Below are 144,179 nucleotides of genomic sequence, written 5' to 3'. Positions count from 1 at the left end.
TGATTGATCCAGAAAATAACCGACAATAATCTTTAGTTGCAGCCCTAATTGATTTGAGATATATACAGAAAATAGGTTGTTTTCCAAATCTGTACACAAAAATAAAATTAAAAAAAAAAAGGTATAGACCCACCACAACATTACAACACAAGTCAGGAGTGTGCCCTGGCTAGTAAAAACACTTGAGGGCACTAAACTCCTCCTGCAGTGTGTTTTTTTTTTTTGGCATATTGTTTGTCTGTATGTACAGCCAGAGAGGAGGAGGGTGAAGGGTTGAGGGGGAGGCAGGGGTCATCTGCTATGGTCGGTGCTCTGCGAGCCGTGGCAGTGTCAGTGAGGGCTGTGGGGAGAGCAGTTGTTTAGTAGATTTTAGAGATTTTCTATTGGTCAGGCTGACGATGGTGAAATAGCAGGTGGTGGAGGGTTCATTAATATTTTGTTATAGAGGAAGCAGGAGGTGGGTTTGACTGAGAGAGCCCAGAGTTAGCAGGTGGCAGAGTGTCTTTGTTGGCAGCAACAGCTACTACTCTTAATCTTCTAACCTATTTCTTCAATATTTTTGCTTATATTTTATTTTAACATATTTTGTTGCTTTCATCAGACGTTTTTGTCTCATATTTTTCTTATCCATCATGTATTTTGTTTTGTTTCTCTTAGGGAAGCACAATATGATTTTTTTTTCAGCTCATACCAATAACAACAATAATAATTACCTATTATAATAGTAAAACACTGACAGGGTCCGATGTACTGCACAATGAGTATTTTTAATAACAGCTACATACTTTTACATAAAGCTGGGCAAATATATCAATATCAATATTACAACAATAGTGTATGGATGACTATTGCTTTCCAAAATCTAAGATGATATCTAGTTTCATATCATATTTCCCAGCCCTCGTTCTGACTCTTCATCTAATCTTCTTTCTTTCTTTATTTTTTGTAAAGTGCATCAAAAAACATTTTGGCTTTCATAGATCATTCTGCCAAAGAATTCAAATTAAATGCTTTGATGTAATCTCTCAAATCAGATATTATTATAGCCAATATTTATCAGCTATAATTTAATTACTGGAATAATAATTATTAGCATATATTTCCCACTATTGGCCTCTAATTTATAACCCCTGATATTTGCATCCATTTAACGCATTATATGCGCAAAAACTACATAAATACATCCATTTACGAGGCATTCTGGTGTGTTAGTACGTGTTGAAAGCTGTTTGTTTTACATGAAAGACCATTCAGAAACAGATTCACAGATCACCCAAAGTGGTTGTGAAACCACAGCGATTGTTTGCATGTGTGTGCACGTGCAAGCACTGTTGCACTGTGCAAGCCTGGAAGTGAGTAGTGAGTGTTTCATAGTGTGTGTGTGTGTGTGTGTGTGTGTGTGTGTGTGTGTGTGTGTGTGTGTGTGTGTGTGTGTTGTGCACTGAGTTTCTTGGAGTTTACAAACAGGGCTGGGATCCAGGCACCAGCCTCAGCTCAAATAAAACAAACCAGACTCACGTCAAGCGTATAAACAGAGCACAAATAAAATGATATAAATAAATTCGTGCAAATTTATCAAGAAAAACAGCAAAGCTTTGACAAATTGGGACGAGTTCATGAGGGGGAGCCAGTCGGTGCTCCACGGGGAGAGAAAGATGCAGGCTACAGCTCGCCTCGGTTCTCCACTGAAGCAGGTCTGTGTGTTTCTGTCTCAGCGTCTCTATTAGCTGTTCACTGTGGACATGACAGAGTGGTGTGACTTCAGGATACACACTCTGAGAAATAAGGGCTCCAAAAGAGCTCTTACTGAAGGAATCCTGGAAGGATTGTTGAAATCCCGGAAGAACTCTTTCACCAAGGGTTCTTTGGACTATAATATAAAAGGGTTCTCAGTACAACGCCCTGGGTAGATTCAAGATGAAACCCTTGGAATATAACAAAGCTCACAGTAGAACCCCCCTGTATGGGTTCTAAATAAAACATTTGGAATATAAGAGGGCTCTTGGTAGAACACCCTGTGTGGGTTCTAGATAAAACCCTTGGAATATAAAAGGGTCTATGGTAAAACCCCCTGGGTGGAATCTTGTTAGTACACTTGGAAATTGGAAAGGTTCTAGATAGAACCACCAGAGAGGGTTCTGTGTGGAACAACTGTACCATAGAGAGGTTTCTTTTAAAGCCCCTTATAGGAGGTTCTGGACCTCCACAGTTCTAGGTACGTTGGGTTCAAGGTAGAACCCTGTAGGGGGGCTCCAAGTGGAACCTTTATGAAAGCTTCTATCAGGAACTGAAAAGCCTTCAAACTGACGAACCCTTCATGGTTCTAGTTAGCACCTTTATTTCTCAGAGTGCAGGAGGGTCCTGTGAGGTTTAGTAGCCTGATTATTTGGCCACTAAGCATGTCCTGGTTCTTAGCGTGCAGACACAAACGTAACCACTGGCAAGAACAAGTTCTTCTTTGAACTTTAAGTCGACCTTTCTACCTCATGCTGTGGAGCTTGTTCTCAGTATGGGGCAACATCATCAGCTGTCTGGCCTAGATACAGCAGGTCCAGGATCTGCACTGTACGCGTCCTAGCAGTGCCTGCCACACGCATGCATGACGCTAACTGGTGTCCTGTCGCCATGTAGAAGATGACACCCGGTGACAACACTGAAGCCATTCTGACCATATTTGAGATCTCAGCCTCAGCAAGCCGTTCGCCTAAAGAGGAGTGAGCTGTGTCAGGCAGTTATTCAGGTCATGTGTGTGCCAGACTCTGCTCTCAGTTAAAGAGGACAGACGTACAGATGTATGGGCGATGGAGTGCACATCAGGGTGTCGCTGTTTACTGCACGATCCACCGCTGTGCCTGCAATGACCCAAGGCTCTAGGAGAAGCATTGAGGGTGTCTCTTAGATATTTTAACACCACATTTATCACATTATTACAGAAGAAGGGCAGTATTATGATTCAAATCCTTGCAGTTATCTTAACTTTCAAAATAAAAGCATCTTCTTACATATTTTTCTGTGCTTTATTTATCAATATTTAACTTAACTGCCAGTTCATATTGCACTAAAGGCATGAATAAAACCTAGGGCTGTTCTTAACAGTTCATCATTTGAATGCTGCACAGCTTTTCTTTTTTTTAATGTCAATTCATTTTGTTTAAGCTCAATATTTCTGCAGAGTAGCAGATAAAGATTAGGCTACAACAGAGCTGAATGATTTTGAAACAATAACTGTAACTAGCTAAACTGTATATGATTTGAGATATTAGAGGGAATTATAATTCTTACATTATTATTCTAATTTTCATTGAGCTACATGTTAAAAATTATTACTTTTGTAGCATACGTGTGTAACATGACAATATATAATTTGAATAAAATTTCAAGTAAGTGTTCAGGCCTAGGCTACACTAATATTATTAGTATTATACTATTTGTTGATTGTGTAGGACTTTTTCCAACTCCTGTGAGTGTTCTGAAGTCCAAAAATCAATCAATGATTACCAAAATACACAGCATGCTTTTATCTAATGAAATATTCTACTTCAGTCTATATTTTTTGTTTACTTAGCCTTTAAAAAAACAATTTTCACTGTGGTCTAACAGTTTGCTGCACTCAAAGGGAGGCACGCATCTGTATTTACAGGCTGGTCAAACACGTTTAATTACGTTCAATTAAATAAAGTTGAATTAATGAGAAAGGACTAACTCATTTAATCCAATTAATCACTTTATTCAAACTGAAGATTCTGTGCCACGTTTTTTTTTCTTTTTTTAGGTTAATCATGTCATAAAACATGACCACATACATTTGAAGTTCAATAGCTTCAACTGACAACCTCAGCAGAAGCTCTGAATGGAAGAAAAAGACATCTGGCACAGCTCTATTAAAACCTTTCTGTATTATTGCAGGAGAAGCCTGACAACAACAGCAGCCTGGACAGCTTTTGTATGTCACGGCCCACATGTCAGCGTTCTGGATTATTAAAACCAAATTGAAATCGTAAAATCTGAATTGTTCCTCAGTTCTTTTCTTAATTAATTTATGATTTAAAATCACGTCCACCCCCACAGCATCATAGTAAATAGCCAACGCTGAGCACATCGTGTGCTCACAGCACGAATTTCCATCTTTTCCAGCCTGTCAAAAAGGTGTTTTCTTTACAAAGTACCCTAAAAATCAATACCCTGGTGTACTTTAGTGAATTTAAATCAATGATCAAAAACAATTTTTCTCCTGTTTGAATCTATTTTTCTTGAATCGTTTTTAGTATCTTTTATGAATGGTATTTATATGGTTGTTTTAACTGTTATTTTTAGAGCTGCGATGATTAGTGAATCGAGAGCTATATTGATAACAGAATAATTGTTTCACAATTTCAAGCAAAAATATCAAACATTTGCTGGTTTCAACTTCTTAAATGTGAGGTTTTGCTGCTTGTTTTTGTCAGTTATTACAGTAATGAAAAATCTTTGAAAATTTTCTTACACTTTATAGAGCAAACAACTAAGTGATTAATTGAGAAAATAATTGACAGATTAATTGACAGTGAAAATAATTGTTAGTTGCAGCCCTAACATCCACAATCAAAAACTATTCAACTTCTGTTTGTAATTGTTTTACTTAACTTGGTTTTAGTATCTTGTATTTTGAACGGTATTTATATGCTTGTTTTATTGATCTGGTTTTCTTTACTTCGTATCTTTTGCTGTTTTCATCTTTCATATATATTTTTTATTGTATCTTTTAAACTGTTAGTCATCATCATTGTAAATAAGGGACAGCCCTATTTTTCTTTTTTTTTTTAGTTTAAATTAATATTATTTATAGCAGTAAGGGGAAAGAATCAATCTTTGGAATTCATGAATCAGATTTTTAAAAGATGAGATTTTGTTTGTGATGAACAGACTCATCTTTATGATTACAATACAGAACTGAGATGAACTGCTCCTTTAACTGTACTTGAATATGGATACAGATGTTTTTAAGACACAGATGTGCACAAACCCACACACACACACACACTCCATACTGCATGTTCTCAACCCCCTCCAGCCTTTCCATTCATCTCCACATCTCTGTCACCTCTGTAATGAGCAATAAAACACATACTGTAAAGAGACCACAGACACACACACACACATATAGCTGTACATGCACACAAAGGACCAACATGGTCATTCCTTACACGCCCCTTCCCCCTCACCAATTCCTCCCACCCAGGGGTGTAATGAAGCCTACGAGGCCTGGTGAGGCCCCTGGGCACTACACTCCCCCACTCTCGCACCACTACAATCTCCATCTTTTCCTGTCTGGATGCAGCAGAATGTATGAAAGAGGAGAAGGTGGTGGTGGAGGAGGAGGGGCCCAAAATGTGGAGCCAACAGTCTGGAAGGTGATTTTCTTGGCAGAGAGTCTGGTTGGGGTACCGAGGGCCCCGATTCCCGCCGGCTCCCACCGACCAGAGCGTCTGTGTGGTCCTGGATGTGATTAGCGCCGAGCCCCTCGTCATACACAACAAAATACAGCTGCCCACATGTGAACGCTAACTCAGGTTAGCATTTACAAATATAGTGTACACACACACACCCAATCAGGCGGTGTACACGTGTTGCACACATGCAACAGAGCAAACACACTCTACACTGTTCAGAGATTCACTTGTTATCTGAACAATGTCAGAACAGATCAACAGGACGGGTAGTTTTTTCGACTCATAAACGTGAGACGGTGATAAGAAACAGAACAAAATGGAAGAGAAAGAGGAGCGGACGGAAGAAAAGCAGTGGAAGAACGTGAGGAAAGCCAAGCCCGTCAGAGTTTTCATTGCAAACATCCCCACGGAATAAAATGTTACTCAATCAACTCATCTTTTCCATGCTTTCTCCTTGTTTTCTTTTCATGGACACTCCACACACACACACACACACACACACACACACACACACACACACACACACACAAACACACAGATAGAGTACATACAGAATCAGTCCTAAGGCAACAGACACAGTACTGTCTGTCCACGGGAGAGATGTTTTTCTGCAGTGTCTATGAGTTCATCCGGAGTTTGCCGCCAGTGTGTATTTGCCCAGAGAGCTTGAGGAAAATTGTGTCCATGTGGCAGTCTATACATAACGTTTCCAGCTCGTGTGTGTGATTAAAAAAAGAAACAGCAAAAAGGAGATAGAAGTGTGTTTGAGGCTGGATGTCAGGATGAATTTTCTGCTGCCTAAACACGTCTTTGAATCTTACAGTTTGGAGTAATGGTGGAGGAAAAAAAGAGTGAAGGGAGCAGAGTGTGCTTCTTCAGGATGTGTGTTCAGACAGGCTCCACCTGTCAAACACCTCAGGAACGCGTCTATGCGTGACTCTACTGTATGTGTGCAGCAGGGTTATTATAGTTAGTTTCATTTTTATTTCATTTTAAATTTTTGTTTTCAATTCAGTTCATTTTCTCTGTCCAGAATGAGTTTGGTTGTTTTCACTGGCTATAGTATTTTTATTCATTTGTTTGTTTATTAGTTGATATATTATATGGGAAGTATAGCAAAGATTTAAGACAGAGATGTCAAACTCATTTTAGTTCAAGGGCTACATACAGCCCGATTTGATCTGAAGTGTGTCGGACCACTAAAATTAGTACAATATTCACAGAGTTAGGGGTCAGGATGAACAGCCTGAGATGTCTTGAGTAAAATGAGTGCAATCTCAGTGATATAAATCAGGAATCACAATGCTTTTTATTGGAAAACTGGAATTAATGACTTCTCTGCAATTTTCAAAGTCACCCAGTGGGCCCAACTGGTCAGCGGACCATATGTTTGACACAAGAATATGTATCTCAACACAAACACATCATTTTGTGAAGGTAAACAACTCACAGTCACAAAGACCAGAACTCTCAGCCAACAACCCTTTACAAAATGGAAAATCTACTGGTTTCCCCTCATGTAGGTCCCTTGGAATAACAGAATATGACCCTTTTCCTTTTTTAAGCTACTACTGTCGTGAAGTGAAAGAACAACACAAGAGAAATGCAGGGCTCAACAATAAGGATTACCAGACAAGGCAGTGAGTAACAAGAATAAAGTATTAAACTAGTGAGTAAATAAACTATTTTTTCATGCAAAAATGGCAGGAAATGCCATTAAATGTGGGGATTTCCTACTTTTCTGCTTTTTTCATATTAAACTGAATATCTGGATTTTAGACTGATAAAACAAGACATCACATTTGACTCTGAGAAACTGGACTAAACTACACATTTTTCACTATTTTCTGACATTTAGAGACGTTCTAGCCATAGATTACACATAACAATTAACTTTAATCTTTGTTGTTGTTTGATAACCTTTAATAAATAAAACAATCTGTGCAGGGGAAATAAAAAAATGACTCTGGGCAAGTAGATTTCTGAAAAAACATTAACATTGAACCCTGGCAATGCATTAGATAAATGTTAGACACGTATTAATAATGAAGACAACGGCTCCTATGATGCCAAATGACTTCACAACGTCATCATACCAAGTCTTTTGTTCTTGTTTTAATGTGAGAGATGTGTCTGCCCCAGTGACAGACATTACATTTTGTCCATTTAAATGAAAAAATCTGAAAGTGCTACAGACCCCTGACCCCTATTTGAGAACCACTGACATCCCAGTCTAAATAACAAGATGCCTTCTCATGCTTGTTGCATTGCTGACTTTGACTAAATTCACACAGACTAAAAATAAAGATGTTTCCTCGATATTTTTTATTTTATTTTAGCTAGTTTTGTAAGTACACCATAATGTTTCATTCTTTTTCTAGTTTTTAATTTATAATTCAGTTAACTAAATGCTTCTCCACACCTAATTTTCAATTAGTTTTAGTTTAGTTTATAATAAGTAGAGTTGCAATGATTAGTCAATTAATAGATTAGTCAATCAAAAGAAAATGAATTGCCAACTATTTTGAAAATTGCTTTTTAAGCATAAAATGTCAAACATTTGTTTGTTCCATCTTATTAAATAAAACAATTTGCTGCTTTTCTTTGTTATTCATTATCATAAATGAAGAGTCTTTAGGTTTTGGACTGCTGGTTGGACAAAAGATTAAATTAAATAATGAAAATAATCATTAGTTATGGCCCTAATAATAACCTTGGTGTGCTGATGATTTATCGTCTGACAACACAGTGATTATTTAAATTACATTAAATTACTAATCACATGATATCTCGTAAATTAAAAGCCCTAATAGGTGATTTACACAGTTAGAGTCAAAGTGAGACACAGAGAATCCAGGACTCACACCGCACCTTTGACACACATTAATTCCTGCACATATCATTTTATTAATTGAACGTGCAGCCACACGCCTCCAGAGACAAAATGAAATAAACTACATGTGGCAAAGGTTGAATAAACGGAGCCGCGCTGCATCCTCAGACGGAGGGAGGAGGGGCAAAGGGCAGGGCAAGCTGTCAGCGGCCCGTCACCGCCACCTCCGCTTTGTGTTTCTGCCTTGGTGGGTTGGAATCTGTGTAATGATCGGGTAGGCTCCACAAAATACGTGTTAGTGGGATATATGGCAGTGTATCTGTGGTTGGTATAGTATTTGCGTTTGTGGCGTCAGTCCAAATCCACATCAGGATATATGTACAATTTATGTGAATGGGCGCACTGTGTATTGTACTGTATGTACATTTGGATTTTCTAGTATTAAATAAATGGGTCACAAAGAAAACCATACAGCTTTTGCTCCCTCTAGACATGTTCTAAGACATAAATGTCTTAAATCATGTTTTAAAGGAGAAATCCAGATGTATTTAGCACAATAAATCATGAAATAACCATGATTTGCCATGAAAGATTTAAGTTGAAATACTACAGCAAGCATGTCCTCCTCTGAAATTTGTATTCTGGGCCAGAATGACTGTTTTAGTTCAATAATTTTACATTAAATAGTGTTCAAATTAATACCGAATGTTTGCAGAATGAGTGAGTGTCTGTTTATGAGTCGTAAGAAATAATCAATAATAAGGTGGAGGTGGTAATTAGGTGGAGAAGATGTTAATAATGTTAAATTAATGGGGTCTGGTAGGCAGTCATTCAAACTCCAGAATATGTATTTTTGCTGCATACTGTTACATAAAAAAACTCATAATAAATTTTGTCTTAAAGTGTTTTTCTACAAAAGGTTCGATAAAGTTACAATTGCAATGTGTGCGTTTTCAGCGTATTTGCATGAAAGTTTCCACATCACACTGTTCGTATGTCCTTGTGTTGAACTGAGATTAAAGGTGAGAGCAGAGAAACTTTTCCATTTTCAGCAGATGAATGTGAAAACAGCCCTCAGGTGTCAAACTCTACATTCTGCACAGTGAAGATCAAACATTCAGGTCAACCAACAATAAGCAAAACACATTTTTGAATCATGCGTGTTTTCTTTTGCCTTTATGTTTTCGTACCTGTCCTTGATGAGGAGGCAGACAAACACTTGACTCTGCGGGTGTCAATCCAGCTTTTAGCATCACATTCAACAGTCCACCAAGGCCTTTTTGCTTTTTCATTATTGTTCCTTTTGAGGCAATATTTAAAAAAAAATGCCAAAGAACAATGATTAAACAAGACGGGGATCTAGCATGTGGAAGCAAGTTGATCCACAAATATGATAAAAGTGAGTAAAAGGGATGCTTTTTTCCCTCCCCTCTGTTTGTTTCACCTCTAAGGAAGTCTGAAATGGGGTTAAAAATAGTAAGAATATCACTTATATATCACAACATGGCAAATATTTGCAAAAACCAAAGTGATGCTCAAAGAAAAGCAATGAGCTGTGCTACATATGTGTTACATAAGACCAGATTATGTGCAAAACAAGTTTAACAGCATGTTTGCTTTTAATTATCAGACTACTATAACACAGTGGTCTGACAGAATAAAATCAGAATTTCCAAGCAATGGAGTGGCAACGATTAGTCGATCAAACATTTTGCTGTAAAGAAGAGTCTTTAGTTTTTGGACCGTTGGTTGGACAAAAGAAGTAATTTGAAGACGACACTGTGGCCACATTCTTTTTCGACATTTTATAGACTAAACGATTACTATGACAATAATCGTTAGTTGCAGCCCTGATCACAATGCGGTAAATGTATGCAAAAACCACCCATTATATAACCAAACCGATGCTGAAAGCAAACCAATGAGCTGCTCTCCATATGCATTACATAAGACCGAATTCTTCCTATGTGCAAAACAAGTTTAACAGCTTGTCAGTTTTTAATTACAGCTTGCTGTAAACTCCTGATGTGAGATTATGTAACTTTTGAAAGAAGAAATAACAAAATGTTCCTCCTACAAGATTAAAGTTGAATTCATAAGCAATGAAATGTACCTATTTAATGTGCTCAGTGGTTTTACTGCTGTAGGCTGTCTTGGGCTGGTATGGATTTTGGAGGCTTATGTTAGCAAACTTCAAGTAGATACTTCTGGATAACAGAGTTAGGGGATAATTCTGATTTTCTGAAGTGGGGTTGTATGATACACAGCCTTTTCCAACAGGAAGCCGATGTTATATAAGCCAACTATCACTCTCTCAAAGCCACCAAATTCATTTTACCTGACAGAACACAGGAGTGACTGGTCTATCGCTGCCTCGACCACTTTGTTTGTGTCATTGTGTGGCTTTGGTGAAAACAAACTAAACCTTGCAAATGCCAAAGTCACACAACAGCACATACTAACTAACTGATCGAGGTAGCAGCGGACCAGAAACTCCTGTGTTCTGCGAGGTAAAGTTACTGAATTTACCCATGGAGTTTGGTTGGTAAAGGTAAGGTGTGAAAGCTGTGAAAATATTCTACATATAGTATACACTTGTTTTTTGTTTTTTTTAAGGTACCTAAAATAAATTATGCTTCTGACCCTGTCCACCATCTACTGTAGGTAGATAACGATGAATACCTCATACAACCTCGCTTAATCTGAACTATCTCTTCTATCTCTTCTCTCTCTTATGACACTTCAATATTTGTGTTGTTGTTACACAATGTTTCAGCACTGAACATTATCCTGTCACTGTCAGATGTGGCCCCTGCTCTTTCACAGGTTTGCAAAATTTCAGCTGAAAGTCTAAATTTAAATCTATGAACAAAAAGCAATAAAAAGTAATTAGATGTGGATTAATGTAAAAAGGAAATGTGCAGTAATGTGAAATATTAATACTGTCGGGAGATAAAAGAAAACCTGGCACGACAAAACTGCAAATATGGCAAATCTCAGGTTCTTTAATTAACCTGCGTGGTGGATGAAAACCCTCTTGGACAAATGGAACATTATGTGCGCTTAGTTAGTTCTTGTCTGAGCAGTTATTGCCCCAGAGGGGAAGCCAGCGCTGCATATGTGCTGCTGCTGCTCGACGGGGACAAGAATGAGGATGAACTACAGCAGGACGGTCCCGTTTGACCAGATACAGAACAGCCGTTATGGAAAACAGATGGCAGCGGGGCTCCTTCACACTTCACAGGATCTGTGTTCAAAATACTGCGACGTACACAAACATGCCTTCAAATGTTCACATCGAACGTACATCAAAGTGGGCACGCGTCAACAGACACATCAAGCACACTCTCTGAAATAAGGGTTCCAAAGGGTTCTTCCTGAGGGGCTGAGGCTCTACCCAGAACTACCTGCTTGTGATGTACCCTTTTTTGCAGAAACAGTTAGTAAAGTGTTCCATTAAGAAGTCTCGGAAGGATGCCCAGGGTGGGTTTGAGGTGAAACCCTTAGAATATAAAAGGGTTCTCAGTAGAACTCCCTGGCTGGGATATAAAAGGGTTCTTGACAAAAGCCCCTGGGTGGGTTCTCTAAAACCCTTGGAAAGTGTTCTTGGGAGAACGCCGAGTGGATTCAAGAGAACCCCCAGGATGAGTTCTAGATGGGTTCTAGGTAGAACCCCTGAAGTTGGATCTAGATGTAACCCTTGAAATACAAAAGAGTTCTCAATAGAACCCCCAAACCAAAACCTCTCATAGATGGATCTAGGTATAACCCTTTGTTTTGGGTTCTTGGTAGAATTCTTTAAAAGGCTTCCAAGTTGAACATTTATGAAAGGTCCTAACAGGAACCAAAGAACCTAGGAACCCTTTCTGGTTCTAGGTAGCACCTTTATTTCTCAGTGTGCACAGACAAACATGAGTGCAGGAACACGCCCACACATAATGTATGGACGCATGCACATGGTAAGGTCAGAGGGGTTCAGTACGCTTAAGTTGGCAGCTCCACTGCGGGCTGTTTCAGGCTGCTGAAGAATCAAGTGCAGCCGACACACACTCCTCTCCTTCTCCCTCGTAGAAAGTAACTATGGAGCAGTGTGTTAATTTGGCCCGGCGCTGACCCCAGCATGCTCTAACCCACAGGCTGCTGTGAATCAAAGACACTGTAGAGTCAACAGAAGATGGCTAAATAACTAACAGAGAAGCAAGACAAACAAAGAAGGCACACATAGACTGTCTGCACGGTCGACTTCACACTATGATCTGTATATGTTTAGATTTACAGTTCATATGGGCGTTGATGCAGGTGTACACTCACACACACACACACACACACACACACACACACACACACACACACACACACACACACACACACACACACACACACACACACACACAATAGAGGAAGGAACGCTGTCTGTCATAACCTTCCAGAAACAGTCCGGATTAACAGGTGCACATAATGATTCATACCTACACATTCATTCCATCTTCATTCTTTGGGCATCTCTTTCTGATACATTGTGATACATTCTTCTTTTTAATTTGTTTTCCCACAGCTTTTGTTAAACGAACAAGCTTTGATGTTTCACTGCAGCTACTTTTACTGTACCTCAAAAGGAAAAGTTCTTAAAAGGTTATGAGCGTGGGTTCCAGGCTTATTTATAATGGGTTAGTGTTAAGAGTTCAGTCTACACTCACGAAAACCACCTCGAAGAAAGAAAACACATCAAAATCACAAGTTCATACGTTGATTTTTCCTTTAAATGATTTGAAATAACTCTAGAAAACTAGAAACTGTAGTAAACAGCTTTTTTTCCACATTAAAAAAAGAGTGAGCATCATCTCAAAGCAACGTACACAGCACACATGGGAACCAACAATCTATTTAGATGAGTGAAACTATTTTAAATAGGAAATCCGTATATATTTATTGTAATTCATTATAAATTGACCGTGATGTGCAATCAGAGACCAAGGAAACATGCCAAGAAATACTTGCTTCTCTGAAATTTTTATTACAGGCTGGAATAACTGTTTTAGTTTGTCCATTTCATGTTAATTAGAGTTTAAATTAATGCTGAATGTTTGCCAAAGTAGTTAGTGTCTGTTTATGAGTTGTAAGAAATCACTGATAATCTAAAGAAATATGTTTATAACTGTTAAAACAAGTCTGTAGTTTTTATAGCAGTGGAAGGGGGACTCAAACTATTTAAAATACTGTATACAGATCCAACTTGCTATTTAGACTGCAGGACTCCTTTTTAGACACACATTTGCTGCATATTGCTCCTTTAATAATCGATAAATAACCATTAAAAGTCATTAATTAAGTGCATTGCCACTCTCAAATGTTTTACACAACTGTAAACTCAATATCTTTGGGTTTTGGACTGCTGAACAGACAAAACAAGCAATCTGGAGACGTCTTGTTGGACTCTGATCATTCACTCCATTTACACCTACTATTAAGAAAGGATCTGACTCCAGATATTCTTGCACAGATTGCATTCAAACCTACTAAGAGCTGAACACATGTAAGCATGCAAGACTAACATGCATTTTTCGTATCCTGATCACATTTTAACACCAGGTGTAAATGGGGTGGTTAAGTCCAAGGAGAAAATCATTTGTTATTGCTGAGCAACAAATGTATTTCTTCTAGGAGAATAAGGCAGTAACACATTTCACTGTTTTTTTTTTTTAAACTGCTAAATATGGAACTGTGACCGTACTATAAAGGGAAACTGAGGTAATTTTCAAAAGCAGGCAGCAGACAAGTATTTTTACAGTTCTATGAATACAGAGACAATCATGTCTACAGTTCCTGTTGTTCATACCGGTCATTAAAAGATAAAATGCTTCAACTGGAAGAGATAAGGGCCATGATACACAGTCCGCTATTGTCTGTCTGGAGTTAATATGAAGCTTCAGCAGTCTGAGTTACACAAATTAAGAGGGTTTTTCCAATAAAAGGACAACGGATTGGTGTTCTCAAACTCAACTCAAACTTCAGCCTCATATTAACTTTAGATAAACTTGAAAGGTATTTTTACTGAGATCGGGGACTTTGTTCCGCATCACTTTCACTGGAAGCACTTTAAGAAAGGATTTTTTTAACGGCCAGTATGAACAGGAATAAAAACACTGTTTACACATGATTTTCAAATGCATTTCAGTGATCCAAATGCAAGTGGGCATCTGAGACCATCACCACTTGTGTTCAAATTTCGATACTGCCTACATCACTTCTAAAAGGTCAAAGAGCCCCATGCACACAGTTATTACATCAGTCTGACACCAGACAAGCATGTGGAGAACAAACGGAGAACAGGTATCTGGTTTCACTTGCACTCCAACCACGTATGTCAATGCTCTTCTCCATTTTAAAGAGTGTTGGAGCGCATAAAAACAACCACTGCGTCCTTCACTGATGGCGCATTTGATTGATGTATCAACTCCTCCCCTTCTGCAGGAAGAACAGACGAAAAATCTGACACTGAGAACAATAACATCAATATCAAATGGAGCAGATTTTTCTCCATCATCTGAAATATTACTCCTCAATATCATGTCCAATATTATGCTCATTATCACATGCAATATTACTTTTAATTTCATGTGTCATTTTACATCTACCACTTATAAATATTACCTTCAACATCTTACTACTACTACTTTCCAATATTAGTTTATTTTAGTTCACTTATTTCACTTAACTTATGATATTGCTATTCTATTATGTACATTTTCTTGCATTTACTCCTAATACATTTTGTCTTTGTTACTCTATTGTTTTTATATTTATGTGATTTTTGAGGAATCTCTGGCTGAAGATTTGCCTTTAGGATTAGTAAAGTTCCATTTTAGCTTTTTCTGCTATTACCTGTTTTTTTGTTTTTTAATATTATTTTATCTTTCAGTGTTCCCTTTACTTACGTCTTCTGACTTTTATTTTATTGTTTTAATTCTATTCCTGCAATTTTTCCATATGTTGTCATAGGGGCTACATAAGTAAAGCTGAGTTGAGTTGAGTCCTTCACTAGGACACATCGGGACACATGAGTGTTTACACAAACTTACAAAATATCTTTGTCGACTATGTCCCAGACCACCTCAACAAGTGGTTTGATTAATGTGGGTCATTTACACGCTGTACACTTATTAGCTGATCACCCAAGATGTATTTAATACCAAGGGTAAACAGGATTGTAGATTACAGCAAGCAAACCCCGTTTCAATGTACATTCAGTATGGGCCATGTGAGTATTGTTTCAAGGCAAAATTAATCGATATTGGATCAACATTTAACCAGAATAACGTGTTGAAAATCCCAAATGTTCCTGGCCAAAATGCCAGCCTCATGATGTTACACAAGCCAACACAGGCTGAACACTCATAGAAGTAAGACAAGTATGCAAAGGAGGAAAAACATTTACACACATTAAAGACATGCCATGCATTACAAACATACCACAAGCTGATTCCCAAGCGTGTTTTACCCAAAGATAGCAGTGCAGAATGTAGAGCAGAGGGCAGAGTGGAGTTCCACCATCATACACACACTGCTATTGTTGAAATAAATACCTTCATTTATCAATCTGACCCAACCGAAACATCAGAGACAAACAAGCGGCTGTGACTCAAAGACAATCAATTAACTACTGTAACTGGCTATTCTGGGCCACACAGTGTGTAATGGCAGATCCAGTATCTAGTGCACAGCCAGCAGGCTCAGCTCCCACAGCTCTCATTAGTCAAGTGGGCCGCAGCCAACACCGGGGCCAATATAAAGACTTAAAAACTTGAGATCAAAAGTGGTCTTTGTCTCACTGAAATGGTTAACTCATATCTGTGGGAATAAAGCTCAGAGGAGAGCTATTATTCTTGTGTTACAGGAGAACCCAAGTGACATAAATAGTGAATAAGCTCTGCCTAGCACCATTAAGCCCAGTGGTGGAACGCAGGGCTACTGGGATCTAGGGGTCTAGATTTGGCTGTGGCGTTAGAACAGCATCATAGACAGAGATATAATGGGAGATGATGATATGTTGCCACGGGACACTAAGCTACAGCAGCGCATGCAGGATTTGTTCTACTTAGGCTGAGCAAAGGGTTGTGTTAGATAAGAGATTTTCCTGCAATGATCTCTGAAATAAAGCTTATTGCTGCTGCTGCAGGAAGGACAGCAGCACAGATAGCAGATCGAGTGTTGGGGAGCTATATGTGTCTGTATTACTTCCTGAGAAACATGTGCACAGGAACACTGAAGCCACATGCCACCCACCCGAAAAAGCATGCATTTTCTATTTTTCTATTTCTGAATGTTTTGTGGCATTTTTCCACTTTTAGCAGCACCTGAACAGCTGTGGATACGTCAAGATATGACTGAGAGCATTGCTACTAATTGTGTATACTGCGCCCAAGGCCAAATTAAACATTTAGCAAACTGAACAGGATGTTTAACTTTGACAATGTCCTAACGGTGCTAATATTTGAGAAATATTGATACAGTAGCAAAACTTAACTTGTACTGCATACCACATCTCCTAAAACAGAAATAATCCCTGCTTAATATAATTTACTAAATACCAATTTGACAGGCTGATATTTTAACTCAAAAAATCAATTTCTGAACAAGACGTTTAAATTTGACAAGGTCTTAAAAGTAGAAATATTCAAGAAATATTGGGCATTACTGTAGTCATGTGACAGCTGCTATGGGATTGAGTTCATTACTGTCATCACCACAAATTTTATTTTGAAGGGTCAATCTCACGTTGAGGTCTGAGCATGGATCTGCTTGTGGAACTGCACATTTACTGCCACACTGACAACTAACTGCTAAGTTTAAGTTTCTGCTCCGCTACTACCAACACTAAGGCTGCACAGTTTAGCGCTATTGCAATAAAACTGTACTATGGCTAAGAGCAATATCCAAATGTTTGAAAAGGGAAAATGTATGAAAAAACAGCATTATAATGAGGTACTGCGGTGCTGCAGAGATGACCAGGCCTAAAAATCTTGTTCCCCAGATGAAAGAGGAAATGTTTGTTTGGTATCATCATGATTTTATTTATTTATTTATTTATTTATTTTCAGTGAACATGAAATTTGTAATACAAAACTGATCACTATTCCTATCACATATCACAATTGCACTTTAGGTCAAAATAATTGCAATATGACTTTTTTTTTTTTTAACCAAATCATGCAGGCCTAACCAACAAGTCACTTGTCTGCTGCTCATGCCACACACACACACACACACACACACACACATGTTATGCACTGCCTTATTTCGCTATGCTTATGACAGTATCCTTCAATAAAGTTCAATAAAAATGTTTTTTTTCACCATGGTCGGGAAAGATCTATACTGTCATAGCTCTAACACTTAACTTAACCTGCACGCCACGTTTCCTAAAACATAAATAATTCATGCTAAGTATAATTTACACAAAATACCAATTTGACAGGCAGACAGTATCAGTCTATAAATCCATTTCTGAGCCGTGCTGCTGCAGCCCAAACAGCTGGTTCAGCGTCCAATCAAGTGACAGAGATAAAAGATAGAGAGGGGGAAAGCTGGCAAAGGGAAGGAGAAAATGATTAGCAGAGAGATTGTGAGAGGAGGACAACATATGGAAGGGAAGTCTATAGGAACATTCAGTTCCATCTCAGGGCTTAATGATAAACATCTTGTCCCGCCATGCACACAGCAGTGAATAAATGTATACGTGTCCCCATGTTCGTGTTGCAGTTGTGTACGCGAAGAATCATCTGACCAACCTGGAAAAGCAAGACATTCTGGGTCATCCAGTCTGTAACACATACACAGACACCTGGTGAGTGTTTAGAGTATGTATAGTATGTGAGAGGAGGGATAAGCTTACAGTACAGTGTCTCTATTAACATGACTGGAACATGCATGCATGCATGGTAGAGTCTGAGGGACTAAGTCACCTGAGGACAGGCTTTTAGAGGCCCCTTGTACCGGTGGCTTAAAGGCAGATATCATGTTTGCAACATGACATAACATCCATCCCCTTGTTTCCACAGTCAACTACAATGAAAACCATGTAAAGTGATCATATCATATGATAAAATATGGAAAACATTTAAAACTGTAATTATACAGTAATTATCCTTTCTCATTTGTTTTTACTTTACTCTAACCCTAACCCTTGCCTTGCAGTAACCCATCTGCTTCTGTTGCAGCCTCCATTTACTGTGTGCATATTGAACTCACAACAGGACAAAGAAAGTCATTTTCTCTCAATGAAAAAGATCTCCTCAAAGCTTATATGACAACAAGACGCAGCAGCAAAACCTCCTCAGTGTTCTTCAGGCTACTTGGTGCAGTCTACTCACACAAGAAAAACAATCTGCTTGAGATGGAGGCAGATAATGAATGGGCACAAGAAAAAAAAAAAAACCTGTGGGTGAAGCTCGGTCATGTGATGCCCCCTTAAGCAGGTTAGTGGTGAGGGAAAAAAAACTTTATTTTACTTTATATTTAAGTAATAAATAAACAAATGCCAAGTGGATACTAATCTGCATAAAAAGTAAAGAAAAACAAACAAGTTTTTTTTAAATCAATTAATTAAAAAAAATACCTTATTTTTCTATTATTTTCCATGGTATTTCTTGGCTTTAATTAGGTAGCTGACAGTTGAAAGATGACAGGAAATCATGATCAGTGCTGCAGCCCCTGGGCCACCCTGACATTTCACGTTTAATTAAATTTGTGAAATGATCAATTAAGTAAGCAAGTAAGTAGCAAGCTTTATTTATATAACTTTTTACATTTCTTTGCATAGATACACCAAAATGAAAAAGAGTAAAAAAATAAATTAGAATATGAAACACAGCAGAATAAGAGACAGGCCAAATTGAAACAAAAGAAAAAGATTTTTAGTCAACCAGGTAGCAGGATATTTAGAAAAGTCAAAGAAGTGCTGCAACTAATGATTATTTCTATTACTGATATTAATCTTTTGATTATTTTCATGATTAATTTTTTACTTCTTTGGTTCAAAAAAAAAACTGAAAGTGGTAAAAAAAAATGTTGATCAGTGTTTCTCAAAGCCCGAGATGACAACCTCTATTGTCTTCTTTTGTTCATACACAACAAGAAAACAGACAATATTCACATTTCAGAAGCTGAAATCTGAGAATTTTGACATTTTTCCTCAAAAAAAAAAAAAAAGACTTAAAATGATTTATAAATTATCAAAATAGTTGTCAATTAATTTAATGGTTACATATTGTGAAATAAACCTTTAGCCTCTTTCATCTGTAAATTAAAAACTATTTTCCTGTGCCTTTGATTGATCAGTTTTTACTGCTGCATTTTCATTTTCATTATTACATTTCTGGCAATAATGCAAAGCACTTAAAAGCGCCTTTATGTTTAAATTTTGCAATAAAATAAAACTTGCTTTGCCTTTTTTTCCCTTGTGATCACTGTCTGACACCATGCAAAAACTTAACTACACTACTACTACTACTATACAACTATGAAATTTGTATCAAAAATAAAGGAAATCTCAGTGATAACAAACTAAACAAGATCACAACATGAGTGGTCTCATGCCTGTTGTTCGGGACCATGCTGCCCCTGTGTCTGTTCAGATGTAAATGTTAAAAGAGCCCTTTATGCTGCAGCCACAGCCCTCCTCTAACAGCTGCATCCAAAGACAAACAGGCCGCTTCAGCAGCCTTATCACAAACAGCAGGCCTATGCCAGCTGCCTGGAGCTCATGTGACCATACAATATCATTAGACTAATGGGCCGTCGATTAATGTTAACATGCCAGCAGAGCTCATATCGGTGAGATCTACAGGTCGGTACAGAGCCATCAATAACATAATTGACTGGCAGGCTTTTTTTTTTTTTTTTCTGCTGGCGGCCTTCTACCTTTCATTTGAGATCTTTCCTTGATTACAAAATGATCCAGCTTCCGTTTCCTTTGTCACTTCATGGATAAAATGAGACAATCAAGGGTGGGAACAAGCAGGTTTCCCTCTTTTCTTTCACAGAGCATCTTATATTTCTGATTTGTTTCATGTTACCATATTACTCCTCCCTGATGCTTGGAAAATAGAAACAAGATATTACACAAAAATGTTGCTGGAGGACAAATTAGATGTTTACCATAATCTATAACAACACGCCCTCTATTTAATCGACATGATTTGATCCTGTCAGGCCTACATCAGGTTACAAAGTAGCACCATGTAGAACAAATCAGACTCAAAATGTTCCCGTTCTCAGAAAATTGGTACCATGAGAGGATATTAGGTAAGTCATGCATAACCTATGATTAATTTACTCCACTGAATCTTCGTGAATGTTCGTGTTTTTGTTAATGAAGCAGAGCATGGTACTTGAAAAATTAATCACATTTCCTTCAGCTTCAGCTGTACATACTTAGCAAATGTTATCATGCTAACTTGCCTAACAGGCCAGATGGGATATACATTATAACTTCGTCTGGGCCTTTCCCAATTGGGCGTACCTGAAAAAAGTAGCCTGTTCGGGTCCTCGAGCCACCTCAACTGACTCCTTTCAGTGCCAAGGAGCAGTGTTTCTAGACTGAAAGACTCAGTTCACCACCTTTTCTCAAATTCACCCTGTGTAAGACACTCATTTTTGTTGCTAGTGTCCTTAATCTTATTCTTTCAATCACTACCCAAACCTCAAGATGAGGTTCATGAGCTGAGCAGCGTATTTCAGATGTCTCTCTTCCTAGCAATGCTACCAGACAATCGAGATCTCTTCGCCTACTAATCGTCTAGGGATTTTGAAATGCACGGTAGCTGCTTGAACATCAGCATGTACAACCACTAAGATACTTGCACCTGTTTTTACGAGGACATGCTAGGGTTGGGCCGATCCCTGGCACAGGCCTTACCAGAAACAATGCTCTCTCCTCATTCTCCTCTGTTCTAAGCACACAATGTTGCTGCCCCAATAATGAATAACTGCCCTAAAGACACTGAATTGGTTCTGTAATGGAGGTCACTGCAATCTCAATGAGGTAAAGGCAATGAGGTCCCGAAGAGGTCTGGAGTGTAAATCGATTGGTGAGCTGAGAGTTTCACCTTCAGGCCCAATCACTGCCCCAAAATAAAGGGTTCGGCAATGGAGGTTCTTATTTAAAACTCTTGTTTCCAGCCACTTTTAGCAACAAAAGCTGGGGGATTGTCTTCAGTCTGCATTGAGAGAAGTGCTCAGAGACTGACTCTAATTCTTTCCAGCTCTTCCTGGGGAATCCCAAGGCGTTCCTAGGCCAGAGGAGATATGTAATCCCTCCAGCAAGTTTGGGGTCTATCCCGGGGTCTCCTCCCAGTTGGACGTGCCTGGAAAAGCTCCAAAGGAAGGAGCTCAGAAGGCATCCTAATCAAATGCCTGAACCAACTCAACTGCTTCCTTTTGCCTCTTTGCCGCTATCTCTATGAGGTAAGGGCAATGAGGTCCAGACGAGGTCTGCAGCCTAAATCGATTTGTGAGTTGAGAGTTTTGCCTTCAGGCCCAGTCACTGCCCCAACGCGAATAGCTGCCCTACAGACTTTGGATTGGTTTGGTGATGGAGGCAAAACTCAGAAATTGTCTCGACCCAGTTTTAGCAGCTAAAGCTCAGAGATTGTCCTCAGTCTCTATTGAATGAAGTGCTCAGAGACTGACTCGCGAGTCTAATTCTTTCCAGCTCTTTCTGGGGAATCCCGAGGCATTTCCAGGTCAGATGAGATATATAATCCCTCCAGCAAGTTTTGGGTCTACCCCAGGGTCTCCTCCCAGTTGGACGTGCCTGGAAAAGCTCCAAAGGAAGGAGCCTAGGAGGCATCTAAATAAGATGCCTGAACCACCTCACCTGACTTCTTTTCCCACTTCAACACTATCTCTATAAGGTAGGGGAAATGAGGTCCAGATGAGGTCTGGAGTGTAAATTGATTGGTGAGTTGAGAACTTCGCCTTCAGGCCCGACAACAGTACAATGCCTCCATCACACTGTATCAATGCTGAAGTAATCTGCTTGTCGAGCTCACAATCTGTTTTATCCCAACTCATTAGCACCCCAAGATACCGTACCTACAACTCTTCACAAACCGTCAAACTTTTATCTCACAACTGGATATAATCTCTAAACAACACAGGTTTCAAAGCTTTAGAGCAATGCCAGCTGTAGTAATTGGCTGAGCAAAGCACCAGTAATGTGTAGTGAGTGACTGCTATCATATGTATCTTGATAAAAGCTTCCCAAACCTCTATTTGTGTGCCAAAAACTGAACACGGCACCAGTTAAATGTTGTGAAGATGCTTTTCCATTGGTACAAGAGCTACCTGCTGTGGAAATATCCCCGCTTCAGAGGATTGGGAATTCAAACCAGGCACTTTCTGCTAAATAAAATATCACAGCCAGAGGGGTCCTACGCCGGCTGAAAGCTTAGCTCTGTATATAGGTGAGGTGGTGGTGGTAGCCCATGTGTGAGACACAGCTAAGAGACTCTACGCTCACCTTTTGATGTCAGTGAGCGAAGGTGTAAGGTGATGTGGTGAGCTTTCTGTGTGAATGGTGTGATTCAGCTTGGGTTCTTGTGTGCGGTCTGTTGTTGAGCTTTTCTTTTTTCATGCATGGTTCACTGTAAATTACTGGGATACCCTGTCAGGCATTTCTGTCCCGTGTCTTTTCGCACATGCCATGGCAGTGCTGGAATAGATGAGGCAAGTGACAGTAATGTAATGTATTTAATATTCAACAAGTGTGAGACAAATAAAGTTTTTGTGATCTACTGTGGTGGAAATATTGAAAGAACGTTGGATGTCTGGAGTCATGATGCTTCAATATATAGCCATACTGTAAATAAAGCTTATATATTACTATTTTTTAAATTAACTTGCAGGAAAACTGTATATTATAACCAACACACCACCATATGCAAAAATTCAAGTTAAAAAAGTTTACTTTTACTCAGAAGAACAGTGAAGATGGATGACAACCATCCACTTGAAGGTGTGGATTTAACTGATGACCACTCATCTTAGGTCGAGTATCTTAATGATGAGTAATTATTTAATTTCCTCTTCACAATAAAAGTCATTAATTTGTTATCTAAAAGCTTTTATTATGAAGCAGCAAAATCAAGAAATGTTACATTTTCTTCTGTCAGTGTTTCCTCTAGGATTTTTTTCAGCAGCGGGGGGCAGGCGTTCCGTTTCTCTTCTTAGAGAAATATTTCAATAAACTCATCTGAAAAATGCAGTCAGTTGTTACATAATGGTGTGTAGATATTAACGTTTGCCTAATACTATCAATTAGTTTACTCACGTTAGCGACACTGAGTTGGCACCGGGCCAAATTAACTTAAACTACCGATAAGTTACGTAACGTTAGCTGGTCATCAACATATTGTGAACGTCTGTTTAACTTGTGATTATCACTATATTCCTGCTCTTATTGACACATAACCCTATTGAGGTTTCATCTCTGTGGCGGCACCTGGGAGTAACTCAACTTCCTGAGCTATATCCTTCAAAGATGTTGAGAATCTATCCTTAATTTTGTCATCCTGATTGTCCATATTGTAATTTTACTTCAGTTTATTCTGTATGCACAACATCTATTGCAGGTCTGTCTATCCTGGAAAAGGGATCCCTCCTCTGTTGCTCTTCGAAGGTCTACAGATAGAGGGTAAAAAAATCTGACAGTATGAGCTTAAGGATGAACAACAACTCCAGGTACAGTATGTTTCTTCACAAGGGTTGAGCGGCATCAGCAATGGGATTTAATCCTCAACAAGAAGTACTATAGCAGCACCTCACACAAAATCTTACCACAGTGAGGTGACAAGCTGCACAAGAGTGCTTGTTTTATCTTTTAGCAGTCTGAAGGCGTTTGGGGGAAGCATGAGGTGTGATTCCAACTGACGCTGTCAGACATCTGATAGCCAGATTGAAGTATGACACCTTTTTTACTCACGCTAAAGCGGTTTTGATATTCAGAGAAGTGCACGCAGAGTGCCGAATATATTCTCACGACAAAGAATTGCATCATGGGGCACTGTGTAAAACAGTTGCATGGGACAAGTCAACATTTAGAATAGAAAAATCACACGAGACAAAGCTTGTTTAATTTAGCAAATTCGGGTTACGCTGATGGTGCCAACTCAAACTCGCACAGATATATTTTAATGTCAGTGAAAACATAAGCAAGCAGTAAACTTTACTGTCATTTCCTTCCTGTCCATTAGATATAACCTACTCACTGTTTAATTCATGACAAGAGGGATGATTAATATCCCTTGTGGGTGTCTCGCTTAATCCAAATGGGTCCTGAACCCATCCTGTGCTGTGTCGCCACACCTTAAACAACCTTTAATTCTGGGGATACTGCTGTCATTTACAGTTCTGTTTACACTGACTTTTCTCTGTCATTTTTGTTTATAGATTAATAGATTAACAGCAGTAAATTTTGAAAAAAATATAATAATTGGGATTATTTTGACTAACAATTGCGATATGATTTGTAGGGATTTTTTTTTTTAAACTTTATTTTTACACATTTTTTCTCATTTTGATTGAAAATCTTAAAAAAAATGAATGGTGTGGTTTTTGCATGGATCTCTACCAAACAAAGATGTTTTATTTTTAACTCTGTAGAATCTGATGTGTAGGTATTTTGACACACATTTTGAACTTTGAAAATTGCAGTAGGCCATAAATATGATCTTGTTCAGCCCTAATTAACTCTCATCTAACATCTTTAAAATAGTAACTTGATTGTCATTTCTACCCTGAAATGTTCCTCTGCTTTTGGGTCATAATGATGCCCTAAAAATGACGATGACATGAAAATGAAAAGTTTGTAAGGCATCATCTTTTTTCTTTTCTTTCCATACATTCTTGTGGGTTTTAGGTCAGTGCATCAAGATTGGGTACTATGACACGACCAAAATAGAGATTCTTGTCTTAAGAGAAGATTTATCTCACATTGGCAATTTTCAAGCCTGTGCATATTGATTTTTGTACTCTACAAAAGTGAATAGCATCAAACAACTTTCTGTGAGGCCCTGAAATGTCTAAACATGCTGAAGCACAGTTGCAAAAACCAAGCAGATCATTAGAAAGCAGATGATTGGTGGAGGTTTAAAAAGAAACATCATTAAAGACTGAGCTACAGATTAGTGAGAAAGTTTTAGGTGGAGTTAGCCTTTACATTGCCTAAAGCAAATATGTATAACTGAAGATTGTTTGAGCAAGTAAATGAGGCAACCCTTTGTCTAACTGAACTTTTTTTTAAAACATTCTCTTTTATGTTTGCACAAATCCTAATTTGCATCCCAAGACTTCTTTGTGAAAGAGTAAAATATTAAAGTCTCCATGGATATGCAGCACTAAAGTGAATAAATGATACGGAACGAGTGTGTTGAGTGATTATTAATGAATTGCCAGAAGCAACATGACATATTTAGCATAGTTCCCTTTTAGATTAAAATCCAGTACCTGTATTGCCAGCCAGGTTAGAACCCTTTTCAACGAAAGATGAGTGATGAGTGATTGAGCAGCTGTCACGAAAACCACTCCAATTATAAATCAACACAATCGGCATTAGTTTTGTTGCCTGCCACAGAAATGTTTTTCTCTGGAAAGTTTTTTATTGGAGTTTTTTTTTTCTTTGCTGTGTAATTGGGCTATAAAGCAAATATGTGGGTGTTTGATCTCACTGAAGTTTCAGCTGGCGCTTTGAATGCAGCACCCCTATGGGGATGTTATTTACTGACTGTTTGAACATCCATGCATTATTTGTGGACTTGATATAATGATGGCAGCACCCTCTTGGTGCCTCTATTGGCTAAGCAATGAACCAGAACCCATTACCAGTATTAATACAGGGATTTAAGGGAAAGTCACTAAACTGTGACTTTGTACTTCTGACAAATTACACCAGAGCTAAAATTTATGAGGCCAAAATCCCCTCAACAAAGAATATTTAGGACACAAGTGCCTACACTGACATTCAGCTAAAATCTGTCAACAAGAGCCAATCAACATAAAAATATAGAGGTAATACTTTCTCTGAAGGCCATATCCATAACGTATTATAAGCACAGTAACAACACATTATGTGATAACTAATTTTTACTTTTCTATGTAATAACACCGCCATTTTGTATTAATCTTCTACATTTTGTAATAAAGAGCCAAAACACCCAATGTGATGAATTTCCCACATTTTGTACTAAAATATTACATATTGTGGTAGAATGCAAATCATGTTTCACTTACATGTAGTTGAAGACAGTATAAAGATACTGAAATAATTATGGAATGCTCAAAAAAACTTATTTGGAACATCCAAAACATATATAGGTATGTAGTCATCCATTTCACTATTATATGACATTATATGGACCAACAACTTAGAAACTAATTGAGAAAATGATCGCTAGATTAATCGATAATGAAAATAATTGTTAGCAGAAGCCCTATATGATACTATAACACAATTATGAGGACTTGTGAGCAGTATTTGCTGGCTGCAAGTAAGTGATTATCAAAGCCATGCCAAGTCTTTATCTTCCAAAACACACAAGTTCACATTTTAATTTAACAGACAATGACACCATCACACCAACCACTGTGGCCAACTGGTACAGAACTGGGATTGTACTGGCCGATCTCCCAGGACGGGTGTGAATGTGCAACAGAGAGTGAAACAGGGTGCTGCTGTGAGAGTGTGAGCCCAGCCAACCTACGCTGGGTTAGTTACATGTTCATTTACAGCAAGGCTCTGCTACCAACATTGATATTAGTGCTGGAAAATATTAAAAGTACAAAATCAAGTTTCAAGGGTGCGTACAATCCTGCAGTTCAATGCAAAAGTGCATCACTGTTGCTGTAAATCATAACACTGCTGCCAGCACCAAAAATCTCAGGAAACAAGGAGAAGATTCAGACCAAAGCGTGGTGACTCATAATCACAGGCCCTCAAGGCTTCTCTGCAACTAAACAAGCAGTCTAAAGAGATAACCTAGATAGCATGCTGCATCCCCTTCATCTGTCATGCTCAAACAAACACACACACACACACACACACACACACACACACACACACCATGCACGACCACGCGAGGTAACACAGGAGACAGACTGGCTACGCTGTGCCGTTCACTAACAGAGCCAGACATGCATGGCCGATGTCAGATGGCAAACATTAAAATAACATGGGACCTTAGGGGACCGCGAAAGAGGATTGGAGCCATCCTGCTTCCCATCGCTAATGGTCCCTCAGCACTGGTGAAAGGAACACGTGTGTGTGTCCCCTCAGCGACCTCTATATACACTGCTGGCTAATCACATTGTATGTGGTTATATAATTACCGTGCTCATTAGTCAAAATCCCAGGGTTATCTTTATTAACTGCCACGCAGGGTGTTTTGGTGAATGGGCACATGTCATTGTTGTGTCTATGTTTAATTAATTGCACTTGAATGGGCGCCGTCCAGGGCTGTTCACCGCTCGTGAACGCTGTAGTCTGTCCCATAATAGCTGCGCAGGATAATTAATATGAGGTTGTTTGCGGTATTCAATGTTGTTTTTGTATACTATAAAAGTCACATTAAAATCAGCTGTTTATTACAGTGTGGTGGAGTCTTCTCTGGGTTCTCCATGGTCTCTGTCTGCATGTTTATGTGACCTCCGAAAAGATGTTCAATAATTAATTAGAACAACACAAATATGAAATATTAAATCACATGTTCAGCCTCTAACTGGCTGATTTGTACATGTTTCTGTGCACATGATATCTTGTGTATGCATGCTAACAATACATGTGTAAGGTTATATTGTGAATTATTGAAATGGACTGTCCACAACCAGTACACTGTCCTATTATAATGTACTGACATATTTAAAGCTTTTTAGAGCTTTTTCTAGCAAACATGCAACATTTCTATAGTTCTAGCTTCTAGCAGTATGATGGTAAAATTGACTTTATTAGATAGGGACAGCTGAAGACAGGACAGACAGGAAAGGGGGTAGAGAGAGGGGATGACATGCAGCAAATGGGCCACAGATGGGAGTTGAACTGGTGGCCGCTGCAGAGGGCTGATAGCCTCAGAACATGGGGCGCACGGTCTGTCAACTGAGCTACAGTGAAGATAAAGAGCAACATTGATAGGTTCTCAATGGAGTGAGTACCAGGGACCCACAGGTGGTCATTTGAGCGGGTTCCCATTAAATGTGTTTTCTTTTTTGACAAATTCACTGATTATTTGGGAGGAAAATAAAGGACTGCATCTTGTGCATGTTGTTTACGCAGGTGGTAAGAAAACAGCGACCAGTGAAAAAAGTAAACTAAAATAACACCAAGGTTTGTTTGGTTTATTTCTATGGTTACAACATGGTGCTGGTGGATGGCAAAACCATCATCAGTCATCGCTGACATGAGTGATTACAGCATCGAACAGAGCTGATCATTCATGACAGTGCTTGATTCTTGAAATGAAATCTGTACTGTGCGGATTTGAACAAAAGAAAAACATGTTTTTCGGTGGATGTGATCTTTAACAATACACAGGGGCTTCTCACTCTTGTGTGTTATATTTTGAGGTGTGTGTTTTGTCCTTGTAAAGCCCCTGACCTGAGGGGCTCACACAATGTGACTCCCACCTGTCACGTATCTATGTGGAGCTGTAACAGTTCTGTAAGAGGGTCCCATAAAACTGAAAGCTCACATACACATTGCTCACATGCTGTAGGTTCACACCCTCTCTATAGTGCCATACATACAGCGCAAGTGCCACGATTTAAACACATGTTGGGTGTGTCCAGATAAAAAGTAGAAACTGTACCCTTTTATCTTACTTATCGTAAACCTGCATATTTTTGTTAGATTTTTTTCAAAGAGCTGGTAGATTTTGAATGTGACCTTTGTGCCTGTGCCCTGGCAGCAACAGGGTTTCCATAGCAACAATACCATGATACAGAATAGCCTATACCAACCAACGACTTCCTCCTATCTTAAATGATTTTACTTTCATAACAAGTGAGAAAAAGAGAGGTTGTATTCATATGTTCCGCTTTTTTTGACTATAAATTCCATAGGTCTACTGATGGTCTACAAAATGTCAAACACCAGGAGATTTGTCCAGGAGGCACTACAACAATATAAAATACATACAAAGTAGCATGACATTGTTTTCTTCAGTGTTATCTTTTGAGGGAGAGTTTCTGTTTAGGGGAAGAACTTTAAGTATTTCTCTATCACATTAAATATTCATTGCAATAAGTGACCAGGCGTTCAGGAAAAAGCAACATGTATTATTTACTAAAAAGTTAACAGTGGAAAACTAAAGTAGCTCATCTACTTCATCAGCACTGTGTGGGTTTCAGATTTGATTGACAGCGCCGGAAACATAAGCAAATATCCACACAACTGTCATCCAGGGATGCTGACAGGTTTTCAATGTAGTGAGTCATCAGGACCAACAGGTGGTCATTTGAGTGGGTCCCCAATTATATTTGTTTTTTGTTTTTGTTTTTTGTTTTTTTGTGTGTGTTTTTGAAAACCTGTAATGTTAAACTTTTGTTGTGATGGTTATAATTCTGGTTATATTCATGTTTGTTGAAAATGTATCTGAAAATTAAACAAATAAGAAACTTTATTTATAAAACAATGTCACATCATCATGAAATACTAGTCTACAAAATTCAAGTAAGTCCAAAAATGAAATCTCATCATCAGTCACCATGGACATGAGTCCATATGGCATCAGTTGATCATTCTAGACAATGACTTTACCAATTTACTTTAATAATTTACTTGAACAATACAAAGTTTGGAGCCTTAACTGGTGAGGATCTTGTTGCAGTCAAAGTAGCATGTCCCGTTGGTTGAAACTATGACCGTGGGATCTTGTTTGTGATCAATGCGCAGCAAGATTTCTTTTTGTTTATTTCTCTGATTTCAACACAGATCAGAACACAAACCAGTGAAACAAGCAGCAGACAAAACAAACAAACCCACAGAAATGATTATGAAATAACCAAATCCAGTTGTCATCTTGGACTGAAGCGCTCATAAGAAGCTGATTGGGAAAATTTGATTTAAGGGCCTTTAAACCCTGATGAAGGCCTACATGTGGTAGAATTGGTAGGTTTTTATTTGTATATAAATACAGATGCGCAATATTATCAGCATGTCATCAGTATCACCAGATAAAGGCTTTAAAATTAAATATCCTTATTGCTCGAAATCCCAATATCTCTGATGCTGTAATTATATGCATGTACTCCAACTATGTCTGCGGTGTGGAGGTTTTCTGAAGCGTCTCAAACAGACAGCAAAGTTGTTATTTGCAATGATCCCTCAACATCAGCGAGGACGAGCCAAATCATGTTCCTTCAACTGTAGAAATTTGTCTGACCATCTTGAGATCCTGATCATTACAACATATTTTTGAAGAACAAAGAGAAAACAAAAACTGACAGCAGTAGTTTTCTTATGCTTGCAGCACCTCATTTCATGTCTGCCAGTGGGCAATCATGATAAGAGCAGGCATAAATTGTTAATTCCACTGCAAGAGAGACTTGATGTTCTCTGCAATTAGGTGGAAAAGAAATATGTGCATATATCAGCATTGGCCAAAATGAGTTGGAAAATATCAGCATATTGCCAAAAATTCAATATAAACAAACCTTGCATATCCTTGCAAGTATTTTTATTCCAACTTTGACTTTATGCTCCTGCTACTACAGGCACAAATTTGGTTTATTACAATAGTCTTTATAATATTTTCATGATATTCTTTTTATTCTAATCATTTCTAATCTTCCTTATAATATCTTTTTCTTGACTTCATCCTAAGGATTTTCTCCTGGGGCGGCAAGAAACAGAACGTCTGCAGATGGCAGGGTCGGCAGTTCGATCCCATCCTCAGCCTGGCCACATGCCAAGGTGTCCCTGGGCAAGACACCGTACTCCGGTTTGCTCCCCAGCCACTGGGGATGAACAAACCCGGATAAATAGGGAAGGCTGTGTCGGGAAGGGCATCCGGCGTAAAAAGTCTATGGCAGATCAAATATGTGGATTCATACCGGGTTGGGCGGGGCCTGGCGAGCGGATGATCCACTTTGGCAGCCGGTAACAGGAGCAGCTGAATGAATAAGATCCTGAGGATTTCCTCCCTGGGTCAGGATGAGTGAGGCGTAGACCCTTTCAAGTGAAGGTAATGGACGATGTGGATTCTGGATAACCCCACTGGGACTATAACAAACGAATAATACCAGCTAATGTGAGCCTACTAAAAGACTAAAAGTATTCTCTTTAATTTACCACTGATATACTGGAAATCAGAGCTGAGGTATTGATGTTATGACCTAAACTAGTCAAGAATCACTGACTTGTCTGCTTGGCGCAGACATAGCAATGTTACACTCAAATACCTGGACGTTTGGACATCTGTTGGACACTGATAGTGGTTCTGTTTGTGTGTAGCAGCTCCAGTTTAATTGACCATCCTGCTGGGCCTGAGGCTGTCTGTGTTGGTCTGCTGCTGCTATTGATCCCAGGTCTGTCTCTCTATTAAACCAAAGACCCGCCTGCTATACTGTCTCCTACAAGCATTCGCACATACTTACACAAACAAGCATAAAGGCACAGACACCAATTCCTTTACAAGCGTGCTACAAAGAAAATAAAGGAAATTAGGTGCGAAAACACAAACAGGATGAGATAGTGGGGGAAAAAAGTGACAAAAAACAAGCAAAAAGAGAGAAAGAACAAGAAAGTATCCACACTGGATGTAGCCTTTTGAGCCATTAAACCAGAGCCATTAAATCAATTTCCTCTAATCTGGACAGGGCCATCCCAGAGCAGGAAATGCCAGCCAGTAAGCTTCTCCAGGGAAAAGCAGTTATTGTGGCAGCACACAGAGCATAAACTGAAGATCTGATTTAATAAAATGCCTTTTTCCTCTGCTGGGGGAAGGTGCCTGATCTCCTCCTTCAGTCTTTTGTTTCATTAATTCTGTCTATCTCGACTTTTCTTTGCCCACACTTATCATTACAAGACTACAGAAAATCACACGCCTCATTAGCAAGAATAAGGCGTACCTGATTAATATAGTAATAATATAATACTGACAAGTCTGACAGGTAGGGGAATCAGAAGCATGATTTTTGCAATGTATCTACTAATGTATGCAGTATATGTGCTTTAATGTGAATAAAAGTCAATGCACTGAATAGTAAGTAAAATGGTCTACTTGTTACAGGCAAAAGAACATAATGCACAAGCTTTCATGAAAAGAGGCTATACTGCTATTAAACATTCAGCAAAGACAGGATGTAGAGCAGATGCAGAGCTTCATTTTTCAAATGTGCTCACTTGCCACAAGGGAGCAATGTTATGTTTGATGGAAAAGCAAGTCTAAGATCATGCCAGAGAGCAGAGGAACAACACTAGAGTTTTACTTCTACAGTTTAGACACCATTGCTCTGTTTAGAGTTGGGATAACTGGCGGCGAATCAGGAACTGGTTGATACCGAGCCACTGTTCTGATTTCATTTGACAGGCTGACAGAGAACATGAGGTTAAAAAAAAAGACAAAGAGGGAACAGTCCAACCTGGAAGTTTTTCTCCTGGTTCTGTATTTTTTTTTTATTACTTCTCATGTTTTTTGTCTAAGTGACCAATAGGGACATCAATTTTAGAATTGATTCTGTATTGAGCGAGTGTGTTGCATCCAGCATGAGTTAAACTAAGCTACATTGTAATCCTTATGGGCAACTGTGCACCATTAAAGTATGTCCACTAAAAGTGCTTGTTTTTGCCACCGACAGGCTTAGATTGATATAGTTTGCGTTTGAGAACATTATAGAAAGAATCTGAACAGAAACAGACATTTTGTTTAACCAGAAACAGCTGTTTTATAGCTCTCACCAAAGTCATTCAAACTTCATTTACAGAAACAGTAATTTATCATTTTAAAGCTAAGACTGTGGCCACTGTGATGATATGGATTTTTTCTTACTGCTGTAATAAAACAACATATTCCTGCGGAATGGCACTTAAGCATGGCTGCCTTAATAAGTATAGTTTATTGGACTTCATTGAAGCAAACTTATAAGTGTAGGGTAGCTCTTTTAAGGAATATGGCTATGCATAAGTGTGTGCAGCGTGCAAGTGAAGGAGAGCAAGCAGCAGACTGCTAGTGCTGCTAATAGTGGCACAGAACATAGTAGTGAGTTGTCGGTCTGGCAGTAAATGTACAGTTCAGGTATATCATTTAATGGAAGCTGCAGCTTCTCTAGACAAAGAAAAGTCTTGTCTGTTGTTTTCTAATGGCCAAAAAACTGAGGGGGGTTAGCCCTGAAGCAAGTTGAACAGGAAAAGCTAGCGTTAAGCTAATGCTAACACTAGCATTGTATCTTTACCATGATGGCTCACTGCAATCTTATCCATTTCAGAAGCTTTGTAACCCAGCCTTGAACTGTGGTGTCTTTTTTTGAGATGTGGTAAAATAGATCCATAACGATAAATCCAACCCCCAAACACATTTCCAAGTCCCAAAATGTCTTGGGTTGAGTCTGTCAGTCTGTGACAGCACTGATCCTATGATGTATTAATAAATCACTCTGCAGCAGGCATCATGTGACTGTATTGTGGTAATGCAACCGGTACAGAAACACAACAAAACTCACCAAAAAAGCCTTTGTTCGTCTTTCCACAGTTTGAACATTCACCAGCTCTGGTTTGGTTGAAATAAACACTTTATCCACAGAGGTAGATGTGAAAATATCCTGACTGTACACACTGTTTCTTCCCACTGCTTCTCTGATGTCCAATCTCACTCGCTTTTCTCCACATATTTTAAAAATTTAATGGAGTAAATTAAGGGTTTATTTTGCTGTTGGAGCAGTAGAAAGATGGGCCAAGGCATTTATGGTGTGTTTTATTTTGTTTCTGTTGAATTACATTTGAATAAAGTGGATACATTTAAAATTACAATTTCCCCAAAGGGAGTCTGGTTAGTTTGGCAAGAGCTATAACACTCAGTTTCTGCTTAATCAAAATGTATCTTACGTTTTAAAAAAGGTCTATCTCTGTGGGGATTTTTTCCATAATTTTGTCTGACACTTATAATAACAATCTGAGTCTGTCGGTGGCAAAAACAAGCACCTACTTTGACAGTTTGCAGTTGCACATAAGGGTTTTGGTTTAGTTTAGTTTCACGTATTCCAGCTACAGCGCTCTCCTTCAATACTGGGCCAATTTTAAAAATTGTTGTCCCCATTAGTCACTTAGACACAAAAATATGAGAAAATAGGGTCCAGATAGAAAAATACATAAGTTATCCGGGACGCGTTTCTCTCATTTCTGCTGAAATCCCTCTGAAATCATTCCCATGACCTGTACACCAGGTACTCTCCTGACAATGTCTCAGCTGCCTCACTCACGTTGTTGTTTTGTGATGCTTTTGTTACACTGTTTCTTCACCATGCAAATGCATCATTATGCACCACCTGCAGTAATGGTGTGACGCTATTTGTGCGGGATGATAATGGCTTATGTCATTCAATCTTCTCTCAGGATAACTGAGTCCACTGGGTGACTTGTGATGCCTTTTGTGTGTTTGCATGTGTGTGTGTCTGAGGGGAATACGCCTTTATCCTGCGCCGGTCCATTAGCTGACAATGAGAGAGAGTGGGGAGAACATTACCGGAGAGACATTTGTTCAGTGTGTGACAATGCTTTGCTGTGAAAGGTGAGACTAAATCTCTCACGCAGTCTCTCTGTTTTTCCTTTTTCTGTCTATCCATCTGTGTGTACATTATCCATGCGCAAGCATCTCTCCAGCCCCAACCCTCTAACTTTATCCCACACTCCTTCTATTATTACAAACTGGTGTAAGAGTATCACTCTCATATTATGTCACTGTATCTGTAAATGAAACAATAGTCGCGAGTGAACTGGTTGCTCTCTTGCACCAAAACAGCTCCGTCTCTTCTCTTCCCTGTTCGTTATCCTTTCAGTTCCCTTGTTGCCGCAACAACACGTGCTTCAGACCACAACTTCCTGTTGGAGCTGCGACACGATTGGCTAAAAGCGGTACATACCCCCGACACACCCACTCTGATATGCTTACTGAGCTTCCTGGCATTAGTTCTTGGCCTTTCTGTCTGGGCAATTAGAGGTTTGCATCTCTGTTATGCCTCTGCACACCCACCCACACTAACACGCACATATAAACATCCCCCCAGTAGACATTAAGAAAAATACACACATGCACGCACTGGTGCTAGAGTCAGCACATTAGCAAACGTCAGACCTGGGCTGTGCTGCAGAGGACAGCTGCCAAGAGTGACTGGCCGTGTCAAAACAAATCGCTCACACCTACTCACTCTGTTTTTATTCCACTGCTATTTCATTGGTAGGCTCTCTGTTAATATACTACACGTAGTGAGGTGTTAATGCAGAACAGCTTCAGCCACTGTGATTTAAAGGAGAAAGTGATATATTTACTGTAATAAATCATACAATGGCCATGGTATGTCATCAGAGATCAAGGAAACATGTTTAGTTAAAATACTTGCTGCTCTGAAGTCTATGCTGCACCACAGTGCTCCCTTTGAGATTTCTATTCGTCTATAACTGCTTTTATATGTCTGTTTTACATTAATTAGAGTTCAAATTAATGCCGAATATTCACTGAATGAGTAAGTGTCTGTTTATGAGTTGTAAAGAAATCATTAATAATCTTTTAGAAGACATACATGTTTGTAACTGTTAAACTGAGCAATATGGACTTTGGAAGGCAGTGAGACATGCAGCCTATTTTCAGAGCAGTGGACTTTGGTTTTCAGGACAATGGGCTTAACTTTACATTGACAAACAACTGACAGTTATAAACAGCCAATCAACTTACAGTGGAGGACTTTCTGTCACTTGTTATTGTCAAATTATAATGTTGTGCTTGTCTTGAGCTCCTGTGGAGTTCCTGCAGCCTGAGAGTCTGGAGAGGAGGCAGCAGGAAGAAACAACTCACTTCAACCATAGATTGTATTTTAGATAGGATTTCAACTTATTTAACACGCACACAGTGAGTCTGAGCCATAAACTTATGGCTCAAACTCCTGGTTTTTAAAAAGGCTCAACTTAGAACTATTTCAGAGAGTTTCACCTCGAACCATTTGTGAAAGTTTTCACCCAGAACACCCATGACAGGTTCTACAGAGACCCTTCTATGGTGTAATGGTTCTACCCAGAACCCTCTCCAGGGCGTTCTATCCAGAAGAGCCCACCCAGGGGGTTCTACCAAGAACCTTGTGAGATTCCAAGGGATTCATCAAGAAAAAACTGAAGGGTTTGGAGAGAACCCTTTCATATTCCAAGGGTTTTCTCTAGAACAGACTCATCATGTTTTACAAAGGAACCATTTTTTAATATGGCGCACAGAACCATTGACAAAATAACTTTTAAAGGATTTCAATAATCCTTGAAGAACACTTTCTTCCAAAAATGTTCTCTGGTCAAAAAGTGTTCTTAATGGAGCCTTTAGTCTTTTAAAGGAAACCCAAAAAAGGGTTCTTCAGAAGCAAATGGTTCTGGGTAGAACATCAGCCATTGAAGTAGAACCCTTATTTCTAAACGTGTGGTCCTGAACTTGCAGTATTTTCATACTCTCTGTGGCTTCTCTGAGAGCCCGCCCTTTAAACCACACACTTAGCCCATAGTGGGAACTTTATCGCAGACCACCTATAAGAGCTTTCCATGTACACACCGCTGAGCCACTGATGTATGACTGTGGATGAAAGATTGAATGATTGTGGACACAGAAAGCGGCAGAGATAGTAAAAGGAATATTTCCTGATGATCCGCTAAAATTAGAAACCCAGCAGTGTGGTTTGGAGACGCCATCCAGTTCGTTCTGCTTAGCTGTCTTTTAAACGGGCTGAAAGTAAATGAAGGAAATGTAAAACTGCAGTTTTATAAGATGAGTAAACACAAGGCAGCAGCAGCACATGGCTTACAGAGGGGGAATTCCAGCTCAGCCCTTCTGGCTGTCTTCTCTTACACACCAAACAACATGAACTGTGGAGTTAAATCCAAGAAAAATGACTGAACTGTATATAAAATAAATTAAAGTGCCTGAAGAAAATCTGTCATGAAAGATTATAAAAAGATATCAAATGTATGTCTTGGCTTTGCCGTCGTATTCTGACTCTCTATGGTAAGGAATACAATAGCCAAAGAAACTGCTAATGGCTCTGCTTGTTTGTTTTCTTTGCTTTTTAGAGTTACCTGATATAGGTGAAAGTTTAAGGCTATAATGCACAGAGCGGATTTCCAGGCCCCGCTGCCAGGTAATGACCCTAATCTTTCCGAGCAGGAACTGCTCCAGAGGTGGTAATGCATTTCCCCTGAGTCAGAGAGAGCATATGAAGCAGCACTATGGGTAACACAGCGGCAGGCCCATCATCGATTATGATAATTAACAGAGAGGAAACGTGCATCATTCTTTCTGCAGCGGCGCAGAGGAGAAATGAAGGAGACAGGAGACCAGGAAATAAGAGAGGACGCAGATGTGACGGGAAAACATAAAAAGGGAAATGAAAAGGGAGGAGAGAAGAAGGTGAAAAGGAGACATGGTAGTAAGATTGAGATGGAGAGATGGGGGAGTGGTGAGTGTAGAGGGTGAAGAATAGTTTTCCTCAAATTCAAGAGGTGGTTCAGACTTGGCTGATGAATGCATGCCATCAGTTTTGCAGGTTTTTGGTCATAAACTAAAGTGCTGAACAAGTTAAAAAGTTGACCTGATGACACTGCTGATGAAAAGTTAAGAATCACCAAAGGTTCTACAATTAATCCACATGAGAGCACGAATGTCTCAACCAAGTTTAATAGAAATCCATCTGATAGTAGCTGAGATATTTCATTAAAAAACAGAAATGGCGGTTCTGGAGGAAAAGTCAGATGTTCACAGATGTCAGTAGGATACATCATCTAGGGATCATGAATGTCTACAGGATATGTTGTGCCAAACTATCTGGTTATTGAGATATTTCAGAGAACAAGTGAACATTTTGACTTGGGAAAATCACAGGATTATATAAAAGTCTCCAAGATTTATCCCCTTGGGAACAAGAATGTCTGTACAAAATTTGCAGTCCATTCAATGGCATCCCTAAATGCATGGCGCTAGCATGCTAACACAATTATATCACACAGCTGGTAATTGCTGAGTCATAGTTTGGTTGTTAAAATTCAGCGAGCAGCAGCAGTGCCACAGGATCAAGGTCAAAGCCTAAACATTGCAGGACTCGGCCAAATAAAGTAGGTTTAAGTGACAGCGTTTAAATCAAGTGCCTGTAAATTCGCAGCTCCTGCCCATTCAAACTCACTGACTTCATCATTCACCTTCATCGTGAAACTACACTGAAGCTGAGCCCAGCAATCTTGTGGAGAGCAATGTTGCAGACTGATATGAATTTAACAAGTCTCAAGGCCATTTATGCACGTTTTTTTAGTTTCCAGACCTTGTTTCATTTCAATAACTCACACGCTGCCAAGGCTGCTTTGAGGACAGAATAAAGAGGAGAAATAGAGGAAGAGGGGTGGCGAGGAGAAGAAAAGAAGGAGAGTGGAGGGGGCTAAAGCCCAGCGGCTCCCTGCATAAAACCAGTCTCTTGGGTGAAGTGTGTGTGTGTATGTGTGTGTGTGTGTGTGTGTGTGTGTGTGTGTGTGTGTGTGTGTGTGTGTGTGTATAATGGTGGTAATTAGCTGATCAAACAGATAGACAGTGGACCAGACTCATGCAGTGGGTGGGCTCTAATAATCCAGATCATTAGGTACGAGTGTATGTGGTTTATATGTGGCTTGTATGAAGGGGTCTGAGTATGTGTACTGTTAGTCTGTGAAATCTGCCGTTAAGCTCCCACAGCACTGCTGGATACGATGCTAATCAGGTCCCTGACTACGATTTTTGGTTCTAAATTGCCCGTGTTGCTGAAATAAAGCTTTTCCTAACAAGAACCCCAAAACTATTTATGTGGCATACACTGGGTTCAGATTGGAGACGGAACCTGGGGGGAAAAAATTGCAAAGGACTTTTATGATGTGATAACACTGGAAACAGATTTTTCACATAAATCTTCTGCTTCTACTGTAGACAAAGTATTTATGTCCTGCTGCCTCTTACTGTTACAGGCCTCCACACCACCAGAAAGCTCCAAAAGGCTTGTAGAGGCGGCGTAGTCGCAATGTCCCTGATTTGAGTCCAGACAGGAGACAGAGGACTTTTGCCAACCTATAATCTTTTGAGATAATTTACTTCACTTTTCCTTAGTAGAAAAAAATAGAATCTTTGAGTTTCAGAAACATGTGTTATAACTAACTAAATATAACTCACTTGGCCAACTGACAAAGAATTAAACTATCAAACTATTTTGAAGTTATTTTTCCTGCAACAATGGCAGAAACTCAGATTATTGAGATTTTGAAATATGGATTTTTTTTTGTTCCTAAAAGTCAGGAGCTTAAGAATTTGATTTAAAACTCAAAAATAAGTTAAGGCAGCTGCCCTGCAATTATGCTTTTCCTCAACTTGTGCGTTTAGACTGAAAGAAATATTCAAAACTCAATTTTTCTCCACTAATTTTTCATGGCTCCACCATTCCATAAAATGGAAATATTCAAGATATATGTGATTCGACATTTGCCATTATATTATGTTAAATCAATGATCTACCTCCAAAGAATGAGTGGGAGCTGCAGCTCAGTCAGACTCTCACACCAGCTGAGGTGAGGAACAAGTGTGAGGAAAACAGCATAGGGGCAGAATATTTTCACACCCAACTCACTGAATTATGGATTTATTTAGACTAAACCAGCCTTGGTGCGTGTTGAAGCAGTGGAAGGACGAAACAAGAGGTTTCTGGTGAATGCAGCAAACTCACATTTAACATATCACTCAGTTAGATATCACAGTTACTGGAGTGCAGTTATTTATGTTTTCTTCTCTTTATCACATTGATGTTGGACCCACTTAAATTCACCTTTTATTTTGCCCAATTGCAAGAAAGAAACACTATCCCACTGCTTGAAATAAACGTTTTCGTGACTAAAACTAATTACACAGTTTTTGGAGTTGATTTAACCATGGAAAGAACTGTCTATTTTTATAAATGGTACATACCGACATTCGGAAACAAAAACCACTGAGTTTTCAACTTTTGTAGTGTCAGAACTTTAGAGTGTAAGAGGTAGTATCAAATTTCTATGTGTGGACTTCAGTTCACACTTGAATACACTCGTCATGTGGGGACTGACCAGACGCAGGTCTGCAAACCCAATGAGGCCCCAACTGCTGGTTAAAGAAACCAGGCTCTAACTTATATAAGCGTCCCAGACCAGGAGGAAGGTTCAGCCTCCCACTGTATCCCACTGTGCAGGATAAAAGTCCCCTCAACATGTTTCATCTGTCCCAAAGCTGCCACGTCCCACATCCTACTAATGACATTTACGAGCTGATGGACGGGACAATGGCCAGGCTGCAGTTTGTGTTCACACGTGGTCGTTTAATCGGCAAAGAGCCACCCTGTACGTGCTCTGATGTCATCAGAGGTGGCCAAGGCCAGATGAAAGACTCTATACGCGGGGGGATAAAATACACGTCGACACGTCTGAAAAAATCTTCACTCCCTGCTCTGATAGACGGAGAAAAAACCTGCAACTTGATTTGGCAGTGGAACAAGGATTTCTTTATGCCAAGTGTATGTTTTTAAACATACCATATTTGTTCCTGACGGTGCCGAGGCCATTTTAGGATAAAATACAGCGTGTGAATATTTACATTCTGTCATTTATGAAGTCCTCTGGGATTGTAAATTGTAGAAGAAAACACACATGAGCACATGCTAAAAACACATTAACATAAAGTACACTCTGAGAAATAAGGGTTCCAAAAGGGTTCTTCTTACTAAAGGGCTGGGGTTCTATTCAGAACCATTTATTTCTGAAGAATCATTTCTTGAAAAAAGGATTTTGGAAGACAGAGTTCTTCAAGGATTGTTGAAATCCTTGAAGAACTCTTTCATCTGGGGTTTGTCAAGGTTTTTTTGTGCCGTAATATAACAAGGTTCTCACTAGTATCCCCAGATGTGTTCTAGACAAATATAAAAAGGTTCCTGATAGCACTGTCTTGATGAATTCTAGCTAAAATCATTGGGATACAAACCAGTTCTTGCTTGCTATAACCCCTAAAGTGTGTTCTAGATAAAAATCTTGGAATATAAACAGGTTCTGGGTAGAACCCCCTTAAACAGGTTCTCAGTAGAACCCCCTTAACTAGATAAAAATCCTTGGAATATAAAAAGGTACTTGTCTTGTACTTGACTTGTTAGAATCTCCTAGACAGATTCTTGCCAGCACGCTTAAAAAACACAGAACGCCCAGAAAAGGTTCTGGGTGGAACCATTACACCATAGAAGGGTTTTCTGCAGAACCTGTCATAGAGGGTTCTGAGTGAAACCTTTCACAGATGATTTTAGCAATAACTTGGGTTCTAGATTGAACTTTCTGAAAGAGTTCTAAATAGAGCGTTTATAAAAGGTTGTACCGGCAACTAAAAAGCGTTGTCCTTTGTGGATAAGAACCCTTTGCAGTTCTAGTCAGCACCTTTATTCTAAGTGTGAGAACATTTAGCAGACTGCACACACACAGTGCAAAGAGACATTTTTTTGTGTTCTCTCTGAGTGTGGTGTCCATAATAAGCCGGCGCTCCTGCTGAACAGCATCAGTCTGCGTCTGTTTGTGAAGAGAGATGATGATGGCGGCATGTGAGGAGGAGCGAGACGAGCCGACAGATAAGCAGGGAGAGGATGTGGACGAGTCATTACGCTCCGCAGTGACACAGCAGGAGAGAGGAGGCAGAGATGGGGGGGAGGCTTATTTGTTCCACTTCATTATCTGATGTGATTGTACTCCGAGAGTGAAATTTCTGATGACGGCCTGAGCCTCTGACCTCAAAGGAATTTGGTTTGGAAAAGCAAAACAAATCAAACAATAATTACTGCACCACAAATTATCAGCGGCGATTGTGGCACACTCAGATTGGTATGCACACTCTTCAGGAATGTTGCAATGCAGCCATGCACTATGCACTCTCCATATTCTATATTTTTCTGAGTGTCATCAAATCCCATGAGCAGCCTGTGTATCCAAAGCCTGATATCTCTCCTTCCTCTGTGCCATTGAGCTCCATTGTTGTCCAGAAACTAATAAAAACACATCAATGAGCAACACTGCTGCACTGGGTGACATGCTCCTTCATTACCATGAACACACACACTGTTTACTTTGAGTCAATCCCACACACAACGTCCCGCTACTATAAATACACACTGGAGCACCGCATGTGTATTAATCTGTAGCTGAAAATAGTCCCCAACAAATGCACTGTTAACATTTGTAACAAACTACACTGTTCAGCTGTTTTAGAAAAAGGGTCAGTGTCAGAAATCTACTTGCTCAGAATCATCTTTTGCTTGCCCATGTACAATTTGGCTTCTTTATTAGCTGTTAGAAAATAACAACAAAGACTTTGGACTGTAACATCTAAAATGAAAATAGTGAAATAGTTCATCCCAGTTTTTCAAAGCCCAGGGTGATGTATTTAAATAGTTTGTTTTGTCAGTCCATAACCAAAAATATTTATTTTAATATGATAATAAACTGAGAGAAGCAGGCAAGCTGCATATTTTAGAGGCTGGAAACAGTATTTTCTGGCATTTTGCATGAAAATTTATGTCATTGATTGATAGATTCATTGCTTTTGACCCATTTGACAGTGATTTGCTAGGTTTACTTGCCCAATATGGCATTTTACTTGCTTGTTTGGGTCTTTTCATTGGTATTTGTTGACAATAAAAATGTATCACACCACCAACCTTGACCTTTAAGGCTGGATAAAATAGTTGTCTCTCATAGTAATTAATGGCGGCAGGATGCTGCTTATGTCCAGATTTCTTTTTGCATGTGGTACAACAGTATAGTTTAGCTCACATCAGTGTTTCCTCTAGGATCTTTTTCAGCAGCGGGGGCAGGCGTTCCGTTTCTCTTCTTAGAGAAATATTTCAATAAACTCATCTGAAAAATGCAGTCAGTTGTTACATAATGGTGTGTAGATATTAACGTTAGCCTAATACTATCAATTAGTTTACTCACGTTAGCGACACTGAGTTGGCACCGGGCCAAATTAACTTAAAATACCAATAAGTTACATAACGTTAGCTGGTCATCAACATATTGTGAACGTCTGTTTAACTTGTTAAATCTATGTCAAGTTATCTCAAGCTAATAACTTACGTCTACCTCTTCTCCAGCCGGTAATTCGCTGCTTTATTGTTTATTTGTAATTCGGGAATTCGCTCCTCTGACTCTGCCCTGTCGCCTAGGTGCTTGACGTGCTTGACGACCGCGCCCCCCAAACAACGCTAGCATCATGCAAATGAGCATGCGCAAGTATATTTCCATACTGAGCAAGATAGTTATCTGCAGTTTACCTTAGTGCTCGCAAGTACCCGACAGGAGTCTGTTTTGAAGGTGGAGAGATGCGCCGGTGGTGTATTTGCATCAACAATAAAAAAAAAAAAAAAAAAAGAAAAGAAATTTGAAGGAGTGGCGGCTAGGATTTAGGAGTGGCGGGCCGCCACTCCTAAATGAATGTAGAGGAAACACTGCACATGTATATTTATATTCAGGGATCAGGTACAGTAAGCTATATAACAGCAGTGCAGGAAGCACACACATAAAATGAGGGACCTTGAGCCCGGCTACATTTACCATATAAATGTTGACATGAGTCCAGTGAGAGGAGCGATGCAGCTGAGGCGCCCCTGTTAGTGGCTAACATAACAGCTCATTAATGCTAACCGGGTCTGGGAATAGAAGGCAAAAAGACCCAAAAAAAGCATCTGAAAGTAGGGGCGGCAGTGTGGGAGCTGACATCAACAAATACAAATCAAAATGCCACAGGAAAATGAATGAGTCTGGTCTTCAACCGCCACAAAACTCACTTGTGTATGACAGCTGCAAATACCCACACTCACTCCAAAACATGAGCAGCAGCGGTGAAGTGCGGCGGTCAGCTGCGGGGTCGGCTCTGTGTACTTTCTGTGCTAATGTATTCGATCTCTCGTTAAGCTAACGCCTGTCAGAGCAAGAAGAAAAAATTGCTCACTTCAGTCGCTGCGGGCGTGCAGACCGGCCACACAGAACACACTCTTTGCCTGCCCCCGACCCACTCTGTTTGCCAGGAAACCATTCCCCCTGAGCCGCCGGCAAATAGCCCCCGAGCGACGGGGGAGCCAGTGATCAATGAGCTGTGGACAGGGTGGCAGCATACAGCTAGTTAGTTCAACTGATGATGCTCTGACAGAGAGCGGCAAAGACACTTTCAGGCTGATGATGATGAGGATCCCCAGTGTATGTCTGCGGTCGTTACAGGCAGGAGGAATGACGGTTCAGACACATAATGGTGCACACAGAGCTGCTGCCCGTCTCTGTTAATATGGATCTCTAAGGGGTGTGCGCCCAGCAACCTGTGAGAATATTTCTGTAACTCATTGTTCACTTTGGCAAGGCTGTACATTTTATTTTTAGCCATTTATATGTTTGGTTTTTTGTTAATTAGGTCACTTTTAGTCAGAAATGTATTACTTTAATTTTTCGTTTACTTCAGTGACACTATATTTTGTGTGTAAACAAATACTTTATCTACTTTATTGACAAAACTAATTGATTAATCAATAAAATAATTGACTGATTAATCAACTGTAGGGAGTTTAAACTTCTTTTTCTTCCCATATTGTTTCATTTGAAGGACCTTAAGAGGTAGGAAAAAGTTGAGAACAGAATTTCACCAGAGAAAAACAAACAAAGAAAATACAGTGCATACATTTTGCATGGGAGAAATAAATATTTTTGTTGTATTCATACTATTACTTATCTTGAGACACCTCTCCCATGGTAGGGATTACTGAATTAGTCAATTAATCACCTACTAAAAATTTAATCAACAGCAATTTTGATATTTTGTTAACTACCTCTCACTTACCAAGCAAAAAAGACGAAAACTTGCAGGTTCCAGCAACAGATGAATGAATAATGACAAAACATGAGTAGAGGACCTTCTGTACTTCATGCACATTTAAGAGCACTGTCTTCTTTATCAAGTCTTGTTTTGACCTTATCGAACGAGCTAACGCTGACATTAGCAGAATCACAGATGCAGATTGGTATCAAGTAAATAAAATAATATTTATTATGTGAATGGTTGTAGTTGTATCTATCTGTGGTGGTGTGTAATAACCAGCGACTTGACTTTTGCCCGCCGTTACTGCGTGAGCCCTCACAGGGAAGTGTGTGTTCTGTACAGTCATGTGAAAAAAAGGACAGAGTGGCTGTAACACCGTGTGCCGTCCTCCCAACACGTCTGTGGTGAGTGAGCGTGACGAGGAAAGAGAGTGAGCGCTAATGTCTTACTGTACCCTGCTGTGACGATTCTTTACCTAAAAGAAAATCACTTCTTAAACACATCAGAAACATCTACAGAAGAAGCTGCAGGAGCGTACAGTGAGGAGGGTCGTGTCTTTTCTAGTTAATAAGCAGCCTCTCTGTCAGACGTGAGCGGTTTGAGCTAAATTGGAAGAATGCTGGACTGTTCCCAGAATGCCTCGGGCAGACAGATTTTACCTTGAATGTCAAACTTGTCAAACTTTTCCACTGAACCTGGCCCTGCGGTTATTAAAGTCAAGCCTGTTTGTGAGTGCGAGCATGTGTGCTGAGTGGACACATCAGTCATCGCTCATTTTCTTGGATTAAAAGACACACTGGGTGCACAGTGTGACTGTTATTAGAGAGAAAGTAGTCACACCTGTCCAGGTATTACTGCTTTGTTTACACCTGAGGTGTGCTTATAGCTTCTGCAGTCAAACTTGGTCCTCTATCTCGCTGTCTTTTAAGGACACCAGGGCTTTTTAGGTAAAGACACTGTAATCATTACACACCTACATTAAGACAGAAAGAACACATGAGGTCAAGGGAGAGTACAGCATGTACAGTATGTGCACACGTGCATTACAGCACCTGTGGAGCTGCCAACAGTAGATAGAAAAGTTCAGGTGATATACTGTATAATGGACTCTGGCTTTACTGCATTCCTTCCCACAATAACAGCAGAGATAATAAACTAAGTGTCCTAATGTCACACGCCAGTAATTGTTGTCTTCGACCACTGATTCGCTATACATTTGAGGGAGTTATTTCTGTAATTTGCTCCATTGTTGGCAATAGTGCATCCAGCTTTTTCACTGATGAGAAAATAAGAAAAACACAATAGGGATTAAGTGTAATTTCCCACGAGCAAAAAAGGAAGATTATTTTTTTACTCAAGCGTAAAATGTGCTGTTGCAGTGCTGTGCAGAGCCTCTGGGCTATATTTACAGACAGCTACAACAACCAAAAAAACAAAACAAAACAAAACAAAACAAAACAAAACAAAACAGGTGACAGTAAAAAACATCAGTCTACATACAGATGTATATGGTAATTATTTTATTTAATGTGATTAATGTTTGGTGATTATAAACATAACTGACAATGAACTGACAATAAACTGTTCAGATAGCACTGCAACTAATAATTGTTTTTACTGTTGATTAATCTGTTGATTATTTTCGCTATTAATCGATTAGTTGTTTGGTCCATAAAATGTTAGAAAATGGTAAAAAAAAGTCAATCAGTGTTTCCCAAAGTCCAAGATGATGATGAGGAGGTGGGATCGATAAGACAATGAGCCGCAGAGCTAAAATGCTTAACACATTTATTAGTCAGCTATTAAAATAATCAGCAACTATTTTGATAAAAGATTAATTGGTTTCAGTTTCAGATTCTCTGATTCCAGGTTCTTAGCTGTGAATATTTTCTGTTTTCTGTACTCTTTTCTGATGGTAAAACTGAATATTTTTGCGCTGTGGACAAAGCAAGGCATTTAAAGACATTACCTTGGGATTTGGGAAACAGTCATCAACATTTTTTTACTATTTTCTGACATTTTATGGACCAAACACTTCATTGATAAACACAATCATTAGTCACAGCCCTAAACAGAAGCACTGAATGTAAAAAAAAAAAAGAAAAAATGGTACAGACCTAACTAAAACAATATGGCACTAGTAAACTACAGCTCGCTCAGAGTCACACCAATGTGAGCTGACAGACTGTCTCAACAAACATAATATTAAAAATCCAGTGGAGAAATGCTCAGAAAGAGCCTGACAAAAGGGCTAAAATTTAGTGTCAATTATGTTAAGTCTTAAGACTGTGTCTGGACAGTGACTGACACCTAACGTAACCAAAAGAAGTGAATCAGTGAGCGCTAACGTTACAGTCACTGGATTGTGATGAGGACCAGGACAGAAGATGGATTAGTCTTACTTGGGGTAACTGTGCCGCAGAATTAATTCAATGGGTTGGATTCAGTGCATGTACAACCCTGCCAAGATTATCTTTACTTTGTTCTTATGTCAAAAGAGTGGACGGATGAAATGCAATAGATTATACACACAGATTATACATCACTCTGTTTTTCCAATTTCGCTGCTGCTGTTGACATGACCGACTCCCAGGCTCGGACTTTACTGTGTGTGTGCAATAAAACATGCTATATATACATACACACACACGGCTGCATACAACATGCACCCACTAAAAAATGTGCATGCTACACAGTTTGTACGTGTGTGTGAGGTGTGTGCATGCGTGTGTGTGTGTGCAGTGCAGCAGCTATGTCAGCAGCAGTCCTGTAGCACCAGGTGAGATTTATGAGGTGTTAAGAATGCTCGCCTCTAGCCCAGTGATGGGAGACTGATCCCACCTCCTCGCCTGCCTGTGCCCCTGCCTAACACCCCGCCTGGCTCCTAGTTAAAGACACACAAAAGTACACACACACACGAACACACACACAGTCGTGCACGTCAACCCCTGAACCCAAAAGTGTGAGTCTAATGTCTGCACCGCCCCCATCTCGGCTCTGAAAGGCTTCCTGGAGCCGAACGCACCTTCTAAAATATCCCCCTTCGCCCAACTCTACCGTCTCCTACTGTTTTCTTTCCCCCAGTGACGAAATCTCTTCGTCTTCAGTGGAGAAATCACATATATTCTGGCCATCGTCTAAACCAAAGAGCATCCGTCCAGTGGGGGCCACTCTGACAGAACAGCTCGGCTTCAAAGAGGATCTGAAAAGGTCAGCGCTGGAGCCAGTGACAAGGGAGCACGTTTCACAGCTTTTACAAGCATCATGAATCACCGAGGCCGCTCACTTTAATGGCCGACACTGAAGACGCTCTCTTTACTGACACAAAGTATAGAGTTGCATTTTCTGTTGCAGCTGCTGAATATTATATGGGTTAAATGAGCAAGTAAACATGTACCATCTGTGCAGTATATATATATTTTTGACACAGTGTTTGTAACAGCTATAGATGCCCCAATCAGCTGATCCAAGCTGAATCTGATGTGGAAGCTGCTGTGACACTCATGGTCCAAAATTCACATTCAGTCTGTACAGTTATGTTACAGAGTGGAGCGTCTTCCCTCGAAAACACTTGAATGTCTGCATTATGTTCTGCTTTCAGGATACCTAATATTTATTAAATTATCACTGAAACAAGTAGCTACATTTCTATAGTCTGACATTTACAACCATAATGCTGACATGGCCCAGGATGAAACTGAGTTTGATGCTCCTGCTGTAAATATGTGTTAATAAACTGACTAAGATTGAAACTAAAGACACTTCCTGCAAAATATTTTTTTTCACACCTACACACATACTGGTCACATATTGGTATGAGATAGCAGGCTAAACACCATTTGAACCTGAATGGAACTGAACCTTAATTAGTATCATCGGTAACACCCGTGTTTACCGACTGTTTCACGTCAAAATGGCTGCCGTGAAAGAGGTTGGTGATCTTTGTACAGAGCACACAAACATGACAACAGCCGGGTTTTATTTCAGGCTGTCGTCAAGTTACTCACAGAATTAATGTTAATTAGCCACAGCTGCCGGCAACATTTGTCATTTCAACTGGTGAACAGATTTATTATGGTTGGGTTTTATAGTGAATGTGTTAATAAGCTTGGTGTCACAATAGAGTATCAACAGACATTAATTGATTAATGGTTAATTATTAAAATCACTAAATCTGGTTTTCACAGTTTATATTACGCCCAATATTTATCCATTACAATACTCCAAGATCCAATCTAATCCAAACTAATCCTTTGGCCTGACACAGGACGATCACAGATATATCAGTATCAATATATATCAATTTAAGATATATCAATATGCACCAATATGAAAACTTTTGGGGAACATTTATGGGGACATGACGAGCTCCCTGGCAGGTGTAAAATTAGGTTTTTTATTTATTTAATTTTTATTTTTATATATTTGCCTTGAAAATACAGACATTAAATACATTTAATAAAATTCTTAAGGCATCAAATCAATAATCCAATAAAATCAATAAAAGGTGAGACTTATGTAGCACAGACAAGCATCATAACTGTTAAATAAAGTAAAACCTTCACTCAAAGCAACCTTAACTCAGGCCAAACAAGGTCACTAAGCTTTCTTACTACATAGAGGTCAGGGGTCAAAATCCTGGATGTCAATTTTTTACAACAGCATCATGACCAAGTATGACAGAGGCAAATGTTTACAACAGGAACACTAACTTCTTTACAACCTCTTCTGCCACTGCGAGACAGTGAGACACAACCAAGCAAAAAAAAAAAAAAGACAGCTCACTTTACTCTAAAGGAACAGGACTATTGATATGTAGACTGACTTAAACCTTCAATCTGTATTATCCTGGAATTATCACTTGCAGCCACAACAGCAATTACATAGGCTCTCTTTAGTATCATCTGCATTCATTTCCCACAAGTAGCACTTCAACATGTGACTGACACTAGTCCCCTTTGGTCCAGTATGAGCTCTGTACCATTAAAACCTTTCTCACCAAGCATCTGTCCAAACAACTCTGGGGGTTATTCTGTCTCACTCTGTCCGAGCTGCTGTGCATTATCTCCCTCTGCTGCTTCCCTAATGCTGCGGGGACTTAGAGCGGGATTAAACCACAATTATGCGCTTCCCCATTCTCCACCAGCTGTGCACAGAGAAGAGAAGAGAGGAGAGAGGAAGAGAGGAGAGGACAGGAAAGGATGACAGATGAAGATGCTCTGAGCAGAGTCACAGAAACAGAATTTAAATAAAAGTCTAATTCTTTGAGTCAAGATCGACATATGGTGCTCCATCAACCCACATGGTTATTTCAATTTCCTGTCTTGCCGATTTCCACAGAGAAAAATCTCTTACTTATCGTCAGTTTGATCATTAATAACCATTAAAACCTTACAAAACATTATGACAAATGGATGTGGGTGTGAGGCAACAGTATCAAATATACATCACCCAAACTAGATGAATGGCAGAAAAACTACATGACCAAAAATAGGAAAACTGAAACAAATGAATGTCTGCTAAAACTTTAGAAATTCTGTAAGGCATTCCAGTCACTTCAAATACAGTGTCTACATTGAAAAAAAACACTCGTATGCTCTGCATGCATGTTATTATTCATAAATCAAACAGAAACATTAAAAATGAAGTCTATATGTGTGCATCAGTGATGTTATAACTATATTTAGTTTGATTGATAGAAAACTGAAACTGAGATAAGGCTGCATTTACATCTCTACCCAAGAAATACAGTTCATAATATAAATTTAGTCCAGAAAATACATAGAAAAAACATAGAAAAAGTTTAAGAACAGTAATCATTAAAAATAATGCTTGTCTCAGTAACACTTAAGACAAGGGAAGAAAACACAGCAGAAACAACTTGTGAACACAACACTGACATGTCACTATCTAAGCTAATATGGAGAACTTGCTACTGTAGCAAACAGTTCTTTATTTACGCATCCAGCAGTAACAGAGCAAAATTAAGTTTCATCGGGAGTTGTGTTTCTGACCATCTGGCGAATCTGAGTCCAATATTCAGTGTCTTTCTGCTCTGTTTTTGGTCTCCACCAACTCCTGAGGGGAATATCTGACTCTTTAGCTGCTAAACGTTCCACTAGCTAGATTTTAAGTGTGTCTGTCTGCTGTTTGGTGCTGAGCTGGTGGCTTTTCAGAGCTCTGTTGCCAAAAACAGCTGCCTGTTCCAGCCAAAAATAATGCTACAAGGGTGGTGAGTGTGAACCACAAATTGCAGTTGGACAGCTAAACAATGAGCCGAAAATGGCTATGAAAGCTCAGTAAAGCTGAGGAGAACCACAGATTCAACTGATTATTCTCAGTAGCTTCATCAGAATGACCAACATCTGTCATATTCTCACTTATTGTCACACTGTAATTTGATTCATTATTATAAAAATATAGATTATAGCCTGCTTAAAACGCTGTGTAGGGATGGGTATCATGAACGCGTGCTAAACTGGAAGCAAATTAAATATTTATGAGCTCCTGGACAAATGATACTGCAATTGGTATTTAAATAAACACATGGCAGGGCAAAGTGTTCAAAAGTTTGGCCTAAATGTACTTATTTGCAAGATCACGTGAGAATCAGTTTGTGTTGCATCAAAAATGGTGTGGCCAATCAGTGTCCTAGGAGTGACTAATAGCATCTACAGGCGTGGTTTTAGGTGTGACAACAGCGAGACGTGTCCATGGAAACGACTCTTCTCGACCAAACAATGGTGGTTCCTGAAGATGCCAGCGTAGATACTGTGATAGCATCAGTTATATCAGAACTGGAGAGTATTTCTTCATTGAAAGAAGAGCAAAGAACGACACTGAAGGCTTTTATTGAAGGAAAAATATGTTTTCACTCTTCTCCTGACCAGGTTCTGCAAGAGTTTGATGTGACTGGTTGAAGGAAGCCTGTGTTAGACATGATAGACAGATGGTTCATCCAATCACTTGCCAACTGTTTTTCTTTTGAAAGTGCCCGCCCTTTTCCAAACAGTTTCTAAGGACAACTTCCTGGATGGTTCTGTGTAACAAACCATCTGTCGTGTCAGGTTATAAATTTACTAAATTTACTTTAATCCAGCCAGGAACATCATTTCCCCTGATTTCTTGTTTTCTCTCTACTGTCAACTTTCCAATAAAGCTGTGTTGAGCCTGACAGACAAAAAACAGGGCAAATAAAATGTTGAAAAGCACTGTAGTCCACCATAATGACTTATGACCCTAATGAGGGACTCAGTTGAGCTGCAACTTTTAAAGTTTCAAAATCAGATTTTGGAAAATGAGGGGAACATGTTGCCCCATATCCAGCGGACATCACACCCTGTTTCTGGTCACTGAAGCTTCCTGGTTATAAGCTACAGAACTGTGAGTGTCAGACTTCAGAGAGCGTATATGAGCCAACTGCACACATGCCAAATCAGCATGCACAATTAGAGAGTGAACACAGCAGAAGAGATGAAGATAATGAATCATTATACAAACAGCATCGACTCCACAACAGCCGCTTGCTGAGTCTGATGTGTAAACACACATAATAAACATACATGTACCGATCACATGGGGCAATGGGCAGAACGTAACCTACCAGTCATATTGTGTGTGTTTGTGTGCGGTTAATGATTTCCCCAGGCCTCCTGCGTTGTGTGGTCCGCCTTGTCTCCGCCCTGGAAGAAATAAAAAGAGGATTGTTAGGTTGGGTGAGCAGCTGAGAAAGAGGGCGGAGGGTAGAGGGAGGAGGAAGGGAGGGATATAGCATATAGAAAACAAACAAGGCCATACAGTACAAAGGCCAGCAAGGACAACCCATCCCTCCTCCTCCCTATGAAATCCCGCTTTTCCCTCTGCCCTCTTTCCTCATGCTTACTTTTCTTTCTCTGTCTGTCTTTCTTCTGTTATTTCCCTTCATCTTTCTTTATGTTTCTTTTTTTTGTAGACATGTTTTTCTCCCTCTTTCCTTAACTGCTCATATTTGTCGGCCTCTTTCTCTCTGTTTTTTCCTTTTCCTGGTCTATATTCGTCTTCCTTTTCATATATTTCTTCCCTCGCTTCTCTCTCCACCCCCTCCTTCTGTGAAAATTTAACTCTGGCCTCAGAAGCCTCGGCCTGTTTACCTCACAGACAGACATGAAAGCCAAACATTTATCTATGGGCCTGCGTCACAGTCACGCTGTAATGAGTGCAGAAACATCCTCCTACAGCTAGCATTACCGGTTTTAATGTCGGCATTGGAACTAGAGACTCTGACAGACGTTAGCACGCATGCTAAAGGGTCAGACTTTGATGTTTACCAACCCATCACCTCAGGTATGATCAAAATGCTGCACTTTTGTTGTAAGCTAGCTGTGGCTCTGTTCATGGTGAAAACAACTAACTGCTAACAACTCTAATCAAAAAGTATCATGTTTTGTTTAAACCATGACAATTTGTCATTTTAAGAGGAGTAGCCTGCTAAAACTATAGCCTATATTTCATTTTTCGTATACACTCGCTGTAAGTTCATGAGAAAGCAGAGAGGCATATTTCCCAAATGTCAAACAATTCGTTTAAACATTAGTGTTGTCTTTTTGCCCACATCATTCGCAACAATTCAGCTGATTTTAACTTTTTTAAAATTAGAATAATTCAACTGGCAATATTTTTTGTTGTGTAAACAAAGCAGTGTACAAGCACCGTACCTTTTGTAATTAAAACACCTAGAAAAATTTAATGCACCATCACCTAACTGTTCAGTCAGCAGTGTCAACAAGAGACAAAACAAACAGTCATTATTTTGAGAAGTCTGAAGCTTGAAAACAAGAACTGACAGAGCGGAGTGACGGTTGTGAGACTTCAGTGACTTTGCAAAGGGAGAAAATTTGCTTTATTCTAAAGAGCACTGATTTAGTGCAATGATAATCAACTGTGGGCAGACATGTCTCTGTATTTTCTGCTTCAGTACCCCTTTTGACTTTAGTTTCCTTCTGTCAGTTCCTATCAATTCAAAAAGCTGATATACTAGCTTTACCTTACAGCAAGTCTATTGTCTGATGAGGTTTCTTACACAAATCCCGACTTCATATTGGAAATCGACATGGAAATGATAAAATGTGTTGAAGCATTTATAGGCTATTTATCCTTTTTACAACTCATCATGGTTTGTGTCTCAATAAAAATTTCCACATGAACAACATGCCCACAAGCATCAGTAGGCAGGCTGGCCACAGCAGACAGCTACTTGCCACACAACAACAAAGAGGCAGAAAAGAAAACAAAAAACAAGATGGTGAGAGGAAAAGAGGGACTGAATGAAAGAAAAAAAAATACAAAAATGTGAAAAATCTGTGCAAGTGAGAACAAAGAAGGTAAGAAAAATGTCTAATCTGGAAAGTGCTTTGACCCAGGAAGGGAAAGCTGTTAATGTATTTACGCTCCCATTGGACAGGACGTGCGGGAAATAATGTGTGTGTGTGTGTGTGTGTGTGTGTGTGTGTGTGTGTGTGTGTGTGTGTGTGTGTGTGTGTGTGTGTGTGTGTGTGTCTGGCTTCTATATGAGGATGTGTGTTGTGAAATTAGGAAGTGTCTGATGTTGTAAAAAATTGTGTCATAGAATATAGGTTGATTATGTATATTACATTTTCACTTACATGTCCGTGAAGTGTTGACATGGGTTGGGTGACTTGTAAAAATTATATAAATGCATCAGCCATCATAAATGTTTAACTGTTTATACCGTGGTAGCTAAACCTTTAACATCTCCAGTTGTAATCGCACTGTTGCAAATGACCAAGCCTTATTTGCTTTATTGAAATCTGGATTTTAATAAGATTTTGCATAAATTTAAAATAGCTTGTCCATGCTACTGTTGCCAAGTGCTCGCTCATGGTGGAAATCTTTGGGCCTCTGAAATTAATACTGTGAAGAATATGGTTTAGTCATGCTCTATATGAAAAGTACCCTGAAACTTCTGTCATGATTTGTTGCTATATGTAAAAAACTTTCTCCTGTTTCATTATTTTAAACATAATACACACAAAATTTTTTTCTCCACTTGACAAACAACAAAAATGTTCTTTTTCAGAGCATATCCCATCTGCTGAGGACTACAACAGAATGTGGTTGAAATTGTTGGAAAAAGTAAATGGAGCTTGATTTTTGAGGTATTTTATTCACTAGATTTTCCAAAAACAGCTAATCTTGTCTGCTTATTTGATCCAGAAACAGTAAAGGTGTCCCAGTCAGGATTTTTGGGGCTAATCACCAATAACTGGAAGCAGTACTGGCTGATACTAATCACCGAACACAGGATCTATTTGAAACCTTTTGTTTACCATGCAGCAAAATTTATTTATTTGACTGTTCTTAACAACATTGTGTATTAAAGCTTCTACAAGGAATATTTAACTGGTTATGAAACAGCCTCAAGTTATTACTGATGTTTTTATCTGACCTACAAAAGTTATGAAACCATCAATGATAAAAGGTTTTTTTCCATTTAATTATTCTTACTGCCTTGCCACCAGGTCAGATTCTCCTTGAAATCAGACAAAAGAAGCCTATGTTTACACTTTCCCAAGAAAAGTGACACTGACTAATACATAAGCCAGTTAAAAAGAAGCAGGAGGAGATTTTTATTTAGATAATTTTATTTTTGTCATTATATTTTGTGGTTATTACAGTGGGAACAAGACTGCTTTTGTCCACTTTTGGGCTTCCAAAATAAACAAAATATGAAAGTTTCTTGTGATAGCTTTAAATACATAAAACAACTAAAGATTCATAGAAATGCTTTAGTTTGCTGTGGACAATTTCATGCATTTTTGAATAGACTTTTAAATGCATAAATGAATAGGATAGTGTTATGATTTTAGCATCTAATTGAATATAGGCCAGTATCGATTGGTGGCTGATCAAACAGAACACTTTTTTTGCAGAGCTGTTAACCTGCATCTGCTGAGGAGGACTGTGATATGTGGTCAAATTGCTGCCTCTAAGGTCAAGAATGAAATTTGCAATCAAATGTCTTGCATGATAATTCCAAAAATGTACTACATACCAACATATATTGATACCATGATTTCAAATTACATATACTGAGAAGGAGAATTATATCCATCAAGCACATTCCTAGTATACACTAGATGGTATGCATGGAAAATGTGATGAAGACAACAAGGGTGGGCTTGCATTTTACATGGCACATGAGGGGAATTCCCATCTGTCTGAACATAAAGAGTCTATTTTCCTATAGACACACTGTGGGGAGGAGAGGATGGTGAGATGGATGGGCGGACATATGGATAGTCTGATGGATGGAAGTGCAAGAGCCTCTAAACATGACTAATCTTGCTAATAGATGAGGCCGAAGGTCATACACCGAGTTTACACAAGGGATCTGTGGGCTTGCAGATGCAGTCAGACAGTGTGAAATGAAATGGATCGTGTCTGTGTCTGTCGGTGTATTGAAGGAATATGGGTCAGATATGCCACAGACACCAGATCAACTCACTGAAGACAACATGTTAAGATGGAAGGTCAACTATTTAGCCCCTGAGCTGACGGTTTGTGACAGGGGCCAGCTCAGATCTACCCACGCTGCAGAGCAACAGAAGATGATAGATGGCAAAACAGAAAGCATGGGGGGGGCACTGAAGGCTGAGCAGCACTGCACTGAGCTGAGAGCTTGGGTGTCTTTGGAAACTATCAAAGTCAAGTCTCTTCATTTTGCTAACCCCTCCAAGCAACGCTATCACTGCTGCCAGTGCGGCCTTTTCACCATCCTGCCGACATGAATAGCTCCCTTTGTGGTAGTGAAATTCCACTGGCAAGTCTCTAATTAGCTGGAGGGCTCTTCCCCTGCAGACCTGCATGGGCAAAAAAGACAGGGCACAGGGAGAGAGGTGGCTCACTGCAAGGGGAGCTGGGCAAACAATACAGAGCCTGAATAGAGGAGCAGTCATATGATGCCCTCCTGGTGGAGCTAAAACTGACTAATGACAAAATTTGTTCTGAAAAAGAGGGGAGGGGGAAAGAGTGTCTGTGTGTGAGAATGAATTCCTCAGTCTCCATGCTGTGCTGGTTTCCAAGGCAGGAATCTGACAGGTGGTTAACCAGCACTGGGTTGTTGAAAACCAATAAGAATCCTCTGGTTGGTATTTACATTGAATTGTCAGGGAGTGGCTGTCCTACAAAAATGTAAGAGCTATTCTGCCTGTCAACAGCTGACGACTGGCTGAATGTCTAATTAATGTTTATATTTGAATTGTGACCTGTCTCGCACCACTGATTTGACACATAAAGGTCAGTTTAGCCATGAAAGAGAGTATTATTCAGTCTGTGAAAACAGTTGTCTTCTGTGGCTATGAAGGGATAACAGGGATAAAATATTAAAATAAGTAATAATCCTGATGATATCACTGTCACGTCATGAGGGTGATCTTCTTCAGATACGTGGTAAAATAAATCCAACACTGACTGTCATCTGTGATTATATTTTCCTCTTGAAAACAGTTGTTAGCAGGGCTACCTGATATGGTTAAAAAGTCATATTGCAATTATTCTGACTGAAACTGTGATTGCAATATGCTATATATTTAATGGGAATGGTCATTTTTGCAGTATAATCATTTTTACTGAAAAAGTCCTTTTAAAATCATGATTATGTGACATTTGTTGGGGTCTGTACCAAACTGGAGAAATTCATTAGAATGCTGTTTTCTCACACATTTTTCAAAAAATGGAGATTTGGTTCTGGCCCCGCAATTCAGATATCGCACTTGGTCAGACATGTTTTTAACTGTCAACTAGCGAACCCCTGATGCTTTGGGTTGAGGCTGTCAATCAAATTAGAGGCTGTATTCCCAACCTATCAGCCAATCAGAGGCTTTGTTTCTTGAGTTGTGTGTGACAGCGCTGATCCACAGATGCACAAATAGATCCATGCACTGATTTCAAATGCACTGCACAACAGAATGACATGAGACTGATGCTTCAAAATAAAATTTGCGGTGATGATGCTAATGAGCTCAGTCCTGCAGTAGGTATTACCTGACCAAGATATTGTTGATAATGTCCAATTCTAACTTGCTGGACTAATTCTTTAAACCTTTAAATAATGAAACTTTCATGTTACTTTTAAAGACAACACCTTGACATGTCTTAGCCTTACGGAATTTAAAATTGACTCATGTATGTTCTGTACAGCATGTATGAAACTTTGTCCGTCCTGTGCACAGGCTGATGGGTGTCCTGTGTCAAGTTAGATTTCAGAAGCATTGGTGTGGCATGTGATCACATGCTTGTGCTATATTTGCACTGACTAGATAGCCATCTTATACAGTGTATCTAATCCGATCCTGGTGCAATGTCAGATAACATAGAACCCGATATGAGCCGGGTCTAAACCACCTGACTGAACTGTAGCAGGGTCATACAGTGCATATGTTTAATGAACTCCGGCTCTTTTTACCTCACTGAACAGGACTTTGTGTTCTATAAGACAGACTTAAACAAAATATCTGAGCAACAAACACACCGTCATTTAAAGGTGTGTTGTCATCTGATACTGACATCTGAAGAGGCAGCAACATCAGATGCGTCAACAATAAAGTCATGGCAGTGCAAGATGTAAATAGGCAACTTCCTATTTCCTGTTAACAAAGCAACCACAGGTGCTACGAGTAAACAATGAGATGGAGCGGTTGCAGAGGCCAGCTCACAAAAACTCATTATCAAGATTGAAAAGCATAGTGCAGGTCTGAAACTGAGGTGCTGCGGTTCACAAGTCTGGGAAGGAATACAAAGGTGTTATTTACCAAAGTGAAAAGATAAAAAAAATATGTTGTTAGACAAGAGAACACTGATACATGTTTAATCAAGAAAATGTATGTTTGTCTTTGTTCATGATGATTTGATAATCTCTATAAACAGATATCTACATGAGTACAGAATTGTTTGTATTTTCAGTGGTACTGACCAATCATGTTTGAGTGGGCTTTGGATGCGTGCAAGTAAAAACTCCATGTGGAGAGGATAAGAAGTGGAACTCATTGGCTAAAATACAAACTCAGATCCCATTTGGCTAACTTCTGATGATGAGTTAGCTTTTTATACGCCTTTTTTAGAATTGATCAGATATGTGTTTATATATCTGCTTCTATAAATTAGGTGTTTGCTGACAAACAAAGTCTCAAGCTACTCATGTAATTGTGAACAATGCATGATGAATGTAACAGGAATCTTGGCCTGGATATCTGTTATCTGTATTTATCCGTATATCCACCAGCTACACCAGAACTCAAACAAAGACTTGACTGTTGTTTCCAGAGACTAAATAATCATCAGGCGACTGCCCATAGTTTTGATAGGTTTGCGTGGTGTAAAGCTATTACAGAATAATTTTAAGAAATCCTAACTGGATGATTTTCAATACCGTCCTAAATACAGACACTCCTCTTTCTATTATATTCACAGGGAGATGCTATGTTGTAATGCGCGGCACACGCCACCAGCAGCCACTCTCCACATGTCTGGGAGATAAAGTTACAGGACTAACTACTAAAAAAGAAGAAAAATGCTCATGTTTGGGATTATTTTGCAATCCATCTCTACGATAAAGGAAGCTAACAAACACTGCAGACTACTGACTGGTCAGAGTAGCATTTCATAGGGAGTGTGTAACCTTAGTAAGAGTGAGAGAGAGCGAGTGACAGTGTAATTACTGTCTAGGTTGATGATTTAGTACAGAGGTGTCAAACTCCTCATAGTTCATGGGCCACATACAGCCCAATTTGATCTCAAGGGGGCCGGACCAGTCAAGCCATTGCAGAATAACCTGTAAATAACAACATCTCAAAATATTCACACTTTTTGATGATAATAAGTGCAAGTACTTTCACAATAAATGAACCACGCATTTATAAAACAGATGAGGAACGGCCTGAGATGTATTTCTGTCTTTAGGATTCAAACAACTTTTGGAGATCAAGAAATTCTTTTAATTTTGCAGACATTTCCACTCCTTTGTAGAAATGCTGACATCACCACACAACACCAGTTAAATGGGAAGCTGATGAGTAAGAAGTTTAAGTTGTCCTCTGCCTTACGAACCAATTACAAATTAAAAGTTTTAGCAGTGCCTTAGCAATAGTGTTCCACCAATACTGTTTTAAGATAGAGGTCTGATGGATTCCTTTCTACTAAAGCTGCTGACTGACAATGTTTTGCACATTAATCAATATCTCTGCAATTTTTGTACACTTTGCAAAGTCATCCAGTGGGCTGAATGGAGCCTTTGAGGGGTCGTATATTTGACACCCCTGATTTAATAAGACTTGAAAGCATAAATACACGGGTCTTAACTCATCAAAATACCAAACCTAAAAAGGTAGCTTCTTAACAGGAATATCTAATTTGTAAAGTAGCCTTACCAGCCTCAAAGTGGGAGGCTTTGATAAGATCAATCAAAGGCTGAGTCTCATGTTCACCATGACTGACTGTTTAATGTCCAACTGACCAAGCTTGCCCTCCAAGTCCAAACATCACCACCACATCTTTAGATTTTCAGAGGAACTTCCTTGTAAGTACAGTTTATGTTGTTCTAACGATCTAACTGCAAGTCATGGGATTGTCATTCAAGTATTTCCGAGACTGTTATAGAACAAGTATTTGCCCCCACTAGTTTCCAATCCAACAATGAAGACAGTCATTAGTTGGTAGAAATCAAAAGGCAGTGTGGTTTTTTGACACTGCAGAAGGCATCACAGCCTCTTGGCAACTTGAACATACCACACTTCAAAAGAAGTGACTTTGATGCACATTGTAAGGGAGGGTTGTTTTGTAAGATATGTGCTTCCCCTTGCTGTTTCCTCCAAGTGTCTAAAAAATGCCAAAGTGAGGCACCACCAATATGAACTCACCCGATAAAATACCCACAATGGACTCGAGGGAGTCTAAAACAGAAGCAGAAAAAGTCCTGCCACTTCAGAGGACATTCAACTGAAAACATCTTGAGGGTAAATTCTGTCAGTGGGCCCCAAGTTCACCACTGCACCCCCTTTCTCTGGTGGCGAATGTAAAGCTTTGAACTATGGGCTGGGGAAGGGGGGGGGGGGGGATTCACTGGCCTGTCAGGACTATGAATGATGGCGGATGGAAAGAATCAGATCCTGCCTCGCTGTTCTGCCTTCAGGGAGACGATGTTCTGATGACGCAGAGAAGAATTCGCGCTCTCGGGGTGCAAAGTGTCATCTTAACACACAAAAGGCCCCAATTACACCTGCAATTTCAGCAAAAGAGATCATTATCAACCATAGGATTGGCAGGCAGTCGTAGACGCATCGTTTGCCTCCAGAAATACTTTGAGGGGCTCTTTTAACAACTCAATGTTTTCAAGTGGGATGGTTTTTGAAGTCAGAGGTGAAAATGATTATAGGTGAAGTAAATGCTGTAATGGTTTTGATCAACTGGTTATCCAGGCTGTGTGAAACGAACTGCCTGGAAAGATTCCACGCTCTTAGAAATAAGGGCTTTTCCTGAAGGACTTCATTTGCTTTTGAGGTAAGTTTGTCAAGGGTTCTTTGCAAGACTACAGCTTTCATTCAGAACCATTTTCACCCATTTTTGGAAGAAAGAGTTCATCAAGGATTGTTGAAGGATTTGGTGTTAAAACATCGTCACCCTCAAATATTCAAATGTTTATCCATGTTTCAAAATGTATTTTTAAATGTAGATGTGTCAGGGATCCTGTTCATTCAATTCATTGTGGATGAAACCCTTAGAATAAAAGGGTTCTCAGTAAATCTCCCTGTGTGGGTTCTAAATTAAACCCTTGGACTATAAAAGAGTTCTCGATAGAACCCTATAAATGGGTTCTAGAGTAAATATAAAATATAAAATGGAATATAAAAGTTCTGGGTGGGTCCTAGGTGAAACTTTTGGAATACAAAGGGATGACAGGTTCTTGTTTGCACCTTTAGAAGGTGGAAAGGTTCTCAACAGAATCTCCAGAGGGCTCTGGGTGGAACTTTGAACAAGTGGTTCTAAGTATAACCTTGTGGTTCTTGTCAGCAGCTTACTTCTACAAGTGTGCTCTGCATCATGGATTTCCTTGTGGCTTATCTGAAACAAAGGGCTCATAACTGATCTGTAGTGACTTGGTATAAAGCAGATCCCTGTCAACAGCTTAGCACGATGTGAACTCTGTGATGGGTTCCTTAGTGCCACTTAATTTCCTAATCCAACTCATCACCTCCTGCTTCCCCTGCACTTAACCTTGACCCACCTCAATTAGTCAAAATAAGAAGTAAATTAGATCTAACATCCAAAGCCCCTTTTGATCTTCTTTAGAGGAAGACAGAGCACAGACAACAACCCACTCAAACCAGTGACAGGATGAGAACATACTGTGAAACAATTGCAGCAATTTATAAGCATCGGTGCCAGCAGCCAGAGGGATCACAAATTTGTCTGGGCACAAGAAAGCATGAGCAAGACAACAAGAGAGGAAAGTAGCTGGAGTCTACTGTATAACACATGGATTTCTGGCTTGAAAAGAGCGGTGTGCAATCATGTCATCATGAGTTTGCGTAGGTGCACATGTACTGTATGAGGGTATTACTGTATGGTTTTTAAGCTACATTTATTTTTTATTGGACTGTGAGTGCTGCCAAAAAAATATCCAAGCCCACAGCAGTTCTGTGGCTGAATGCTTCCAGTGTTGACAGTGACAGAGGACCAAAGCTGCTGTTGCTGACATGCTGCTTTTGCTAAGAAGCCAGTATAAGAAGACTAAAAATAAAACTTTACAGTGAAGAATGGGGCTGTGCAATAAGACCAAAATCTCATATTATTATATAGGTAATTTCACGTCCAGATAGCAATAAGCATCATGACATAGAACTTTTTTTGTGAATTCAATGAATAAATAGTTTATATTAAAATGTGGGCACTGGTCTGTAGCATAATTTGAAAAGTACGGTTTTCAGTCTGTGTCAGACTTTTCATACCCAAACCAGTGGTCTTGTTTTGTCTGCTCTGTATCAGGTTAACTCTCTTTCACATTTATTTGGGTTACCTGGATGTAAATTCAGGCAGGAAATTTGCATCTAGGTACTAAGAACAGAAAAACATCATCCCAATTACAAAAGAATATTGTTATCAAGACTGTGTTTTGTGACACAGTGAAATAAACTATGTCCTATGTCTGGCCTGTAAAGTTAGGGATTTAAAGGTGCAAAACAATGCACATTTTCCCTGCCATTTATTAGTTTTCACAATCGGAAACAAAACTTTCTGTTCAAAAGTCCAGGGGACAAAAAATCTTTGTAATCCTAGATTAGAAGTAGCTTGTTGTTCATAAACACAAGGTGCATTTAGCATCTTTTTTTCAGTTTGATTCTACTTAAAACAGCCTGAGTTCAAACTTTTTAAAATAATAAGTGTCTCTGGGTTTAACATACATAACTGATGAATGGGCTAATTTGCCTATTAATAAAATTACGATCTTCTAATAAACAGTATAATCACCCTTGAACTTACAATGTTAGCAGGTTATTTAAATAAAATTTGAATGGTCTATCTTTTTTTTCACACTTTGTTTGCCACAAATCTTGTGAAGAACATATAATACTAGTCCTTTAAAATAAAATAAATTAATTAGAGGCACATAAACAGGCTTAACTCTTTTATTTAACTAACAGGAGAAATATACAGTACTTAAAACTGTGGATCCTCTTTGTCTTTATAAAAAACATTGCTGTCATCTAATTTCTGAGAATGGCCTCTAGAGTGAACAGTTTCTTTGTGTGTATGTAAGATTAAAACGTCTTTATCAGGGTGAACTTTCAGTGCTGGTCAAATTGGACCTGTTGCCAAGGTTTCATCATACTGACAGACGCCTGTGTTCAAGCATGAACCCTCTGGAATGGAAGGTAGCTGCTGCCCTCAGTGACAGCCTGCCATAGTGTGTCATGTGTCTGTGGTCTTCCATGCAAGCCAGTAAAGGCATCATCATGGTGGAACCGCAACATGATGGGCATTGCATGACAGCGGTATACATGCATAAACACATCTTTTGGGAAATCTGTATTTGCACATCTGGAGTTGATGTAAGTTGGGGACAAAAAATAGTTCCTTCATGCTATTTTAGCTGTTTTCGTGATGTTCAAAACAAAAACATGTTCTAGGTTTGAATGCATTCTTTCTTTGAGAGGCAGCTTATAACATCAGGAATCAATTCTCAAGCCATGTGAGGGTAACTGTGGATAAAACCAGTTATTCACACATACATGGATGTGCATGTCCGAGCCCTCACACACACTAACTACAGTAAATGTCCTTCAAGCCATCTGTGTGTCAATCTATTCAGGTTGGGTAAGAGACGAAGTGGGGGCTGGACGGGGTGACAACATGTTCATAGTGTCATTCCAAGGGCGGTCATTTCGTCCCGGTGAAAGACTTGATTCACTGTACGAGCAGTCATAAAGCGCGCGGCACTCAGGAAGAAGATGACCAAGGAGAGACGAGGAGGAGGATAGCAATAAGAAGAGAGATGACGAAGATAGACAGACACAGAGACTGAAAGACCGGGGGACACAAGGCCTCGTTGATGAGGGTCTGCACAGCTGGAGGGTTCAAGGAGACAGAAGGAGGAGGGGGAGTGAGAAGGCCACGACAAACAGGGAGAAGACAATGCAACAGGGCTTGTCAAAATGAAAATTTAGTGTCGGTCAAGCTGCAAATAGCTTTGCTCCGTGCCCTCGACACTGTATTTGCAAGAAGTGTGTGTTGGGAAAGAGAGAAAGGGAAATATGGGGTGGGGAAAGAGGAAGGAAGCTAGATCTCTAGAAATCTGTGTATGTTTATCATCACAATATTGACAGAGACTGGTGTTAAAGCACTAAAATATGTTTAATTTCATATTTTCACTAAGTGTTTTAATTACTGCCTGTGTCGATGACTTTTAATTGTGTTTTAAAACATCAAAAACAGCTTTTAGAGGAAAATACAGTCATTACATTGAGTCCCACGGATAATTAGGACATTACTATATATGCACCACATGAGTTCTTGATCCGTATGATATGTTCCAGCACAGAGGGAACTGTTCCTGAGTGTTTCACAAGTGTTACGTAAAGCACTTTGAATTGTCATTGCTTATAAAATTTGCTGTACAGATACAGTTTGTGCTGTGTTCGGAACTGCGTACAGTGATCAACTACTTATATGGATTAAAAAGCTTGGGACTCGCTTGAGACTTGCTTATAGTAATGAAGTGGTCCACTTGAAGTGAACATTTTAGGAATGAAACTAGAATCACCGTCTTGTGGTTGTAGGCCTCCGCCTGTGAGTCAAGCCGCAGTTTATGTCCATGTCTTTCCGGACTCATGTAACATGTGTAGAGAGGATTTTAAAGAAATTTCATAAAAGGTATTAAAGTCTATTTTTTTAAGTCTATAAAAAATGTTATTATCACTATACTTTTGTATCTGCTTATGTAATGCTCTTTTCTTTTTTCTGTTGTTATGTTCCTGCTGCTCTGTTTTATGATGCTAAATAAATAACATCAAATAAAAAAAAATAATAATAATGACTTGTATGATTCCAGTGACTAGAGACTAGAGGAATAGAGGAGTACAGAGGACTGATAGAGAGCCGGACATGATGATGTCACAGTGAAAATGATCTTTGAACTTTCAGATATGAAATGTCATCACGTCATCATTTTATCCTATCAGGCAGGTCCTGAGTCCACTGTATAAGCCTGTAGCTTCCTGACTCCTCCTGACACTCCTCTTTTTTTTCATCTGGATTTTATGCAATTTTGTGTGTGAAAAAATACATACATTAATAATAAATGAGAAATAATGATAAAGAGGAAAAAATGCTCTGCTGACAGTGACCCTGAGAGATGTGATCAATTTAAGTGGTTTCAATTTTACTGATATACTATTTATAGTTGGTATTACATCACACTGAGTATATGGTGCATTCCAGCTGCGCAGTATGTGGATTTTGTGTATAAAATTTAATGTGCACATATTCCTGAGTTTGCACCGTGAACTTACTGGACATATTCAACTGCTCCAAAATGCACTTTGTCTCTTTAGACTGTCCAATTGCGGACTGCGAGGCAGACAGCTCTAACCCAGACTACATGGGGCCAGGAAGGTTAAAACAGAAAAAACATGGGAACTCAAATATGTAATGTATTGTAGAAAAAAATACTTAACAGTGAAATATTTAACATTCAACAGTAGCTCAGACCGTTAATGTGGTGTTTTGCTGGAGTCTACTTTAGTGTGATGGTAATGGTAAACTTAATTGTTCACTTAAAAGGCACTACACAGCACATACTGATTGAGTATGTACTAGGCGGTACGTTTGTATGTGATTTCAACCACAGTCTCTGTTTGTCCTGATCACAGACTGGCTTAAGTGACCGTAATTTGCCATTTCAGACATGCTGTTAATATTAGCAGAGCTGCACTGTTCTGTATAAGTAGGGAACAGAACGTCCAGTGTTCTCAGTTCTCATTCAGTTCAGTTGTGTTTTAAATTAGAGCTCTAAGTCCTTGTATGTTTAGTATTAGCTTCTTTTTCTCTGATCTGCCTGCAGTTACTCCAGCAAACTGCTGCTAGGCATTAAAACAGAGGAATCACAAACCTAACATGATGCCGAACTGAACTTAAAAGATCCACTTTCTGTTTCTGCTGGACGTTCCAGTCTGAAGCTTAAACAATAATTCCAGTTCATTACATCTTGGATCTTACAGAGTTTTGATAGTTTCGGCCACTATCTCAGTTTTCTCCCAAATTACAGTAATTGCTGAGATTTGTGAACATGTCAACAAAGTTAAAAAGACATAGGTGGAAACCATTGATAGAAATGATAGTCAAAGCTGCAAAATAAGATCCAAGTTGTAGCAACTAAGTGGTTTTGGTCAGAGCCTGACGGATATTTGACTCTTTGGGCTGATACCGATAATGATGTTAGGGAGCAAAAAATATCTCATCAATATATCAGCCAACGCTCTTTATATAGAGTATAATAAATAGAATATATAGATGTACATAAACACAAGCACTTTTTCAATGATCCCTTAAATGTGGTTATCAAACACTTGACATAAAGCTATGTAATGGAGGCAGGATATTTTACAGTTTAACAACTTTCACTGTTATTTTTAATAATTATAAAAAACTTACATAATACCAAATTGTTAAAAAGAAAGAAAACAAACTAAATAAACAACTCCAACTTCAAATAAACGTACATAAAAACAATATATTAAATGTTTAAACTGATTAACTTTATTGTTTTTAGTTATGAAAAGTTTATTAATTTGAACATTAAATATCTTGTCTTTGTACTATAGTCAACTGAATACAAGTCGAAAAAGACTAGATATTGTGATTTTAGATATCGTTATATCATGATATGAGATAAGTGTTGTCTTTTCTAGGTTGTAAAGGCTGCATTACACTGAAGTGATAAGTAATGTGATTTTCTGAACTTAACAGATCATTTGCCTTTAGCCAGTTAGTTACTATACCTAAATTAATGATGTTTATTTATCTAAAAACAAAACAAAACATGGGGTTAATATTTTCTTAAAGCACCCACAGCCATATCTACAGTATTCTCACAGTATTTAGTTATTTGATTAAAAATATTGTGATATTTGATTATGTCTATATCACCCAGCGGGTGACTACAATTAAGTCATTTTATTACCTGAGCAGCTGCCACTCCCTTGAGTAATCAACATGTTTTCAGTCACAGCCTACATGATCAATAATTATCAATACTGACCAATATTAAACTTTACTATCATGATTGTTCAGTTATATCACCCAGACCTATTCTGTACAAAATATCAGCACATATCGGAAAACACAGACGCCGATGCTGATATAGCTGTGATAATGCTGGTCAGCCGACATAAAAGACGGGCTCTAGTTTTCTTGTTTTACTGACCTATATTCCTGCTCTACAACTATGTTATTATTGTTTATCTTTACTAAGTGTCTGATTCTATACGTGTTTTAGAAACAAACTGGACCCCTCCCGATCTTTGCATGATCCCACACTGAGCTCCCCTCCACAGGATCCAGGAAGGAAAAGGAAGGAAGAAGCTCAACAGGTGCATGACAACAGCTGGGCCCCACCAAAGCTGAAGACATGCATTAAATCACCCTGGCCTCAGGACCCCACGGCCCAGCCCAGAACAGAAGCTATCATCGTGGAGGCTAAATGCGATTAGTGTCCAGTGGTAATCTAGGGCCTATTCATTCCTGCTTAGAGTAGGTGACACATTTGATTCAGAGGATTAGTCCACCTCTCCTCATCGAGCAGGGGAGGGGGCGAAATCAAAGAGCCCACATTAGGGGAGCAGTGAGAAAAGGAAGCAACTGCGTGGAAGAAGAGGAAGGAATATCAAAGAAACAGAAAGGGGAGCAGGAGCCATGAGCCCAACACTCTTCCATAATTAAAGCAGACAGTTCCTTTGTGCAGCCATGTCATTAACATAACCCAGTACACTGCAGGGGCCATGGGTACACTGAGTTCTTTAGTTAGTGCCTTCAGAACATACGTGATGAGAGGCCACAAGACATGAGGAGTCGTCTGACGCGGCACAATCCACCACATGATGAGTTTAACATTCACAACTTTAGTGACTGTAATTTCAGGAGTCTAATTAGCCCAGCCATTGAAACGTAGCCTCGCCCCCAGCTTCACATTGATGTAAATAGATTGCACTATCCCAAACAAAGAACAGCTCATCACAGAAATCACATGCGTGTCTATAAATAAGCCAGAGCAATTTAGGATCCAATCTTGAACACATACCAACATATAAACACAAACTCCCACTGTGTATTTACCAACTCCCCATTAAACTGTGGCCTTTTATAACACAATAAGGGACATTTAGGCGTGAGTGGTTGAGATCATCCACACAAGCTGCTACACAAAACACTGAGAGACCATGTGACTCACCACATGATGTCACATGTGGCTATGGGTACGTTATCTATAGCGCTGTATCTGTCTCTGGCCCATCTGCAACCGCTTCTGCTGCCTGATCTCCACTTTTGTTTTAAATTGAAGCTTTCCTCTTTTAAGCAACAAAGGCGTGCACACACATGTGTACGCTGCACTGACACTGAGATAATATATAACATAACTCACTAAAGCGGAGGTTGTGTGTGTGTCTGCACCTGGGTTCAAAGCAAACAAACATACAAATGCATGGGTAAGAAATCAAACTGTTTATTACAATATGATCTGTTCATGATGGTGGAGCCACAAGGACATCAAAGAAAATAAATCTGTAAAAGAATTTTAAAAAAGGAAATATTAAGAGAAATAAATAAAATAAATAATAAAAGAGAAAAAATGTATAAAAACTGTAGAAATATAAAGACGATAATAAAATAATAAATAAGTTAAAATGTGGAAATATAAACAGTAAAATACAAAAGAACAATTATTATAATAAATATTTTATTTATTCAAATTTATTTGTTTACAGTTCAGTATTCAGTTGTGTATGTACTTAAAAATATATATGTATTATTTATTGCATTTAACTTATTCTTATTGTTCCTGCAAGAAGCAAAAGCAATATGGAAAAATAGGTAAAATAAGGGCTGAAAATAAATAAATGGCATTATATAAAAATAAAACAATATACAGACATAGAATACACAGTCATTTAAATGCAAAAAAAAATCATTTATATTTATATTTTTTAAAAATATATATGTTCTATTCTTCTCATAACAACATGAACAAATAAATCAGAAAACAAATGAAAATTCTAATAATAATGATAATAATAATAATAATAATAATAATAATAATAATAATAATAATAATAATAATAATAATGGTTGTTTTATTTTTGTTTATATTTTCACATTTTTATTAACATATACTTTTATGTATTCCTCTTATTATTTATTTATTTTTATTAATCCTTTACTAGGCCCAGACATACAGTATATATATTGGTATTATATTATCGAGTCATTAATCGTTTGGCATAGCTATAATTGTCTATGCTGGCACTGACCTATATGTTATTTGATATATTTTTGTAGATGATAAGGTAGATTGTTTTTATTTAGTTATTTCATTTTAAATGCAGCATTTATGTGTATTTGACCCTTTTTCTGCATTATTAAAAATACCAGTGACAGTTTATAGTTTTAGTAGCCAGACATAATCTTGGATTTTATATATAAATAAACAATATTGGACGATACATTGTTCAGAATTTTTTCAGTCCTAAATATCGGTATCAGCATCTGCCCAAAAAAATCCAGTACCGGTATCTTTTACAGATTTATTCTTGTTGATGGCGTTTCTCTGACTCCACAGTATCACACAGCAAACAACTCATTCTCCAAATGTATGATATTCAACAAGACTGTTACCTGCGACACGTGCAACTGAAGATAAACATACTCTAAAATGGCAAAATAATTGAAAAAGCAAAAACCAATTACACTGTATATAACTTTAATTTACTGCATAATGAAGAGCTGTGAATTTAATGGCAAATGTGATGAAGCTATAATCCAGAAGTCACACAGAGTAAGCCTTAAAACACACAAAGCAACACGAGCACTTCTGCACCGTCACTTAAATGTCAAGCAGCCATTAAACAGCTCAGTGTTTACCTGCCAGAAAAAGAACTGTTAGTGGTTTAAATGTCTGTAACAAAAGAAGAACTCAGCTTCAGTGTTGCAACAGAATCTATTGTGTTCTTAGTGTATTGATCAAGTATCGCAAGAGATCATATCACTGCATATAGCAATATTGATTAGTTGTTCCACCTCCAGAACAAAGAACAAACAGACCTGGAGTTGCAGCACTTTCACTTTTAAATATCAGCCACGATAAAACACTCAAGAGGAGAGAAGCTTTCACAAGTTCACATTATTTCCACTGCAGGACCAGGGAGTAACTATAACACAGACTGGGAATGAAACCAAGGCTGCACAATTAATCAAAAATATTATCAATATCACAATATGGCCAAGTGAAATATCCAAATTACAGAAGCTGCTATTTTTTATTTTAAGGGAAAATGTGGGACAAAGCAGCATTGGTGCTGCAAAGATATCCTGAACTGAACAATTATCACATCAAATTGATTTTTAAAAACATTCATTCCAGCTAATTGTGAATCAAATCACAATATCTGTCTTTAACATATCATGCAGCCCTAGTAGGGATATTACTGATTAATCATTAATCACTGTTAAGAATTTAACTGATTAAAAATGTATTTATCAATAATTAATTGATAGTCTAGAAATGGCACCTCATTTGACACTGGTTTGTCTGGTGGAGTCATTTCATGAATAAGGAAACATAGGCTTCAAATGAGAGAAAATAAATTATTAATGATCAATTGATTGTTACTATTTGCAAATTCCTGATTATTAGAATTACTGTTTCATGACCGCACTTTAAAAAACACACCCACAGTTTTGCATCAATAAAAACACTGACATAGTAAAGCATGATGCCATTTCAAATCACTGAGAGGTTTTCAATGTTACTTGGTGAACTGATTTCAGTGTGTGTCAGTACTTTTGAAACATTTTCAGCACATTTTAACAACACCACAATAATTTTGGTCATTATACTTGTGATATGTAATTTTAAAACATCTCACATCTCACGAGTCCAATGCCAATTTTTGACAAAAATTGTCACTTTCCTGTTTGGCTCCCTGTTACAGACTGTACACCAAGAACCTCACATGAACTTAACGGTAAGATTGAACTTGTAGAGACATAGAATATATTTTTAATTTCAAATTGAATCTTAATAGTTTTTTCTTACTGAAATGTGTCCTGAGTGTTGAAACATGTCAAATACGGCAACATGGCATCAAATGTCTTGAAAGATTTTGAATCTTTTTCACTTATTCATGAATTCAGGGCTGGGAATCTTTGGTATCACACAATTTGATTAAATTCTGATTATTTGGTGTCTGATTCGTTTCAGAATCTATTCAAGAAAAGGGGGACACAATTTCAGTCTTGTGCTCCAAACCAGTATACTGCAAACCAAATTTACTGGTGTCGTTATTCCACAGAAATACAACACAAAACAAAACTAGCGATTAAGATAAATGGTCTGCAACCTTTTTTATTTTAAAAAGTTAGCTGCATTACTTAATCAATTATAATTAATTTGCCCTTTTCGTTTTGTCAACATCATTTTATTAACTGGCCTACTTAGAAAATCAACTTTGGACATTTGTGAATTAATGCAGAATCTTACTTAGGTCAGATCTTACTGATATAAATCACATCTTTGCCAATTTTACACTACTTTATTCTGTATGTTTAACATTTGAGAACTTGGCTTCTTATATCAAATGAAAAAACAATGTTTTTGTACAAAGATTTAGAGTGAGGTATGGGATAAAAAAAAAAAGTCTCTTCAGTCCAATAAGAGATTTAAACAAAAATACAATGCTTGAAATCACTTTCCCATTGGGTATACAGGGAGGCCAACAAGTAATATGTTAAGAAATATTGCAAGAAAGATGTTCAATTCTCAGAAAACCTTCCAACACATAAAGCCTTACTTTCAGTACATTAACAGTAGGTTGATACAGATATCACACTGTCAGGGGAACCACACACGTATACAGACTCTGCAAAGCCTTTTCAAGCCTCAAACTACGCGCATGCATCTTTATGTGTGTGTTTTTCAGGGAGCTTATTATTCGCTGCTTTCCTCTGTGAATTCTCCATTTTCTCTGCATGAAAGTGCACAGCGGTGGCATATAATGTAAGCCCTGTGAGGTTTGTCTCTCTGTCAGGTTGTGCATGTGCTAGCTTTGTTATATGGTCTCCACAGATACAGCTACACAGAGGCAGACGAGCGGGAGACTGAATTTAGACTGTCAAACAGCAGCAGCACGACAGAGTGAGCGAGTGAAGTTCGAGGAAGAAAGGATGATGAAGGGAGAGAATGGGGACTCATTTGTGTTTGTAAAAAAGTCAAAGCGTTCCTGGGGTTTGTGATGAACTTGGAGCGCATGAAATTTGAACCCATCGTGATTATAACAAAATTAAACAAATATTAATTTGCTAGCATGAAGAATTATCTTGGATTGCTTATTATTCATCCATGACATCCGCTCACACTTTCTTCTTATGTCTGTTTATCTGTAGTCTTTACTGTTCAAGCCCCTTCAGGCCTGCTGTTGTTATAGCCATGTCTGGACTAGCCACATGCTAATGACATTTAAGATGAAAGGTTAGCTACAATAAATACTGGTAACAAGGGAACACACCAGGCCTGGTTGGCTCAGGTAAAGTAATCTGGCCATCAGCACCTTTACACTTCTATTTAACATCTCCTTTGAGTAAAGGTCCAATCTGTAAGATTTAAGGGGATCTATTAGCAGACATGGAATATAATACTGATTATTATAGTAGTATTATAGTGTGTTTTCTTTGGTGTATGATCACCTGGAAATATGAATTGTCATTCCCAAACTTTTCCTGGCATGACCTCCCTCCAGAAGTCAAAAAAAAGTTCACACAATCCTCCAGCCCAAAAGTATAATCAATCAACAATAACTGGGGAAAAGACATAAAAGAAAGGATTCAAGTAGAATTTTAGTGAAATAAAAGTTAGCATGACAGAATCAGCAAACTTGTTTGTTTATTCCTTCTATATAAATCATATTCATTCAGTTTCACTCAATATTTCTCCCATGATCATCCATAGACTAAATTTAGAGTCCATGTAGAGACAAATGGAGCGATCTGCAGGATGCACTGTTGAGCACAGTTACTTTGCAGGGCTGATTTCTAAGCAATTTGCATGAATACAAATGTCATCTTGAATGAAGTTTTATGACTTCTGCAACAGAAACTGGACAGTCTGGTTTCACCTCTGCTCTCTACAGTCACAGAAAGAAGCGGCATTATACTTCTGGGCCCAGACTCCACCATGGCTACACTGTAGGCGCCGGCAGCCTACACTCATATTCACTGTCAAACGGATACAGAGCAGTGACAACAGTTCCACAGAGAAAGTCTGCAATAAAAACACCATGCCAGGAAATACAAAGCGACCTACGTAAACTAATCACAGCCATTGTGGTGTTTGCATAGCCTGATTGTCCTTTGTGTGCACCCTTTGGAGAAGAAATTCTGCCAAAAGGGTGAGATTATTTTAACCCGTTGCCAATACAAATAAATTCTGCTCCAAAAGTTTGCTGCAATCGGTCTTAACTGGTCTTGTTTCCAAACAGTGGTGTTCATTTATAGAAAATTCACAAAACAGCTGCCAAAGCGGTGAGATGAGAAGTCTAGCGCAGCATCCGTTTCATGAAATATGTGTCATTTTCTGCAGTTCTCAGTGGCTTAAGTCATTTGCTGGTTCCAGCTTCTTAAATGGTAATATTTCCTGCTTTTTTTGTTTTGTTTTATGCAGCCTAAAGAAGGAACAATAATATCACAACTTCATTGTATCGGCTGATAAAAGGCTTTAAAATTACATATCTGTCTCTGCCTGAACAAGCATTTTTGCCAATATGACAGGCCAATAAGATGCTTTAATTATGCATACGCAACACAATTATGTCTGCAGTGTTGACGTTTTTTGAGCCGTCTGAAACAGATTGCAAAGTTGTTAAGAGCCGTAGAGGGTAGTTTTCTCATGTTGGCTAGTCAATGTTTACATTTTATAAAGCATTGTATTCTATGTCTGCATCTCCCAGTGGGACATAATGACATAATGATAAGAGTAGACAATAATATGTTAGCTTCACGCCTGGAGAGACGCCATTTTCTCTGCAATTAGATGGAAAAAACATGTGCATATATCATTACAAGCATTGACAACTGGCCAAAATGAGCTGGGAAATACTGTGCATCCCTGTGCATATACCATTTTAATTGGATATCTTTGTATTTAAATGTTGTTTACAGCTACTAAAAGGGGTTGTTTATAAACAGCCTCAATATCTTGCTGTTGTCTCTATATAACCTACATAAGTTCACGAGACCGTGGCTATTTCTGTGTAGTTTTTAATGTCTGCCACCGAGTCTCTGAAATCAGACAAAACAAGCCTGTGTTTATATTTTCACAGTCAAAGTCACAATGAGTAATATGTTAGCCACTGAAAAAGAAGCAGGAGGAAATAAGTTCATTTTTTGAAGTTCTATTTTGTGGTTATTATGGTGGAAACACTACTGGTTTTGTCCACAGGGGCCTCCAAATTCAGCAAAAATTGATTGTTACTTCTTGTAGCTTTAAACAAAACAAACAATAAGAAGCCATCGCCTCGTGTGACAGCCACTTTTTTCCAACATTATGTAGAGCAAAGAAATAATCACATCCAAAAAAGAATAATCAATAGTGCCCTATGACCCTGCAGGTGAGCTGCACAAAAGTATGAATCAGCCCAGCGAGAGGTTGGATGAAAATGTGTGCAGTCAGCAGCACTTGACAGATTCATTCCACCTTAAGAGTCTTACCTAACTTCTGTCAATACATGTTGAAACCCTGCCCCAGTCCAGAGATAACATCTTCTACAGTGCACCCCTGCTGTATGTTAGAACAACACAAACTTCTTTGCTCCATGATAAACCCTTTCATTTCACAGTTATGTCATAGAAGCTGAATTCTGTAGCAGGACTTAGCGCAGACACACCCTTATTTGTCTTAGCTGGGCTCCAGCTTTTAATGCTGCTCTGCAGTGCACAGCACAGCATGGGTAATGTACAGTACATTATGTACTTAAGCATGGCATTGCAGTGTGCTACAGTCTCAGGCTCAGTAATCCTCTCTTCTCCCCGTCTCTCTCTCAGAGTCGGGACATAGATAAGAAAGGTGTCTACCTTGCTGCCTATTCGTGTGTGAACACTGATGTGAGAGTGCATTGTCCTCACAGGAGAGGTGACACCAGCGGATCTATACCATGAACACAGAGAGATCTTCATCAAGTGAAGGCACAAGCACAGGTCTGTGTTACTGCTGACTCACTGCATATCAGATGGTGTTACAGCCTGCTGTGGACTTCTAATAGACCCGCGTCTAACAATATTAAAAAGGTCATGGCTGGGGGTTATTTGAAGAAGCCAAATGCTTACATAAAAGCAGAAATGGGTCTTCTTTGACAAAACTGTGGAAATTTGGAAAAAGAAGAAGGCTGTCTTTGCTCTCTTTACCGGAACAGCAGGAAATCTTTCTGGAAGCACAACACGGGGGAGCACCAGGAAAGAAAACATCATTCTGAACAATTTCACTTTAGGTAATAGTTTGGCAGTTTTGGAAATACACTTTCTGAGAGTGAGAGGGAAAGATCGATATCAATCTCCTGTCTGTGCGTTAGGTACAGAGCTGCAGTCAGGATGTGTTGATTATCTCCACAAAGCGTAAGCCTGGGGGGAATCATACCATTGCTTGTGTGTAACTGATGAACCTGGAGCTTGTCCTCAGCTAATCTAGGATACTACAGCACCTATCAGCCTATTTTTTTTGTGTGTGTACATTCATGACTGTTTGCTGAGGGACTTCTGTGACTCACAATTTTTTGACAAACCTTCAAAAATCTTTTTTTTTCTGGCTCCATGCTAGGGACATCTGTGAATGCGATATCTCAAGAATGCCTTTACACACAAAGATAAACTGCTTAAATTTTGTTGGTCAAAGGTCACTGCTACCTCACGTCCCCCCACATGTTGTAAATGCAATATCTCTGTAAAACAAAGCAGGAGATTTCTTTAAATTTGGTACAAACATCCACTCAAACTCTCAAAGGTCACTCTGACCTAAAAAACAAGTTTTTGGTCATAAGTCAAAGAGATACTGCATGCACAAGAATGAAATAGATGTGCAGACAACATGAAAAGATACAGCGTTCACCCACAGCTCTTGCTTGCGTTGAGGCTTAAAAATAAAACAGCTCTGACTGGGCTATAATGTTTAGCCTATATTAGCATAAAGACTGGAGGCCGGGGGGAAACAGCTCGCCTGCCTCCTCTTTAAATCACAAATTTTCATGTTTACATTTCTGTTCATGGAAGGATTTAACAAATGAGATACAACATGATGTTAATTAGTCAGTTTTAGCGGTATCTGCATGTGTATTTTTTCATTTTGGACAGAGCCAGACAAGCCGTTTCCCCCTGCCTCTAGTCATTATGCTAAGCTTGGCTCAGGATAACAATACAATACTCACATGCCCATATGTACAGTAGATTGGAAGCACTCTTTAATTGTTGGCTGTGAAGAGATCCCTTCTTATCTCATTTTCAGTGTAAGTGATGGAGGACAAATCCACTGGCATCTATCTGGTCAGATCTGTAATCTTGTTAATTTATTCTTTGATCATACAATTATTTGATTATATTATGATTCTGCATATTTTAAGATATTTTACTTGGGAGAAGTTATTGTTCAGCTGCTGGTGTTTAGACAACATTTAACATCTGAAACTTTGGCTTCTTTTGTTAAATTGCAAATATTTTTTTTTTTATTGGAAAACTTCATTTCTCAAAGTAAGGTGTTGAAAACTCGAGTATCACAGCAGCATGATCTTTTAATAAGCTTCCAGCCAGAAGTGTGCAAAATAAAATTTAAGTATTACTGCAGAAAACAGGTAGGCACATGAATCACAGTTTGTTGACAATGGGAAATACAATCACTCAGATCAGATTCTGGCACTTCCTGACACATTTTCACCAGCAGTATGAATTTGTATTAAATACCCTACAAAATCAATGCTGGGAGAAATCAAAATAAACACAAGTACAGTAAGTAAACTCTGTAGTAAACACACATCAGTATTTGTTTCCAGTTTCCCAGAGGCTATGGATGCTGAAAGACATTTAAGCGCTTAGTTGCAGCTTGACGAAAGCACAAGCTACATTTCCCAGCAGATCTGAACTAACTTTGACTTTGTCACAAGTTCAGAGCAATTCCCACCTCCCTCCTCTCCTTTCTCCTCACCAGATAAGCACGACAACAGTGGAGCAGAGGTCCTGCGAGGGAACAGACGGGCATCTGACAGGCAGCAACAAAAAGCATGGGGACTGGCAGCCTCACACTATGACCGATTGCCCTCACAAAATCTCTGATTGTGTTCATGTGCGGCTGTTGCTTTTTTCAGACCACAGCAACAACAGCTCTGTCTGTCGCAGCACAGATACTGTACTGAGTCATGCACAGGGAAAGGTAGAACAGCGGCTAACCAACAACTTCCTGTAGAGATGTAACACTCACTACTGTATGTTTGTATTCTTTAAACTGTAACCTGCAGGAGCCATAGCAGAGAAAACTCAGAGAAAACCCATGAGATTATAGATTAATGTTGTCATGTTAGAAAAAGGGTTTTAAAATTATGGTAAATCTACCATGACGGGTCCCTTTGGATTTAGTGTTCTTGCAGTACAGTACAATAAATGACCCATTATGTTTTACAGTTGTGATCAGTAGAGCCAGTGCATCACATGACATTTGATCCACAGAGGAAAGTTTTGCAGTGAGTTCTCAGTTTGGCAGTAAATGTACAGTATAGGGTCAGTCAGACCAGACCAGAACAGTTAAGTCTGGTCCATTAGAGGCTGTGTCCACAAAAGCCTTTTCTTCTGAGGCCACCATGTTTTTTGAGTTGTTTGCAATGCTACAAATGTCCGCAGCGTGACGAGGCACGAGGCTACGGCAAACTGGGTCCTGCTTGTGGTCCTTGAAGTGGGCTCCATCAGATTTCAGCTCTCGAACCTAATGATGGTGCTCAACAAGATGTTTTCCTTGCCCAAAATACATGAGACCACAAAGACTTGCAGGTTGGTGGGCAAAAGCCCTTATTTCCGAACTGCAGGAAAAGTGAAGGGAGTTAGTCCCAAAGTAACTAAGCTAAGCAGGAAAAACTAACAACGGCGTCAGCTCTGGTGCGATCGTATCCCTTACAGAAGCCTTGTAATCCATGACCATCCATCCATTTCTGTCATTGTTTTTCAATTTTTCCATGTTGGAAGGAGTTATTGTTGCTGTTAGTATGTTGTTAGCCGTCCACTGTCTACAACATGTCAGAAACACAGGCTGGGCGTGTGTGTGACCGCTCTGATCTCAAACGCATTGCGCCATAAAATAACATGAGGTTAACCGAGCAAAAAAAAAATTGCAGTGACGATGGTACTTAGCTCAACCTCATGGTAGGTATCACATGACTGCGGTATTGCGGTCATGGCCCTGGCTGCTGGCCTATGAGAACACCACAATCCCACTGTACGATATCAACTACAGATTAACTTTTGTGCATTTGGTGCCAAAGTTGAGATGAGAAAAAGCTCTACCATCACTGTGGACCTTCCCCTTTACAGAAAACTTGATGCCAATGAAACGGTGTATAATTGATGGCTCAACATATGAGCCACTATGTTTTGGCTGGATCAGGTGTCTCCAACAGGGCGACACTCCTTGCGGAGTAACTGTATGCTTGTCTTTCATGCTTGGAAAACTTGAGATGTGACACCTATATGATCTGTGATAAAATCTGTAATTAAATGGAAATACAGCCTGGCACCTGCTAAAAGTTTCTGTGATGTTTTCAACAGGTGGAATAAATAGCCAATGCACTGTACAGTCATTTGAGAATATTTAATAATTATATCATTGCCAGCTGAATAATGTTAGAGCAAGTCAGGTCTGTAATGTCTTTCAGAGAATTTGAGATGTTAAAACACAGCCTGTTATTCAAAGACAGAAGTCAACAGCCACAGCAGCGCTGGAGGACATTCTGTGGTAGTTGGCATGAATACATTACTGCTGAAATGTTAGGTCAGAGAACAGCTAAAAGACTTCTAACTGCCTGATGCAACAGCTTGCACTGCAGCGTAAGGGGCCTTTCTGTTGCCTGATGATAAGGTGGAACTGCCATTTTCTTTCATTTTAATCATTCAGTCTGACATTTTGCTCAGATTGGCCACTTTCTGCTTGAAAGGGGAGGTGTATTTGTTTTGTTTTGCTCTAACAAAGCAGTAGAAAGTAACGTATCCTTCCAACTGACAAAAATTCAATCAATATGGAAGGTGTTGTAGTGGTTACAAAGCACAGTTAATTTAACGCTGTCATGACGGGTGAAGAACTATGCCCGTTTGAGATTTATTCCTGCAACTCAACTCAACAACCACGCTTGCGGGTCTTTTTTTTTCTCACTATTTTTCATGGATATAGATGAATAGCTAGTTAGCTGATCGCAAATTAAACCCACAGGTAACTGCTATGACATCAAGCTTACAGCATGACCTGTTTCATTGTTGATTTTGGAGGCCCCTGCAAACAAACATGGTGGTATTTCCACTGCCATGACCACAAAATATAATGAAATTATCTAAAGAAAAATCACTTCCTCATTCTTTTTAACTGGCTAAGAGACTGTTTCATAACCAGTTAATAACTCCTTGTGCTTTTAATTCAGCCTTATGCTGTGTGAAGTTATGTTTCTTTTCTTTTGCATGAAGCAATCAGTAGACAGGGACAGTGGTTTAAGTAAACAAGGAAGTTGCGATAGCAGCTGTTTCAAGTAGAAAACATTTTTCACCATGAATGAAGAAATATACAGATTTAAGAGCTGTTATGTGTCATCTTTATAGTTACCATTTTTCACACATGTAGCCTGGTAGCCAGCGAGTTATGTAGGAAGATGATATCCCCATTCTTAATCCTGCTTGCAAAGCTGTGATTTCTCAAACTGGGGGAAACGTCAATGAGCACAACACCAAGCCTATTTGAAGAGCTGAATAAGTTGGAGATGCCGGGGGTGGTTCAGAGGTCTGAAAACAGTGTAGCTTTGTGTGTAATGCCCAGAAACAAACTGCTATAAGCAGCTCTATAGGGCAAGTGAGATCTAGACAACAGATCAAACAAGACGACCTCTAATTTAATAATGATGCAGGAAAAAAATGTGACTCCTAAACAAGTTAGGAGGGGTCTGTTACCCGTGTTTGGCTTTCAAGATGAACCACAATGGGATTTGACTGGATAAACACACATAGCATTTACATTCACTGTAAATTGACTGGGAACAGAGGGGGCTGATGGACGGATTAGGACAGCTTTACCAGTTGAAAACAGCACCCAGAATCACTTCACTGTAACAAAGGATGGGCCTTTACAGGAAAACTTGTGATGTCCAAAGCCCTTCAAGCCACACACACTCTTCCAAAAACCCTTTTCAATCCCTCGCAGCCTTAATATGTTTGATGCCTTTGTGAAATGGTAAATTAATGCACAGCCATAAAAAGCCATGTGTATTACCAGGACTGGGTCCCCATTGAAAATATGGTAATCGTAAGCTCCAGGCTTTTTGTCTTTTTTGACTTCACTTAGGCGCCTAGGGATTATTTCTGATGTTATTTTTAAATGTGGATGAGAACAGTAATCACTACACTGTACTGTAAGTGTTTACAGGTACTGGTGCAGGGCCGTTCTGCAGTGACATAACACACAAGAAAGGCATGAAAAATATTCGGTTCTACTATTCATCATCTCAGTGAGAGGCAGCAAGGTGGGAGGGAGCTGCGAGAACATGCAAGACAACACATCGGTTCTGCACATGTGCCCCCCCCCTTCAGAGGAGTCACCAAACTGGGAATCTGAACCAGACCAAACACAATGGACAACCAAAGAGTCCCAGTATAGAGGGATGAACGGGTGAGGAAGTCGAGGAAGGAGGGGCTGAAGTTGGCGCCAAAGCCAAATTCACTAAATCACTGGACTAATGTGCAGCAGGCTTGTCATCTGAGCATTTCGCACATGCAAAAAAACACTTGAAAGCTGTCTTGAGCGGCTCTACACACGCTAAGTCTGATGTATTTGAGCACACATAAAAGCAGAGCTGAGGGACCCCTGTGTTGACAGAGCTTAGCAGGTCTTAGCTTCACACCATGCCAATGCAGTGAATCAATTAAAGGCAGTTTGTTAATCAGCACGCACAGAGCAGAAGAACGTGATGTATTGGAGGGAAAAGCTGAGACGAAGTAGATGAGCAAAAGAGACGGGAGGGTCACACAGAGGTAGAGGGAAGGCAGAGGAGTCATGGGGGGACTCAAGATGAAGAGATGACTGGGAGGGAGAGACAGGAATCCTCTATTCGTCTATGCCTTCGGCTCCAGGATAGACAACATCTGTAGAACAAATTTCTTTCCGCTGCAGTTTTTTTCCCCCTTTTTTTCTTAGGCAGAGTGGGGATGAACTCTGGAAGAAAAAGAGACAAAACTATAAAAGAGACAAAACTAGAGCGAGGCTGCCAAATGCAAAATGATCTGCATGTATGTGAAACAAAACAGAAGTTTTGCAAGCTCTTTCTGAGGGTTTTATGACCTCCAAGTATTACAGCTCCTTACTTTAAAGGATACTTTGGATTATTTAATGTGCATTTGTGTGATGTGCTCATCAATAGTCAGTGTATTACCTAGAGTAGATGCCAGCTGACACACCCGAAATTTGGAGAAACAACAGGAGCACCAGCAGAGGAGCTAAGCAATGTACTGCTGTAGACATGGTCAGCAACAAGACATATTATAGACACTTAGGAAAACATCAACCTAATAATAACCAACATCATTTCAAGTGTACATTATATTTAGAATAATTTCACCTTTGAGCACGCCGTGAGGCAGCCTTTTCAGACGGGAAACCGCCATTAGATAAGCCTAATAATTGCTCTCTCCAAACCAACCAAACTCCATTAGCAAAAACAGCAATTTTACCTCACAGAACACAGGAGTTGCTGGACTACTGCTGCCTCAGTCTGTTCGTTTGTTTTTGTAATTGTGTGTCTTCAGTGTTTTAAAAGAATAGTTTGGATTCACCAAAGTCACACAGTAACACAAACAAACTAACCCACTGAGGCAGAGGTAGCAACTCCATGTTCTGTGAGGTAAAATTACTGCTTTTGCCAATGGAGTTTGGTTGCTTTGGAAAGAGCGATTACAAATGTCTGTTTCCCATCTGAAAGGGCTGTCTGTGAAAATAGTGAAAAGTGAAAATATTCTAAATATAGTGTACACTTGGATTGATGTTAATTTTTTTAGGCGGATGTTATTGTGATTGAAAGTGACTAAAATGTTTTGCTGCTGACCTTGTCCACAGGAATACATTCCTTAGCTTCCATGCTAGTCGTCCTCTCTGCGTCTACTGTAGTTATTGCACTGACTATTGATAGGTACCTCATACAACTTCACATTAAATAATCTCAAGTACCCCTTTAATTTTTGCCTCTTGAAAGCAAAAAATAAGACATGTAAAGCCCTAAAAAAGAAGTTGTGGATTTTCCAAGTGGCCTTGATTTAGAAGGATAAAGTACTTCACACAAAATGAGCTTGATTAGTTTTGGAAAACTTGGCACCCGTTCTACAATTTTCTTCTGCTACAATAATTGTGAAGCACTTAATTTATAGTATCTGGGGTATCTGAGTGTGCAGAGGGAACTGAAAGATCCTTTAATTATACGTTATTAGGGAATTGGATGATTCTAATTTATGTTGGGCGGCCTTTTTTCCCTCCTCTTGTTGTATTTTATGTTAATTTTCTTTCATTTATTAATCTGGAGGGCTAGGGAGCCGCAATAATTTAATTATACTCTGTCATATTTGTATTATTACATACTGTATAACTTGCAAGCATATGTTTTTGATATACAGATGCATTAAATTTATAGAGTAGTAGTAGTAGTAATAGAGATTTTAGAAGGATGGCTACACAATCAACCATCACCGAAGGAGAGTCAGAGCGATGTGGGTCACAAAGGTTAGTTAATCGCTGTTGGACAATTTATCAAGTCGTGACAAAAAGAAGACAAGCTGCAAGAGAAGGAGTGAGAAAATGACAGACAGTGAGGAAGAAAGAGACGAGAGGGCAAAAAGCTATCTGACAGTCTACAAAGCCTTCTTGGGACAGGTTGACTGTCAGCCTCCTCTCCACACACACACAAACACTCCACGGGGTCAACATGTGGGGTGACAGACGCAGAACGAAGGGGCCCAGGGCGCTGTAGCAGCCTGTAGTTGATTTAGGAGTTTTGAACGAGAGCCAAAATTCCTGAAGGAACACAGTAAGCAGGAGGGGGGGCAGCCATAAAAACCAGCCAAAGACTGGGGTATAAAAAAAAAAGTAAGGAGAGAGGGAAAAAAGGGAATGTGGTGAATATGAAATAGCTTTGTGTGTGTGTGTGTGTGTGTGTGTGTGTGTGTGTGTGTGTGAGAGAGAGAGAGAGAGAGAGAGAGAGAGAGAGAGTGCAGACATGCTGTTGTTGCTATGGTGAAACAAGAATCTGGGAATGGTGGAACAGGAGAATTCCAAATGGGAACACTGGGGGTGCAGTGAGTGCGTGGAGCCAAATAGATATCCATGGTTCACATGTGCATCTGTGTGTGTGTGTGTGTGTGTGTGTGTGTGTGTGTGTGTGTGTGTGTGTGTGTGTGTGTGTGTGTGTGTGGGTGCAATCTTAGAAATGAGGGTTCTTCCTGGAGGGCTGAGGATCTACCAAGAACTGTCTGCCTCTGGTGAACCCTTCTCTGAGGAAAGGGTTTGTCGGGGGTTCTTTGTTAGACTAAGGGTTGCATTAAGAAAGATTTTCAATCCAAAAAACACTTTTTGGAAATTCTAGAAGAATTTTTTTGTCAAGCATTATTTGTACGTAAAAAGTACTCTGGGTAGAACTCCTGGGGTGGGTTCAAGATAAAACCCTTGGAACCAAATGGTTCTTGGTTTAACCCTTCTATGTTGGGTTCTAGGTAGGACTTTCTGAAAAGGAATCAGAGTGCAACCTTTGCCTAGGTTCTAACAGGAATCAAAAATGGTTCTCCTATGAGGACAAGCCGAAGAACCCTCTCTGGTTGTAGTTTTATTTGTGTGTGTGTGTGTTTGAGTATGACTGTGTGTAAGCACAGAGGCATGAAGGATATTTAGAGCAGTGTTATGGAGGTACAGCAGAAGATAAAACAAGGGGGGTCAGAGGGGAGATCAGGGTCAAGGATGAGTGTGTGAGTGAATCAAGCGAAAGTGAGACTGAAAAGACAGGAGAGAGAAAAAATAGAAGAAAAACAAGGTCATAAAATGGGTTACAGTGCCGTTTAAGAGGGCTGTGTGTCAGCTGAGGATTTACCCTCTTCGAGCTCTGAATGTGCAGCCGCGTGGAGAAGAGATGCATGCCACTGGGAAAGCATACATATACGGTCTTATATATCTTATCTAGACTTTATTGTAGATTTTTCAGACCATATTTGACATCTAGCCCTCTTTTCACTCTGGAATCTGTTACCACCAAGGCTTTATGGGGAGGAAGTCTGCAAACGTGAATAAAACTTTAATATTACCTCGTCGTTTCTGCTCAAGTCATGTCAGATAGATTTTCGTCAGCAATGGTGGTCGTTTAATAATGAACAACTCCTACAGTGCCACACTACTTCAATGTCGTCAATACAAACATCTTCTTATTGTTTTAATGTGAGAGAGAGACCGTTAGCAGCTTAACTTAGACACTGTGCATTCAAAATACTGAAATGACTTGAAAAAAGTTAGATCATTTGTTTTTCAGTGTCTGTGCAGCCTTGTTTATTCACTTTGTCCTTGGAAATGACACTGAATGCACCCATAAAGGATTGGTTTTCTTACAAAGAAAAGGTAGCCCATTTAATTTTATGATAAATGCATCATTGTGTAACTCATAAATGTTCTTATCTTAAAACTTAATATTTGGTTATTTGTGATGCTGTGTGCAGCAATGTCATGTGATGTCAAGGAAAGTCAGAGCCTTTGTTAAGTTGGACAAGCATTTATCACCAATAAAACACAAATGAACAAAGTTGAAGCACAACATTTACAGACGAGCCATGCCTAAAATTAAAACCCCTCAGATGACTAAAATATGACTGAAACTAAATGGCATTTTAGTCAAAACAATCATTCAAATTTGCTGATATAATTCATAGATTTAGCCTCATTTCTCTCAAACTAATTTGGTCACAGATGCCTGGTTTCGGTTCAGTTATAGGGCATTTGTTGAGTTGTGTTGCAGGCTGTGATGTACAAGCGTAGAGGCAGCTTTGTGTAGGAGTGTGTTTTCAGATGCACCCTGTACTTCTTGTCTTGCTTTTAATATAATCATGCTCACTCTGACATGTCCTCTTGCACACAGTGGTAAAAAAATGGCATCACTGGCTGCCTGCTCCAAATGCCATGAAAAACACTCAGCATGTATGATCCAGTTATTTATTTTACAAAACAGTACAAGGAAGACAAATATTCCTCCATTCTGTTTTCTTTTTAAATCCATCCCTTCCTTTCCTATGCTGTGTGTGAACTCAAGATGAGAGATTTAATATCAAGATGACATTAAACACATCATTGAACCAAGGTTGTCATTTCATACATGTTTTGTAAATCAGATTTCTTGGATGAGGCTGAACACAACTGGTAATTACACTAGCTTTTCATTCACGTTTTACAAATTGATGTGGAGCAACCTTGAGGCTAAATCTCTTTAAGACTTATTAGCACCTTGTAGGAGTGAACGCTGTTTAATAGGCAAATTGGAGTCAAAAGGCATCCTTACAGAGGCTAAAAAATCCAGGTTTTCTTTGTGACATACTGTACTGACAGTCTAAATTCTCACAGTGCTTTTTCTTGCTATAATAACAAGAGAAAGGTTGCAGGTCTTCTAGTGGGAGAGCCACAGTTCTCCTCACCCATCCATATGTATTTCACCTTTATCTAAGGCTAAGCAAACACTGTTCCCCTGCCTTCATCCATCCATGTAAGCCCCATTATAGCCTGTTGGATCAGAGGGCAAACAATTTGTTTGAGAACCTACAAAACTCCTCTTCCTGAGAATGAGTCACCCACCATGGGGTTAAGACTTCTCTCATTTCTCTTGCTCAGCCAACAGAAAACTTCTGCAAAAGCTCCTTCTATCTCTCAGCATCTACAGAAGCTACATTTTAAAAATGTTTATTATGCAAAAACATCTTGAAAACCTGCACTGTATGTCCACATTTAAATCACTGATTCTATTTGTCATTATCTTTCAAAAATTAACCATGATGCACATATGTTTTTTTAATTAGATTCTATTTTTTTCTAAAGATAAAGGTGCAACCAGGTCCAGCTTCAAACACTGATGGTAACTGATGCACAGTAATGCGAATATTAAATAAAAAAAATATCTAAATGAGCTTTCAATTCCAATAACTGAAGGTACACATTATTAATCCATCTTGAGGAAATTACATGTTTTTATTTTTTATATACACAGACCTGAAATACACACAAATGTAAAAACAAGCATTTTAAAGCCCTAAAATCATTTTCAAAACAACATTATGTGTCAAATTATTGTTTTTTTGGTAAGTAAGTGTGATAATGTGCAATCTTTTATAGACAAATTTGAAAATGTAAATGGCATAAAAACAATGATCTATGTGTTTACAGCTCAAGAGTTGATAGTATTACAATGACACAACCATCACTGCTAAAAGAAAGTTTTAATCGAACCAAATGATGACTGTAAATTTGAACTTTGGATATGGAGAATTGTGACACCCCTCACCTCATCAGTATCAGCCACAAAAGTTTATAATCAAATATCTGTCTTAACCCAAAATTAAACTTTCTGCCAACATGACAGGCTAATACGATGACGCTTTAATTATGCACATGTGGCACAAGCATGTCTGCAGTGTGGAAGTTTTTCTGAACTGATAGAAACAGACTGCAAACTCACTCTGCAATGATTGCTCAGTCATGCAAAGCCATGTCAAATCATAGTCCTTCAACACTACACATGTAACTGCCCAACTTAAAAGCTGTTATCCCAATCATTATGATGAATTTGTGAAGAACAGGGACCAGCAAATAAATGTGCACATTTTGAAGAGCATTGTGTTGTCATATCTGCATCTTGTACACTTGATATGTTTTCATATAACTTCTGTGTGTACATTTTTTCTGTGTAATTCATTGAACTGTTGATGGGTTTTGAATGTTTATCTATGTGGACCATTTGGTTAACCACACCTGCGGTTATAGACCTTGTCAGTCTATTGAGGAGCATGATGTATATACACGGGTGTGGTTTCCATTGTTCAAACATTCTGACCTGACGAAGACCCGAGAGGGACTGAAAAGTTACTCACGTCACCAATAGATATTTGTGGAATGGAGTAAATGTGCAGGCTACGCTTGAGCAGATCTGTTTTTTCACATCGTCATACCCTCCTCATATTTGACCAGGGTCTCCTGTATATTGTTAATATTTGTGTAAAGCTTGTGTAAAACAGTTCTACACAACTGCAAACTACTGCAGACTGTACTCCACACACATTCAGGAGCTTTGTGTTTGTCTTGAGAAGCTGCAGCTTTTATTCACCAACAAACTCAAACTTAAACTGTACATTTACTGTCGAAAGACAACTTCATTGCCGACCTTTTCTGTTGCTCAGTGCACATTCACTGTCGCTCTCTGCCAGCATACACAATATAATCAGCCTGCCACTTGCTCTCAACATACTTCTTTTTTACTAGTTAGTCATGTAACTTTATCCCTCAGAACTCATGTTCCTTGACTCAGCTTCCCTGACTTGTCCACTAGTAAAGACCCTAACTTCTGGTGGCATATGCTGTGCATTACAATACATCATCCAATACAAAGTCTCTGTATCAGTTTAATAGAAAGAGGAACGTCTGTATCTATAAGGGCAGTGAAAATCATACCGTTGGGATTTTTTACCTCCCTGGTATATCATAATACCTTCACACTGCCCAAGCTTAGCACACGAATTGTGTCCCACAACAATACGAGTAGGCATAATATGTTAATTCCACTATTCTCTGCAACTAGGTGGGAAAAAATATGTGCATATATCAGCATGAGAAACTGGTCAAAATGAGTAGAAAAATATCATCATGGTGGATATGGGCAAACCTAGAAATATTATTGTAAAAAAGTCCCCTTATGTACAATAGGTTTAACTAAAATGGTAAATGGACTGCATTTGTGTGCATTTTTCCAGTTTACTGACTCCTAAAGCGCTTTACAACACGTCAACATTCACCACTGCACAGACACTGCAACGCAAGGTGCCAACATGCTCATCAGGAGCACTTTCTATCCATACTCACCTATTCACACATACACCTACCACTGGGAGCAATTTTGGGTCCAGTTTCTCGCCAACGGACATTTCTTGCAGGCTGCAGTAACAACTCGATCGAAGTGCTGACCTTGTGATTGGTGGACAACCCGCTCTACCTCCAGAGCCACAGCAGCCCCTAAGAGAACTAACTAACTGTGTTTTTAGAGGTGAGACGGAGACTGTGAACTGGTGCATGAAAAATGAACTGCTGCTCAACCGCTACTGCCTGTCTGACTGTCTTTAGATCAGTTCTCTCCTTTAAAAATTAATTTATGCACTTTGGGTTTGAAGTGAAGAGTCAAGGCCCGGGTTTAACACTGTGCTACAGTCACCTAAATCTGGAATGAAACCAACCTCATTAAACCTTTTACAAGCTTTAGTGCTAATGAATTTTACTCCAACATTCTTTAAGATGTTGTCCCAGACACACTGATAAACATTCGTTATATTTGCGGACAGAGGGCTCTCCAGTTAGACCTCCATGATGGTGACAGATGTGGTTGCAGCATGGAACACTTAACGTATATGACTGTGTCACTTCCCAATCATAAATACATCAAGTCTTGAAACCCAAACCCTGACCCTTAATGTAAACACATAAATTTAAAGTAAATCTGAGAATACTGGTGCTTTTAGTTCTGTTCCTGGTTCTGTGCTCCTCTGTACCTTTAGCTCAGCCTAGACTTGCACTGATCTTTTGCCCCCTGGCTGGGTGTTCAAACAGGAACCGGCTTGGTGAGTCTGTTTCACACTGAGCCCCCCTTTTTTTTCTTCCTCTTTATCAGCACCTTCTATTTATAGCACCTTTACTGCAGCGGCACAGCTTAGTACAGTATGTTCCATAAAACACAGGCCTCTCCTGACCACATCCCCAGGCATGCCTCTGCAGTCGTCTCCCACTGCTGCATGCATGAGCGTATGGAGACTGCTGGAATTATCTAGACAGGAGGAGGCACACACAATGACACACGCACACAGACGCATGCACAAATGGACTCGCACACAGCCTTGGGTACACAAACTCACACACACACAAAGACACAGGGACACAGAGACAGTGATAAACACACAGGGACACATTCAGAGACATCACACAAGGACACGCGAGCACATTTAGGGATACAAACAGACAAGGACACACATGTAGAGCGAGTGATGTACACACGGACACACAGACTGGGATAAAAAGAGACACTCAGTACAAGAAGTATAAAAAGACTGTGTGTTAGGCCATCTCATTTAGCAGATGCTTTTATCCAAAGAGACGTACATCTGAGAGCTGATATAACACGAGCCGTATTAGAGAAAACACTGAAGTATTCTGATGATTTTGGACGTTAAAGTTCAAGTATACAACAATGGATTAAACACACAATATGCAAGTGCTGCCACTAGGGGTCTCTCTCACATTAACACAATAATCAAAGATGTAGTTTGATAACGTCTGAAGTAGCATGGAATCATGGGATTTCTTTGCTTCTCTGCTAAACAACCATAATTACAGATGACTATCTGACATGACGGTTGTGTTTAGTCATGTTTGCCGACTTCCTTCCTCGGTCTCCGACGTATACCATGTTTTCCAGGAAGTTATAGAAACTCGAGGCTAGTAGGAGATGCGCCATTACCTTGAATGACTATTGATGGAAACATCTGGGATAATGTAAGGCATGTATGTATGTAATGTATGGCATTTTTAGACATTTTAATGTAGAAATGTTACATATTAAAGCGCTAAGACTTTATGATGCCATAAGGCCCCTTTTCTTTGGTTTACTGCCAAAAAAAATCCACTGGTTCCACCCTCTAGAGGGATTATTTTCTTAGCCCACTATGACAGTACATGTCTTTAAATGTTGGACTATAAGTTGGACAAAAAGGCTCTGAGAACTTATGGACATTTTTCACGATATGGGACATTTTATAGACTAAACCCTTAATTGTGAAGAATGAAAATAATAAAGATAATTGATATTTGCACCTTGGATGGGGCCATATGGATAAAAGTCAAATATCACAAAATTAGAAACCAAATACCTTGATATTGATGTTGCGACATATTGTAGGCAGGGCTTGAAATCAACTCTGCTGCTCATTAAACCCTTTCTTATGACAAGTACAATAGGTTCTACATGATAACATATATTTTAACAGTGCAGACATAGTGGTCACTTCATTAAGATTCAATTATTTTTTCAGGCAAGACAGTATAACCATTTGAATGGTCAGTTTAACCAAATAATGCCAATGTGGAAATTTATTCCAACATTCTGGAGATTTTAAGTTTCTCTGCTGTCTCAGAGTGGTCTCAGACACCATATCTTTGTGCCCTATGTGTCAGTTTTATAGAGATATTTGATAAATAATCACCAGTGATGTGGATATAATGACTAAGCGGGTGAAGGAAAATAATAGAACAACGACAACACTCGTGGCATATCACAATATAACAATATCCAAAAACTGACACAATATTATAATAATAGCTGTAGGTCCAGCCCATACATTAACCACACTTTTGTCCAAAGCAGCTAACTTTTTTGCCCCACATACACAGGAGATCAAACTACGACTGACTCCACCACCTGAGCGGCTGATTCTGTGGGCACATGCATTTGATTTCTGATATTACAAATGAGTTGTGTTTCAGCCTTCGCAGCAGTTAAACAGAAAATGTCTCACTACGCTGGTGAAAACACTACAGGCGCTGTCAAAGTAAGAAGCTCACTTCAGTGCTTAGGAAGCAGCAGTGGGATCTGTTTCGAGATGACATGGAAACTAGTCTTTCCTCTCTGCTGTTCAGCTTAGAGACAAACTTCTACATGAATTAACACTGAGCTGTATGATATTATAGAAAAATGTCAAATCCATCAGTGAGAGATGTTCAGAAAAGGAGCTGTCAGGCAGAGGGGAAGGTCACATGAGCATTACAAACATGGCAGCTGATTGATATGACCTCAGCAGTCTTGCACAGACTGAGGCAACGTATAGAGAGATCAAAGGTCAGGGCTGAGACTGCGTGTTTTCTGAGGGCACTATAACATACTGTGACTTGATTTATAGGGAAAAGATAAAGTAAAACAACACAAGCCATTTGAAAGAACTTTGTCAAACAAATTTATCTAAATCCAGTAATTTAACTGTAATGTATCCAGTTAAACAATGCAAAACAACTTCAAAATATTCAAAGAAAAAACTTGACCTGACAAATGGCCAAAGACTGAACTAACAGCACCTTCACACACGTAAACAAACACACACACTCACAGGTGTGTCAAACCACACTGGCACTATTTCAGGTAAACTAACCTTGACAGACTTGGCTGAAGTTCCACACACAAGGTGCTTTGCCAAAAGGCACGTGGGCAATTTGTGTAATAGAGATAACGCCTCAGCTGGCAGTGCAGAGCAAGATCAAACAAAACAAAAAGAAAATACAATGACAAGAAGGCATAAAGCAACAATAATTCTAGTTGAAAGTAAGAAAGAGGAGTAATGAGCGCTCACTTCTATAGATGTTGTTAATGGTGAAATGTTCAAGCACACAACAATGGGGCAAATGGGTAAACTAGAGTGTAAGACTTTGGGCATGTTGGGTCTTTGTGTATGTATGCATATCGCTGTAAACCCCAATTCAATGAATTTAAATAATTAGTTTTAAGTTTTATTTAAGTTGATTGAAAAAAACAAAAATGATTCAGTTAACTGAACATGAGATAACATGTCCATCAACTGTTCAATCACACCAATGGAAAAAAAAACAAACAAACAAACAAACAAACAAAAAAAAGATTACCTTTTATGTTTTCTCAGTTTAAAGAGTCAGCTCTTCATTTCAGACAAATAACTTACAGCTGCAGTTGCTCCTGCTGGTGCTACTTTTTTCCCAGGATCGGCACAAAGACAATATGTGAAACTGCTCCCCGTGAATTTATTAAATTTTAAGTGTAAAGGAGTAGAGCCTGAATTCAATACTAACTTTCATCATGTTTCAAAATGTTGTCATTATTGGGAAAACAAACAACCATAACCCGTCTTAAAATGGATTACAGACACACAGCAAGTTTTCATTATAAATGTTTTCATCCAACTGTATAAAGAAGAAGGGTCTCACGAGAGTTTTGACTCTCACACAATGCATGCTGGGAAGTCTGATAATTTGGTGCCCCTGAAGCAAACTTTGCTTTGACTCATTCCAAAATGGATTTTTTGATTGCTGAAACAGTTTTTATATACTTAAATAAATCATGCTTAGTCTGTTAGCTTGATGCACTACATAATGGGAATTCCCATCAACATGCTGGAAGTTGCACTCGCAGTGATAATATCTTGAGAAACGGATCAGTTTCACTTCACATGTGTAACGTAAAATGACGTGCGCTGACTTTCAGACAAAATAAAGAGTACACCTCTCCAGTCATTTTAGAGCTAATATGTATAATGATGAGTCATATATCTGACCTCAGTATGGTTTCTGTATCACTCTGATATTATTAATGATGTCACTCATGCTGGCAGAGACGAAAGCTCAGTTAATGTTTAACCAATCACCAAGTAAAATAAAGAAGAGGTGTGAATTTGATCAAACTTAATGACCTGATTTCTAAGTCGACCTCTGCCCACAGCGGTGGAGGGAAAATGTCCCAGAGTGGCTTCAGCTACATGAAGTCATGTTGGAACCTGCCCACTAGCTTATAGAAGTGCGTCTTTAATGAGAAGGTGAAGAACACGGTTCACTGAGCTGGAACTCATCCAAATAACATACAAAAGGAAGGCTGATGCATTCCAGTGCCCATCCCCTCTGTACCTGCTGCATGAGCAAACGTTCATTCATATACACTGTACATGTTTGTGCATGCAATCAACTATGCATGGAGAGGATTTTTGCGTGAATATTTATATCTGAAACATAATTCAACCCCATAATAATAACAGATTACAATGATTTGCATATATTTTCTGACATGGGCTCAGGAAAACTTTGGGAAACCCCTGTCAGTAAACATAGTTTGTCTCTGCATCTACAAATGCAAGTTAAGACTACCATGCAAAGAGAAAGACATATATCAACAACATCCAGAAACACTGCAGACTTCTCTGGACCCGAGTTCATCTGAGATGGACTGTCGCAAAGTGGAAAAGTGTGCTGTGGTCTGATGAGTCCACATTTCAGATTGTTGTCACAAATTATGGATGTTGTGTGTTGAGACCTCGGACTGATGAGCACCTGAAGTCTTGTATCAAGAAAGAAAACTTCAACAATTAGTGTCCTCAGTTCCCAAACACTTAGTGAGTGCTCTTAAAAGAAAAGCTGTGGTAACCATGCTCCTGTCCAAACTTTGTTGGAACATGTTGGAGGCATCAGATTCAGAATTAGCGTATACTTACAAAGCAATAGTTAATCGGGTTGAAAATTAAATATTATGTCTTTGTACTGTATTCAATTGAATATAGGTCAAAATGTTGGTGCAAATCATTGCATTTTGTTTTTATTTGGAGTTAGAGCAATTGGGTTGGAAAACATTTTGCAAAATCTATTATGTTAAATAACTTGTTTCTTCCCTCATCTGTCTGTAAAGACACCAAAGCCCTCTGAAACTTGTCAACACGCCTGTGTAAAACTCAAACCAGACTGTACCAAGTGTCGCGGTAGAACTAACAGCTCAGACCACGTGGAGAGCTACAAGAGCGTCCACTGTATGCACCGAGCCAACGTTCCTAACCCCAGGCATTTAGTACTCTTCCCTCTTCTCCGCCTTTATTGGAGTCCTCCAAAGTTCACTTCATTTGTGTGGCAAAGGAGTAGGAGTGAGCAGGGAAGACTGGAATATTTGTGGCCTGACAACAAAAGAGCTGGAATGTCCTTCTCCAAACTGGTTAATGCTGCCCACCACTCTCAAGCCATTTCTGCCCTCTTTTCCCTCAAGTCTTTCTCAAATGTTTCTGTTCTTTGTGAGTTTTTTTCTCTCTCCTATTTTCCTTCTCTCTGTCTCTTTGCCCCTCTAGGAACAGAAGTCTGGTCTTGATTATGGAAATGTTCGCTGTATCCAGAGCTTTGTAACCATGTTTACAGCGATTTGGACTTAATAAACATGCTGACTACGGATATACTGGCTTTTGTTTTGAGTCTAGGAGAGGTGCCCACGGCTACAAAGAGGGCCTTTCTTAGGCAGAAGGGAGCTTTGAAATTAACACCAACTCTTTTACACCCGCACCTCTGGGTTGAGATTATCACCTTCCAGCCAGAGTACACGCTATCAGATCAACACAGATACGTACACACTCCTATTCACAGCCATAAAAACCCAGTATAGAACCATATGAGCATGTTCTTACATGTACTCCCTCAGAGCATGTGCAACAAAATGACCCACTTTCTCTCCAAATAAGACATACTGTACAGTCCTACTTATCTGCACTGATGTGTTACTCATTAAACATGTAAACGAGCAGATGTTCAGCTTTTTTGTCCTTAACTAGAGGTAAAAGATGCTATAAGGTCTTAATCTACGCCATACGTGCTATCTTTATCTTTACTGCTGAGCTCTGGCAAACGTAGCAAAAGGGGAGTGTTACACAAGAAAAAGCTGTCTGGTATCGCCGAGGACTTTCTCTTCCCATGTGAATGTTGTCGCAGTGGCAGACTGGACTGTATATTACATATATAATGTGGCGAGGGGATCAACTGTTTGAACAGGAACTTGTGTTCATATCACTCTCTGCTGCACCTGTTCTGTGCCTCAACTGACACCGCCGTAGGGCAGGGATGAAGCAGAGGGGGGAGGTAACACATGGGGGGTAATGCAAGAATGTCAAAATTATAAATGCTGAGCATTAACACAGCTGTGATAAACATGCACAGAGTTGCTTTGGATGCTTTGTTATTATGAACAGCAGATCAGTGACATCGGCATGACTTAGTGAAGTGTGACCGGATTTAAGCATTCGGCATTAGAGAGAAAGAGGGATTCATCAGGCCTGTTCACATGACCAGCCACATAAAATGACTCACCATAGTACATAATGTACTGGAATCCACTGCTGTCGAGAGTTTGGGTTTTCCAACAACTATACTTGAGAGTTTGTTTTGCATTTATTTGCTAATGTATTTATTGATTCTTTTCATCTGCAGATGAATGTTTAATAGTCCAGAGTGTGTGGATGTGTCAGGAATAATGTGGCTAAACAATTAGGTGGCTGTTCGATGAAAGCACTAACCGACTTCAGTCCTTTAGTATATGGTAATTACAGTCACAACAAAGGGAGGTTGTCCTCACAGAGAAGTTTGTTCAAATACTTCAAACAACAAAGCATCTGGTTGGGAGACTGCTATTTGCATCCCGTCTATACCAACAGTCAACACTGTTTTTTTTACCCTGGAGTTTTCAGAGGGAGAGAAATTTTTGAATTACATTTGATGACATTAAAATGTATGTATGTTTTTTGTTGCCTGTTTGCTTATTCATGTTTATTTTTCTTTCTATTTTTCCTCTTTTTATTTCAGCATATCGGAAGCAGTTATGAAATGTATTTGTTTAAAATATTGCATTAATAATAACACAAAAAAGCACAACCATGATCTCTCCCCCGTCTTTCCCATAATTCCTTCATCACACAACAGAAAACACTCATATGAATCCTATTTGTAGCAGCCGTTTGTCTTCCAACAGTTTTGGAGGACACTGATAAAAAACGTTGTCCTGCTGAGACAGGGAGTCAGATCATAAACCTCCCATGTGGGTTGTTTTGGAAGGCAATGACAAAGGATCTATTCTGTCGTTTAAATTGGAGAACTTGTTGAACTAATTAAACAGATGGACACAACAGACATGAGACAACAACAACATCATTTATATATAATAAATCGTTGAGTGAATTGTGATTGAAATGACAGACAACGCTTACTTTGAATATCAATTCATCTCTTTTCTGTAAATTGATGGATAGTTCAGTCAGTAAATGGGAAGGAATTTACTAAAAATGCCCTCACAAGTCCTCACATTTAAGAAGCTGGAACCAGCAAATGTTTGGCATTTTTGCTTAACAAATGATATACTGATTTGATTAATCTGCCAATTATTTTTGGCAGTTCATTGCTGGATCTATAAAACATCAAAAATTAGTCCCAAATATTAAATTTACTATAATGTAATTATGTGCTGCATACAGTAGTACATACTGCAGACTGCTTTTCATAGTAGTATGCCATATGAAACTTAAATCATTTTATTTTGCAGTATTCAAAGCCAAGCTAAGCTGGTTTCTGGTTATGGAGAGTGGGAGTAAACAATAATATGGCTAAGGGCAAAGCACGACCACTGTGTGTCATTTAAATAATGACTGTTCCAGTTACTGTCCCATTGTCTTGTCCATGTTTTTGGTCTCCTTATTTAATGATAAACAGTGGGAGAAAGCATGAAAATTTTGTGTAAAATATTTACCGATTACAAGCTTAAAGTGTATTACAAGATACAACATGGAATCTACCAGGTGAAATTTGTGTTAGGAAAATTAAAACTGGACATGGACTGTAAGTGTAGTTTCTGTGGACCAAAAAAAGTTTCTCATTTACAACCCCAATTCCAAAAAAAATTGTGACGTTGTATAAAATGTGATTAAAAAGAGAGTGAAATTATTTGCAAATCATTATTGACCTGTATTCACCTGATTATAGCACAAAGACAAGATATTTAATGTTCAAACTCATAAACTTAATTGATATTTATAAATCTAGTTGGGACAGGAGCAAGAAAAGACTGGGAAAGCTGTGGAAAGCTACCTGCATGGAACATTCAATTTGGCTGGATGGGGTGAGGTTCTTGTATTTGTATTGTATTCAACTGAATACAGGTTGAAAAGTTTCTGCAAATCATTTTATTCTAATTTTATTTTCTGTTTTTATTTTATTGAAGGTTTTGTCAGGAGTCAAAAGGCTCACCTATGGGGACAAGCTGAAGAACCCTTCAAGGTTTTAGTAAACTCCTTTATTTCTGAAGTGTAGGTGTGGTAGACTGGTCCAATACAAGTTTTTTTTTCTGGAATCAATACAAAATCCATGTATTTTTGCCATACTGCAGATTTTGCTATTGCTTAGATACTGCCCGCTCCATTTTGGCCAGTCAGTACATGCTGCTAGTATAGTATGCAGTTTCAAGTACAGCCTAAGAGAAGCCACAGTCAGCCATTTTCCTTTCATTTACAAGAACAGGAGAAAAATTTAAACGGACTACCTTGACAGACACCCGTGACAGTTTGCCATGATGTGATTACCACAGAGGTCCTGAACACAGCGGTTTAATTTGCACGCCCCACCGACATGTTTCATTAGCATATCAGATGTCCTATCGTGCTCTGTAATTAGAAATTGGTACGTTACACAATCCCCTCGGTCCTCACAAACACGCAACTGCCACCAAGGGCTCAAATCCTTGCAGCCGACAGGTAACTGCCAACTCCAGGAGCAGTTTCAGCACTCTGTGGCTTTAATTCACGTCAGTCTATGTAAACACCCTGCTATCTTGGATCAAGCTGTGCCATTGAGAGGGAAATATTAGTCTTATATTAGGTAGACAGGAGTACAAAGCTAGAAAATGTTCACTCTGTTCCAGTATGTAAATGTATTAAAATCGAATAGATTTAGCCATTTGTATTCCAGTCAGACTAGCTGCCACTGCTAGTCAGGAAATAGGAGCTCCCAGTGAAACTTGTGAACTTAGAACAATGTGTCCAGTCTTGTTTGCTAAAAGAAGTCATTCATTGTTAGTTGGAAACTGGATAACACTTGATACAATCATATCACTTTCACACCATGATATCCAGTTGGCTGTCTGACAGGAGCTGCTGCAGTGGCCAGCGATTCAGGCGGCCTGCTGAGGAAGTCAGCGATATTGAAACATGAATGGAACTTGTCCGAGTTGTGATCACAGGTTACTGAGCAGGGGTCAAAGGGACGGGCCACTCAGACAGCAAACATTTCAGCTGTCATCACGCTGCAACGCTGTCATCAATACCTCAAACTTCACTCCCCCGTCACGGCCTACAGTCCACAGTTACATCTGAGTAAACAAACAAAGTTTTCTCACAGCATGAGAGATGTGCACTGTAAGTCCTAACTAGAACTATACAGGGATCTTCCACTTTTTCCATATAGAAGAACTCTCTCTGGTTCCTGGCAGAACCTTTTATAGAAGTCCCACTTGAAACACATTCAGAAAGGTCTACCTAGAACCCAAAATAAAGCATTAGGCTGCACCTAGAACCATCTGTGAAAGGTCCCCTATGAGAGGTTCTTCAGAGAACCCTTCCATGGGGTAATGGTTCCACCCAGAACCCACTTTGGGATTTCTATCCAGAACTGTAACACTAAGGATGCTAACAAGACTTCAACAAGTGGATTTTACCAAGAACCTTTTTACAGACAACCTTTTTAGATTCCAAGGTTTTTATCTAGAATATACCTGGAATTCCACCTGTAAACCTTTTTACATTCCAAGGGGTTTATCTAGAACCCACCCTGGAGTGTTCTACCAGGAACCCTTTAATATTATAAGGGTTTTATCTAGAACACACTTGGTTTTCTACCTAGAACTTTTCTTTTATTCCAGGGTTTCTATCCAGAATCCACACAGGAGATTCTAGCGGGAACCCTTTTATATTCTAAGGGTTTTTATCCAGAACCCACATCGGGGCCTCTGACAAAAGAGTCCTTCAAGGTTTTCCAAAAAGGGTTCTTTGGATGAAAAGGGTTCTTAATGGAATCCTCAGTTTTACAAAGAACCCCAGACAACCCCTTTCTTCAAAAAGAGACAAATGCTTCAGGAAGAAGGGCTGAGGTTCCCTTTTGGAACCCTTATTTTTCTAAGAGTGTTATTTAAAAGAGGAAAGTCAGCTCCACAGACAGGCAGTAAAGCCGTGTGTGTCCTCTGAGCTGCAGCAGATTTAAAATGAATGACTTCTTATTTTTGTTGTGTACTGAGACTAGGGCATGAATTCCTGATGGTTTGTTTGAAGGTTGAACACATCAATCTTTTAAACTGACTTAAAGGTTCCGTGTGGAGTTTTTGAGCCGCTACACCGACACGGCTGATATTATCAGATTGTAGTTTACAACAGATATATCAGAACGGATGTGTCATGCTGCCAGACTCAGTAACACGAACTTTCAGTCAGAGAACCTGAGAGCACTGACTGCTTATTTTTCCACTATGAAAAGAACTGCTGCATGGCAAAATATAGTCAAATAATTAAAAATAAACATGAGCTGATTCATCTGCTCCTTTTAGCTCTCCAATATTGATACCACAGGAGTACAGATTAGGACTGCAACTAACAATTATTTTCATTATCAATTAATCTGCAGAACACTTTCACAGTTAATCAAGTCATTGTTAAGTCTATAAAATGTCAAATTGTGAAAAATGCTCATCACAATTTCACAACTTCAAACTGCTTATTTTGACCAACCAACAGTCAAAAACCCAAAGACTCTTCAGTTACATTAACAAATGACAAAAAGAAGCAGGAAATCTTCACATTTAAGAAGCTAGAACCAGAAGATGTTCAATATTTTGCTTAAAAATGACTGAAATTATTAATGGATTATCGAAAGAGTTAGAGATTAAGTTTTTTTTTTCAATCAATTAATTGACAAATCATTGCAGTTCTAGTACGGAGCAACGTTTAGATGTGCAGGTTTCTGTTTTCTTGTGTCTTGGATTTGATTACCGAGTGCATCAGTATGCACATGTACTTGTATGTACTTTGATTATTTAATCAGTTGATCAACTGAAGACTAATCAACAACCATTTTGGTAATCCATTTAACGCTGGTCATTTTTCAAGCAAAAATGTTAAATATTTACTGGTCCCATCCTCTAAAACAGGTGATAGGTCAGGGACATATAAATATGATATTTATAACCAAATATCTTGAATTTATATACTGTATATTGAGACTGTATTGTACGGATGACAAGTGGTGGTCTCAAAAATATTATATACATAGAACACAATAAGAGTTTTGATAAATAATAATCAGTAATGTTACCTGGGGCAAGTTAAAAGACATGTTGGGCTAGTAAATCTAGCAACTCACTTGCCCAACTGAGCAAAGAGGTAAAAAAGATTTAAACTATTTAAGTATTTTGATAATAAATTAATTGTTTCTATATTTTTTCTTGAAAAAATTGCAGAAAACTCCATTTTCGGCATCTTTAATAACTTTTATTAACATTTATTATCTAATTAAACTGAATATCTTTAGGTTTTGGACTGACAAAACATCACCTTGGACTTTGAAAAATTGTGATGCACATTTTTCATGATTCTCTGAAGTTTTAAGATATTCCAGCTCTAAAGATGAAAATCAACCTTAGTTATCATTATTTTTAAAACTGCCAGTGTATAAAACAGTTTGTTCAGGGGCAAATAAAAATTGACTCTAGGCATGTAGATTTCTGCCCCAAATGACATCACTGTACTGTAATGCAGCCTTTAAAAGCAGGAAAAGACAACACTTAACACCATATAACAATAACCAGAATCTAAGATGATATGTAGTCTCACATCAAAATATTGTCATAATATTGTTATATTGCTCAACTCTATGTTGGTTGTGGATTATTCACAATAAAAACAAGGGATCATACAAATGATTGATGATTGATGATTTAAAAGAATGCATTTAACAGATTATCTAAACAGGTCCTGGAGGCAAAACACATCAAGCCTTTGTGCACGAAACAAACTCCAACTTTAGTCTCACCTTTGCACTCTGCAGCCTTGATCAACTCCAATTAAAATAAAACACAGTACTAAAGAGCTACGAAATCATAATCAGGAACAATACTACCTCAAATTACACCACAAACACTTTCAACTCCCTGCCAGCTGTGGTTTACACTTTTCCGCTTGAGCCTCGCTTCTGACCCCAAACAGAGCCTGTTTTTAATGCACATGCTGATCAGATCGCATGAGAATGAATGAAATAACAGAGTATCAACAGAGAGCTGTAAAAGAGGAACATTTTGTGTTTTGCTGCGAGGAGGCAAAAACCACTTCCTTTCAGTGAATGAGAGAGCTGTCCAAGAAACCGCACGGTTTCATAAAATACCACCCACTCTATCTGTGTGATGCTGCAACCCAACATTACAGCTGCACCTTGTTTATCCTGCACTGCAATAAAACCATATGGTGGAGAGAGAGAGAAGCTTCTTGCCCTTCACAACAAAGAGCCCTATGCATTACAGCATCACGCCTCCACCCAAGCCAAGCCTCCTGGCTACAACACAGGTAAAACCACCTATCACTGCAGTAAGACAACCACAAATGAAACCACACAAAGACAAACTAATTAAACCTGGTTATTAGCCAGCATCATTACTCAGTTATTGTTTCCTCCTCAGTTCCTGGAAATGTCATTTAGCAGCATGCTAATTAATCCCTGGCTTCTTTGCAGGGTAAAACATAATTGCTGGTACTTTCTTCTGTCTAGACGTTCAAGAGCCTCAAGGCTGGTTATTACGTTTGTTTATTGATTAGTAAGAAACATGCTTACTCAAATGTCACAAACTGAGAGGGAGACAGCATTAATATAGAGACAGTTTGCACGCACATCCGTCTGACCGTAATGGTTTCACTTTAAATGTCACTGTGTCTCTCCTCTGCACAGCATTAACGCTCATAAAGCTTACTTCTTCCGGTTAGCGCCAGGCAGCGCTGCCTGAATGGCCATCTGAGAAATTCAATTCACTCAAATTGAAATTGAGGTTTAGTACAGGAGCTGTCCAAAAGCGTGCACTGGGATTACCCAGCACCAGCCAGGTGGTGAGTCAAACTGTCAGAGAATAAAAGTAATTCAACCGCTGGCTCAGTGCCCACTCACAGTTTTCCCGTCCTGCTTTACGGATCCCCCAGTACTCCCTGGATGGAGATAAATGTTAGCAGAGCTCTGAGATTATCTGTGCATGAATTCAAAAGTGTGTGTTTGTGTTTGTCTGTGTCCGTCTGTGTGCCTGTGGATGTTCGTACATATTTGTCCATTTGATTATGCGTGTGCATGTTTGAATTTTCGGCCGTGAATGTGTGCCCAGGTGGGGGGGGGTGTACTTGTTTGTGTTTGTGTGTGTGTGCCAAGGCGAGAGAGTGATTCCCTTGACTGGCATGACAGCTGTGCAGGGAGGGGCCCAGCTTGTTGTCTCTGCCACCTGAGAAGCACAAGGGCGGGATGTGTGTGTCAGCGCAGCGTCCATGTTCACCTGTCATCCCTCTGACAGAAGCCACTTTGTTTTGATTTATGTACTCGCCCTCTTACAAAGGAAGGCTAATTGCTAATGTTAAGTTGTTGTTCTGCACACCACAACAGAAACTTGAGTCTACTCTACCAAAACTAGAGTAAAGTCCTGTTTGGCTCTTGTTCTTTTATCAGCAAAGACCAATGTACAAAACATTCACACCACTTCCTAACTGGAAGTGATGCAAACGAGGTAACAACTGATTGCTTAAAGTTAGCGAGAGTCAGCAAACATGCCAACAAGTGTTTCTTTTTTGAAAAATGGCTCACCCTGGTCCAATTTTTCAAAGTTTTGTGCACTTGCTTCACCTCTAAAGTCCTTTCTTTGGTCGTCCTTGGCATTTCTGTGTCCCCTCCAGTCATCAGTCAACATGGACACCGAGAGATTAATTTACCAGGTTGAGAAGTGACACATCTTATATGATCCTCAGCAACCTTTCATAGGAATATCTTCAAAAAGGACAAGGTGTGAAAGTAAACAGGGAGCTAAGCAAACTGTCCCGTATTATATAAAAGTGAGGCTGACTCAAGAAAACTACATTAGTTATGAATAAATAATTTAGGCACTTAACTTACTCATTTGAAGAGCGAGAAATTACAAGCAGTGACTGCAATATCTCTCATAGTATCTGGATAATTTTTCTTTTTTCGCCCACTCACTATATATGTTACGAAAGAGTGTCAGGCAGCACCAATTAAGTGGTAAAACTTTTTCTGGGGAAATATATGTAAACATATCTGCCATGACAGGGATGTTACGAGTAGTCGGAGGTTGCTGAGGAGCAACCAGTGCACACGCTTCATGATGTCTCACTAACATAGACCTGAGCCTCAAACAAGTTGTTGTCGATCCAACATGCTGTACAGCAGCAGATTTGAAAGGGAAAATAAAACTTGTTTATGTTACAAACAGCCACACATGTATCTGCAAACATCTCTGCACATTTGTATATGTAGTGCTCGGACAAAAGTGATGTCGGGTGGACCGGGTTATAAAAATGAATCTTGTGATTGATAGCAGATGGGTAGAGTGAAGCGTGAGTGAAATAGGTGAAACCAATCCCCAGGAAAAGAGATACTGTGCACATTTACACACAAGGCACAGCAGCATAACTTCACTGATTATTTAAATCTCTGACACATTGCCGGGATCAGTGGGGATCTAATATTAACTGATGTTCTTCTACACATCCAAAACACCACACACACAGTCCAACTTCATACAGTGACATTGTTTGGAGTATTATGTGATATATCCTAAACTCCAACTTTTAAAATGTTCAATTAAAAAGTTTAATTCTGTTTTCTCTGTTTCCTCTGTCCTGTTAAGTTTGTAACTACAGTTTTTAGTTTTGCTGCTTAAATGTCCCACAATATTTGTGGAGTGACATAACTGCGCATATGGGAATGTTTAAAATTACTGAAATCAGACTGTAAAAGTAAATTGTTTAAATAAAAAAACTCATACATCAACACAAAACAAAATAAAGAAATGACCTGGAACTCTTGTACTGCTGGACATAATTTAAAAGGCTTAACGACCTTTGTGGTAGAGTGAAAAGTGGGTCTCTAAATTGGAGAAAATAATTCATCTGGGTGGGTGACAGTGGATGATTTACGCGTGCATGTGGATTCGGATGAACTCATAGTCGACTGCGCATCACTACCAGTGAACATGTTCCAGCTCTAAGTAACTTGCCAAAGACCAAAATGAAACAATGTGGTTTTGCAGTTGAACAAGTCTCATCTTGGCACATCAGTCTTCTTTTGTTGGAATTTCCCAGTTACACTTCCATTCAAATCATATCAATCATTTATAAACTTTAGATCCTTAATTGGGGCCTCGAGCGTTTGGAGCAGGTAGCTCATAAAAATAAGGTATGCAGAAGTCATTAGGTGACACCTGTTACTTCAACGTGTCTACAGCTGTTACAGCGATGCATCAGATCCATATTTAATCAACATTTAATATGCTGTTCATCTCACTTTCAGGTTGTAGATACAGGTTGTGATTAATTTGGCTGCCACTCAAAACTGCCTCTGCCTTCTCATGCCAACAAAAGATGATTACAAATCTAACTGCAATGTTCAGGTTTTAATTAGTTTTAAACCTGGGGTCCGAAACCTTTACTATGAAAGGAGCCAGTTTTGGCAAAAAAAAAAAGAAAAAAAAATCTGGAGCTGCAATCAATAAATTCTCCTTTTTCCTCAGAGACTTTTCTTTGTTTGGATTTGGGATCCATAGCTAGGTGACCTCAAGTGCACATATAAAGCATGAAAATGCAATATGAAAAAGATCATCAGTCACCATGAACGCTGCTGCGAAGCAAAGGTTGTGACCCGTCAGTGAGGCACCACATAAACAGTGATGACAAAAGAGGAAAAAGTGCAAGTTCAACACTGTACAAGATGATGCTCTGTCTTTGGGAAGAGCGCTGACTGTTGCACGACTCCAGTCTATTCAGCCCTGAGCGATATCTCAGTCCTCCACATGAAGTACAGGGATGTGGACGTGTTCATCCCTGCTCCACAAAGGTGACGGAGGGTTCAGAGAATCAAACACAGAGCCAAATCATATTATTTTACAGGACATTCAAAGTGTGATTTGAAAACTCCGTATTCAAAGATATGTGATTATACCAAATCATTACTGACTATGAGAAAATGCAAAGTTTTATGACATGCAATTTGACTTGTAAATGAAGGCTTGTGCAACACATCAACCTGTTGTCTATATATGTCACCCTTGTGCTGTTCAGGTGGCAGAAGGAGAAAGCTGTGCTCATATATCTCGTCTGGAAAGAAGGGGAAAAGCTCTCAGGAGAGAAAGCTGCACCATCTTGGTATATATTGCTCTAATCCATATTGCTTTTTTGTGCATTTTCCAATTTACTGGGCGGTGTTGACAGGCAAAAGGCGTGGGAAGCTGACAAACATGTCAGTGAGCTGTACATATGTGCTGTATAGCTCACATGTACTGTACAGTATATACAGAACCCCCCCCACTGCCACCCCACCCCGAAACCAAATCTGATATCTGCACCTGCGGAAAGGAGACACTGTGTTCCAGCACGGAAAAATAAAACTCTCCCCACCTCTTTTGACTTCGTGACACTATCGAGGTATCACTGTAACTATATGCTCACAGAGCCCACTGATGTAGGCTCACAGTTAATTATGTGCAGAAACTGGAATATTGAGTGACATAACTGCACATATGTCAACCTCCAGAGGTGTGCACAGAGCTATAAAAACACTTTCTTACCCTTGGTGGTCAGTTGTCTTCACGTCAGTGTTGTTTCTTTACATTTGATCCCAGCCTTTATCCCAACGCAGGTCTCATGGAACTCTGTAATCAGAACAGACAATCTGTGATTCCTTCATTTTCTTTGCCAACAAAAAGAAAAACATCCACCATGCCAAACACTCCAGAGAGTGAGAAGGCTTACAGAGGGATCCTGCGAGACAGCAGCTAGCCAAATCCTACAGATAGCCACAGCTCTCCACAAGGAAATCCACATGGCCACTGATGCATGCATGTACTGCCAAGTCAGGGATGACATGGGAGGAGTCTCAAGAGTTCAAGAGAGGAAAATCCCCGAAGGAGGTGCAAGGTTTTCCTGTCTATGCAGACCGATGTTAGATTTTCATGTGACCAGCTTACCACTAAAAGGCTTAGTAGTCTAATCCTTTAGCCAAATGAAGTGTCTAACTTAAGGCTTAGGCTGGCCAGAGGAATCAAAGGCAGTTTATAGTATGAACCTTACTAGACTTTGGGTAACACTTTGTAATAAGCAGTATTAATAAATGGTCAATTGACAGTTAATTAAATTTTGATTTATACCTATTTCACTGTTAACACTGAATTGATAACCAATATTTACTAATTATTAGTAATGCTGCAAATGCTACAAATGTTATTTTATCATTAGTTTGTGTAATATAAAATAACACTTTACTAATGGTTAATAATTTTTATAAAGTTGCAGTGTATTGTAATGCCTTGCATACTTACATAAATAACTCATGTTTGTTATATTACATATATGAAATTACATATGTAATGCACTTATTTTAACCCCAAGTATTGTCTTTTCCAAAAGCCACCCAAATAGTTTTTGCGCCTGCATTTTTAAAGTCCACCCAGACGTTGCAAATTTACTATTGCCAACTTGACCGTGAAGCCCCATGTGTGCAAAACACTAAACATGAACGCCAGTTTTTTTCTCCCTAGGACTATGAAGTCATGACCCGCCCTACTCTGACACTGATTGGCTAGTATCTGTTGCTTATGTTGGTTTGGGCTGGTTATACTTATGCTTGAGGAAGGAGACTGGGTAAGAATATCACGGTAAGCCAATCACAGGCATGCGTGCAGTAGGACAGTTCATGGCTTTGCCATCCTGGGAGAAAAAAAACAACATAATAGTTTCAAGCACAGGGCAACTGACCAAAATTTAAATACTGTGTAGTGCGTCTATAAACTTGGATGGCCATTATAAAGTTGCAACTGACATTTATAATGCTTTGTAATAAATACTGTGTAGTGCATCTGTAAACAATATTTGGATATTAGTTAGAAAGTGGTGATGGATGTTTATAATACTTTGTAAATGGTTAATACATACTGTGTAGCACATCTGTAAACATACTTGGATGGCAACTGATATTTAGAAAACGTTACATTTACTTAATAAATGGTTTATATATTATATATAAACATAATTTGAATGTTAACAGTAAAATAACTGTAGACTAAAGTTTAATTAACAATCAATTTGCTATTTATTAATGATGATTAATGATGTCTCTGTAGTTCAAGCAACAAGTCCTATTATTTACACCTGAAGTAGTTCTACAATAAAATAAAGGCTTCAGGCGATACTAACCAGACAGCTTGGCTATCACTCACGCTTCAACTCAAGATGACACAATGCTGGCAGCAAAAGTGAATAATTAGCAGTCACGCCTCAACAAATATCATCAGGTGAAGACGAGAAAAGCCGTTGTGAATGTGTGAAGCTGAATAACTGTTGTGAATATCAAGTAGATCGTTGCTGAGAAAGAGCATGTGTGCTTGGCATACCTGTGCTTTTTTTAAAGGCTGTGAACATAATCACTCTTCTGTGCTTGGTACATGACTACTGAAGGTAATGATGTTACACTGCACATCGCATTTAATCAACTTACACTGAACAGACCCAAAATCTGCCCCTTTGCATTGGATCAAATAAAGTGACTGGCACAGGCAAATTGAATAATGCTTCACATCTGCACATCTGTGGCTTCTCAAGTCAAACACATGAACAGAGTCAGATAAACACACCAATAAACAGACATGCTGTATACACACATTAACGTGAAAACATATACATCAACTACCATAAAAAAACTGACATTAGGCCTGCAACTAGTTAGTTAATAAGGGCTGACTCAAATGATTTAAAGCTTCAATCTTGTAATGTAATCAACGTCAAAATCAGTACTCACATCCTGCATTTTTGCCTTTCCGGGTTTTTTCTTTTTGAAGAGGGTAAAGAGATGTTGAGGTAAAAGACTTATAATGATGTCTAATGAGTCTCAAAACCAGTGCACACAAAGACCAGGCACGTGATACAAGTGGAAAACCATCCTTGCAAGGGAGCATTTCAGCTCTGCAAGTGCACAGAAAAGAATTTTCACAAGGGATCATTTCTCCATGCACGAAAATGCCGTCTCACGAGCACAGAAATACAACGAGCATGAGCACGGCCCTCTCTACATGCTCACAACTGCTCAGGATTTGATCGCTTGTCAAGTTGACTTTTGAGTCTTTGGTGGAGGCGGGGATGGAAGTGATAGTAGATGATTTCGTCCCCACTCTCCCACATCTCTCATTAGACTTGTAGATACAATAATAGCAAAGTATACATAAATGTAAATAATGAACATTATTTTTTAATTTGGCATAATATTTGTGGGTACTTTTCACTGAAGCTTTAAAGCTTCAAAAAACAAAACCAAATCCTTCTAAATAACTCGCTGTGTGTTGGTGTATGTGAATCACTACTCTCCCACTGCCTACTATGTTTTCCAGTCAAAAATCTGCATCATGTCAACCCCAACATTGTCCCACTGAGGGAAATATCAGACTCCTGTTTACAACATCGCCTGACATCCTCACATTTAGCACTCTTTAAAAAGAATAATTATACAATTAAATGATTCAGTGGAATCTCAAATCTCACTGCACATATTAAAAAAAGCAAAGTATTAGCTGACAGTAAAGAAACTAAGGGGTGAAAGTCCATTAATGCTAACATTAGTACCTAACTGGCCCCTAACTCCTGTTTACTGGAGCCATGTGTCTATACAGTGCTAATGAAGGTAGTACTAAATTAAGGAAACTGACACTTATCATAAGGGAACAGAGGTAAATAAAAGCCAATCTGCAGCATTTCTGTGGATGCCTCATCCTGCTTAGGGGCTAGCTAAAAAGCTAGCTAGCTCCACTCTATCATTGGCCATGTTTACTAATGTTTCTGAGGCAGATGACACAAGTTTTGGTAGCATTTTTAGAAAATTACGGACTAGTTTAGTCAATTTTATTATCATAAAAATAGAAATATCAAATCCTTCATCTAATCATATTGAAAAACGCTTTTAAATCACAGCATATCATATCATAACAAATGTATCTGTATAGTTCATGTATCTGATCTTGGACTTTGTCTAGATATTTAGATATTTGGTTTCTTCTGTCACCTTACTGCTTCACCAAATTTGGCATCTTGTTAACACTGGCGCATTTATAGAAATGGTGATTAATGTATGCTGTCACACAACCCTACATGTAGCTAATGAAATTTCAACACTGTTAACAAATTTTTGCGACAAGTAAAAATTGTTCAACAAATTTAGTTTCAGATCTGATTGAAACAAACACATCCACTGATGCACACATAATATCATTATGTAATCATCAACTAGATTAATTTTTTCCAGCCTGTATCATTATCTCATGGCATTCAGCCAAGTAGCACCACAACATTCTCACCTTTCCACCTGACTTGTCAGACAGCACACATAAGGTCACTCCTATCTACCAATGAGCAGATAAACCCTTTTGGCTGCACACGAACGTGCGTGCTTGATGGCGGAGTTATCAGAGGAAACACGGAGTAGAATTTTGTGGCCTTTGTGGTATCAGATTTTGTCTCAGAAATCAAAGTTGATCGATAGAAGTGGTGCAGGTGTACTGGCATTGAACATATTCAAGGGGTTTTTATTTTAAGTTTTTAAAGGAGCTATGTGTAAAAAATTAATTTTAAAACAAACAAAAACAAATTATCAACAGAATGTAAAAACTGGGCGCTGCTGTGCCACCACCACCAGAGCTGATTGCTGCAAGCTGAAAGGGCCCAGGAGAGACCGAAAAGAGACAAAAGAGAAAAGAGACATTCTACACGATGCTTATGAATCCACGAGCAGCGCAGTAGCATGTCCCAGAGGTGGCTTCAAATACAAGCCGAATCTATATTTGATGGATACTGCGTCGATCTGCAGATCGAGCAAGCAGGAAGTCAGACACAGAAAAACCATAGAGAATCCAGTCAATATTCAAAATAGACCCCACACAGACAGCCTGAAGAGCCTGACTCTTTGCACTCCTGTCACACGGTGAATTAAGAATTTAATTCGATCGAATCAGAGTTGATGACTGTTGGAAGAGAGAACAGACTAACAAAGATGGTTCTGGGGAGTTTTAATGTTGTTTTTGAATGAAGTGTGTTGTACAAGGAGTTAATGAGCCAATTAAGCTTGACTTAGTTTGGTAAAAGAGGGAAACTTGAATTCAGAAGGTGTACAGTTGCACACACACATGCCGTACCCAATCAACAGGTGATGGTGTTGACGTTATGTCAAAGACGTCCATGTACTGTACTGCGGACATCTACTGAAGGTAGCATGCTATTCCTAGCCTGCCCTGTCTCATAATACCACTTAGGAGGAGCTCAAGAGGCAATAGTGACACACTGTAGCATCCAGTCTCCCTTCAGACCAACAGGAAATGATGAAGATTCAGCGCTGCCCTAAGGACAAGAAACCATGTTTGGCAGCAAAGAAAGAAATGATAGAGACAGATGCAAAACAAGAGTTGACATTGGCGCTGTTTTCTGCTGCTGGAGACAACTCATGGAGAGTGAAGGGATGAAGATTGATGCTGAACTCACAACCTTTCTTCTAGACTAAACAGCTGTTTCTGGTCATATGCTGCCCAGTATGAATTCAACAGGTGGCCAAGTCTTACATCTAGGTCCTTTAATAATACTCTTTGATGTATTTAAATGTTTTTAAGTTTCCTCAAAGTGAACACAAAGAATGCATTCACTGCCAAATGCAGTTCCTCGTAAGCGGAAATATATTAGATTTTTTATGGAACATTGGATTAGCTTATGTATGCTTCTATTACATGCAAACAGAGTCCCAGCTGCGTTAAAGAAACACTCTTTTGATGAGTTTTAGAGACTGTAAAGCTGCACGGATCTGCCTTTCAGCTGAGGGAAAATGGCACATATTATAAAACATTGTACAGCACAGTTTTCACTCATATTGACTTAAGTTGCAAACGTCAGCACATTTCCTCTTCCATTTCCTTTAGGTGTAGCCTTCTTTAGGGCAAATAATATAGGTAAATATTGAAATACTGTGCATCTCATCTCAGCTACAGTAACCACCTTCACCGGGATAATTTCTATAATATATGCTACCTCACATTTTCAAGACAGTGAAGCCTATGAAAGCCCTTTAATTTTTAACAGAATGTTACAGAGAGGTCAAAGGCTTTCAACATTTCACTTCTATAATGATTATTCAGAATCCACTCCACTATATGATTTGTCAAAGGATGGTTGCATCCTTGAGTATTAGTACACAGTTGACCTTCCATAAACCAGATCTACAGTCAAGTACTCAGGTCAATGTCTCTTAAAGCAACACCGCTGGTTTGTTTTCATTACCAGTGATGGCGATTCAGTGTGGCCATGCATTTGATTCTCCGGCTAATCCATATGCTAAGCCAGCTCTCAGCCACTCGGGGAGAGATAAATATGCATCGGCACAGTCAGGACAGATAAGAGGGCCAGCTGCTTGGAGGCAGAGTTCAACCTGACAGCACTCAAGCCCATCCGCAGTATACACTCTGTTGTATTTTAACCAGACAGAGAAATATACTAGTTAGTATTGTAAACAGAAAACACACAGTAATGAATGAGTCCTGGTCAGAAGCAACTAGGGCTGAACGACTCTGAAAAAAACATGATTATTTTAATTGATACTGCAGTTGGGATATGATTTGTGATAGTAGAAAGAATAATAACTTTTGCCTCATTATTCCCAATGAATAATGTGATTTTTGTGGGAATCTCATCGCAAAAAAGATGCTATCTTAAGTTCAGAATATGATGTTTCCGCAAGGACATCTCTGCAGCATGATATTTAATCTAAAATTTTTATTTTGACACACACTTGCACGTCCTGCAATTTGAAAATTGCAGAAGACAATATTGTTATTTCCCTAAATGTTTAGCCCTAGAAACAAGATCTAAGAAGCCACTTATTCAGCACCAGGTATGAGCATCACAACTAGGGATGTCCAGATCAAGAGGTGGACGCTAACACAACTTGAACAGCATAATACAAGTCTCATTTATCTAGCTGTATGCACTCATGCATGTGGCTGAGAGCAAACAAAGTTAGACAATCATCCCATCATTTTCCCTTTTCAATAAAACTCCATATCCCTGATAACCATCATGTCACTCAAACTTATCACATCTGTTTGTTGTGTTACCAAGGTAGTTAGCAAGGCATCATTTTGATACACTCTCATTTGCCCTGTTAAATTTATTGCATTATGCTGTTATTACAAACTCAACACTAACTGTATCTGTTTCGAATTAAAAACCCCTCTAGCATTTCAGTGGACAACAAGGCTGAACAAGGCCTTTATTGTAAAACATTTGCAAGAATGTGTTGTGGAAAACCCACTGACTCACTGCTCCCTTCACAGCCGCTTAATATGTTCCACTCAGGAGCTGCTCCATCACCTGCAGCACCTACTGGTAAAATTCTTTATCACCAGGTTGGCTTAATATGAATCTTACCAATTATACTGCTGTAACAAAACAAAAATCAAACCCAGTCAAATATAGCTGCTTTCAGATCTTATTCAAAGTTTGTGTCATGTTGCTTGGATCTAAGATTAAATGATTTTGCAACCTGCCTTTAATAGCTGCATTGTACTTATATTGCACCAAATTTCAGGATTATACAAATTATTTAAGTTATTTGCAGTTATCAACAATGAAGACTAGACTAAAGCCAACCATCAGGCTTAAACTACGACTGCAAGGTCAGAAAATAGTTTTAAAAATGTCTTTAAATGTCTCATTTTGTCAGTCTAAAACCCAAAGATATTTTGTTTTTTACTACTCGCCCAGTCAGGCACTTGAGTTGCTGGATTTACTAGCCCAAAGTGACATCCTTATCCTGCAGTCCTTACTGTAGAGCTCTGCATTTGACACTGATAGGGATAATAAAATAATACCATAGGTAAACATCATTATTTCAGCCATTTGTGTGAGAAAATCCAAGAGAAGCCGGGAACAGAGATCACATGTGACAGAATATGAGCCCATTAATATTTCTGCCTTTGAGCCATGATGATGTGTGAGCGCTGACAGTCACCAGAAAATAAAGGGAAAGGACAGATGGAGACTCAGATAGAACAAGGAACAGAAAATCAGAAAAATGTTGCTGTTCCTCAGCTCGGTACTCTCATGGCCCGGAAGACAGAGATTTAATTATTTTTTCCTGTTAAATAACAAAAATACTTACACATGAGCTCTGGTTGTGTGACTTGCTCTAGTGGACAACAACACACAGCTAAACCAATAGGTTGACACATGATTTCGGGGTTCAGCAGATGGCCATGACAGATTAAGCTATGGGCCCTACAGCGGGATTTTAAAAGCATTAGAGAATATTAGCTGTTCCTTGAAACACATTTATGACTGTGACCACGGACCACATTCTGCATATACAGTCAGGAGGGAAAACATGCACCCACTTCATCTCAGACCCCAGATTTATTTCTGCAAAGTATGCTACAAACTGAGGCAGTAAAAGGAATAGTTAAAAAAATTTCTTGTATTTGACTTTCCATTGTTATACTGACTTTCTTTTCAATTTTTATGAGTAAGGTCATAACACTGATGTCAAGCTCATCTCTGTGCATTAAGTACATACCAGGAGTTACATAATTTCTTAACTGGATTTTAAAAAAAGACCTTTTATATGTGGACTGTGCACTGATTTTGCACCAATATGACTATACAAATGCACTTTAGAGGGTTGTTTTCTTAAACAAACAACTTTATTAAAGAATATTTCTATGTATATTTTAATTACCATAAGTAATTTAACACACATATTGTCAACCAATTGTAGAAATGAACAATGGGGAAAGAAAGATTGAATGAAACAGCTAAATAAGCATCAGCGCTGATCAATATGAGTCAATGGCTGAATATTTTAACAGGAAGCAGATGCCAGGCAGCTCCTCTTCTCCTCATGAGTGTTCTCCACTGATCTAAATCTAAATCTTAATCACCCAAAGCATCATCTTCTGCATTACATGTTCTATAAAAAAAAAAAAAAAGTCTTTATGTCGGTGCATATCAGTAAACATACAAGCCTGTCTATGAAAAGCTCGACTACTTTCCATCTGCAGCAGACAGACACAAATACTACAAAACAGAAATGTAAAAACAACGTTTGTAGAGGGACTTACAGGCTGTAATTGTTTGTTTGTGTACAGGTAAAACCCAATGAGATATGTTTAATAAATTTCTGACAGAGCCAGGCTTGACAGGTTTCCCCGTCTATAGGCTTTATGCTAAGCTAGGCTAACCCTATCCCTGATTCTATTCTTGTATTTAATACACAGTAAAGAGATTATTATTATTAATCTCTTCCTCTCACTTCCAGAAAGAAAGCAAATATTTCTATTTTGAGACATATTAAATGCTATTCCTTTAAAGAGAGATTTGTAGTATGGATTGTTTAATGGGGCTAGGCTAGTTCCACCATCTGTCAGCCTACACATCACTGATAATGTTTTTTCCTGTGAGCCTGGACGAGTGGAAAGCATCTCCTGCAGAAATTGACAGGGGACACACTCATCTGTCAGGCAGCCAACGATTAACAATGTCACTGAAAGTCACGTTACAAGATGGCGAGCCCTGAAGGACGGTCTTAAAAATATAACAGTCTGGGAAAATCTCTCCAACAATTTCAGAACGGCGAGTTCGGTGTGTGATTGAAAAACAGAATAAAGGAGTGCCTGCATTATTATTAGCTGCATTCTTGGACAAGCTACACAAAAGGTGCGATTTATGCTCAACTGGAGGTAACCATATGTTTCTTTTTTATGGGAGAAAAGACTTGAAGGATGAGGATGAACTCAGCTGCTGATTCTCTTTGAAATGCTCAAAATGAAAGACCACTACACTACAGATTGCTATTTTTTCATACTGCATTTTCATTTAAAGTAAAGCCTTGTTTACCCTTTTATAATCAATCTGTTGCTTACTTTCAATAAGTCTAAAAAAGGAAGGCTGCCTTATATCCAGGCCAGTGTGGTATTTATATAAGCCTGCTCATCTGCTCTGCCATCATCCTCTTAATAGTCAGAGATATCATTTTCTGTAGGATTGTTTATGGAAAGTATAATCTATACTTATCTGCTCATTTTATCAAGCCAAGAAAAAGAAAACTTCGGTGTTCATGCAGACATTTTTTTTGTACTTGAATGAAAGATTGTTCCTTTCTTTCCAGGTGACTTTGACAGAGTATGTCTAACACATTTGTATGCCTGTCCTGCAGACCAGCATTCTGTAGGCAGACTGTGGTGCTTAATCTTCACAGTAAAAAAATCTCTCTTGTAAGATGACAGCATCACCCAAAACTAGACTGCAGCCATTGTTAATCTTTTTCGACAAATCTGACGTTTTGGGACAGAGCTGTTTGTCAAAAGCTTCATATTATACACAACATCAAGCATTTTCTTTTTATAATGAAACTGGACCAATCAATTGAGGGAAAAAACTCCCACCATTAGTCCTTACAGCTTGTTTTTACACATTTTTCTCTTTTAAAGCTGCAACAAGTTGTTGATTCATCTACTAATTGATCAGCACAAAATAAATCTGCTACTATTTTTGATCACTGAATGATTGTTTTAGTCTTTTCTTTGGAAACTTCTGGCTGCCTGTGCAACGGGGGCAGGTTGAAAGTGGTGTCCTCCTAATTCAAAGTAACTATGTAATGATAAATGCGCTAACTTAAAGATCAAAAATGTGGGATACATTGGCACGGAAATGAACCTCCGATCCGGATCAAAAACGAAGAGTTTTGACAGAAACAAAGGACAGAAAGACAGTAGGATGGCCAAACAACCGACAGATTCCTCTCTCAAAATGCCACAGGACACAGAAATGAAACAGCTGATGATTGAACTGAAGCAAAAATTTCTGAAAAGCAAAAAAGGGGTACGGAAAAATGCTACAGCATAGTATCACACTATTTTGCATTGCAATATTTAACCAGCCATAAAATATCAATCTTTTACTACACAAATTATTCGTATTGTGAGTATAAATTAAACTTTTTGTTATGACATTAATAAAAACAATTGATCAACAATGTATCGTAATATATGTTACTGCAATAGTCATTATATCACAAAATGTTTAAAATCGCAATAACGTCGAATCACGTGGCCTCTGATGATTAACAAAAATTTGAATAAATTGCTAGTTATCCTCCTAAAATGTAAGGACTGTTTCTGTTTTTTGTTTTTTTTTAGTTTTTTATGATTGTAAACGAATATTTTATGGTTTTGGACAATCAGTCAGGCAAAGCACAACATTTGAGGATGTCAACTTGAGCTGTAGGAGATGTTAACGCCCATTTTTCCACCAAGCATTAACTGAGAAAACTCCTGTCCCTTGTCTCTTTTACAGCAAAAAGTATGAATAAACTGCCCCCCCCCCCCCCTTCACTAGATAAGGTTCTTGCTGTGGGAGGTTCGCTGCTGAATGAATTCTGCAGGGATCATTCCTGCCTGCAGTCTGTTTCAGAGAGCTGCCGTCACACAACTACAACTAGGACTTTCTAATAGAAGTGGGCTAAGTGCTCTGGATGCCAGAGAAGGGCCTCAAACAGGAAATGTTGCAGGCCCACTGACGCTTTGCCAAACCACCCGCTGAATCACATCCATCTGTTTGCATATTATGCAAATCACCCCGAGTTACTTAAGTGAAAATCAGAGTAAATGTGTGTTCATCTGTGTGGTAGAGAGCCGCTTCCCAAATCAGCTTACAATCTACTGTGACACATTAGCATCACTGATGTCAGAGGTGCCATCTATCTATCTATAGGACGCCACGCTTCCATTTCAGGCATTCAGCTGATGCTCCCGTCCAAAGTGCCTTACACAGAATAAACTCAACCCTTGAATGATTTCTGTATCCTGGAGAACACAGTCATTTGACAGGCTGTGGGAGGGGGTGAACTTTACATCATGATGTCAATCATGTTTAATATTTTTAGGTGATTTTATTTAGGAAATTGCTCTTAAGGATGATTTTATTTATTCTTGCTGAAAAATGTTTATATATACGTACTCCTATGGTATACATTTTATTCTATTATTGCCGTTTTGTCTCTGTATGTTGTGGTTTTTACACATCTATTTTATATTTTCTTCTAATTGCTCCGTGCTGTATTTTTCTATTCTGGAATGCGAGCATCTATAAAGTGAACAATTCAATTTTTTTTCCAAATTATGAAAAAAAAAATCATGAAATTTTAGCCTAGATACACTGAAGAAGAGCTATTAATTGATTTTCCAAAAATATTTACACATTCTTGCCCATTTAAGGGTAAATTGTCTGTACTTTGTTATAGATGAGTGCAGCATGTGTTCCATTAATACTCATTTCAGATTTAATCCAATTCATTGTTCCTCCACAGCTCTGTGTACAGAATAAGTCATTTCCACACGGGATTAATCCACTGTCCTTTACTTTTAGAGCAATCTGCTGGTTTGCATACTTTAAAAGCTTAGCTGATACATGTGGTCTCACACACACACGCAGACACACGCAGACACACTCACAGAATGCTGTAACGGAGCCAATGTGCAGATTGATCAGCTGGGCTGTGTCCAAATTAAAGCCCGTCCTCTGCAGACATGCCAAGCATAATAACTCTCTCCTCTCTTTGCACTTTTTCTTGGCCAGGCAAAGTGAGGAGAGAAGGAAAAAAACATGCAAGAGAGAGAAAAAGAACGCAAGAAGAAGAAGAAAAAGAGGTGCAATTGGATAATGTCTTGACACCCGTCGCAGAAAAAGGAATGCCAGGCTCTCAGATGTCTGACCCATTTTCTGCTCGCGCTCTCTCACTCTCCTCTTTTCGCACTAATTTCCTTCCTTCCTCTAATCTACAGTAAAGAAGCCGTCTGACTCAGATTTATTGGAACTATGAAACGCAGTGCCACAGGAACCAAACCTACACACTGAAACACATGTACACAAACTCCCACATACTCAGCCTGATCTACAGTATGGCACTGCAATAGCTGGAACGGGAAAACACACCATGCTGCGCTTGAACTGACAACAATTTTATATTCTCTGTGTGGGCTTTAATGGGAATTTGCGTATTTGTGTGTGCGTACCCTATGTGAGCAGGCACATGTGCTCTATGTGTTCAACAGTATGCATAATGAGAGGCCTGTGCTCCAGCAGAGACAGCTCAATAATCAATTATTCACTCACTGGAATTACACTGGCGCTTATTTCTAATAATAAAATCAGTTGGCACAATTGTTAGATGCCGAGACAAAAATATGTATTTATTTCATTTCTGAAGAATTAAATGGTGTCACATGAGGCCACAATGATGGATAAACTTAGATGTAATTACATACAGTAACGAGGAGAAATTTCCCCTGGTGGCACTGGTGTAGATTAGCATTTTCACATTACATAGTAATGTATTGCTTTCTATATTTGAGCATCTGTGTTGTGCAGAGTGGTTACAGTGGTTACAGCCTAACTATGCATTTGCATGTTTCAACTACATCTTCACTGTTACGGGTCACCGTTCAGGTTTGTGCAATTGAATTTTAAAGGATAGTTCAACCACATTATATTAGAAAAATGTTTTGCAGATTATCAGGGACTCTTTTTCTAGGAAGAGATGAATTGATGTTTTGAATTTTTAAAGGAGCAATACGTAACAATTGCACACTCAAATGTGAATGCTGCAGTCAAAATAGCAGTGGGAGCCACAGTCTGTTTATTAAATAGGTTGAAATCATATTTAACATATGATCTATGGCTGAAGTGAGTTTCCCCTCACCCCCTCCTCCCCAGACTTGAGGAAGCTCAGGCAGGCTGCAGGAACACTTCAAGAGCACCAACACTGTAATTTGACAGGAAAAAGCGCAGTGATTCCTCCACTGTCTGTTGATCAGCTGTTTATAACTGTCAGTTGTCTGTCAATATAAAAGTAAGTCTTTTACTCTGAAAACAAAACTCCACTGCTCACTGAGTTGGAATTCAGTGACTGCCTGCCAGACTCCATTAACATTTTACTCAATTTAACCGTTATAAACATCTACTGAGTCTAAAAGACAGACACTGTTGATTCAGGCAAACAATAACAGAAGTTATGGACCGGAAAAAAGTTGGGTACTGCATTGTAGTGTTCTAGCATTGTAGCATGTTGCCTTATTCTTTGATGACATATCATGGTGATTTTACTATAGTGAATATATGACATACATATAATACATTTCTCCTTTAATGTCATTCTGCAATTCATTGAGAATCTCAAGCTCAGGGTTCCTGCACCTTTTCCAAAGTCAAATTCAAGCACTTTTCAGTAATTTTCAAGGTGCATTTTCAAGCTTTTCCAGCACTTTACAGCTGTGGTAAATTATATATTCATATGAATATACTCAAATGATTATTTCACTTCCTTATCACATTAAATCAGATGACTGTGAGCTTCAAACAACCAATACTATGTTTCGTGACAGTATTCTACAGAAGAGCGACCAAGGAAAACACAACGAGTTTCATGTTTCAAAATGCGTCTGTAAGCAGGCTAGGAAGTGTTTCTAACCTGGCTGAGCCAATATTCAACTGATTTTATTTCTTTGTCTAAAAACAAAACTATTCAGTCAGACAGCAATTCATTATGAAAGTAATGCAATTATGATTTCAAGTGCTTTTCAAACCTTTATAGAAACATTTTAAAATTCAGTGTTTTCAAGGATTTCCAGCACCCATAAGATCCCTGCAAACTACATTCCACTCATCTCTGTTGTTTCAGGATTGAGCCAGAGGTCTCAATAATGCATATATTAAAACCTGAGCAAGTCAAAACAAAGCTGTCTTCGTAATTTGGGTTTATCAAAATAGCACACTGATACAGAAAAACAATGGCAGTGTGTTTTTGAATGAGTGGGCTCAAAGTCATCTTGATTTGCCTCTGTTGGAAATGTGGAGTCCTATAGGTTCTTTTAGGTTCTTTTCTCTGTTTGTTTTGTCTTATTCCACATGTATTGCAGTAAGTCAATAATAAAAATAAGTTACAATCCTTAAGATTCCAGTCCTGGGTTTCTTGGCGACATAACCATGGTTACCATGGTAACAGCAAGTGTGGTTTAATACAACAGGTCTCAGAACTCTTGAGGCTGTGCTTGCTTCACAATAAAAGCCACCTCTCGTGTTTCACCACCCCGAACACTTTTAATGTGAAGCAGCAGCAGCAGCAAGAAAGGGTTGGTTTTGCATTCGCAGTAACTTAATACAGCTCTGATACAGCTGCAGGAGAGTGAACAGTGAACAGGGAGGCTGACATCAATCAGATTAAATTACAGTAACGCTGGATTACACGCTGCATCGTTTCCTGTGAATCCATAGTGCATGAGACGGCAATATGAATCCTACAGAGGAATGGCGGGATTCACACAAGTTCATACAATGGAAGCTACTATTTGGGAGAAAATCAATGCATGTTAAGACGCTGAATGACTAGTACTAGAGATGCTCCAGTACAATTTGTACCTTCTCAATGCCAACACCTGAAGTTGTCTTATCACTGATACAGAGTGCCAATCACATACCAGTGCATTAAAAATATAGATTTTTTTTTTTTTTTTTATTTGTAACAGCTGTAAGGATGTGGTATGATTGTTATTAACTCTAACAAATACACCCTGAGATTAAATACAGTAGTTTGGAGGAAATAATCAACAGATTAATTGACAATGGCCATAATCGATAGTTGCAGCCCTAATTCTGTATACAGTACTGTATAAAGAATATTGGCTGATATATCAGTATTTTTTACTCCCTATTATCAGTATTAGGCCCAAAAATCCAGTATCATTTGTGCCCTGGTAAATAACATTAATGACAGAAAAAAAAAGGATTAGACAAAAGAAACAATAATTGCATGGCTGGATAGCACTTGACGTACAAGACAAAAAGTGTTTTCTTTGTGATACGGGTGAGCCGACTGTTAAATAGCATGCTGAAATACAACTTAAAGGAGAAAAACGGCCGCCTGGAAGCTTGGAAATCATTCTAAAAAATTGTCTCTAATGCTTACGGAAATGACTAACAGGAATGTCAAGAATAGATCATTTGTATTTAATGATGGTGAGCTACACAAAACAGGTTGTATGTTCCTTTAATTAATCCTGGTGGTTATTTCAGTTAATGTATCTGCTGCAGACTCTGGTGTTACAGTAGCAGGTCTGTGGAAAAACAAGGGGAAGGACTACGACAGGCAGAGCGTGGAGGAGACCAGGGGTCGCCTTCGGTCAACTAATCCCCCAGTGTCAGATAAGGGTCTGCCGACACACTCGTGCTTAGCTCACTAACACACACATACACACACACACACACACTCGTATGCGCACACACAAACACACACAGGAATAACAAGGGGGAAGCAATGGACTGTGAATGATGTACTTTCACATGATACCCACACAAATAAGCACACACAGAATACATTAACTCACAGTACAACACATGATCCGTGCACCTTCTCTTCCTTTATGCTAGCTCCTCGCTCTAACATTATCTGGTGATAGCTCTCTGTCTCTGTGTCACACACACGCACACGCACACACACACACACACACACACACACACACGCACACATGCACATGCACACACACACACACACACACACACACACACACACACACACACACATACACATACAAACACGGCAGCAGGGTCAGCGCTGCCTGCCTTGGCACAGAGGAGGACTACAGATGTGAAAGTAGGGAGAGCTCACTCTGGGGACCAGCTGGAACCCGTCCAACCTGGACAAGGGTCAGGGACACGACAGAGAGAACACAAGCAACATTTGGAGCCTCCTCTCAGGGCCAGGCCAGCTTGACACCCTCGTTGGTCACCCCCGGGCCTCCATCCAGCCAATTCTCATGAATGCTCTGTGTGATTATTTTGACTATTGTCTGACAAAAGTGTTTAATTTATTGTCCTATCAAATTCATTAAATTACAAAAGACATCATAACAAAATACACAAATTCCACATGTCAAAATCAAAGTGAAAATATGTTGTTATAAATTGAGAAAGAAGTGATTTAATAGAGGAAGTTGTTGCAGTGATACAGGCCTGTTGGCAGCGTACGTCTCCACTCAGTGTCATCTTGCATTACAGTAAACAAAGTCAAACAGTTGTTGTTGGGCACAACGCTGAACACTTACTGCAGACAGTTTAGACAGAGCTGTACAAACAGGGAGGCTGGCTGGCTGAAAAATGAACTGTAAGTACCTTTGTGTATATTCCTATGTACAGTGCTGAGCAAACACTGAGTATCTAATGCAACATGTGTTCTGCACAGGGTCATGGCCTGTGAAAGAACGAAGAATAGCTGCCTGCATGTGTTCGTGAACATTAATGCGTGTGATTCAGGGTTCCTACACATTCTGCAAAGTCTAATTCAAGCACTTTTTAAGTATTTTCAAGGTCCAGTTTGAAGATTTTCCAGCTGATCAATTCCAAAATCTGAATTTGGATATCTGCCAACACTGATAACAGCTGCCCTTCTTTCTTGATGTTTCTAATCATTATCATTAGTAGTAGTAGTACTAGTGGTAGTAAGATTACATGAGGCTGAAACTGAGCTTCAGTCTGGAAAGCTTGTATAGTTTGTGTAATGTAACTTGTGTCATGACGTCCTTCAACCATTAAGGGATTCTGTAGGACTCTGGCTTGTGACATTCACATGTGCAGCCCTCATCTGCATAACTTCCTGTGGTGCATTGTGCTGGTTTAATGTATATTTTTTCGCTCAAGCTGTATTGTTTGATAGTAACTTGAAATTCTTCTTCCTTAATGTTGTGTGCAAATTCAAATGTGAAAAGCCCTGCTGCTTGGAATAGTGTTAGCAAACAGAAAATCATTTAGGCATATTTATATAATAAAATTAAAAAAGGATATGTTCAAATAATTACTCCCCATTTCATTTCTTCATCACATTAAATCAGATGTTATTGTGCTATAAACAAGAGAAATTAGTTTCATGACAGCATGTGACACAATTAAAGGAAAACACAACAGTACTTGGCATATATAACCTGGCTGAGTAAATATAAAACAATCACTGAAACACACACATGCAGAGCTGTTAAGTGAGACTCGAGCGGCGGCGTCATCAAGGCAAAAGCAATTAGGCTCTCTGACTTATTTTATTTCTGTATCTAAAAAGTGAACGTTTCAGTCAGAGAGTGACTCATTATGAAAGTAATGCAATTACAAACTCAAGCAAACTCAAGTACTTTCTCCAAAAGCAAAGCACTTTTCAAACCTTGAAAACAAGACATTGAAATGAAGGGCTGAAAGGTGTATTTGCAAGAATATGGCAATATGTGTCACAATGGAAGGGTTACAATTTAGTATGCTGCAATATATTGAAAGCAAAGTAATGTATGTATTCTAATTTTAGGAAAATTGTCATAATATAAAGAACACATCACAATATATATGAAATCTATGTTAAACAAGTTTTTTATTTACAGTATATACAGTATTGCTACTGAGTGTTTTTGAGAATCAATACAATATCACAAAACATCACACTGCAATACTCAATTGTATTGATATTTTCTTACTCCCCTATTAAAATGCAAGCATTTTCAAGGATGTGCCTCTGCTGCTGTGAATGCGTGTTTGTACATGCGTGCATGTCAATTGTATTAGTGGATCTGTGTGCAACGCTTACATGCAACCTCCCTGAACTTGTGTGTTCAGTGTTGACGGGTCAGAGCTACTGCAGGGTGGTAGTGTACACTAATCACAGAGTGATTGCCTCACACTTCGCCTATTGAGTTTCCTGCTATCCGGGCCAGCTATGTTGAAGGAAACATGAGCCTGTCCTCTACACCAAACACACAGAGACGCTGCAGAAATACAGTGCTCACACACGCAGGCTTGCACGTACCAACACACATGAATTCACACATGCCAACACATGCACATGTGTAAAGGAAGAGGTGCTACTTTCAGTATCAGTAAGAAAATGAATCAACTCAGACCAGCGTCCACCGCATGCCAGATTTCAATGATTGGCTGCAGTTGAAACGTCTCAGATGAGGAATGTGCACGCCTGCCAGATCAGCAAGTCTCTCAATGCTTCTACAAAGACACACATGCACACACAGACACACACATGCACACACAGCCTCAGGGCACTTGGCATTAAACTGGTATTCTGGACCTCCCAGTGTGGAGCTCTCCATCTCTCCACTTGGCTAGAAACACTAACAGGTAGAGATGAAACACATTCCCTGGCTCAGGTAAAATGCCAGGTAAAATCCCTGGATTAATGATGCATTCAGATTAAAACAATATCTAGGCTGTATGTAGGGAATTAGGGTGATCTTATAGTGTTACATTAATGATTGTTTACATGCCCCACATTGCTCCCAAACTAGTACTTCAAATTTTAAAGGCTTAATTTCGAAGTGTTGATAAGTTCCCCTGTGCAGCAGCCTTCTGGAAGAGGATTCAATTATGTTTGATTGTCTTTATTAAGGGCAGACCGCCAGCACAAGAGTGTTTACTCTACCTTTTGTTTGATTATTTGCTAGTTTCACACCTTGAGCTTGACAAATTCTTCTTTTTAACAATCAAGTGCACACTTTTCACATAAATCTTACCCTGAACACATTCAAATATTGCTCCTAAGCAAGAATTCAAATGATCGCCTGGTTTTACAATGTCTGACATCTGAATTACGTGTATTTTTGTCAATAATACTTACAGAGTAAACCATAAACTAACACAAACAAACAGTGGCACTTTCAATTAATTAACCCGCTAACACTGAGTTTTCCCTTTTTGATAAATTTGTTCATAGAATATTTTTAAAATGCTTGTTTTGCTTATTTGCCCAACAGTCCAAACCCTAAAGATATTCAGTTTACTATCCAATATGATGAAGAAAAGCATGAAATCCTCACATCTGGGCTGGGCTTGGCTGCACAGCATGAGTTTGTAATAAAAAGGTTTAAAAGGTTAAATCCATATGAAGAGCGAGCATCAGCATGTGAAGCTTACAGAGTTGCTTCGGATTAAAAAAAGGTCACTTTGCCCTTTTTTAGCCAGATTTTACAGGTGAACCGTGCCTCTGAGGGATCGCTATAAATTCTGTCCAAAAAAGCCACAAGTACAAATTACCTATGCTAAAACATTAAATTCAAGATCCAGTGAATAAGATTTGCATGGATTTTCTGGCAGAAATCAAGTATAATATACAAAAGGATGCTTTTATTAAAGTATAATCACATAAAAATAATATTCATTGTGTTTTTGTTACCTTAGAATGAGCCGTTTATATCTAGAGAAGACACAGATCCTCTTCAATCAGGGTCTGTATGGATGTGTTTTCAAGGTCTGAAAAATGCTTGGATTTTGGGTGAAGTGCTTGAAACTGTTTGAAATTGTAATTGCATTGCTTTTATAATTTTTTTATTTTATTATTTTTTTTTTTTTGCTCTTTTCGATTGAAAAAAAACTTGAAGTTTGCAAATTCAAAGGCTAAATAGGACTGAGGATGATACAATAAGGCAGTGCTAGTACTGTATGTCAGTGATGGCACCTTAATATATGGAGTATGTAATGTAACAGCTAACATTATATTTAAAAGACACAGTTAATCATTTTCACAGTTTTTAACAATATTGTTAGCATCTTCCTGCATCTAAATAGCAGATGTTAGAGCTGTGCATATCTAGCCAACTAGCAGCTAACTGAGTTGGCTACACTTTATAGACATTTTGGAAATTTTCACTAAAAACATGAAATTTTACTGTGTTGGACTTTAATTTTACACTTTTCTGTAAAACACTGACAATGTGACTTTATTTGCTTTATTTTTATCATTGTTCTACATTGTAGATTAAGAAAGACGTCAAAAGTATGTAATATATAATTATTTTGCTTACTACACAATTATGTAGCAATAAATGTACATAGGCCAAATAAGTTTTTGCTTTTCAAGAATCTAAAATGTAAGACTCTCACACAGTCTTCTGCACTCGCAATCACAGATTTAATAACATCAATGCTATTTCATCTTTGAATGCAAGTGCAGAGGACAGTGTGCAAGAGCCTTTTTAATTTTTAGTGATCCATGGTCTTCTCCTACACAGTGTGCAAGTGTGCAAATGATTTTTGATATTTTAGATTCTTCAAAGTAACCACTTCAGTAACAGATTTGTACACTGTAGGCATAATCTGAACCATTTCTTATAAAGCATAAAGAAAAAAACATTGAATGAGGAGTGTGTCCAAACCTTTGACTGGTATTGTATATAAATAAATGTTTGAAAAGTGCTTGAACTTGACCTCGGAAAACATGTAGGAACTTTGTTCAATGGAGGCCTCCATTTAGTGGCCACCAGTTTCTCCAACACATTTGGAAGGGCAGGCTGGCAAAAGGTGTTTACAATCTGCAAGCGCATTGCTACATACCACTAAATCTTACTTACTGGTCCTTTAAATATTCAAAATGACTCACAATGATCATCTTTTTTGAGTCATAAAACACAAGAAAACCGGCAAAGTCTAAAATGCCAAGCGTGCCAACGTATGAGTGTGTAAGAACTTGAGATAATAATCAATAGAAGGGAGATTTATCACAAGCAGCTTTGTTATCTAACAAACTGTTGAAAAGGTGACTCACTTGTGTTTCCTGTTACCAACATGGTCCTCCATACAACACACCGCGCGCCTACCTGCAGCCGTAATATACTGGCAGACAATTTCCGCCATTTTTATTACTCAATTATTTGATATTATTCACACAGCAACCGTCAAAATACAGGAAGCAACGCACCGATGTGACTCAACAAGTGCCTTCACGTTCTCTCCAAAGCGATGCACTCAAAATAATCGCAGGAAGGAAAAAAGCTATTGGAGTAAAGATGATTTGAGTTTCAGAAACATTTGGATGTGATGTAAGAAAAAGAAAAGTTTCCTCTTGGTGGGCAGACGCCCAGCGGAGAGAGAGGGTCAGTGTCAGTCACACTTCAAAGAAACACAACTAAACTCTGGAGTGACCTTTAACCTCACAGACAGTCATAACATAAACCAAAGTCTAATTCTTCAGCCAGGGGAATATCTTACACACAGACACTCAGACAGGGTTGTGACTCGACCACTGAGAAAACCAGACATGTGACCAAAATCTAGGGCATTCGCCAACTGAGGAAGCAGCTCGCTATAAATTAATGAGAGAGCTGTGTGCAATAACAGCTCGAAAGAAGAGACCGGCCATAACTGAACATATTAAGACCTTAATAAGGCTTGAAAGTACAATCCCTAAACTTAATTGACTTTTTTAATGCCTAATTCTAATATATATTACCAGTATAGATATACCTTATTAAGACACACTGATTTTATAGCGATACTGTAGAAAAGTAATTCCAAAGCAGGGGTACTTGTACCCAAAGGAGGAATTCTGCAGTCGACAGGGGGTACATGAAGAGATTGTGAAGCAGTTAACTAATTTTATACTTTATCATTACAATGCTTGGCCTTCTGTAGCTTATACCTCAGAATATTTCTGGTCTAATAATGCCTATATGAATATTATGCAGGCTATATGCGGTGACTGGATAGTAAAGGTTATTATCTGTCATAAACCCTCAATCTCCTCACAAATCACTAAAATTACACTACTGATATAATTCTTTTTTGATCTGCAAGATCTTGCAAGGTGCGTGTATCGGCCACTTACAGCACAGTAGCAGACATCAGAAACTCACAACACAAACATAAACAGATCATACATGGACCAACTTCATCATGAGTCACAAACCGTGGCAACAAGAAGCAACAAGAAGAAGTGTGTCAAAGCTATTCAGCACCGTTTAGTTTTAATGTTTTCTCAAAATACTTCAGTTTTGTTTCATGCATTTGCAGGCTGTTTGTGGATTTGTTTTGGTTTAGAGATGCACCGATCGACGGGCAAGTGACCAGAATCAGCCAGTTTTCAGCTTGACCAGCCATAAACCGTGACCAGCCGGTCAGCGTCACATATCTGATTCTGTGTTAATCAAATTTAAATGCACCAAACGATGCTTCATGCCGTGCAAACAGCAACACAGACCATAACATCACAGCCACACACACATGCTAGCATTTCTTCACCGTTAAGGGGGTCAATGGACAGGATGAAGAGCAACAAGCGTAAAGAAGAATGCACTCATCAGTTGACGATGCTGTCAAGCAACTATAAACTTTCTAGTCCTTGAGGCTAACATTAGCTAGCACATTACTGTTGACATATTTTAAATCTGGCAGTGAAAATCTCACAGACAGCCTGTGTTAGCCACGTCCCCCCAAATATTTTCTCATCCAGACTTGTTAAACTTCTGCTTTTGTTATTTCTCACTGCAAAGAATTGCTTTAGCAAGTTACCACCACATCAGCCTCCAGTTTGTTTACATCTGCTTCCCCATGAGATTACATGACGCTGTGCATCTCTCTGCTACATAATCTGAATCATGGCCTGTAGTGTGTGATGCACCCTTACTTTCAAATCTTGCAGTCAGTGTTTTATTAGAAATATCTAATTAAATTTTCTATTAAAGAAAAGTTACAAAATGTTTGTCTATTCTGTCATTTAGACAGAAAATCATAATCAGCAAGTCAGACTTTTAAAAAATTGGAATCAGCCAAGAAAATAGCAACTTGCATCTTTAGTTTTGATGTAAGCAGTGTTTCCTCTAGGATCTTTTTCAGCAGCGGGGGCAGGCGTTCCGTTTCTCTTCTTAGAGAAATATTTCAATAAACTCATCTGAAAAATGCAGTCAGTTGTTACATAATGGTGTGTAGATATTCACGTTAGCCTAATACTATCAATTAGTTTACTCACATTAGCGACACTGAGTTGGCACCGGGCTAAATTAACTTAAACAACCGATAAGTTACGTAACGTTAGCTGGTCATCAACATATTGTGAACGTCTGTTTAACTTGTAAAATCTATGTCAAGTTATCTCAAACTAATAACTTACGTCTACCTCTTCTCCGGCCGGTAATTCGCTGCTTTATTGTTTATTTGTAATTCGGGAATTCGCTCCTCTGACTCTGCCCTGTCACCTAGGTGCTTGACGTGCTTGATGACCGCGCCCCCCAAACAACGCTAGCATCATGTAAATGAGCACGCACAAGTATATTTCCATACTGAGCAAGATAGTTATCTGCAGTTTACCTTTGTGCTCGCAAGTGCCCGACAGGAGTCTGTTTTGAAGGTGGAGAGATGCGGCGGTGGTGTATTTGCGTCAACAATAAAAAAAAAAATAAAAAAAAGAAATTTGAAGGAGTGGCGGCTAGGATTTAGGAGTGGCGGATGTAGAGGAAACACTGTGTAAGTATTTTCACCTCTTTTTTTAAATGCTGCACATGTTGTCAAATTGATGAAGATGTTTTCCTAATTGTTGTGTTTGGTCTACTTGACAGTAATGATAGTGTAAAATAATGGAGGAATGATTGAAACAGTTTAAAGTGTGCATAGTTTGTAAGCAGCCATGAGCTAAATGGGTTAGCACACAGCATACCAGGGACTATTGCAAAGTAAGACCATTCACAATGATCAGATGCAAAATATTACTCAGTGATGACATTTACAATTAATACTATAAGATAAATATAGTATAGATAGCCTGACAAAATTAAATTCTGTCACTAAAATATAGAGTCAAAATCACTGCCTTTGTGGCATTTGGCTTTTGTAATTATGGAGCTAAGAAGTGTGACATGTGACAGTGTACTACAGTTACAATAGCAGGTCAAAGGTCATACTGTCCGCAGACTAGTATATCGAGTTGGTGGTTTTAATTCTGGTAAACTGATCAATATTAGGCCTAATGAATTAACAATGAAAAATATCTATCACAAGTTCCCAGAAGCAAAGGTAACTAGAGCTGCCACAATTAAATGATTAGTTGTCAAATTAATCACCAACTACTTTAAGAACTGATTAAACGGTTTGAGTCATTGTTTATTTTCTGGTTACTTTACTCCTCTATGACAGTAAACTGAATCTCTTTGGATTGTTGACAAAAAAAGACTTTTTATCAACCAAAGAACTAATTCATCAATTGAGAAATTCATCAACAGGGTGACATAATCATAAGCTGCAGCCTTAAAGGTGACATTTTCATATATAGCAGATTAATTTGTGCAGCCAACCCAAAGATACTCAATGCACAATGATATAAAACAGGGAGAAGCAGAAAATGTCGACATTTGAGATGCTAGAACCTGCAAATGTTTGGCATTAATCCAAGAGAAATGCTGTTGAATAATACGTGTCTATGACTTAATGTGTCACCTCAGCTCTAATTTACCACATGTGCAATCAAACACAATCTAAGTTATTTACATTCTTTAAAAATGAGGCCACGTCAACAGATACCCATCTATCCACCTATATATATCTCTCAGTAACAATAAAAGGTAATGTGTATCCTCTGTCCTCTCTGCCATAAAGGAAATTCCGTGCCGTTTCCTGCTGCAATATCTGGCACACAGAGTAATGACTGTGTCCTCACTGGCAATTCAGAGCTCATTAGCTGAGAAGAATGAGGCTAACCTTTCAGTGTGATGTCGGGGCTGGTTTGTGTTGCATTGAGAGGCCTGTGTGAAGCTCCACCACTGATAAGCATGCTGCCATGGTGAACACGACAAGAGATTATCAGTGCGTTCTGCACTGGTCCTCACACAGACCACTGGGGGTCCTGCTGTCTTCGAGATACTGTTAACACATACCCCCACCCCCACCCCCCACCCTCACACACAAACACACTCACAGACACATGACTTCAGATGCCAGCCATGTTTGTGGCTTTTTTTCCTCACTGTTGTGGTTTTTTGTCCACCCTCCCTTTTGTATTCTCTGAGTAGGTTCCGTTTCGGTTTATTCTTACTTGTTGTTGTTTTGTTTTTTTTCAGTTTGTTTCTGCTGAGGTTTCCATGTAGATGGTTACCAGAGGCTCCCCCTTGTCTTTTTCATCCCTTTGTACCATTGACCCATTGTTCCTCTCTGGTGCTCTCAGTTTCTCTGTGGCCAGTTCAGCCAGCCTCTGCTTTAACAGCTTCCAGATCACCAGGGGAAATAATAATTTATAAAATGGCCTTTATTGGCCAGAGAGAGTAGCGAGGCTGTGTTTTTACACTGCCGCTCTTCTCACTTATTAGCACCAGTCAGCTTGGCTCTGCCCGGGTACAACTGGGGCCACTCACAACTGGCTTTTCATCAACGGGAATACTTGGCAGTGAGGCCGGCGAGGTTTATTTTTGCCAGGGTGAAGCGGAGCACTTTACGAGGAGGAGTCCATCCCACATTTGCTGGCACTGAACCGCTTTCTCTCGCTCACGCTCTGTGAGAGCTGTCTCAATTTATTCAGTGGGATAGAAATTAAGTCACTAAACATTTGCAGACATATTAAACAACCAGTTCCCAAGACAATCAAGTGGCTACTTTCTTCTACTGCGTCATAAACACTGAGGCGCTGTGGCGTACGGAGGGATTCCCTTCCTGTGGATTTGAGATTAAACGGGCAATAACAATTTCAGTATCTGTGCCCCTGGGGCAGAAGATAATCAGTTTATAATCAGAGTTCCCGAGAGGAATTAATGTGTGTGAATATGAGTCAGTTTAATGTTGGCACTACAGAAGAGAGCTGCAAAAAAAAAGTAGTAAAATAATTGATAACCATTTGCTTTAGCAGACATTAAATTACTTGTTGTATGTACATGTTTAATTAAAACAGATATGTTTATGCATATGTACAATAGCTTTAACTAATGACTGTTTACATTATTCATTCATCTACAGATTAATTTCTCAATTAACTGATTAACTGCTTGGTCTATAAAATGTCTGAAAACAGTGAAAATTGTGTTTCCACAGCCAAAGGGCTAAAGACGTCTCCTCACTGGTTGTTTCAGCCGAATTAGGACTGTAAAGTTTGTGGACAGTTGAACGCGACACCAATCAATCATGAACCAATCATTAGTAATTAATAAGATACAAAATGCTGAATGAAATGTCTGTTTCTTAGTGTGAGTGGTATTTCAACAATTCTAGCCACGTGAAACTTAAAGTCATGAAGCACAGACAATTCGAACAAATAGATGAATTAACTTTGCCTGGGACAATGTAAACAGGCTTGTTTCATCTGATTCCACAGACTCCAACCCAGTGGCAGACATTAAGAATTACTAAACTATATAAATAGACAGTATAGAAACATCAGTATTAAATTGAGACTATTTCATAACTAGTTAAAAACTCCTTGTAGTTGCTTTAAATAACCTGCTAGCATTCCAAGTTCATGGATGTTTACATTGTTTTATTAATAGGCTAATTACCCCATTTGGATATGCCTGTTGTTAAGCACAGTTTTTTAGTTTACTTTTATTTCACACAAGTTTTAACTTGTAAGCAGAGGAACTTTAGAGTAAAACTGAAAGAAAAAAGATGTTAAATGTGACAGTGTGTTAATTAAAACAACTAGCTACCTCTGAACTGAGATTGCTGCTTTGTTTTTCCCTGTGTTTGTACATAATGTTTCTTTACCAACTGGGAAAACAAACAAAAGTGAGAAAAAATAAATAAATAAAATTTTACACATTTAAATTCCTAACTTTACAGACATTAGAAATTTAAACACTGCCTAAACTTTTTACTTTTTTTCAAATCAGCCCTCCTACAGAATAGACCTGCTGTATATTATATATGTACACTAATACATATACAATATGGCATCTTCGCTAGACTCTGTGTAGACACAGTACACAAATCGTTTTACCACGAACGTAAAGGAAACATTAAAGCTGAAGACAATGGTGTAAAAATGCATGTGATAAGAAGAACAAATGCTATACTGCTTCCACTTGGAAACTTTCCACCCTTCAACATATTATCTGCTGTGGTAATGAGTAACTCCAAGCTAAGAGATGCTTATAAAACCCTACAATTAGAACTTTTGGACGAGACCCAAGTCCCACTATGGCTGGCTACTCTGCTCTTCTAACATGTGCTGTATATATAGGTCAACATTTCATTACTGTAGGAAAAAAAGCCATGAGAAATAGAATAGTTTGACCTTTTTTAAAATCCCATCAGAGAGAGTTTAATGGGCTTTCCTTGATGCTGTTGCAAATAAAACTTTACTGGGATTTAATTTTTTGGTAAACAAAGGTATGAGACGATCTTAAACATATTTTACAAAGCGCCCACCACTTGAATGCCTCTCCAATACCTTTGAACTAGGAGCTGGATTAATGGCTGTCTACGCAAACGGAAGGCTGGAGTTTTATAGCTCCCTGTTTCGTAATCTGTCATGTTTGAGGAAATTTAAATGGACTTCTTCCAACACCTGATGGTTTGGCAAGCCTCTACAAAACTCCACCTCTTGATCTTTTTTTTTTTTTTTTAATTGGGATTGGAGTTAAGGCCACTGCACATGTCAAACACCTACTGTACTTTTGCTACAAAATGCTGCATAATTACAAGACCAAAATACAGACCTCTGGTTCTAACAGTTGGCCCTCAGAATAGAAACATGTAGGTTTTCATGAGGGCCGTGACTTTTCATTCCAGACAGTGTGGAATTACAAGTGTCAGGGGTGAATGAGGCTGTTATAACTACTTCTTCTACAGTAACAACCTTCTCTGTCAAATGGACCCTGACAGCCATGTTAAATTAACTCATGCTCCTCATGTGTTCATTTGAATTGGTTTCAATAGGCCATTATGTAACTTTAAATAATATATAAGTTGATATAGTAGTATATGTACAATATTTGTTTCATAAACTTTATTGATTCATTGTTTAGACTGGTTTGGTTAACTCTGCGTTCTACTTTGTGGCAGAAGCTGGATGGACTAATGGACTATTTGTCCATTACTTTTAGCTATTTTTACTCATTTATCCATTGATTTAAGCTAACTATTAACTGCTGAACTATTCAAAACATTTATTTATTTTGATGAGCTATACAATACATTCCAGTTTTAATGTGACAGGTCACCAAATTCAGTGTAACACCTGTGAAACTAGGTCAGGAAAACGAAGAGCAACAAAAAATAATGAATTTAAACTACTGCTTGCACTGCTTGCACTGAACATATGTTCAAGGTTCGGCAGCAAAAATCACTTTTGTTGCACTTTCCAGACATGGCAACACGCTCCCCTGACAGCATCTTACGGCAGGTGTGATAAATATCTCTCTCGGTCTTTTGTCCCATAAGCTCAGAGGAGTTTTTATTTCAGGTGGCTAAGAAAAACAACAATGGCTTAACTTTATTATTGTTTTTGTTTTTTACCGTGGTATCAAGTTGGGTATTGAGCATCCTGGAATTTTACTGATATTGGTATTGATTACTACAAAGGTGACGTGCAAAATTACTGTACACCACGCCTGCTTCTGTGCTAAAATGTTCTTGTTATTTGACACGAGGAGCTGTATTTGTTGGAACAAGGGGAGGTTTGTAAGAAGCAGATGGCAGTGACCAGCTAACCTAAATCAGCAGGATGTCATGATTTAATTTGTGCTTGGATTCTATTAATAAGTATGCATAATGATGTATAGGCGCACAGACAAAGATGCCAAATGTTTGTCATCTGAGCGATCTTTTCATGCATAAAGAGGCCGATTTATTCGCTCAAATGAAAATAAACTGAATCAAATATTTATATACAAGTGCTCTTTGATAAAAATGCGGCTTTGTTTACAACAAGCATCTAAATACATTAATGTTGGTAAACACATGCTATACTGTACACTGCCACAAAATCTATTAGCCCAGTTTCAGCGCAGAACCCCGTGATGATCAGATGACATTTTGTGGTTGGCTGCATTCACCCAGGCTGAATAGATCCTATGAACCAACCTACAAGTCCATGGCATATGGGTGCTATAATCTAATTAGTCAACACAGACAACGTGGTAAAGCGCCTTGGGGCCCTGTTTCTATAGGATGAGCAACAGTCATCTGAGGTCAGACAGAAAGTAAAGGCAAGAGAATAACAGGCATGTCCTCCTATTGTAGTCTCGGATATGCATTTATGGAGGAAATGGCAAGATCAAAACAAGTCACACATAATGCTAACCTCTGCTAATCAGTTACACATACGTCACATTTGGTGACCTGCGGTTAAACTGAGTTCAATTTAATTTATCAGTTATTGTGTTACCAACAGTAGATGCCAGTCAGCACACCCAAGTTTGGAGAAGCAGAGAGGGGCTCTAGCGCAGAAGCTAAGCAGCGAACTGCTGTGGACAGGATCAGCAACAAAACACTCTACCTTGCTATCAAGGAAACCACGTTATGTGAGCCTAATGCCGCTCTCTTCAAAACAACCAAACACTATACTTGGCTGGCAAATTAAAGCAGCGAAATTGCTAAAATACCTTTTGTTGCTTAACTTCTGTGCTGGTGCCCCTCTCTGCAAAACATATTTTAGCTAGTTTATACAAGCTTACACCTAAAAGAAATTGATATCAATTTAAGTGTACACTATATTCAGAAAATTTTCACTGCTTTACCTTGCCATCAGCCAGACCTTTCTGGTGGGAAAAGACAGATATTGCTCTCTTCAAACCAACCAAACTCCATAGGTGAAATCAGTAATTTTACCTCACAGAACACAGGAGTTGCTGGTCTACCACTGCTTGTTTGTTGTTGTTATTGTCTGAGTTTGATAAATCCAAACTAGCATTTTAAAACACCAAAGTCACACAATAACAGAAATCAACCAACCATTCGAGGCAGCAGAAGACTAGCAATCCCTGTGTTCTGTGAGGTAAAATGACTGATTTCACCTATGGAGTTTGGTTGGTTTGGAAAGAGCCATATTTAGCTTACAAAACAGCAGTTTGCCTTCAGAAAAGGTTGTCTTTCTGCAAAGTACAGCAAAGAAAATATTCTAAATATAGTGTACACATAAAATGATATTTTCGAAGGGACTAAAATACATTTTGCTGCTGATCTATCCACAGGAGTTCATTGCTTAGCTTCTGTACTGGTGCCCCTCTCTGACTATCAATAAGAACCTCATACAACCCCACTTGAAATAATCCAAACTATCCCTTTAAAACATCCCCTGAGGTTTAAAAACACCAGAAAAATCTAAATTAGGGCTAGGAATTCTTGAAGTACTCAGCTTGACATATGGGCAAACAATGTAGCTGCTCCCTGAGGACAATTACTGCCATGCAGAGGACATTCCTTTTACTAGGATGCATCATTCTCACATGTTTCATTAAAGCTGACGAACAAAACAAACACCTAATCAACTGTGTCTCCATAAGCCTCCATTCAACTTCCAAAAACATCCTGAATGACAAAAAGGGAGGAAATGGGAGGCAAATCCTAGGATCACCCTGCTCACTACACTCAGTTCAGGAATAGCTCTTGACATATTGGCCTACCCAGCATGCCCTCTGCCTCTCTAGACAGCTCTGACATCATAATACAGCAGATACAGACCAGGACATCAGCTGCACATGCAAGGTTATATAAGTGAACACTCTATGTTTCTACGCATTAAGCACTGCTGCCCCGCCATGGGGAACAGGAGGGGATGGGAGTAGACGGAGAGACCGGCAGGAGAGGCGGAGGGGGTCGAGGGGGGAGTGTGAGGAGAAGGAAAAGGAGCGAGGAGGCCAGGAAGAAAGACAGACAGAAACAGGGTCACAAAAAGAGAGGCCCACTGGGGTGCTCGCTGCTGGGAGAGACTGAAGAAGGTCACCGCCGGCCCCCTAAAGGAGCCCCATCCAGCCAACAGGAAGAGAAGAGAAGAGAAGAGAAGAGAAGAGAAGAGAAGAGAAGAGAAGAGAAGAGAAGAGAAGAGAAGAGAAGAGAAGAGAGAATATAGACCAGGTCACATGGGGCTACACCCATCATATACAACAGTGTTACATCACTCAGTGGGAGCAGAGCCAGTATTTCCTCTCTATCTACGCATGAAAAAACACTAAATACAATAAGGGAGAAAGGGGGAAAATTAAGTGCTAATGTGTGAGAAAACATCGGCTTAATGTTTCTTTAAGTTTATGTATTTGTTTCAGATATGAGCAGCTTTGATTTCTCTGATTTTTTGCCCTCTTTCTTGGTCTATTTAAAATTATGTCCTTAGTGAAAATCTTTATACTTGAATGGTGGATTTGTCCATGGCTAATAATCAACCCAGGGAGAGAACACTGCGATTTAAATGGATGGCTAATGATTAATGAACAGTGGGCATCTTGGGGCCGTACCAGCTGATCTAACATAAATTAGCTTTGTTTTATCTTTTTTTTTTTTTTCGGGGGGGGCGGGGGGGTACAAAATCCCAAGACTGTACAGTGGTTTAGCGCCACATACAATTCCATAATAATGCCAGACACATGATTCATTAATAATGGTGCATGCAATCCTCCAGAAGTCTTTGAACTTGAGGACTTTTGGAGGAAGCCTATATCCTTAAGTAAAAAAAAAAAACTTCTGTTGTTTCCAGTTTAATTTCTATAAAATGACACATTGAAAAAGGCTATTAGAAAGATGTTTTACACCTGACGCACTGTATCCATGCTATAAAATGAGACAACAACCTTTAAAAAGTTTGCAAAAACATTAAATACTTTTTGAAGAATCAAGAAGCCTATACCCTTATGAGGAAAATAACTTCCTCTGCTGTTTTCTAGTTTAATTTCCATCACATGTCACATTGAGAAAGGGTGTAAAAAGAGATGTTTGCATCTGATTTGTTGTATTCATACTGTAAAATGAGACTGCAACCTTTTTAGTGTGCAGAGACACTTAGCACTTGAAGAGGAACAAAAAGGCTTACGTCCTTCTGTAAAAAAGAACACCTTCATCTGTTGTTTCTAGTTTAATTGCTACCATATGTCACATTGAAAAGGCTGTGTAAAGAGATATTTGTGGCTGATTTACTGTTCATACTGTAAAATGAGACTACAACCCTTTTAAAAGTGTGCCAAGATATTAAGTACTTCTGAAGGAACCAAGAAGCCTATATCCTTATGTAAAAAAGAACCTCCTCTGTTGTTTTCTACTTTAATTTCTATCAGATGTTGCATTGAGAAAGGCTAAAATGCCTGATTTACTGTATTCATACTGCAAATGGGACTACAACCTTTTAAAAGTTTGTACAGACATCTAAAGTCTAATAATTTAGACATCTAGGAGACTAAATTACTTACAATTTCCCTTGGTTACCATGTTGATCTATATACACTCTGCCTTTCAAAATAAGCTGCCAGAGGAAATGCTTCTGTTGCCAGCTTGATGGATTCAACGGCGAAAGCATACAGCTTTTAGACTGTCACTTTCTATCAGTGCAGTGCAAGATAGGACTGTGAAAATGAATGCGACGGAGGAATCGAGACCCTGAAAAGACTCTGAGCAGAGTGGTTATGTTGAGTGATTTAATTATTACAGCACTGTAATGTGGTGATGAAGGCCTCACATACACAAACAGCTGCAAACACACTAAACAAACTGTCGCCATTATATTGTATTAATGATCGTCTCGGCTCAGTCATGCACTGAAATTATTTTCAGGAGAACTGAGTGAACGATTAAGTGTCATTGCCGCCTGTCAGCAGTCAGTCGGGACAAGGGGACATCAGGTTGTGTTATTAAAGCATGTCTTGGCAACATTAAGCATTTTAGTTCCTTCACAATCAGCGCATTCATCTCAAGGCAACTTCCCGGGCACTCCATTGTACTGAGTTGTACTGGACATGTTTATCAAAAACAGACCAATTCTTTTGGAGTCACAGTGTCTGTGGTAACCTAATACCCACCACTGCCAGTTTTAATGAAATGCCCATTGCTCCTCACTAGAGTCTCTCTTCCTCTCCTCTCTTCATCATCTTGACTGCTGTCAGTAATATGTAACCATGAAGCAAAAATGGGACTAATTAACTCTAAAGGCCAGCCTGCGAGCATCACATGAATCATTATACACAATGAGGAACTATATTTAGGGCTTCAACTAACAATTATTTGTATTGTTCATTAATCTATTGGTTATTTTCTCAATAAATCAATTAGATGTTTGGTCTATACAATGTCATTAAATGATGAAATGTGGATCACTGTTTCCCAAAGCCTGCAGTAATGTCATCAAATGTCTTATTTTGTCTGCAGCACAAAGAAACTCCGTTTACTGTTGTAGAGGAGTGAAGAAATCAGAAAATATTCACACTGGCAATTAATTTCATAGTTGACAACTAATAGATGAACTGTTGCAGCTGAATTTCCAGATATGCATGAATTACAAGAATGCTAATTACCAAATCTTCATGGACTTGGGGGGGGGATGTATGCCGACCCAAATCCAAGTTGACTTACGCTGAATTTCATTTGGATCAATAGCTCACTAGAATATTGCAAATAATTGTGTCAGTAAGCATTGAAAACTCTGCAACACCTCAAGCAGAAGAAGCACATTATGGTCAAGTGAGTGATCTGAAAGGGTCCCTGCAGGACTGTCATGGGTGTATTATAGCTGGTCAGCTCTATCGATCAGTCTATCTGCCTCTGTCAGTGTGCAGGCATTATTGGACTGTGTGCTGATCATCAGGACCGCTGTCAGTAATATGTAACCATGAACCAAAAAAATGGAGCTAATTAACTCTAAATGCCAGCCTGTGAGCATCACATGGCTCATTATACACAATGATGAACTATGTTTCAAGAAAGGCATGATTAATATGAAGTTTAAAGAACCATTCTTACTGAATTTAGGTTAGAAAAGTGTATGTTAGAAAAATAAGCTAATGTAAGGTGACATTAGGTGAGTATCATTTGGATTATTAGCTCTGTTATAAACAAAACAGAATATGGTTCAAATTTAGAGCTGCAACAATTAACTGATTGCCAACTATTTAGAAAACTAACTAATCAATTTGAGCAATTTTGTTTTAGAAAAAAAAAAAGAAATTCTTTCATTCCTGCTCCTTAAATGTAAGATTTTCTGGTTTCTTTACTCTTTTATGACAAACTGAATATGTCTGGGTTGTGGACAAAACAAGAAATTTAACAATTTGATCTTGACATTTCTCACCATTTGCTAACATTTCACAGACCAAACAACTAATCGATTAATCACTGACACATTAATCAATAACAAAATGGATCTTGCAGTTGCAGCCCTGCAAAAGTTATTGAAATATTTGTGCCAGTATGCATTAACTTCTGCTGAAACACCTCCAGGAGAAGAAGCAGATTAGGGTCAAGTGAGTGAACTGAAATGCTCCCTATAGGTCCCCTAATGCTCCCTATACAAATGCCAGCCTGGAACGTTATGAACAATGAGGAACTACATTTCTAGAGATGCATGATTTATATGAATTTTAATGAACTAATTTAACTGATTTTGAGATGTGTGCCAGTACAAGAAACATAAGCAAACGTAAGCTGACAGGTGGTGAATTCCATATGGATAAACGGCTCTATAATGAACACAATAATACGGCTAATATTTAGAGCAGTTTGAGTGATTTTTAGAAGAAAAAAAGTCAAAATTCTCAGATTTGAGCTTCTTAAATGTGAATATTTTCAGTCCTGTGTCAGTAAACTGAATATCTTTAGATTGTGGACAAACAACATTTTAGGACTTCAACTTGAGGTTTGGGAAACACTAATCAACATTTTATGACATTTTATGAAACAAACAACTTATTGAATAAAGACTGACACGATAATCTATGATGAGAATATTCATTAGTTGCAGCCTTACTAATACTATTGAAATAATTGTGGCAGTATGCATTTAAAACTCACTTCTACAGTCTTCTTAAGGAAAAGAAGCAAATTAGGGTCAAGTGAGCGAACTGAAAGGCCCCCTATAGGACTGTTACAGGTGTATTATAGCCAGAAAACTCGATCGATCAGTTTGTCTGCCTCTGTTTGTGTGCATGCATTATAGGACCATGCACAGACAGTGATCATCCATATAACCATAAAGCAAAAAAATGGAACTAATTAACTCTAAATGCCAGCCTCTATGCATCACATTGCTGTTATACATAATGAGGAACTATATTTCGAAAAATGCATGATTAATATGAATTTTAATGACCCAATTTTACTACATTTGGGTTAGAAAGATGTATGCCAGCCCAAGAAACATAAACAAATGCAAGCTGACATATGGTGAATTTCATCTGGATAAACTGCTCTATTATATAGACAAGAATATTGCTAATATTTAGAGCAGTTTGAGAGTTTTTTAAAGAAGTAAAAAGTCCAGTCTCTTAGATGTACATGTTGTCTGGTTTCTACATCCCTCTACAACAGTAAACTGAATATCTTTGGATTGTAGGCAACACAAGACATTTAACAACATTTTTCGCCATTTTCTTATACTTTATGGACCAAACAACTTCTAAATTTACTTATTAATTACATCATGAAAACATTCATATTTGCAGCCCTACTAATATGACTGAAATACCTGTGTCAGTGTGCAGTGAAAACTCACTTGTACAGCTTTCTCAAGGAGAAGAGGCAAATTAGGGTCAAGTGAGTGAACTGAAAGGCCCCCTATAGGACTATCATGGGTGTATTACAGCTAGTCAGCTCTATCGATCAGCCTATCTGCCTCTGTTTGTGTGCATGCGTTATTGGACCATGCGCGCTCCAGAGTGCAGCAGGCATAAATCCAAGTTTGGGCCTCTGTGTGTGTGTGTATGTGCGTGTGAGTGTGCGTGCAGCACATAGTACAAGCACTACAAAAATGCACCATTAGCGCCATGCAGTTATAGCCAGCAGTCATAAAGGGGAAAGGGGAAAGGGAAACATGAACAATTGTGGTGGAATGGCTGCAGATCAACACGGTTAGACCCTGCCTGCTGTACTGTAACACCGTGTGTACCTTGGCTGTTGCTCTGATCTGTCAAACCAGCCCAGGCTACTGAAGCTAGCACCGCCAAACAACTGCATGCACTGTCTGCACACCACGCTGCGTTCACGGCCGCCACAGCCTCGTAATAACGACACTTACCGTCGGTTACTCCCCACACGGTCCCGGACTCCACTTCGGCTTGGATATCAGGGCATTAGGCGGAAATGAAGCGGGAGAAAGTCAGCGGGTCTCCTCTGGGTTTCTGCACAACTGTAGCGGCTACACGTCCGTCCCCTCACTCCGAGCCCCCGATCCTCCTCCTCCGCCTCGTACTGTCAAATTATCTCGCTCCCTCCCCGACCTCCTTCCTACAAAAGCTTGAGCGTGGAAATGAGGAGTTTGTTTCCCCTTTTTTGCTGCGTTCCAGGAGCGCTTTGGACGGGCTGCAACGACAGGAGGGAAAGCACCAAAAAAGAAATACTACACGGCTCGCTCCTCCCTCCCTCCCTCCGCTTATGTACAGTACAGTAGAGCAGCAGCAGCAGCAGCGGCGGCGGCGGCAGCAGAGCGCTCTGCTGGCTGTGTGGCCACTTATTAAAACTATCTACCGCTCTCTACAGGACCACCACTGTACAGCACACACTGTACACACAAACACATGTCGGGACGCTCACATGTGAACTGCGGAACATCCCCGGCTGCCTCCAGTCGCCTCTGCTTTCCTTATTTATTGACTTCATCATCACTGCGCTCAAGCCCCCTCCTTTCTTCTTCTCCTCCTCCTCCTCCTCCTCCTCCTC

The 144,179-nt window shown here is 39.0% G+C and overlaps 1 long non-coding RNA gene across 1 annotated transcript; it reads right to left on the bottom strand.

The window, feature by feature from the left end:
- Positions 1–52,907: 52,907 nt before the first annotated feature.
- LOC146312375 (uncharacterized) lies at positions 52,908–143,931 on the bottom strand. The gene is made up of 3 exons (XR_014772241.1): positions 143,539–143,931; positions 107,102–107,185; positions 52,908–53,044 (listed from the first exon to the last, which is right to left on the bottom strand). It is a non-coding gene; the product is annotated as an uncharacterized LOC146312375 (long non-coding RNA).
- Positions 143,932–144,179: the final 248 nt, after the last annotated feature.

The sequence above is a fragment of the Lutjanus erythropterus genome, chromosome 17, assembly GCF_056507025.1.
Source record: "Lutjanus erythropterus isolate fLutEry1 chromosome 17, fLutEry1.hap2, whole genome shotgun sequence".
Classification (NCBI taxonomy): Eukaryota; Metazoa; Chordata; class Actinopteri; order Lutjaniformes; family Lutjanidae; genus Lutjanus; species Lutjanus erythropterus.
The sequence above is the reverse complement of the archived record's forward strand: the minus strand, read 5'-3'. Positions and strand labels throughout refer to the sequence as shown.